Below are 121,982 nucleotides of genomic sequence, written 5' to 3'. Positions count from 1 at the left end.
TCCTCTCAACCAAACCAGTTGATTTATAAGTTTTATTTGAAAAATTAAACGTTAAATTTCTTCAGATAGTAATTCTCTCGAATTCGTAGAATTCGTTCAGCTAAAATGGTGACAACGAATTCCGAACTTTAAGTGAAACTTAAGGAAGTATATTGCCTGAAATTCAAATAAAAAATGAGAAAAAAAAGTCATTTTCATGTAAGGGTTGCATTATGGATACTCTAAGTAGCAACGCCACATTGGACAATACTAATCCGACGCCTGTGGTTCAGCCTGGGGTGTAAATCAATGTAAAACCTGATCACTTTGTTATCGCAGTGTGTGGGGACGTTTTCAAAGTGCTCTTCCGTTACAGTCGATACGAGAAAATATGCGACACCGATTTTCAGCAGATCTGCAGGAAGTTTATCTCAAAAAACATTTGCTCCGATCATGGAAAGAGTTCTGATTTTAATTTAAAAATAATTGTTTCCGCTTCCGGTTTGATGAAGCTAGTGCAAATACATTCATTTTATTATAAATTATTTGATTACTTCAAATTCGTCTAAATATTTCCAGTCACATTTCTGTCATATGTTTTCTCTTTATGATTTTTTTATTACTTGTTCTTTCGCTTTCGCATATAATTTTTTGAACTACTACTTAGCCATAGAATTTCTCCCTTGACAGGGTGAACTACAAAATTTCTCTGCCTACGTTTAAAATCGCAAAGGTTTACAGCATCGGACTCTGATTTACCAGACCTGCTACAGAGTGCAAAGAAAAATTTAAGTCTGTGCTTGCCTCGGGAGGTACAATTTTTATGTTAGGTTTTTGTCACTTCTGTGTCTCACTATAACATTAAAGATACCAGAAGAATCTTGTGAACTCCGGATAGAACATTTGAGTACTATGGAATGCCTCTCTTTCCAATAACGCCCATATTCATCAAATGAGATCTAAGACTTAAAAATGTTGGCATTTACCAACCGATTCTGTATTGCCATATCCCGGATTATAACCATGGGACACTTAAAATTTATATTTAGACCCTTGAAAGCGCTGTGCACAGATTTCTATGCTAAACATAACACACATACATACACATACATATCAAGAATGATATTGTCCGGACTCAGAAGATGTTCTAGCAAAAATGCCATTAATTAACTAGCCAACTAGTCAATTGCTATTGACAACTAGCGTTTTTCTCGCTTACTCAAAAATTTTGTTTTTAATTAAAGAAAATTAATTATATTATTTTGTAAACTTTATTTCGTATACTTGATAATTCTTTAATTCAGTTAGTTTCATACATACATTTGTTACATATTTTATAATTTTGCATTATGACCATAAGTAAGTGACTGAAATAGAAGTAAACTAGCAAAAATAAAATAATACATACTCCATTTAGATCGCGTTATTTTATATAATATATACTGGCCTATGACAATTTTATCATCACGTTTTACCTACATTATTAAAGTCTAATTTCTTGAAATATTAAAATTTCTATTCATTAATTTTTTACTCATTTTGAATTAGTTCACATAATCTTATGAGTTTTTCGTTTTAGTTTTAGAAAATTTATTTTTTGAATTTTTCTAGGTTATTTAAAGTAATAATCCATTGGATTGAGGTTGCTTTTACTTAATGAAAATCCATTTAACACAGTTAAATTATAACAAAAAATTTTAAACTTTCACATTTATTTTTCACTGTTTCGGCAACACCGTGCCTTTATCGTATACTTATTTGATGATCATTAAATAAGTTTGAAAAAACATTTTTTATTCTAATTTAATAACTAATAACTAATTTTCGAAATGCTAAATATAGCAAAAATTACTCCAAAACAGTGCAAGCAAAATCTGCTTTCAAAAAAAGTGGAATTTGCAAAAAATACAGTATGGCATTTACAATGTCGCTTACAATTTAAAGCCGCTGTGCACAATCACTAAGACAGCTCTCTAAGTGTGCCTTTATACATAGTGTTTCGTAAGGAACGGTCAATCTCTAAAGTATTTAAGTATTTGTAAAAAAAATACAAAAAAATACCGACCGACGGCCTAAACAAGAACACATTTTCAATTAAAAGAATGAAGATTCTTTCAAATTTATCTAAATAATACGGTGTAAAGCTGCCATAATTTTAAATATAATACTATAAACATTTTCTCAAATAATGAGAAAATCTTGTATCTTCGAAGCCAAGGCATTTGTATGAGTTATGATGAGCTCAATCAATCAAATTTTATTTTGCTCTATCTCGTATAAATAAATCCCAGTTTTAATTAGTGTCAAAATAAAACCCGCCACTGCAAAAATTACGTTTCAAAAGCGCCACGCGCAACCATAATAGTTGAGCAACGTAAACAAGAGAGAATTTTTCAAAACCCAAAGCACGAACTAATACAAATCGTTGTTTCCATTTGATCTCGAGATCTGCGTTCCAAGATATTTCCTACCCAATGGTACCACACCTTACGACCAAACGAAATCCACCAAAAATCGTTGCAAAAACAAGTCGGACGTAACAATTTCTCGGATAAAAAAAAGAAACACGGTAGACTCCTATCGGGTACCACCCACATTGTACACCGAGCTGAGAGCAAGGTGATCCGTAGGCCGACGAAGGTGAAGTTGTGTACGTTCGGCGATTGGTGTTAACACTGCGTACCTCTCCGACGAGCGATACCGACGTCCATGGTACTAGACTACGATCGATCCGATCGATAATACATCGCAGCACGTGCGTTTTGAGAGACGGTACTGCTTTATTTGGTGATTGAAGTTTTACGCGATTTCGGGTACGCCGCGATTGGACAATTTTTGTGCGGTCAAGGGTTGTGGATATCGATTTAGGTGAAGTGCGAATATTGTAAGTAATTCGTTTTTTTTTTCAAAGAAACTTCCACAGGTTACTATAATACTTTTTACAGCTGTCATGCTAAACTTATCTATTTTGGTTGATTTGGTATGAAATGTCCTTGCGGTTTTATTTAAATAACTATTTCCTTAAGTTTTTCAAAGAAACTTCCACAGGTTACTGTAATACTTTTTACAAAACTTCTGGATTCCTCCTGCGTCGGTTTTTGCTGATTCGAACTTGCTGACGTTTCGCCAATCATCCTGTTGGCTTCGTCAGACCTTCACTGAAAACTGTTTTCAGTCAAGCTCTGGAGAAGCCAAGAGGATGATTGGCGAAAGGTCAGCAAGTATGACTCAGCAAAAACCGACGCAAGAGGAATCCAGACGTTTTGTGAAAAGTAATTCGTTTTCTGATCGAAAGCGACAAATTTCTTCAATTTTTAGTTTGACAATCAATAGAAGCCAGATCAAAGAAGTTTTAAGATATATAAAATACAATCTACCAGCTTTAGTTAAGTACAATAATAATTAAATGCTTCGTTAACATTCCAGTTTTCTACAATCTCCTGCTTTAAAGTTTGTTGTTTCTTCTTCTTTACAGTTTCTTGATGGTCTCATTATTTTCGTTCTTTCTGGAGGAACGCAATTCCAAATTGTTTTTGGTCATCTATTTCGTTCCGGAGATGTCCATCCCAAGTGACTTACTTTCATACTATAATGCCCATTTACTCTTATACTTAATCGTTTCTTACGTGCTCCATCTACGAAATTCTATTACTTCTTCTCAAGAAATTCATTTTTAAAGTCCTTGCTCCGTTTTTTAAACTTCCAGATTTGCGATCCTTGAGTGCATAATGAGTTTTATATAATTTGTTTGGTATTTTTCCTGTCACTTCAAAGCAGCAAGTTAAGTTGTACTATAACTCACCAAGTATTTAAACTGGTTGATTGCTACTGTAACAGTATTTGCAAATCTTCTGCATTCTTTAATTTATAAACGCCGACTCAGGAAGAATGGAGAAGAATTGTAAAAAGTTATTTTAATAATGTGATTTTAGTTAATATATATAATACATTTTTTGTAAAATTGCTAAAAAAAAATTTACTACTAATTAAATTTTTGTTGCCATATTGTTGAACAATAAAGAGTATTGTTCGGAAATACACAAATACAGATAAACATTTGCAGTGTGTTCGCTTGCAAAATCTCTAATTTTTCTCACTTTTAATGCATCTAGTGGTCTCTAAAGGACAGTTTCGTGTCACCCGTTACACCCAAAAGTCTTTAAAAGTTAATGATACCTTAGACATTAATTATAAGTTATAGTGCCTTTTATACTTGAAAACTACATTGAGAACATCATCTATGTACTCTAGTGGTGACTCTAAGGGCATGTGTTTAACATTAGGGGAATGCCAGAGGGAATGTGATGATGAAGTGTTCTGAATCGAACTTAGAGAGACGATCACTTGATACTGGAACCTTTAAACCAAAAAAGGAGAATTCTAGAATAGTGACAACAATTCTTCACACAGAATAACATATTTTACATCTTGTTTCGCTATTCGAAGAATTGCCTCTTGAACAACACAGAAATATGTGCTGTATGCACAAGGTAAGTTAGAGGATGACTCCAAGAACATTTTCCAAACCGTTGGATTAGTTGCCCTCACCTCAATCTCAAAATATGTAAAAATACGTACCCACTTATTCAATTCTTTTTTGTCGTTCATCCTTGTTCGCTGTTATTTTTTTCATTATTCCCAATTCGTTGACACGTTTGAAAATTTCTTAAAATAATTTACTAATTCGGTCAAGATTACTTGCTAACACCTCAAAGAACTCCAAATTATTTTTGCAGAAAAAATTCCAGTTTCTTGGGATGAATAATTCTCACCGATTTTTAATTATCATCGGCGAGTTCTTAACTAACACAATTTCGCAATTTCCACGGTGCCATTCAATCGGAAACGATTTAAAACAGTTTATACGCAATCCGAAAGCACGTGAAATACATACGACCCGTCAAGTACGAACAGGTGTACGAAAATGGCGAAACAACCCGGCTCATACGGAACACAATGGACGGGCATTGTTAAAAATTTTAGAGAAAATATCTAGCATCGATCCTACTTGCATAACGCCGTTTAATTTCGACTTGTCTGGTCGCTCACTAATCCACGAAGCTTTCTATCAACAATGTCCGTTTAAAGACGTTTCAATATGTTACTTTACGCTTTTAAAACAAACCGATCATTATCTCTTCGGTTACATAAACCTACAACAAACTGCGTCTAGACTTATTGCGTGTATTTCCAACGGAAATGAGGCGATTAATTTAACCTGGGACTCAAGTTTCAGAATTTTAGATTAGAATTAGAATCTTAACCCATTAACTACTTCTATAGCCGTTTCTTAGATCCAAGGGAATAACATTTTTTTTTCGGATTACAAAAACCAGCTTTATTAAATCACCTGCTAAAAAAATTACCTAAACCGGTTGTTTGAAATTGTCTCTTAGTTAATAACTACTACGAAGTAAGACAAAACGATAATGTGATCTATAAACAAAACTTTGCATAATTAAATCAATGTATATGTATCACTTTATTTTGTAGACGAGTTCTTTGAATACATGTATGCCTATCTAAAACTTGTCTTCTCTTTTTATGTGTATATTTTTTGTTCAAATTGTTCAAATTGGTTGCGTTTTATTTGTGTAAGCTTTGCAAATAAGAATTAACAAATATTCTATTCTTGGACAATAAAGCATACTGAAATTTGCATACGAAATTGTCCATCCAGTGTTAGTAGAAACTTCTGCTATGAACCAAGTTTCAGAGAGAGAAGGCCTAAAGTATAAATGTAGTAACACCATTTGAGATTAGCAACTAGTCAAGCTTAAAGCAAATTGATGCTGACGATCATTTCACTACACACTTATAATGGGAATTTATTTACATTTTTGTAAGAACATGTGCCCTAAAATGCTTGATTCTAAAGGTACATAATATTAATAATAATACCATTTATTTCAGCAATTAGATAATACATTCAAAAAACATATATCAAATGCACAATGAATTTTGTGAACTTTGTGGGTGCATTTGTCCAGTATAATGCAACTTAGCTTACTAGTTAAGTTCTTATTAATATTTCAATTAAATACTTAAGTATTTTAACGCTTTGGTGGAATTTATGTAAAGATCACAGTCAAAATTATGAATTTTTATTCTTTGCGAGTCTGAAGCACCAGCTTTTGTCATGGAATAACTAATGAATTGGGTTTTCTCTAAATTAAGTGACAGCAGGGTATAATCTAGCCATCATTTACCAAACTTTGCAACCGTTTGTTTCCAAGTGTTTTCAACAATAATCAGTGCCGCATCATCCGCACAGCAGACAATACCTTCCTTCGGTAAACTAAGAAATATTCCATTCATATATAATGTAAACAAGATTAGTCCCAGAATCGTGCCTTGTAGCACACCAGTCCCTACCGGTAGGTATGATTTAATCAGTTTTTTTACTAGCCCTCTCGCCAGCAAGATGGTGCGAGACAGTGTCGAATGCCTTGGAAAAATCGATAAAAACAGTAATACCCATTTTTCTGTCATTAAAAGATCGGAATATTCATCCACCTTGATCAACGCATCTTCCGTGCCTACTTTTTTCCTAAAACCAAAGTGATTAGTGTTGAATAATCCATTTTTTTGTTTTAATGTAATTTCAATACACTTTTCAAGGACTTTACACACACTATGTACCACAATAGACCTGTAATTCGACATTTGGTCTCTCGAACCCGATTTATATAGAGGAATAATAAGGGATCCGTTAAAAGTGTTAGTAGCAGCGTAGTAAAATATTTATAGATTTTTCTAATAAGAGCGTTAGATATACAATCCAACATTTTTCAGCGGTTTTATTTTTTTTAGGAATTTTTTTTTTATTGGTGACAAAAATATACTCAAATTACTATTTTCCTCTTTAAAACTTAAATTTTTTGGCGTTGTGATCTTCCCGCAAGTGTTTCCCCCATACATACTTGAGTGATGTATAGGAAATATTGTCGCAGCCTACAACACTGGAAATTTCCGGATTATCCGTGATTTCATGGGTGCATAGTATTATTAACATTTTAGAAAATAATGATTTAGTTCGTATTATGGAACTCCCTTTTGCAATTTTGATGAACCTTGATGACCTAGTTTAAGTATTGTACTATTGTTTTTAAAGTCGAATGAACATAATTAAGAAATAATTAAGTTCCTTTTATAAACAGTGTTTTTCCTTTAATCCCTATATTATCCTGTTAAATGTTTGTTTTCTGCATTTTCCAGGAAATTCGCCTTGGGTTAATAGTCACATATCGTCTTGAAGCTTCAGAAAATTTTTTTGAACACTTGTTACAGCAACATTTATTTTTTTCTTTTTCAGAACATAAGTTAAAAAATACAGGGAACTGTAAACGCTTGTTTCGCGCTGTTATCGCTTGGCTTCTGGGCAACGAAAAAAATTTAAGACCCGCATTAAAAATTCCGTACACGGGTTCCGAGAAAAAATATGTCTAGATAAATATCGCCTCGCATGTTTATGATTCGCTTAGCATTTGTCAGCTGACTGTTAGATGAATGTTAATTCCGTTCGTAATAACGCCAACCGTACATGATAATGCCTTATTACTATTCATATTATGTGCGGGGTGATAATTCCTCTCGCGGCGCATTGTAAATTCCAATTATCGTTACGGTTACACATTTGAGGAGACGTTTCGATCGTATCGATTGACCGTTTTCAGGAAACATTGTTGTAAAAATAAAAATAACCAAATTCTCCAACTTTCGACTCCGATTTTTATGTAAGAAATCGTCCAAAGTAAGAAAAGCTACTAAGTTAGCTAAAATCCTAATAAAAATTAAAACAAAATTTAGATTTCAAAAATTATACAATACGATTATAGAGATTCATAAAAAACAAATTTTATATTCGCAGTTTAAATGGTCTACAATTAATGAATATCTAATAAACACCAAATATTGACGATGTGACTTTTGTGACAATTAATTGGTGACGTGCTTAATAGCAAACGTTTCTTTTATATGGCTTTGAGAAAAAGGAGTAACGCTGCTTAACAACAATTGCGTAACCAGAATAATTTATCTACATTTTTTCTCTAAAGTTTTCCTTCCTGCTTCCTGCTAATCTGGCATAATCCAGTCTAAAAAGTTCGAAAGAGCATCGATACAATTGCAGTCCATGATAAACTACATTAACTCACTTAAAATCGCACAGAAGGGTTCATTGATCACTATAACCATTAACCATGACAGCACAATAACGATATTTTGTGACGCTTTACATGTTCGAAACTTTCCATTCTGCAAATTCATCCACTTTTCTAAACGATAGTGTCGTCAGTTCCCACTATACAGTGTGTCCCATTTAAAAACTGTAGACCCTTTGTTTATGGATCGATTTTGATAAAAAAAAAATTGTTGGACAGATCTCTGAAAAATGCACTAAAACCTTGTTTTGCTGATTGCTTCAACTTAAAGTTATGGCCTACTGGGAGTATTTAACAAAAGAAAGAGAAGAGAGAAGTACTATTCGTATTTATAATACACGGTGTTTGAAATATAGTTTGCGCCCCGCTGTATATCGTTGTAAAATCTTTGATTAAGGTTTGATTTTGATAACATTTTTTGTTTTTGTTGGATAGATCTCTTAAAATCTCACTAAAGGCTTATATTTCTTTTTATATCAACCTTTTTGATATCAAATATCGAGAAGGACTATTAGGGATTTCTTAAAGAACTAGCTGTCAACGAATTGTTATTTAGGACTACATAAAACCTAACTAAACTAATTTCCATGGCGATCGTTTACCATTACCCCTGTAGAATGTCTGATTATGGCTCAATTTTGATTATTCTTTTTATTCTTTTCTTATTACCGTGTTCTTTAAGAATGAAGTGTTAACGAATTCTTATTCAGGACTACATAAAGTTCGCTTAAGCATTAGTCCTAATGATTTTCTTAATATTAAATTTGATTAGAGAGGAATGAGAAATGAAGATATAAACTAAACAAACTTTACAAGGTTGTAGTTTTTTAACTAAAAAGCTGTTGTTTGAAATCTGTATAATTAAAATTTGTAAGATCTTAAAATTACATACAAAATAATCTTTTTTTTTAAATTCTGTTGTCCTTTTTAATTTGAAAAAATCTCTAAAAGTACTTTTCGATTTTCCGCTTCACAAAACTGTGTCGATGCTATTCGGAAAAACCGTTTCATTTCTCTTTAGTACCTATCTAGCAATTGGCCATGATATTAGGTTAATGTGAAAAGAAACATAAAATTTTAGTGCATTTTTGAGAGATCTATCCAACAAAAAAAAAGTTGTCCAAATGAAACCGTTATTAATTTTACAACTATGTACAGCTTTAGACGATATTTCAAATACCCTGTATTGAAACATTATGGAAATTGGTATAGTTGGCTTCTAAGTACCCCTGAATAAGAATTCGTTGCAAATTTATCTCTCTTTAATTAAATAGCCCCAGTTAGCCATGACTTTAAGTTGAAGCAATAAGCGAAACATGGTTTTAGTAGATCGATCCAACAAAAAAAAAATCAAATAATGCTTTAACACACTGTATATCTAGCCCAGCAACGCATGTAAACAAAATTCGTTTCCTCTGCGATTTTCCATGAAATCTTTTTATTATTTACTTTATTTAGTGATTTCACTGGCTAAACCGTCTGAAAACAAGGCGTGTATCTTTTTTTTAACGAGAAGTAATGAATCAGCGCTTATTAGATTGTTTTTCGTGAAAACCGATCCCTGAATCGCCTTATTCATAATATACCGAGCGATGAATTTTTGCGGCATCGTGTATGAAAAAAAAAACGCGGTAACGGTGAAATGCTAATCAGGATCTCTGTTTTGCGATTTGTACAATATCAATATCTAATAAACGGCAAAGCTGTCGAGAAACGATTATATTTAGACGAATGACCTTGCGTTGCGGTTTATCCTTAAATGGACATTAAAGGATACACAAGGTTAGGACTACGAGTACATTAAAGGTTACGACTTTGTTTTGTAGGTACCTGTTTAACAAATGGGTCAAATTTATGTAACGGTATTGACGCTAACTTAGCCGTGCCAATGCAAAAAAAGTGGATTCGACATAACATTAGCTTGAGGTTCAAAATACAGTTAGGGCTAGTGATAAATGATCATACGCAGATAAATTGATTTTTTTAGACAGTTTTTTTTATAGAAACGACAGCTAGCATTCTTTTTAATTTTTGATGACATCCTTACCAGGCTTGATTAGTGCATAATTTTTTTAGGTCATTTATTTTTCAGTAAACAAATACTTACATATATTTTTTTTTCACTGTGATAAGTCTGTTGGATGCACGATTCTCCTGAATTTGCTTTTTTCTGTGAAACATTTAAGTAGAACAGGAAAGAAAAAACATCACAACTTATAAAATGTGGAGTGCTGTGGACATATTTGTATCAAAAGCAATCAGATGAAGGAAAGGTTGTTGTTGTTTTGTATCTTTACTTAGCTTAGCTTTACTTAGCGTAAGTCTAACTAACCAAAATGTTTTTATATTTTCGCCTATGTGTGGAATTATCTCTCTTTTATTTTTCCCTTAACCAAAAGATTAATGGTATATGGGCTCCGCAACCGAAACATGGCGTACCCTACACATCACCGCGACATAAACCCAAATCCGACCGGTCCGCAACAAAAGCAAAACAAAAATTATCTCGGCGCTTTTTTGCATCGCGCCGTGTCACATCCACGAGACGGCCATTATGTACTTTTTCGAGATTGTTTTCGAGATAGGGCAAACTATATATGCCTTACGTGTTCCGCAAGCTAATATTCTTTGGCATTATTATTTATCCGAGAAATTCTTTGGCAAAGGTCACGCCAAGGTCATTCGCATACTTTAGAAGGTACCTCGGCTTTTATCGTTGACATTTATGTGTTTGTTTTGAATAAGCGGTTGTCAAGATTTTCGTTCCCGCTCATCTCACCGTACAGGTTAAATTGAGCGCCGTGAATAAATAATAAATTCGCAAGAATCTATTCTCAGTCGGTAACAGCAAAATTTATACCTATTTATAATAGTAAATTATATACAATAGAAGAACTAAGAAATGTCCACCATTTTTACGGTAAAGCAGTCAGGAAATTACTTCGAAAACGAAAAATTCTATCATAGACAAAATCTAGCTAAAAAAATTTTAAAACGACTTACAGATATAACCGGAATATTTAGATGAGACACCCGAATTTAAAGGAGGTGGCTGAAGTTAGCTTGGCATTGAGAAATCTGCGTCCAATTACAGCGGACCAAGCAAATACTGGTCAATATTTGAAAAATGATGTATTAACCTTATTTTTAAATCAGAATAAACTTCAGGTTCCGCATATTTTCATCGCGGCACAAATTCGTGAAACATATATTTTTTTGATAAAAATGTGTTTTTCGACGCCTTCGACTTGGAAAAAATTACAAACTGCCTGGTTCTGTTAAAGAGAGCAAAAATAACTTCATATTTGACATATTTTTGACGGGGCACAAAATCGTCTACAGGGTGAAACATAATTTTTTGATGAAAATGTGTTTTTTGACGCCTTATAAGGCGAAAAAATTACAAGCTGTCTAGTTTTATTAAAGAAAGCAGAATTAACATTCCATATATTTTTGGCGCAGCACAAAATCTTCTATAGAATGAAACGTACAATTATTTGGTTAAGGGTAGCTTTTTCAAGCGTGCTGTACCAATCAAGCAAAATTTGGTAATATTGCAGTACTGTTAAATTATATTACCTTCTAACATATATATTCCCTTGCAATAATTTGTGAAATTATGAAAACCTATGAAAAATGTCAATTGGACAGATAACTTTGTAAATATATTATTTTATAATCTACTCTTAATTACCTTTCAATATATGCCCCATAAGTCATGTCTGCGTGAATTTGTGAATTACGACATTTTAAGAAAACCCTACCCTTATGTTCTAAATGGATTTTAATATTATTAAAACTGATCGGATTGCATCCCATACCCAGGCGTATTGAATATCATTGAAATACCAAAGTTTTCGTATTTAGGTAAATGAGCGCAGTATTTTCACGATCTTGCAGAGGGGTCCCCACCCTGCTAGCTAGCTAGCAGGGTGAAACATGTGTACCAAATTTCGTTAATTTTGCTCCAAAAATACGTTAACACAGCATTTTTTAAATATTGACCAGTATTTGTTTGGTTCTCTGTAATTTGACGTAGCTTTCAATGCCAATCGCAAGCTAACTTCAGCCAAGTATTAAAAGAATTAAAATAACCAAAATTTTGCAGCTGACGAAGTATTGCAAGCAACCTGATAAAATTGGGGATTCGATTTCAACGATAGACTGGGAAACGAACCTTGACATTAAAATATTGATTATGTATTATGTATGTATAGCGTTTTATTATTCAGTTCATTTAATTCGTTTATTATTAAGTTCATTTTGTCCTATAAAAAACAGTTACAGCAGGTTTGTAGGCCGAATAATTTTCCAGAGAATTTTTTATTTCCTGCGTAACATTCGTATTTAATTCAAGATTTGTCAATTTATTACCCACCGAATGCGGTTGAAACAATCTAAACTAAATCACAAAAAATATTTTGCTTTTAGCCATTGATTAGTTTTTTTAATCATGATGGCGATTTTAAGTTTAATTTTACGGTTTTTACGTACGATATATATATAGTTTTTATTATAGTCCAAATATCAGCCCAACCATATTCACAATTTCCGTAGCCGGAAACATCAGATTTTCAATGTCATCTGACAACTGTAAAAATGCATTTTCTGCTTCCATTTTGCATTCGGTCTATAATTGTTTTTTTTAATGGGTTGAATGATGGTGCACATATTCGATTGGGATTGAAAACAATAAAAACTGATCTCTTTTGCCCCGTGAAAACTATTTTATATAGGAAAAAATTGTCCTCTGTCTTAAAGACTATTCAAGTTTTTTGTCAAGAATTGTGGTAAACATTAGTTAAAACCATGTAAGAGTTTACATTTAAGAAATACCTACTTGTAGCACAATAAGCATAACGGTTGTTAATTATCAAAAATATAATATTTAATAATGAATTTCAATAATTGAATTACAACAATTGATAACCAAGATTTCTTAATTGCGAAACTAAGTTGCTTGTTATAAGAAATATAATAAAAATAAAGGAGGAGGAATTTAAACTTTTTTAAAAATTTTACCTTATAAGGTAAAACGATAGTTTCTTTCAAATTTCAAAATTAGAATGTTATTAAAACGTCAAACGCAAAATTATACGCACATTAAATATCGACTAATATGTTTTTTGGTATGTTGCGATTTAGCTGTCAGCTGGCCATATGTCGCCCGTCCCTGGCGTACCCATAAAAGCAACGCAGAATACCATTAAAATTACATCGAACCAAAACCGTAAACTCCGAATAAATTCGATTGATTTCTATACACAATCCTGACAAGTTCTGGACGAGTATTTTTAGAAATGACTTCACGTGTTTGTTTGTATATAATACCTAACGAGACGTATACCTACTGTGTGTGTGTGTGTGTGTGTGTGGGTTTATTAACACTTGTAATATTGTTCCACATTGTCTTGTATCATTTCAGAAAAATAGTTTCTAGCTCGCAAGATACCTACGCTCGTACAATTTTGAATCGGCGAGGCGCGATGCGGTGAATAAAATGATTTACACCGATCGACATTTGACGCACTAATGGCGGAATAATTCAGCCATATTTTTTTACGGTATCTCCGCGAATTCTTTGTTAGTTGAGAGTTACTTGGTGACAAAAAATGTGGAAAAGTTATTTCTATAATAAATCATTATTTTAGAAATTAATTTAAGTGTACTGAAAATAGAAACATCAAAGTAAAAAGTTCATTTAACGTCTGGCAAGGCAAAAAATGTAACCTGTGTAGCAAAATATTGTCAAAATACGGTTTAGTGACTACAGGCGCTGGTCTAATTATATTTATTGCATAAAATTATGCCAGTTTTGTTCTAACAGAAAGGAGACATACTTAGTTCATTTTTCCGTCTCATCCTTCGCTTGTATACTTTACTTTATTCTCAGCGGCAATTTTGGTACTAATCATTGTTCAATATTCCATTATATATATATATATATATATATATATATATATATATATATATATATATATATATATATATATATATATATATATATATATATATATATATATATATATATATATATATATATATATATATATATATATTTATATACAGTGTGTTTTTAGAACTGTACACTTTTGTAAAACCTTTGTTTCTTGATAGATTTTGATTTTTTTTTGGAGAGGTATCTGAAAAATGCACTAAAACCTTGTTTTGCTTATTGCTTCATCTTAAAGTCTTGGCCTACTGAGATTATTTAACAAAAGAGAGAGAAGAGAGATGTACTATTAGAGGTTTTTAAGAAAATAAATTGGAAACGAATTCTTGTTCAGGCGTACTTAGAACTCAACTATACAGGGTATTTGAAATATCGTTTATGCCTCGATTAGAGCTTTACATCTTGTAAAATTTTTAATTACGGCTTGATTTTGACAACTTTTTTTTTGTTGGACAGATTTCTCAAAAATGCACTAAAATCTTATGTTTCTTATTACATCTACCTGAAAAAATGGCTAACTAGGACTATTAGACATTTCTTTAAGAATAAAGTGTAACGAATTCTTATTCCTAACCTAACTATACCAATTTCCATGAAGTGCGATTAAGCATTACTCCTTCGAATATTTATTTATGGCTCAATTTTAATAATTTTTTTGTTGGATGGATTTCACTGAGCTACACATACTAATTTCTTAAAATTAAATATGATTAGAGAGGATTAGATATAAACTAAACAGACTTTACAATGCTGTGTTTTTTTAATCAAAAAGGATTTTTACTTCCCATGTAATAATGAAAATCACACAAATATGAAAATTGATTGATGTCGGCATACTGTTTCCTTTGTAAAAAAAAAGTTTGCCATTGAGAAGCAAATATTCCACAGTCAAATTCACTCGCTAATTTATATTTTAATTTTGTTTACATTATATCTTTCGAATACTAGGATTTATTAATGCTATTGTGTTAAGATGATACTAAAAAATAAATGTCTTTTAAAAAGTCTTTTTTTATCATTATTTTTGAAATTTGTATAATTAAAATTTGTAAGATCTTAAAATTCAAATAATTGTTATTTACATACAGCCCCAAGTGGGACGTAAATGATATTTCAAATACCTTATATTGAAACAATATTTAAATTAATATAGTTGGATTTTAAGCACTTCTGAATAAGAATTCGTTGCCAATTTATTTTTTTTAAATCTTTAATACTACCACTTTCTTTTCTTTCTTTTATTAAATAGTCCCAGTTGGCCATGACTTTAAGTTGAAGCAATAATCAAAACAAGATTTTAGTGCATTTTTCAAAAGATCTATCCAACAACAAAAATATTTTCCAAATCGATGTGTCAACAAAGATTTCACAAGGATGTACAGTTTTTAAGTGGCACATATTGTATATATAATATATAGTTCTAGTTCTCATTATATTTATTACTCAAGATAATATGTGCTGTGTGTTATAAGTAGGATTGTGGAATTGACCGGTCAATTTTTTGTGTCAATTGACCGGTCAATTAAGCCAATTCATCAGTTATAAGTAATGGAGTCTAGAAAACTCTCTATCAAAAATCACTCACCAAGGTTAATGGAATTTGAATTACAAGGCAACAAAATTAAGCCTTTTGTTCTAGCAGGGTCGGGGATAAGAAATAATCGTAAAGGAAGAGATTGTATTAATAACAAAAATAATTCATTGTCTGCACCAAATCCCTTTGACCTTGTACCTACGGCTCAACGGCGAAAACAGCACCAAACACCAAGTAGGATATTCTCCGTACATGAAATATTTTTTCGTAGTTTTCGTTACATAACGCGGTCTCCTATCATTGTAGTCCGACCAGACAAATTCCATTGTTTAAAAAATAACATTACTCAAGCATTATGATGCGTACGCAGTCTGAATCACTTCCGTTGCGTTGACTTTAAACGGAAAAATTAACGTCACTTTTCCATAAACTGATCCGAGCAATTTTGTTGACGATTCAGAATAGCGAAAGTCGATTGTTTTTTTGATAGCGTTCTAGATCGCCATCGTTTGGACAAACAAGTCGCAATCTCACCCGTTAAGGTCGGTAAATCGTCATTTCAATTCGATATAAATGCAGAATCATGGGTAATTATATCAATTTGTTGTTTTTCCAAGCAGTGACGTGCGCCGGGGTTTTCGCAAATCGGGAAGCGAATGAATATTATACGTACTCAAAAAGAACACTTCACAAGATTTTTGTGTAACTCTAATGCTTCAGAAATGAATGCTCATCGAATATTTAAATTCTCTTTAGATTTTTCATTATTGCAGTATTTATTATGTAATATTTAGTTTAAAAAATTGTGTAATAAAGTTGATGAAATGATAAAATCTGGGTCGGTTGTTCATGATGATGATTTTTCTACTAGGTATTACAATCACAACTAAACCTGGTTACTCCAATATCAGCATATTCAATAATAATAATTTTCTCATTATATCTTAAAATGTCGATTTAGAAATTTATTACTCTATATATAACAAATTTTGCTTTATTTGATCCGCACCTAACAGGTACCAGTAATATGATCGCACAGCCTCTGAAGATGGCAAATGAAATTCTGGCGAAATGACAAGCACCCGATCAAACAACGAATGGATGACAACAGTACCCAACACCAAATACCTATACACAGACTGTATATGCTTCTATAGTTTTTTATAATATTTTTGACAACACTGTACCCTAATACGTTATTGAAAAAAAATATGTTTTAAGAATATTTCGAAAATGTCATATTTGTCAATCATGGACAAAAAAGAAGACAAGAGCAACTGCAACATTTATCGAGGAATATCAGTTAAAAGTCCACTTAGTAGAATATATGGAAAAATGTTAAAAAATAGCAATACAAACTTAGAAACGATAAAGGAGGTGGAATCGTTTTATCAAGGAACAAGATCGACAGTTAAAACGAGTTAAGGTTTAACAACAGGGTTTACGGTTACCAAGGGCCTTAAACCAACGCAAGTCACCAACGCTATGTAATAGTTATTTGGAAAATGCACTAAAGATTTAGAGGCGAAAGTGCAAAAATATGGGAATACCATTGGATGACAATTAAACGCTTCAGTGGATACAAATATCTGGGAATGAAAATCGACAAGGGCGGGACGAAGCAGTAGTAGAGAGGAATAGCCAAGGAAGAAGAGCAATTGTAAACGATATACTATGGGACAAAAATATAAATGTAAATGACAAAAAAAGAACTTACAATTAGTTAAAAGCATTCGATAGTGAAATTTTGGAAAAAAGTCTGGAAGACGACAAGTTGATAGATAGAAAGCAATGGAGATTAGGAATCGGCAGGCGTGAAACGTTGTAACTCGATATATATGATATGAAAATTCATTTCAAATAACAAAAAAAATTAATTCTGGTACCAGTTGGTTGATAACTCTGCTTACTGGGAAGTGTCTTGGTCCTCCAAGTTATCATTCGTTAGTCTTCGAAACCAAAGCTAACCTGGAGGAACACATAACCTCCCATTAAACGAAACAAGACATTTTTCTTAACAACCAACCATTTATGCCCCAGAAGTGGCGCCCATGGTTCGCTCGACGTTGTTTACTCATACGGTACCATAAATAACTAAGAAGTACGTTTGAGAAAATAAATCGCCCCATTGAGAATTCTCAATTAAAATCCTTTGCCAATTACCGAGATTATTCATATCGTTGGAACGGACGCGCAGCTGTGTATCTACGTGAAATACGACCGGTTTTTAAAAATCCCCAATTATATTAAATAGAAATAGAAACGTTTTTCATATATGGTCAAGTGTCGCGAACGCATTGGGTTTTCTGTTTCTTCCCTTCTTCAGCGTCGCATGTGGCGAAAGCGTAGCCTCTCATTTGCTTTCTGCAGTTCGCTGCGTTTTAAGCCATTCCAATTTTGCTGGCGCAATTTGTGGTTCACATTTAGACAAAGATGATATAAGGGTCCCAAGAAGTCCAAAAAGTTTTCCTAGTTTTTATAATAACATTAGCAAATATGATATTTTAAATTTTATTGTAAAAATTGGAAAACCAATACCCAGTAGTTTTTTAAACTGTCTCAGTGTTGTACAGAATATTCATTCAAAATATTTTGTTACGATAAATCGTTATTAAACATTTTTTATATATTTTTAATAATCAGAAAACAATAAATATTAGTTTTGGATAATAATACTAAATTTGCAACATAGATATGGCTATCAGCATTAGCATTATTTATTTGTGTTTCAAATTAATTTGTTGACCTGAGATTTTTGGAACTACTTAAAATATAGCGAGTTTGTGGATCTGTGTGTTTTATCAACTGAATAGATTCCTCAATCTAGCCTTCAGTAACTTGAGCAAACTCCAACCACCATATGTGCTTAGATTACACAGTTCTATAAAATTAAACTTTTTGAAAGATGTTTTCATTTTGAAAACTGATTTTATATAATTTTGGTTGGCAGATTTCAAAAATTCTATGCATTTATTTGTATCACGTAAGGTTTTTTTGCAAATATTAAAGGAAAACAAAACGAGATTTCTAAAAAAATTGATTTTTTTATTCAGTAATAAAGTGGAATCCTGGTTAAAAAAGTGAAAAAAGAACTTTTTTGAGTGAAATCTTGGTCAGAAAACTTCTTTGTCGGATGTGTGTTTTTAAGGGCATATTCGGTTTTACCATCCAGCTGTAGTCCTCCATTATCACTAGTTCCTTAATATCCTGGTAAAACCTCTCTCCTTTCGCTAACTGCTCCAAGATTTTCAGGAAAATAGTTGAAGTGTGAAAACATTAAATACACTTTCACACTCATATTGCAACCTAGAAGATGAAAGTGTTGTAACATGGAAATTGTGTATAACCCCCTTGGAGCATCAACTGATGTTCTTGGTAGTTTATTTTATTTAAAAGTCCTAAATTTTCATACGTTTCTTTTAAATGTACCGAATGTGTGTTCCCTTTACAGTTCGTTGCCATTGTGCAATAAAAGGCTTTTTGAACTATGCTTACTTGAGTCAATAAACAGCCGCCATTCTTCTTTTATATATGACACGATTCCCAATTTTGAAACTAAGTGAGGAATATTGTTGCAATACGCTAGTGGTCCTTCCTAAAATATCGACATAACTCTTTTTCGCTAGCCCGGTAAAAGCTGGACGCTAACAATTCGGATGTATCCTTTGGAAGATGCTTCTACATTTTTTACAGCATTGGATTCTGCATCTAATTGCTTTTTCAACGATATATAAAACAAATTTGGAGAGAAAGTTATACGCTCCATATGGTAAAAAAACATTCAATATTCCTGTATGTTGGTTTTCCTGTTTTTATTATTTTATTTTTTTTTAATGAATTTAATTTAATGAAGTAATGAATGAATAAATTTCGATTTTCGATTTTCGATTAATTAATAAATTAATTAACTCGAAAGAATAGAAAGGTTAAAGGTTAACTTTTGGAATAGAGTTTAGAATTTGATTTTAAACAACTAAGTTACGTGGAAACATTGCCGAATTTTTTTGTAAAATGATTTGATAGATATCCATTTACTAGTCTTGAATTTCATTCTTTCCACCTCATATCTTTACCGTTTGCGTCACCATATTGGAAAAGTTGAGACTTATATTACTCATTTGCTACTAAATTTACGATATAATAATTTAGTAACAGTATTAAACTAAAGGAAATTTCCTACAATACATGTAATAATCTTTTTTTGAAAAATCGGTAATTTTGCTCAAACAACTGATTTTTTGACCACGTGTATAGAGAATTAGATTAGAATCAGTGAATACAGAATCATCCATCTGCGTGCTTTGCAACTGCAATCTGTTCATAAAACAAACTTTAATTAACCTCGTAGTCCATTAGATACGCTTCGCTTAACTGTAAGCGATTTTTTGAATTGCTTTTTGGAGAACCTGCTTATTGTTTTCTTTTGTCCACCTTGGGTGATTTGTGTGTCAAGTTGAGGGTCACATCTTCGTTTCACATTTTAACTCGCAATTATATAACTGAATGAGAATTTTTTTTTTGCGTTGTTCCCAAAATTTGCTCCTTGCCTTGACCAGAGTTCTTCGCTACTTATACGCGTTTATAGCTTAAACAATTGATTTCTTCATTGAAATTGATACATAAATGTTTTGTTTAAAAACTCAATGACATCTTTAAACCTAATATTAAGTCATAAAATCGTTGCTTACATAAACATAACGTTAGAATTCGGTTAAACCCTATTTGTAATTTTCGGAACTATATATGTTTTGTCTAAGTCTATTTGGTGGCATATTTTTCGTAAAAATCAGAAAAGGTGAAATCATCACCTTTGCGAAATACATTTTCACCGGAAAATATCAACATAACCAAAACAGCCTTAGTAAAGAAGGAATTGTAGGATATAAAGCAAAAAAGTGATAAGTATTAATTAAAATGGATATCGATAAACTCTTAGTAAAAGAACAACTTATGATGACCAACATTTTGTTGATTACGAGTTATACTAAGGCATGTCAATGAGAAATCCACCAAAATAAATGACACAATGTCCTCCATAATTAATGAAAAAAAAATAAATTTATACAGATATGGATAGCTAATAGCAACTTGTTAAAAATAACCCAACCTAGAGATGTTACGAAAATTTCGATAGTGTGTAGTACAGATTTCGTAAAAATATATTTCGACTTATAAACAAAGAACTTAAAGAAAATGAATGCAGGAATGTAACGGTCCGTAAAAGATTTCTTTCTCCATCGAATCCTGAGACAGTATTTATTAATTATCGACCAAAGAAATCGTCCAACAATGGTTGACCCAATTATACCATTTCGGCTCCCAATTGTCCAGCCGAAACAAAAAACCGACCAGCCGAACGAACAGATGAAATTGCAAATGAGGTGGAAGCCAGTCGCGATTTTAAATTCTCGATGTCCATTTATAGAGAATCAAGGAGTCCGTGCGAGAAGGACCAGATTCTGACTCACCGGATTAAATTTATCGCCACTGTCCGTCACGTAACCTCAATTATTTTGTGTTACGACACCGGCCAAGCGCTCACAACAAATATTAAACTCCGGGTACCATTGTTAATGAACGAAAACTTCTCAAAGAACTCAGCTAACAAAAAACAATAAATTGAATAACCATGAAACGCTGAAAAAAATCAACAATTAGCGACAAAGTGTGTTTTTAAAAACAGATGCAAGAGGATAATTGTCAAATCAAACAAACAAGAGATATTTCTAATATATTGATGATCAGATTAGTATTTGTAAAATGCGATAAAAAGGTCCTCATAAACTGCAAATTTTTATTTTTTATTTTAATTTTTATAAAAGTCCACGCATGATCATCATATAATTTTAATTTTATATGTATTATTGTTGTTGAGTTGAACTTGCTAACGTTTCGCCAATCATCCTGTTGGTTTCTGTTTATATGTATCAAAGACCTCCGACAAGCTGGGATATGAATCTCATTACCATGGCGAGTTCGCCTTTCAGGTATGTCTCACTTTATCCAGCAAAGTGATGCAACTGATTTATTTATTTATTTATAAACCCAAAGTCTATCCAACTCTCAGACAAGGCTAACCCAGTTACAAGTTAGCATATATTAAACAAATAAAATTACAATACAAAAAAAATAAATCAGTTTCTCTATAATTTATATGAAACAATAAGTTATCTTCATATGGTTAGTAGTGCCACTTGTCCTCAAAATCATGCCTAAGCTTTTGACATATTTACTATACTTATACATACTTTTCGCAGTTATAGACCTTGCGAACAGTCCATTATTTTTGTTCACCCACGTAATAAGTCAGCGATGTTATTGACAATGTAGGAAAATTCAGTAATGCATATCCAATACATATTAAGAAACTTTATCTTCAAGCGCGCATATTAATACAAGCCGCGTTCGCTAGTGAATATCAAATCCCACCCAAGGTCTTTAAAAAAATAAGTCCACCTTCAAAGAATTAATTAAAACTAAGACGATCTTATTGACAAAATGGTGAAAGCAAATTTGAAAAAAAAAAGGTTAGCTATTGCAAAATTATTTTTATTACTGCCCATCCCAGAAAACCGTGTAACTCATTATCATTTAAAACAAATAATGTCTATTTTATTGATATTGGTGCGACAAAAATCCATAAAATATCTAAAATGTGATATATCGCCTCTTCGGAATTGGTTATGGTGGGCTAATTCGATATTTCTATTGGTTGTTCGACAATAAATGATTATTCATATTTACATTTTAAAAACGGAAACATAAAACCTATATGGAAGTATCGCAATATCCTGCGGACATAAGGACTATGCTAATGTATCTAAAACACATTGACAAATGGTTTTTCATTGGTAACCCCGATTTATTTTATCCCAACATACTTTCTTTCGTAATACGAGACTTTCCAATTCTTTTTTAAGCAATAATATCGTTTAGTTAGTTCAAAATTGCCGTATGTATTGATACGATATAATATGAACTTATTAACTACCTTTGACAAAAAAGAAAATGTGGATTACAAAGTCTAGCGGTGGATATTAATAAATAACAATATCAGTGCCTAGTTCTGTTGTAGATTTTACTTCGTCTTTATGTTATCTAAGAACCTTGTATTATTAGTAAATTCTTGTCAAATTTGCTGCTACTTCAAATCGTAGTCTTTTCGCTTTTTTGGTGGATTGCACTACTGCAAAACTTTTTTTGCAACCTAAATAATTTAGTTAGAAACTAACCAAAATCAACTATTTTTTAATTAAGTGAAGATTATGAACTGATCATTATTATTATTGCATAAACTCAGTTCATTAGGCCTTTTGGGATTCAATTTGATATTACCTCAAAATACTAAAATATAAAAAAATTTCAAGACCAAATTAAAAAAAGTATTAATAAGTCAGGTATTTGATTCCTTTAGTGTATTTAAATTGAGATCTTGAGCTACTCAAAAGGGCCATATGTAGGTTGTTGTATTTAAAAAATATAATTATTTCGTTATTAGATATTGCACATTTCTGTTTTTATAGTTTGTAAACTGTGTAACGTAGGTCGTTATATTCTCTGTTCATTGCTTTTTTTGAGAGAATTTGTTAATTAACTTTAACAATTGAAATTATTTTTTAAAATGTTGTTAAACAAATTTCTGCATTCTATACATATCAACAAAAAGAAAATTATCAAATAGGTATAATACGGACACCGATCACAAGAAACCAAGAACCCGATAAGCGCAAATTTTTTATGACACGATCGATAGAAGTACATTTCAATCTAAGCCCATCTTAAATCCTTTTTAAATTTTCCTTCTTTTAAATTTTCGATTAAGTCTCCTATCTGGAATACTCTAAATGTAATTTAACTGTGGATTTATTTGTTGCAGTGTGTCGTGCTGTGGGATATGCGTTAAATCATAATGACGGAAGTGGCGAGTTTACTGCAAAATGGAATCTCGAGGACGAAGCATTTCGGGTCCCAAAGTCCTAGGCCGCCAGGAACAGAACTGGTAACTTTTGCCATTTTTCGAAAATTTTTGAAATTTTGACTGAACCAGCCGCAAATTTTGAATTACGAAGGGCTAAACAGCGATATGCACACTGAAGCCTTCCTTTTCCTGGCGCATGCACCACCAATAAAGTTTACTTTTTTAGAAACTAATCTACTCTCTTGTCAGAATGGTGAATGCTCCGACATAGTCGAATTACAAGATGGGGTGACGTAAGAACACATCAATTGTAAAAAACATTTTCTTACATTTATTTAATTATCAATTTGATATTTCACACAAAGGAAACTCATTTACCGAACTTGTGACCTAATACACTATTTCAGCCTCATTAATTAAATAATTGTGTTGCGATCGACATCCGCGTTTGCCGGTGTGCGTTTAAATATGGCGGTATAGGGGGGATTGTGAAACAGCGATTTTTCAAGGCCGTAGGTGCATCTAGCTTTGACCTTGTTCTAACAATACGTTGCAATATGGGAAACTCGTCTAGTGGAAATGCTGTATTTTTTATATAAATGGCTACGATTAATTTGCACGTCACACAGCTTTGGATTTGTAATATTTATGGGTATGTGTGCGCGATAGTCGCAGTTTTGATTTATACGTTTTATTTAACGAGAATCGGACGAAAATGTTTCATTGAATCAATTTAAGTGTTTTTTTATTCAACAAATTTGTATTCTCTGTCAAAAGTATCTTCTAACTTTTAAATTTTAATTTCAATTATTCTTGGTATAAAAAACATAAGGCTTATTACATCTCAAATCAAATCAAATATTAAACACATACGTAATATAGTTTATATTCCAAAACAAGATTGCTTTTAAGGCTTCACGACTTTTTGTCCTAGAGTGACGCATTGTTTTTCTATCGTGATCCTGCGGAACTTTCGCAAAATGAATGTTGTTTTATTATAGGCACACCCTGTATGAAATGCCTTTCACGGCTGTCAAAATTGAAAAATCATGATAAACTTTGGTAAATATTAAAATTTGTATCAATAACAGATTTTTATTGAAATATCTCGCGCTCCCTGCATAACTGACATACTGCATACTGCCTAAACCAAATAATCTTTTTACGTTTTTCATTTACAGCAAATAATTTTCAAACAAAAATGAAAATATTTAGGATTTTTTAGTTTTTTTTGCGGTTAAACAAATCACCCAGTATATAATTTTAAAAATATTCGAAGTAAAGGTTGTAGCCCTGAATCTCACACGTCTCCTGGTCCATGAATTTTTCCAATAGAGTAAATTGTTTTCGAGAAAATAATTCTTTTCTGAAACTATGCATTCCCCCTAATAATAAATGACGTCATCGCGTCTAGCTAGAGTGCGAGAAATAGCAATTTTCATATGGATTTTTTCAGCAGCTTGTGTAATAGACGAAAACCGTAAATGCAAAAATTGTAGCTCTCATTGCTTCCTATAATACTGTTTATGCCAATTAGCCAAATTTTTTATGAATTTTGATTTACGGCAAATAATTTACTCTGGAAAAGAACAATTTTTAGAATCTTTTAGATTTTTGACCAAAATTAAAAATACTTCACGATATTCGATGGCGCTGAGTTTCAACAATTTTAATGTGCGTGTGGACTTTACCTCTGTGCTAAATTGGAAGTCGATAGCTGCTAATTTAAGACACATCTTGAATAGGTAAGAACCTTAAATACAAATGTTTTAGCTGTCTATATGGTTAGTTTATCATTATAAGGTTACACCAATTTTACATTACCCTGTACATTTTTGAAAATTATGAAGAATAAGGATTTATAGAATTTATCTCGTGAACCTTCACAAAATGATATTTTTTTTCGATCCTTGCAAACGCGAATTTTAATTTTAAGAAAATATTTCCCGACTCCCCAGCCCTCCCCCCTGCATATATGTGCCAAATTTGAAGCCCATAGCTTCAAATTTCGGACACTTATCGTATTTCATAGCAATGTCCAAAATACAGCGAAAAAGAGAAGTTCGAACCCGGCCAGTTCTATATATCTTGTGCACCCCGTGGACTGTTAAACAGGAGCAAAATTTGAATCGTCTAGCTCAAACCGTTTGGAAGTTATCGTCGAAAATGTTCGGTAACAGAGACACGGAGAACGGAGAACGGACAGACATTTTTTTTTACGCTGATTTGTTCTGTACCAATGGCGGTCCTGTAGGACCTACCGTTACCGATATCTCGAGGTTAGTGAGGAGCGCGTAAGCTTTCGCAAAAATCGATTTCATACATATATTATAATCAAACAGCAGCTGTCAAAATCGAAAACCAGTTGATGGAGGAAATAAAGATAGAGAGAGGGGTTCGACAGGGATGTATACTATCCCCTTTACTTTTTAACGTCTATTCAGAATACGTTATGAATCTGTCCTTGGATGACGTGGATGAGGGACTACTCATAAACCACAGGTACCCAGATTATACTATCATTTTCTCGCATAGCTTGGATGGTCTGCAGGCGCTAATTACACTTATCGCAGACTCCAGCAAAGAGTATGGTCTTGACTTTAACATAAAAAAAAACGAAATATATGGTAATCAGCAAGAATAATACACCACCGGGACAACTAATGGTTAATCAACAACCAATAATTCGCGTCTCAAGCTACGAATGGAACTTGGAACGAATGTTAATGACAGATGGGATCATTCAGTTGAAATCAGACAGAGGATAGAAAAGGCCAAATCAGCATTTACCAAAATGAACAACATTTTTAAAAGTCACTCTCTGCCACTAAAAACTAAAATCCATCTGCTCCGGTGCTACGTGTTTACGTTTCTCCTTTATGGAGTTGAACCGTTGAGGCGTCCATGAAGAAACTAGAGGCTTTTACGATGTGATGCTATAAACGTATCCTGAAAATTTCCTGGGTTGATAGAACCACCAACGATGAGGTTCTTCACAGAACAACGTAAAGAAGCGGAAACTGGAGTATTTAAGCCACCTTATGCGCAACGAACAGCGATACGGTCTATTGCAGCTTATTTTGCAGGGTAAGGTCTTTGGAAAGGAGGCCCAGGACGGAGGAGAATCTCATGATTCCACAACCACAGAACTTTTGAAACCACAGGAGTTTTCAAAGCAGCAATCGACAAGATTAGAATAACCATGCTAATAGCCAGCATTCGAAACGAATAGTCACCTTAAGAAGAAGAATAAACAAACATTCCAAATGCTCCCAGATGATGGTCACTTGTCTCTAGGGTTGCGGAATTGACCGGTCAAATTTTCTGTGACAATTGACCGAAATAATTTTTAAAATACCATAAAATTTATATTTATTTGTCGATATTTTTATTGGAATCGCTAAGAATAGTATTCGGATATGCCTTGAAGAGGGTTACAGGTAAATTGGATATCACAAACGCATAATAATTATTATAAAATACTTATAACAATTGCAATATACAATTGCAAGGTGTTATTTAAAATATTTTGTGATTAGTCAATGTAGAAGTGGTCAATTGACGGTCAATTCACCATACCCAACAGTACCTGTCTCATATAAATTTTAAGTCCAAGTAGTTCATAAATCTCTAATTCATAATTTTTATGTCCTGGATATATTGATGGGGGCTCCTGTCTATATCTGTGGTTCTTTTGCAGAACAAATCAGAACGTCAACGCTACAGCGTTATGAGGTATGACACAAATTGCTTCGAAGTTAGGAAATTGTTAACATTTGAAAAGGATATAAATAACCAAGGAGACAATTTCGAAGGGAATTAAAGTTTAACGACGCATGTTAGTTTTTCTATTATAAGCATATCGGAGGTTCCCACGCCCACGCATTCTATACTAACTGCCACAGTTTAAGGACAAAATACTTAATTGCATATCCACGCAGCGAAACCACAATTCAGCATTAAAGCCCGTATAAATATTTATACGCAATTTGTAATAAAACCCAACAACAAGGCTGTTCTCAACACATATTGACATAACTTACCACTAAAATGTTGATTACAAAACACTTAAACGAGTAAACAAATTCCAATTCACTTTTATTACTAGTGCAGACCATCGTAGATATTCCGCTGGTTCAGTTTCTCACGATCCAACCGTATACTTTCAGTTGTTACTTTTAACCATGCAGCACCGTATTTGGCTCGTTCTACGTTCAAATTCGATAACGCTAAAAATATTTCGAACCGCACTAGAGAGCGTACTATGATACTAAGCCTAAGGCCGTTTTGAAATAGTCTATTTCTATTTTATTTTTTTCCTGAATTTATAGTATATAGCGAATTTGTGAGCTAGGAGCTTCGTCACGGCAATCGATGGTATTAAAAATTTCGTTACAACCCTGTGCCGGCGGCGTCTCTCGGCCGTAGAAACGGAAAGTGTGCATTCCGGCCTCGCCTCGGTCTGAACCTTTTCAGGCCCTTTTAGCCTTCTATGGACGATGCGATCTCTTTTAGCCCACGCGAGAGCATTATTCTGTACGTTGTTTATTCGGATTTTTTTTCGAAAACTAAAAGGTTAGACTGGGAAACGCCTCGCTGTTTACGTTCGGTTGCGTTATTACCTGATCCCATTGTAAAATATTTCAGAGCGTCGCGTCAAAAAAAATCGCATTCCCTATTTCGATTCATGATGTGGAAACTTTCGTATAGTAGCCCCAGAAGTATTAAGGAGGTATATTTTATTAACAGTTTAGTTCTCAGAGCACTTACAATTGATGACGCTAAAAGAATCCGACTTTAGTTTGAAAAGAAGCGTGGAACACACCCTCGCCTATTATCAGTATTATAATACTAAAGCAATTATAGACATTTGTTATCATCAGTGTGAACTACTTGTTAAGATTGTTTTTTTTTAAATTGCAAGGGTCTATGTTTTTAATAACCATAATTATAAATAAATATTCGCTCCTTCTAAAAAGTAAAAGTTAGTATCTGTAATAACCCCATGTTCCTGATGTCCGCCGTAATTATTTAGTTTTGTGGTTAAAATAGTGATGTACCTATCTTCAGTGTTGGGCTGGTCAATTGACCACTTCTTAATTGACTAGACAAATTCGATCAAAATGTTTTTAATAACATCTTGAAATTGTAGAGTAATACTTATCATTATTTAATAATAATATGTATTTCATAATAAATTATTACGCGATTGTGATGTCCAATTTACCTGGGAATGCGATACTCGGCGATTCGGGAAATCTCAATAGAAATATCGTCTCCATTTAGTTCTCAGAACGAGGCAACAACCCCGTATATCACCATATCGATCAAGATGTCATATTCAATGTCAAATCAATCAATTCAGGTTTTGCCTTTTTGCTTTAGATGAGATATCTGTCATCGCTGAGCTGGCTATAGAGCTTTAGACGAAGGACCAAAGCATATAACATAGAATTCAGCCTCCCATGATTGTAAATTACATATATTAATGGTACCACCATGAGACAGTTTCCAAATTTCGGCCCATTCGCGAAATATGGGCTTCTATCGAAAATTTGCATTTTAGTTTTTTTTTTACCCACGTTGCTCTAGCAAAGTTGAAATTTGTATCGATGTCAATGTCGATGTCAATGTACGTCAATTCGGACTATCTGCACCCCTCTGCACCATTCGCTCAGTCGCAATTACCTCTTTTATTATTTTTGACCTTCTCACCACCACACTTTGACCCGCTTGTTCGTCACAAATTTCGAGGTAAAATTTTGCATTGGAGGGTTAGTGTGAGACGGGCACTGAATTTTAAGCAAAAACCCCAAAAGAAACAGTTATTAGAGATCTAGCTAACAAAGCACGCAGCAAGTAACACACTTTATGATCTAAAATGGAAAATTCTCTAAATCTGCGCTCAACGACATCATCAGACTAAAACAAAAACACTCCACAAAATCATCCAATCACAACATCGACAATTTTTAAATCCTAAATCCATCCATCCATCCAGGCTTCCAATTTGCAATCTTGTAACTTTTTCAAATTCCAACCTGAAACGGTATCGATACAACAATCTAAAAAATGATAGCATATACATAAAACTGCAAAGTTTCAAGTCTCTAACTTGGGAATTAATGGCAAAAAAATGAATTGGGGAATTTTTGGAGAAATATCGTGGCATAAGTCATTTGGATATGTTTGTAATTTTTTTTTTTGCGCTTTACCTATTACATCTCAAGTTATATATGTCACCAACCACTTTTGACCCAGTTCCGTATCCCGCATCACAGCACAATGCAATTTTTCGCAATAACAGTCGCAAAAAAATGGCCATTATACAATTTGTCTGTGTTCCGTAATGCTTAATGGTCCATAAATGAATAATATTACAAGCGCCACAGTCGGAAATTGTATTGTTTGGTTTTCTAATTAATATCATAAGCGATAATTAGGTAGAGTTAGCCTATACTTAAGAAATTAAATTTGTAGTAGTGACGCCCTAAATGGTTGACAAATTGAAATTCCTACCGGTGTATCCATATATATACTTCGTGGTGGCGAAGTTTTATTGCAATGAAGAAATCTATGTTTGTCCTAGCACGCTGTAGCTAGCTTTGCACAACCAACATAGCTCTTGACAATGCTCACTAGGCTACGACAATTTTAACAGGACTACACCGAACACCGGTTCCCACATAATTTAAATAATAAGAAAAAGAAAGTATACGCAGATTGCGTAAGGCTTTGATCTCACTATTGTATATTGTCTCGAAACGTCTAGAGAATTTTAACCTTTTAAATGGTCACAGCAGTATTTGAATGAAAAAATTACGGGGCTGCAAAAAATTCAAGCCCGTAATCAAATCCAAAACGACATTTTGTCGCTACTACTTATTTTACGATTACCCAATGTTATTTCTTGATTGCCGAAATTGATACTTATCATTTGGTAAAGTAGATTATTAATTAAGATATGCCGATCTAAATTGTTGCTCGCCTGATCGGTGCCACTAGTGTATCGACACACTTGTCAAGCATATAGCCAGGTAGTTTTAGATCGATGCATTCGATAAAATATCTAAGTGAGGTTCGTTTGAATTAAGTTATCCCGTTTTATATTTTTTTCATAATATTATCGCGTGTTATGTAGCATATGTTTCTAACTAAAGCATTAAATTTGGTTTCGACAGGATATAGCTAAGAGTTTTTACTTTAGCTTCTTTTTTTTTAAGTGGGACAGCATTGTTTTTATTATTTTTCTATTTACATCTATTATTTCATTGTAACAAGCTGTGTTAATAATCCTATTAACCTGATATTTAGTCGTTGGTGTTCTAAATTTAATTTTTAAAGAAATGTGCAAAGAAATGCAATTTTTGTAAAACAACGGTTTCTTACCGTCCATGAATCATGGACCGTAAATGAAGATATGTATAGCAAGTTAGAAGCGTTCGAAATGTGATCGTGTTACTAATGAAGAAGTACTTCGATGAATGAAAAAAGATAGTGAAATAATCAACACCATCAAAATACGCAAGCTACAGTACTTCGGCCACATAATGAGAAACGAACCAAGATACACCTTGCTTTAATCCATCCTGCAGGGAAAAATTTTTGGAAAAAGAGGTACAGGAAGAAGACGAACGTCCTGGTTGAAGAATTTTAGATCCTGGTTTAATAAGACAATACCACAACTTTTCCATATTGCTGCTGACAAGATAAAAATTGCCGTGATGATCGCCAACATCCGTAACGGATGTTGTTTTTTAAGAAGAAGAAGAATGGTTTCTATTCTCTAATTGAAATTTCAAAATTGAAAGATATTGCCAACTTTTAACGCAATCAATTGCTTAAATAATAAAAAGTATTGTAGTCGGGGAACAAAGTATAGCAGGAAGTTCATGCATAGGCGACGTCAGTCAAAAAAAGTTTGCAAGTTTCGTGGCGATGTGAGATAAAGTGTGATTGAAACTGTTATTTCTAAGCTTTTGTGACAAAAAGGCATATGTCAGAAGTCTCGCATGTGTGACTGGCTCTTTTATTTAAATAATAATTTATTAAATAATAGTATGTTAATTATAAAATATTCGTACCATATTTAAGACTAGGCTAGATCCTAAGTGGTTTTATCAAAACAATGCGTAATCTAGTCACTAAGAATTTTTTTAGAATATTTTACTACAAAATCAAAATAAAAATTAGACTAATTTTAGAAATGTAGCTCTTCAATAGCATTAATTAGATCATAATATTAGGTTCGTTTAAAGATCGTTTATTCGTTTTTATTTCAATTAATTAATATTAAATTTTTCGCTTATTGAACGAGCCTCCTTATTCTAGTGCCTTTCCTCTATGGATGTACATACAAGTTTCTTGACAGCCGCCCCGAATAAATGGACGTACAATCATCATTTCCGTCCACTGTCTGATATTTTTCATCCACGATGTTCGTCGTGCAATATTAGTTGGATAAATTGATATCTCTCATTACGCATCACATGCGCAAGGTACCCCATCTTCCTCACTTTCATATTATGTATGACACCTTTTGAATTCGCTGGATCACAGTGTGGTTTGTGACATGATAGGAGTATGATATCTTGAGTATGCGGCGATAGCATCACATTTCAAGGGATTCCAAGCGCATAGATGTAGCATCTGTCAAAGTTCAGACTTCCACTCCGTATAGGTGCATATTACATAGGACTTTTCTGAGGCAGTTAAAAACGGTTCTGGCTTTTTCTATATGGCATTTGATCTCCCGTATATGATCCCATTCCTTGTTCAAGTACGTTATTTTATCTGTTGTTTCCAAGATTTCATTGTTGATCCTAAACTGGTGGTATTGTGCCTCATCGTTTTTACTAACTACAAGAATTTTGGTCTTCCTGCAGTTGAGCCTCATCCATATATATCACATGCCTCCACTACACGGTCTGTCAACCTCTGCAATCCATCAGCACTATCTGCTATAAGAACTCCGTATATCTCAAATCATTGATCATTTCTCCGTTGATCTTAATGCCTTCCTCTGTTTCACTAAGCGCTTGTCTAAACAGTATTTCGAAGTAAGTACTGAACATATTTGGTGATACTTTCTTTGAGCTTTCTGTATATACGAGAGTGGATGACATTAAGAAGGATTTGCAGTACTTGACTCATCAGACTTTTAATTCGACAATCAGAGCACCTAGTAGCATTTGCCTTCTTAGGAAGGGGAATAAATGTGGAAATCAGCTAGTCTCTAGGCAATTCTCACGTTTCATATATTTTAGTTTAGTTTTATGGGTAACTGTTGTAAAATAATTTTAGTTCCACCCAAAATTATTTTAATTAACTATTCTTGCATGGTTGATAGTTTTGGTTAGTTTGGTGGTATAATATTATTAAGTGTTTCGCTATTTAGAAAATCATTAAGATATGAGAATTTAGTGTGGAGCCTTCTTATTTTTCCTGTGAAAAGGCTTATAGTTTATCGTTCCAAACGCATTCCTTGATGGTAATTCTGGGTTTCCATTTGCTAAATTAACGCCCCGAGGGCGTTATAATAATAATAATAATATTTATTTAAAATACAAAATTTAACAACTTATTTTAATGTAAACATTAAATAAATATTAATACAAAAAACACTTATATTCAAGGTATACTAGGTTAAAAAGTTAACAACCATCCTTGAACATAACGCAGATTAATTTAACTATGTTTCCCATCTATTATACCATATGAAAAAAAGGCATTATATTCGACCAAAAAAAAAAGGAAGGGTTTTGTATAGTAACCAAACATTAATGAATCCGTGAATTTTACTTATAATAAATATCCACTTAGAAATTTAGTTTACAATTTAGCATCACTAAGCCACTTCCAATAGATAAATGCATTTTTTGTAAAATTAAATTTTCTCCAAGTTTAATACGTTTTTGAATTAACCAGTAAGTTATTTTTTATTAAGAACAAAAGGGATAATTTATAATATACATTTTTTATGTGAAATATTTGAAATTGAGTAAAAATTAAGTGAAATGGATATCGCTGATTTAACTTAACTTAAGTTGCCGGAATAAATACATAAATTATCTTAACTTTTTCACTAACTGTTCGATATGGAAGTTCCACTTTAGATTTGAGTCAATATGAATTCCTAGGTAGGTAAACTGCTCAGCTCTATGTAAAAACCAGCAACTATTTCTAAGCAATAATCTTATAGCAAGTTTATTGTTTGTAGGTAGTCGATCATTATAATTTGTTTTATTCAAGTTGATTGTTAGTTTTGGTTAGTTTGTCAAGCCACTGTGACTGTGACTCCGTCCCAATTGTTACCTTCAACAAACAAAACTGTATCACCAGCAAAAGAGATGATTTTACCGGAAACATCAATAGCAAGTTATGTATATAAGGAAAAATATGGGTCCTAGGACTGTACCCTGTGGAATTCCATAGGTCACACTTCTCGGCTTACTGAAACAGTTATTAATCTTTACCATTTGTTATCGATTTTTCAGGTAACTTTCAATTAGTAAGTGAGCAGGTCCTCTTATACCAGCTGAATATAGTTTAGTAGGCGCGGGTGGCTTACAGTATCGAATGCTTTTGCTAAGTCAATGAGCGCATGGTCTTAAATTATCTAATCATCTATATATATATATATATATATATATATATATATATATATATATATATATATATATATATATATATATATATATATATATATATATATATATATATATATATATATATATATATATATATATATATATATATATATATATATATATATATATATATATATATATATATATATATATATATATATATATATATATATATATATATATATATATATATATATATATATATATATATATATATATATATTGACAACAGCATAGCAATGGTTGACTTGTTATCAGTAAAACCAAACTGGCAATTGGATATTATATAATTTTTAGTAAAAAAGGAAACTAACCAAACTTTTAAGGCTTTTTCGAAAATTTTTATTTTCTTTTGTTTTTTGACATAGTTTTTCATCATCTCGCATTCTCTTCGACTGACTGGCAAGACGCAGATTCTAAGTGATCGAGGGCGTTTGAAATTCCGCAACTTGCAATCCCCATCGAAAATCGAACGAAAACAATGGCTTCGCGTTTGACCTTATTGCGGAAAATTTACGGCACGAAAAAAATCAACCGGAGTTCCAATTTAATCGACGGTACTACCACCGCCTAACGTAGTAAACGCACGGCGGTACTGAATGGCGACCGATGCAGCGGACACCGCGGCGGTAGGATAGTAATAGTGCGGCGTAGCAAAAAACAAACGAGCGTCGCGAAATAAACAATCGAGCAACAAGTGCAATGGCGCTGGCTGCAACGTATTCCGCGACTTTTTAAATGATTGGTGCGCGCGGTACGACCGTCGTGGTTAATCCGGGTGCTAGTGATTTCGAAAAATTCAGGAATGCAGATTACACAATTCGGAGGCGATTTCGAAAAACGCGCTGCGAAAATTTTTCAAATTTTGCAAAATTTGAAATCGAAAATGGCGCCCGGAAACGTCTGCGGCGGTTGCACGCACAACATGGCGCAGAATTCGAAATCGATCCGATGCGAAATTTGCAAAAATCGGTTTCATATTGCTTGCGCGTCGATCAAGGACTCTTGGCACAAAGCGATCCAACAGTGTCAGAATTTGTTTTGGTTGTGCGACGGGTGCAAACGCGCCTGGGAAAACGGCAAGGAAGATTTGAAAATTTCGAAAAAGGAAATCGAGTGTCTGGAGCGCGAGAAAAGGATGCTCAATCGATTGCTTTCCGAGTTAGAATACGTGAACGGCCTCCAAAAGAGCGTCATTCAGAATTTCGAACAACATCTGGGAGACGTCATTAATGTGAGTGGATGTTTAAACCCAATTTAAACAAAAAAAACACCACTAAAATGAGCTTGCTTCCTACTAAATGCCGCCATCACCAAGCAATGTGGGAAAGTAAGCCGACGAAGGTCTAAAAAATCCTTATTGAACTAGATATGTAGGTGAAGATTTTAATCCTTATGCTTTTCCCGCTTTTTTCGCGGCTGCTGAATTTCTAGTGGTGGTATGTTAAAGTCTCGTTGTCCTTGTTCAAAATATGTCGTGGCAGGCTATGTCACATTCCGGTACGCCAATATCATGATGTTTTTTCCTACCTAAAACTAAATTTATATAGAAATACTGTCATTCGGACTTTAAATTGCACACAATGTAACCTTAAGTTAGGAAAAAAAGCATCTTCTCTCAAGAACCTGTTTTTACATAATTATTCTCTAGTACCTGACAGATACTATAATTTCCATTTCTAAATCCAATTGTACCCCCAAATACTACGTTCCTTTTTTAGTACTTGAACCAATTGTTTCATCAGCGCTACAGTCACTAACGTTCCGAAATTCGGGATCACATGGGTGTGTTATACTCAAAAATATTAAAATGCAACGAATGAATGAACCAGAACATTTTGGTTCCAACCTCAAAAATGATAAACATGTCAACTATTTTCTTCACTTATATATAATTTTCTATTGTATTTATTTAATCTCTACATCACTAGAGTTTAAATATAATAATAATATTACTAAAAACCTCATTCAATTCATATTTATCAAAGAGAATAATTGACTTCCAAAAGGGGGATAAAATAATGGCTATCAACTATCCAACTATCCAATTAAGTTTTCGGAAGCCATTCGGAATTTAAAAAAATACATATATACAAAAAGATAGTAGTGTGATAAAATATTTATTTCAATATTTCTGTATTTTTATTTCTTAATAGGTAGATATGGATATGAAAGAAGGAAAACATTTGTTTTGAGTCTAACTTAGCTATTTTTTAACCATCACTATGTTTCTGGCCGTAAATAGATTAGATTTTTCCAAAAAATTCTGTATATACTGATTTAACTGTTATTAAAAATATTATTATATTAAAAATATTAAAATCTTAAAAAAAAATTGGAAGCAAAATATCATGTTTTATTCTTTAACACACAGTAGTTCCCAATAAACTGTTCCGTTTTATACTTATTTTTAAAACCCCAAAAAATTTTACCAAAATTTTTTAAAAAAGGATTTTTTTTAGAATATCCATAGAACTTACTGCCCGCATATAGCAAAGACCCCCATAGTATCTGGAAACTACTTAAAAAACGCAAAACCGTTACAATACAAATTATTCGTACGTATTGGGTAAATTTGTTTTTGCTTCGGTAACCTTAATTTAATAATAGTACCGCCGTTACGAAAGGTACGAGACATAACGACCTTTTTACATAATAGTTAGGTACTATATGTAACGGTAATAACAGAATAATTAAATTACGCTGCAGTGGTAATAAATACGACCGTAATAAAATCTTGAATTTATTTAAAAAATCGCGGTCTCGAATGCCGGCGAAGCCATTTTGCTGTGAAAACTATGGTTACCTATTTAGCGGCCGATTTGGCAGGCACAAAAAAGTAAAAGCTCGCGTTAACAAAATAATTGATTGAGCAAATTCGGTTTTTCACCACCTCTGTTTTAAATTGCATTCATTTTTGGATTGTGCTAACTATTTTTATTTAATTTTTTATATGTATAATTTTGTTGACTGGCTTCCCACTTTCTGATCATTTTCCCACTCAATAATCGTCATCATCATCAAACTTTAAAATAAGTACTACTTCATGTGCCGCCCATGCTTTAAAAATGTCGTCGGTAATCATGTCGCTAGCGTTTAAAAAAAAATTAATTGAAACGGCCTTGCCTATTCCGTGTAAATAAATTGAGAAAAAGAACCCATATTCACGAACCTCGCGGGAACCCATCGGAGCTTGTCTAAAATGATTCAACATTTTTTAGACGGAAACCGAATACTCCTACCAGATGAAATTTTACACTCGAAACGATACCCAATATTCTAGTTTTTTTAATAAACAAATTTACCTTCTGCTATTGTTTTATAAATCGATGTACTTATACGTAGACATTTCGGTTTTACGGTTTCTGAATATCTATCCTTGCGAAGCTTTGAAGAATCTCGGTTCCCATTGCTTTACCGTACATGAAAAAATTGATAATTTCTTTAAAAACATTTTCAACAGCAATTTTCAAAACATTGGCAGCCTAACAGCTTTCCTCGAAGCTATAGCATTAATAGATTATACAGGGCATTCCATGCTCAATGACCTATTAGGAATATCTAGGGTACTGTTACCGACAAATTTTGGTGGGGTCTCTCTGCCGTACTCTACATTGAAAAATATTTTCACATGTACATTGTTAATTTTATTTTAATATATACGCAGAACGATTGATTAGCTAATAAAAAACTCTATCGAATGGTATAACATGCTCTCCTATACTTAGATAAAGTAGTTTAACAGTAATAATTTCCTTTATTAGTAGGGAATTGTCTAATAATAGATTTGGAATACAACGTTGGTTAGACAGTTTTTCTTCTTGTGGTCAGCCGAAAAGTCAGCTTAAAGTTAGAGCCTTAAAACCTAACACTGATCCAATATACAAGCTATCCGGCTAGTTGCGTTAATAGAAACAGCGCACAAGAACAAAGTAATTCCATCGGTATTTATAAATACGGAATTATACAAAATATTTTTCTCGTAACTTATTATTTATATATTTCGCACGTTTTATGCATTCCTCTGAACTGTTATCGAGATTTCAATCTGTACATCATTTGTCTAAAACATCTAGAAAGCGTACAGGCGTAATCGACCATTACTCTATTGAAAGGTCCTTTCAAGCAATCGCAGATAAACAATCTCGTACGTTATAGCGTTATAAATAATGGCTAAGTTTCCATAATCAAGACAGTTTCACGCGAATAATTCTGAAAGCCTATTGCGAGTGACCCGATCTGAACCAAGGCCTTTACATAACCCCGTCGATAATGATATTCTAATAAATCGACCATTAATTATATGATTACGTTTACCGTTGTGTCGGCATGCGCACACACGAATTTCCAATTAGCCAAGTGTAGATCTACTAATGTTTCCACGCCCGATACCAGTAAAAAAAAAACCTTTAACGCCTATGCCCATACGATATCGCGAGCGTTCAGCACCTGAACGTAATAGGTTGGTTCCAGTTGCGCACGTGTGCGATCACGCGCATGCGCAACCGAAAAGTGACACCACAACCCAACGGTCATTGGATGGCATTTCTAATTCTGCTTCGAAATGTCAAACAACCCAACGTATGATTGCAGAACACGCAAGGCAACTGAGCTACGGCAATATGCGAAAAAATATAAAATGCAATGGGCGAAAAATTATGTGCGTCAACGTAGAATTTGATCTCTGACAGGGTATTACAAAAAAGTAGATCAATCTGTTAACCGCATATTCCTTTGTGATGCCTTGACTTTCTTTATGTCATTTTCAATTTGAACGCTTTGTTTTCAATATGCAAAAAATTACGCTTCGATCACCCCAACGTCTGTAAACTTAAATATTTGATCTATTGATTTAAAGCTTTTTTTACGAGATGTTACTCAAAGTTACTAAAATTGTTATTTAACAACGCAAATACTCAATCCCAACCGATTAATTTTGTAATTTCCAAAATTAGGTAAATCCACATCTTTTTGAATTCTACGTATGAAAGAAATATATGAAAAACTGTGAAAAATATAGACATTTATTTTACATGTTTTTAGATGAATGCTTTTCAAAAATAATGTAATTAGAAATTAGTGCCCAGTGCAGATTCAAGTCAATAAATAATATACAGGGAGTTCCATTATTAAAAAATTGAATTTTTGAAGTACTGCATAAAAAAGTCGATATTGAATTTGACTGATTAAATGAGTTGATATGCATGCCTGGCATAAAAATTCAAATAAACTGTGGGTTCCCTTAAAAAATATCAAGATTGGTGCTATGAAAAATTTATGCTATAGAAACTTGTACAGCCCATTCGTACAAACGAATTTCGTATATAAAATGATTTGTTAAAATAGATAGAAAACACCTTAGTGACGAGAAACCCTGTATACACTGTGTCGCACTTAAGAACTGTACACTCTTGTGAAATCTTTGTATATGGGTCCATTTTGATATTTTTTTTTGTTATATAGATCTCTGAAAAATACAGTAAAACCTTGTTTTGCTTATTGCTTAAAGTCGTGGCCAACTGGGACTATTTAACAAAAGAGAGAAAATAGACAAGTACTATTAGGGATTTTTAAAAAGATAAGTTGGCAACGAATGCTTAATCAGGAGTACTTAGAACACAAGTATACCAATTTTTATAATGTTTCGATACCGGGTGTTATATAGTTTGCGCCCCGATTAAGGCTGTACATCATTGTAAAATCTTTGATTACAGTTTGATTTTGATAACTTTTTTTTGATGAAACGCACTTAAACCTTATGTTTCTTTTTACATCAACCTAAAGCCATGGCCAACTAATTTTTGATGTGAAATATAGAGTAGGGCTGTTAGGGATTTCTTTAAAAACAAAGTGTCAACGAATTCAGGACTACATAAAACCTAACTATACTAATTTCCATGAAGTTCGGTTAAGCATTAATGAAACGGTTTTTTCGACTCAAGTTTTTTGTTGCGGAAAATCAGAAGTACTTTTAGAGATGTTTTTAAATGAAATAGATCAACAATAGATAGATCAATCAATAGATCCGTATTCAGGACTACGTAAAAGTAACTAGTCTTTTATGCTTTAAAAAAATAAATAATGAATACTTTGTATGTAATTTTAAGATCTTACAAATTGTAATTAAACAGCTTTCAAAAATAATAAATAAATAGGGGACATTTATTTTGTAGTTTCATCTTAAAACAACAGGATTAATAAATCTAATAATTCGAAAGATATAATGTAATCAACATTAAAATATAAATTAACTAGAGAATTTCACTTTTGAATATTCGCTTCTCCATGTCAAAACTTGGTTTTACAAAGGAAACAGTATGTCGACGTCAATCAATTTTGATATTTCTGTTATTTTCATTATTTGTTGAAAATTAAAAACCCTTTTTAATTAAAAAAATACAGCGTTGTAAAGTGTATTTAGTTCTTATCATCATTCCTAATTAAACTCTAACCATATTTAACTTTAAGAAAATCCTTAGTGCCTTTCAGTGAAAATTAATCCAATAAAAAAGAATTATCAAAATTGAGCTATAAACAAACATTCTACATGAGTAATGCTTAAGCGACGCACTTCATGGAAATTAGTATAGTTGCGTTTTATGTATTCCTGACATTTGACATAAAAAATTAGTCCCAGTTAACCATGACTCCAGATCGATGTAATAAGAAACATCCGGTTTTAGTGCGTTTTTGAGAGATCTATGAAGTAATAAAGTATAAAGTAAACTATAACTGTGCAAGCGCCAAGTGGCAGTGTGAGCTGCTCTTGTAAAACATGTTTATCTTTCTCGGTTTTGCAATGGAAAATTGTTATAAGCGATGACCATTACTGTCGACAGAATAAAGCACCGGCATTTTGTTTTCAGGACAATGCCTACTCGAACACAATTCACGCGTTTCAAAGGAAATATGGCTCTTTTAACGATATTATACAACAATTAGTGTGCGTGAGTGGTAGAGTCTTACATTTAGGTCAATATCGTTTGGGTTTAGTGGCTTCGGGTGGAGACACACGTTGAATGAATAATTGCACTTTGTGTTTTTCATTCACTCGGTCGAGAACCAGTAATTTTCAGATTTATTGTCAACTCGGACCATTTCCCCGAAGGAAACTTGTTGAAATATTGACGTCAAGCCAAAATTCGGACCGTTATTCGTTACGTAGTCATGTTTTTTCACATCCACGTTCATTAATTCACGTCACATCTACACATTCATCTCGTTTTTTTGAGAATAAGCAGCATATAAAAGTTTAGGATAATCTAATGAATCCATTTATGACGAGAAATAAAAATAAAACAAAAAATTTAAATATATATATAATTACAGTTTACACTAAAGAATAAAGTTCCTGTATTCTTGAGTTTGATGCATGCGACAAATTTTCTAGATCCTAGAAAAATGTTTCCTCTAATTCATGCGGCATCCACACGCCCTGAAACTGATTAAAAAATGAAAAATTCAATTGGTAATATTTGTATAATTTGTAAGAAAAAGTCCCAAATAAAAAAATTGCCCAAAAAATTGTCAAGAAACTTATTATTCATAAACAAATTCAGTTTGGAGCAGCATTCTAAATTCTAAATGCTAGAAAACTTTTGCTAGAATGCTTTTGTTTGATCTATTTTTTTCGAAGTGCTACAACCATATTCTATTCTATTCGATTTTAATATTATGATAGATATATTACAATCTAGCAAGGATACTTTCAAACTTTCACCGTTCCAAAAAAAAAATTTTCTGCATTTCGTATTAGACGTTATTTTTTAAAGCATTTTGAATATGGCAAAAATATAATCTGCCTAATTTAACCCATACAATTTGAAAAAGTGGAAATTTAAAAGTAACAAAAACACATTGTGGATCAGACATTTTATAACAAACGTTTTCCACTACGAGCTCTAAAAATTAAACGCTTAGATAATCGAACGTACTGATCGAACTACGCGGATTCTTTCGTCAAGTTTTATCAGAAAAATTAGATCGTGTGACGTGCCGCATTCAAAAATGCAAATGCGGAATGTTTTCTATGCCGCTATTGGGCAATGATATTTCTTTCGGGTCTATTGTACTTTGCCGTCAACCACCAGGTTTTCTGCATAAATTCTTGCAACACAGATCCGCGCTGACAAGTCTTATTGTTTTTTTTTTCTATCGCGAAATTCGTGTAGTTTCTGATTTTGCAACTTTTTTCTTTACACGAATTGCGTAGACGACGATGCATACAAATGAGCACCCAGGTTACGTGAATACGTCACAGGATACACAAAAATTTTAATAATGGCGCTATATTTGGTGCCCCCCATTTACAGCAGACTTTTCCTGCTCGGTTATAGCACTGTCACAGTACGATACGCATACGAAGTAATTCGTTGAATGTATAGGAAAATATTGTTGCCATAGCTATGCGCGCGGTTGTCCGAGACAGGGCGTGGTTATGGTTAAATTGTGATGTTGAATGGTGGTGATAATAAAAATCAAAGGGCCTGCGGGTCAAAATTTCAGAAAATGTCCAGGAATTAAAGTGACTTATATCACGAGACTTTATATTGAACCGTCTATTTTTTCTGTGCAGGTCGATGCCGATACGTTTGCTACGACCAAAGAAGGTAAGCATCCCTTCCCAATAATAATTACCATTGTCTTCTATTTGAAAGATCAACTTCGACTAGAGGACCTGAATTTGGAAATTTACGCTTTTTATTTATTTATGTGTTCAATAACTCGAAATTCAAATCCAAATCAGAAGTCAAGCTCCAATTGGATTAGCAAATGTCAATGTAAACTAACTATAATTTAACTATTTAAATTGCTAATATAGTAAATCGAACGTTGATAGCTGTGGATAAAAGTAATACCTTTATTTTTTTATTATTAAAATAACTCGTAATACAATTAAACAATTAGAAAATCTTAGATTAGATAGATCACAATAATGCAATTTAATTTTAAATATTTTATTGACCATACGATCATCTTTTCCTAATTGGTCTCCTACGCTTGCAGAAGAATGGATAAGCAAAAAGAAGACTGAGGTAACCAATACGAAACAGATCGAAACAAGGGTCAAGAGACAGGTGGTCCTTGAAGATGGCAAGGTGGTGGAAGACACTGGTCCGATGGTCACGACAAACACCACCGAAGACACAGAAACTCAAGAGCACCATCAAACTGAAGTATGATTTACAAAATAATCAAAGAAAATAAAAAATTATTCTTATATTGTAAAATATTCGATATATTTCAATTGACTTCCATTAGTTTAAGAAATTGATATAAAATTACTTCCATTTTTCAGCATAGAAAGCTCGGGGATGATCTAGACGGGTCCAAGGCTCTAGAAGGTGGCGAAAGAGGAACTCTCATCAACAGGTCGGAATGGGTACCCGTACCTAATCCGGATGGTGTGGTGAGAGAAGTCAAGGAGCGGAGAGTGGTGTCCCGAGAGGAAATTGAAGAGGTTAAGGAAACTGAAGATGTCCAACATCTGGGCGACATCAGCGAAGAAGTGAGTACTATCGTAAAACCTAATTAATCATATAACGAAATGCGCCGATCATTCAGCAAATCTGCTGGTTCTGATTCTATTGAAATGCAAAACATTCGGTAAAATAAAAAATGTTTCAAAGCAAAATGTCGTCACAGGTAATGCGAAAAGAGTTGAAGATACATGACCTATCATGAATTACTTTACGATGTGGCCGGAGATCTGTTTTATAAGCGTCGTTCGCCGAGACAGTGGCGGCACGGCGAGGATTTCTCAATTTGCAAGTGTTTGGATTTTTTTTTATTAATTTTGTTTGTATAATTGAGTATATTTAAAAAAAATCGTTGCAATTCTACAATGACAATCAAACAAAATTGCACAAGTCTATAATAAAGAAAGGACACTGAACCAAACTGATCATATTTAATCAAGCAAAGTTCATAAGTTCTACATAAAAGCACCGTTTACAAAATAATTATTGATTCTATAAAAATATGTTGAAATTATTTTGTATTTTATACCCGTGGTATGATGGTCGATGGTAAAGAAAACAGAAATATTTTTTTTGAAAATTTGGATAATCTGGTTTGCAAATCGTCTATAAGGAATTAAAATACATACCTACCACATATTTTATTAAATTTTTAATATCATTGCTTTTTTTGGTCATTTTTGCTTTAATACTCTTATATATATTAACTGAAAGCCGAAATTTTGGTTTCGTTTTTTTGCGATTAGGATTTATCGAGACAAATAAAATAAGTAAATATAATAAATTAATTAAATAAAAATAGTGTACGTTCTGGTTCAATAATAACGAGGGATAGAAAAACGTCAAGAAACTTTTTGTATCAAATGGAACACATTGCATAATATTCAGCATTGTGTTTGATAATTAAATTTCCTTTAATGCGATGCAGAATACTACTATTCCTAATTAGTAAATTTTTAGAAATAATTGCAAGTGCAGAAATATTTAGTTTGAAATAATAAACCAAGATATATTTTTTTTAAATACCAAAATGAGGTACTTATTTCATTTTCATGATCAGGAAAATAATGACATTGCGCAATTTCCTAGCCGGTCAATGTCGGACGCCTATGTGCATTCGAAGAATTGTTGTGTAACAGAGAGAACCACACGAATAGTCTTTACAAAGGCTTTAGAAGTTATTAAGTTTTTCTGGTATGCTCATTCATGTTAATTTACCAAATATGGCATACCATTTTGCAGTTTCTCCGCTTCGTGGGAGAAGTTGGAAATGAGCTTCTATTATATAATTCAGGCAATGAAAATGAAAATTGGATTTTATCATCAGGTTATTGTTAAACTTTTAAATTAGTTGTTATGTATTTATTGAACTATTTCATTTCAAAAACATTTGAGTAAGTGAATTTTTCGTCATTTAAGGAATTTCTCAGCGCTTAACTAAATAGCTAATTACTGGAAAGGAACATTTTCTCTTTATTGAAGAATAACTACCCTTTTAAACTGACAGGTGAAGTCGTTAGTGCTTAATGGAACGGTAAATAATTGCCCTTAAGCGTCTGCGACCTCTTCACTTACGATATTCTAATTTTTCCAATATCTATGTTTACTTTTGTCTCTTGTATTGATTTGGTGCTAAATCTGAGTAAAATTAAATCTTGAATTTTCAATGAAAATGGATGGTTGCTCTCATTTTTACTGCTCCAGTTCTTACATTACAGTAGTTACATTTACTTATAAAAAAATAATTCATTATGTATTATTCTACTTCATTTTTGCAAAAACGAAATAGAACACACACACAAAACGCCACGAATCCAGTTAATATTAAATGACACAGGTATAGTCACGTAAAGTTCAAACAAAATGGAGATCACTCTATTTCTATAAAACATAAACAATTGTGTACATTCGCATCTTATTATTATTAAATTATTTTACAGTCTACGCTTTTTACATTCATGATAAATTTCTGTGATTGCTTCAAACTTTATATTAAAATGATAGCCGGGGATTACTACCAAAAAAAAAAAAAAATTACCACCGATATAATTTTACACTACTCTGTTAATATATGTTTTCTACTCCCCTCTGTAAAATACCTAATTACGCACCGATCGAGTGTGCGGGAAGCGTCGCTTTACTACGTCAGTTTCGTCTCCCACGAATCCGAGCCACTTCGGACATTTCCGGAATTTTACCGCACGGGTTTGGGAGCAATCGGATGTTTTCGGAGATATTTCCCACGCTCTGAATTTTGACGTTTGTCAATTCTGACAGTCATGTCAGTGAATGTATTCGTGTTTTGCAAAATTTTACCCAAAGACTAACGGTCGTAGAAAAGTATGTATGCAACACGTTCGGTAAACTGTTTAACTCACTCGTTTCTTGAAAACTCGTGTCAAATAAACTCGTGAGTCAAATGCCATTTACCGCACTTGTATAATATACTAATCCCAATCTTCTACACAATGTGTGGTATTAAAAATTAACCGACAATTCTTTAAAAAACAATCAAGCCCGAGATGACAAAAGATATCATACCTAAACGGTAATATTTACCTTGAAAGTTTTCAAAATCAACGTGTTTGTCTTATTTTATTCAGGAGTGTATGTTTGAATTGGGTCTTACATGCGCATGACCAGTAGTTTTTGTTGCTTGAATATCGGTGACTCCCACTTTCATAATTGGATACGCCGTCGGCGGTTGTGATTGCTTAATTTTTTGAAGCAAAATTGATTTTGATTTTTGTGATTTTTCGATATTCCATTCATAAGTGTCTTCTAGGACTCCAGATATCCATTTTTTTTAAAATACAAATTTACAAGACAGATACGTCAAGCCGAAGGAATATTTTTTACCAGTAATATCAGTAACAGTTGCCTTTACCAATTAAATTACTAAAAGTTACGATTATTAACGAGCTGTCTTTTTTATAAGAATCGTTAATATAAAACAATTGTTGATTATTTAGATTTTAACTGTTCTATTTTTATAAATCCAGCTAGAACCAGTTAACGACTAAACACGCTGGGGCCAGTTTATGCACCACCGCATTATTTCAGGAACTATAAGATATTGAATAAAAAGTTGAGTACAAAAGTTGCTTGGGTAAATTTAGACAATTTATTTATTATATCCACTACCAACTTTTTTATTTCAAATCAAACACCCTGTATATTAATGTTGACTTAGAGTTAGACCTTTGAAAGAGGACTTTAACTATCTATAACAGTATGGGGTTTAAACTCAACGTTTTGAAATTTCTGACGTTCATCTTCATTATTGGCCCGATATTTGAACTGATTTATCCAAGTTATTTCAAAATTGTTTCTAGTATTTATAAAAAGCTTACAGTCATCAGTTTCGAAAAGTCCTGTAGAATTGAAGAACATTTACAAAGATGCAGCGTCAATTCTCCAATAGTCATGAATTTTTGCAATAATAAGCGTTGACAACAATAATTGTTCGTATACTAGTACCTAATTTTCCTTCATATAGTATTTACACTATCAATTATTTTTGATAATTATTGATAATGTTTACTATGTAAGAGAAAATTGGTATTGTTGAATATTGAATGAAAAAAAATATTTTACAAAATCTACCTTCAGTTTGGGAAAGAGGGAAGCCAGCAATACAAAAAGAAAGCAGGTCTTCAGATACTCAGTGGAAAAAGGCAGGTAGATATTCTATTGCACTGTGAAGACAATCCTGAAACATCCACCCTGCAAGGAAGTTCCCAAGGAGCCCAGACTTAACTCCACTCGACTTTTTCTGGGTTGTACTCTGAAGGACCTAGTGTATAAACATAAACCAACCACTGCCCAAGAACTCAGAGATCAGATACGTGAATATGAGTTTGTTCGAAATACAATACTTCATTTAGAGACTGCATACACTATATGTATGACTTAAAATGGAACGGAACGGCCATATAGACCATCTTGTGGCTTATAGGCCGCTCACATTATACGAGGTGTGTTCAAAAGATAAGGTGGATTTTAAGTTTTATCAAAATTGTTTATTTATTTATCAAAATTAATGTCGCCTCCTTCAAAGTAATCCTCCCAGATATAATACACTTATGCCAACGATTTTTCTGATCCTAGAAGCACTTCTGGTAAGTACTTTTTGGTATATAACCTTGACTTCTTTATCTCCTTATTCGTTCCAAACCTCCTTCCTTTCATGGATTTCCTGAGTTTTGGGAGCAGGAAAAAGTCGCATTGCCAAAAAGTTAGACACAAGCAACGATGAGTGAGCAAGTGCATTATTGTGATGCAAAATCCATGAATTGTTTTCCCACAATTCCGGACGTTTCCTTCATATTGCCTCTCGCAAACGGCGCATAATTTCAAGGTAATACTCTTTATTACGTAGGAACTCTTGATGTACTACGCCACGATAATGACTTTGGTTTCGACGTCATAACCATATACCCATGATTCGTCACCAGTTATGACCTTTTTGAGCTTATCAGGATCATCACGTCGTTTAAGAGCTTTTGAGCGATGCTCCTTCGACGGTCCTTTTGTTCAAAATTAAGCAGTTTCGGAACAAATTTTGCTGCTACACGTTTCATACCCAAAACTTCGGAAAAAAATTGCATGGCAAGAGCCAATGGAGATGCCGACGCCTTCATCCACTTTTGTAATAGTGATTCGACGATTTTTCAATACGATTTGTTTCACTTATTCAATGCTTTTATTAGTTATAGACGTGCTGGGGCGTCCAGAGCGAGAGTCGGCATCAGCTTGTTCTCAGACGTCTTGGAACAGCTTGTACCACTTAGAAACATTTTGTTTTTGTTGAAAGTAGATTCACCATATGCCGTTGTAAACATTACAAGTGTTTTCCAGCACTGTGTTTCATTTTCTACACAAAATGTTATGCAAATTCTTCGTTTCATTTTTTTTCACAGCAGAAAATCGCCGAGCACAGAAAACCTAGCTAACGCTTCTGTCTCACAAAAAAAAGTAAACGTGGAAACTGACTGAAACTGTGAAGATATATTAGGGACATGTGTACCAACATAACAAAAAAAATATCGAAGATCGAATGAACGGAGCCCGCCCAATTACAAAAGTCACCTTACTTTTTGAACACACCTCGTATATCGTTGAATTCGCCCTTCAAACAACAAGTGAAGTACATGTGAAAAAAATCAGAACACTGATCATGGGAGAAGTTTGACAAGAGTATGTTTTTTATATTCAAAGATTATTTGCAACTTCATTGAAATACCTTAGATAAAACGGTTTAAATATGGGGCCATAAATAAAGATGAACGTCAATAATTCTGAAACGTTGCATTTAAACCCCGCATACTGTTGCACATGAATGAACTCATGTTTTAATAATGGTCTATCGAAATCAGTATTAATATATAGGGCATTCCATTTAACTTTTTGTTCAATCTCTTCTATTTCCTGACATCAACTGGTGTGTCATAAACTGACCACTGTGTGCATATATTTTAAATTAAAAACAATGTATCTCATTTTACGCCAATTGTGCTGCTGTTATATTTACTGATAATTTCAGTTATTGGAAATAAACTAGAATTTGAGCAATTTTGAAAAATGCGTTTATGGCTTATATCATTAGCCTTTTCAAATTTAGTAAGTCTTAGTATTTAATTGCAGCTTATATGTTGTTTGCCACCAAATATTGCTTTGATTAAAAACTTTAATATTTGTAACATCTAAGTCTAACAGGTGGGATCATTAATTGTATAATTAGCCAAAACGATAATTTGTTGATGATCTGCTAAGAATCTTATTGCCTATATCATTCGATAATTAATTAATTTCTAAAACCTACACATTCGAGTGAGATTTTGATGAAACGTTTGCTTTTAAGTAATAATTAAGTAAGGTCTAAAATACCTATTTTGTTTATATCGGGTTTAAAGTTTGATTCACTCCGTATAATAGTTAGGTGGCAGTTAGTGAGAAATTTTAATTTTTGTATTAATACTTAGTAATAATAAGAATCAATTACATGGAAATCTTATTTACGTGAGGCTGCTTACTGGTGGTGTCTGGTGTATTTGGTGGTAAAAAAATTGTCATTTGTTATAATATTGCAGTATATTAATAGATATGGAAAAAAAATGTGTCAGAGTTTTATTGCTCAAGCTTTTTTCAATAGAAAAAAATTAATTTGAAATTTCGGCAGTCGCATTATAAGATCCAAGGGTGTCGAATACTTTGACGCCATTCTACGGTCATCTGCCGGTGTCCGAAAGTGCATTAATTAAACCGTGATTTAATTAATAACTTTCCCGCATAAGAATTCCTAGACGCAGAATTATTCGACATAGAAAAAAACTGACACATGCCCATTCGATTTTCGCTTGTAAACACGTCTAACCTCTTTAATTTGTACGAGCGACACCATATGATCGAAGGGGACAGAAGGGGGGGACTAGTCGAACCACTGATCCGTTCACCGCAACTTACGTTTTGCTTACCATCGAAGAATTCCTTCGGCTACCTTTGTCCGGTACACACTTTGCTATTTTGTCGCTCCAGCATTCCTAATTTGATTTGGACGGTTTTTCTTGATCGGGTCGCAAAGTCTTGAATGAAAACCCGGTTCATATGGACGCGTGAACATGTCGGTTCAGTGACAAGTGATATCGGGCACCTACCGTTGATGAAAATACGAAGTTTTTATCCGGCGACCTTGAAAATGAACCTGTTCTCTTGTGCGTATCTGTACTCGAGAGAAAACGACAAGTAAGGATCTCTTCGGTTAATGGGTTTCTCTAATGGTGCTTTTTCTACCCATCCAATTTGCGTTTAGGAAATTGCATTCCCATACCGGGCTATATATTGATAATATTTATTATTCAAAAACTAGATTTTATGGCTAAATTCACTACGTGCTCTGTAAAATAATTGTTTAGTTATTAGATAATTCGATAGCCACTTTCAATACGCCTATTACATAAATAATACAGACTCTGCAAGCTTAACTATTAATTTAGTTTATTATCAGCCCAGTTGAATATACAAGGAGTTTCAAAAAACGGTTCGAAATATTCTAAGGTAAACAGATAATTAAAAAATTACGTTGGTTTGGTTTATAAACATCTGAAAATGGGGTACCAAAAAATCGTTTTTTTTTTAAATATTTCTAAAACGGCTTAAGATATCTAATAGGGTCATAAAAGTTGTTGCTGACAATATTTAAGTTCAAAATCATTTACAGTCTTTTTACTTCATAATTGTTTCTGAAATAATCGTTATTCCCTGAGATAGTTCGGTTGTCGTTCATAAAAATTACTTAAAATAATATATTCATTCGGTCAGCGTTCCTTACCTCAATAACCTCAAATAACCCCAATATCAGTTTTTTTTTCTTTAGTAGAAAGAAAAATTATAAAAAAAATAGTAAAAAAAAATATTTCTCTAAAAAACTTTTGTCCGTTTTCTTTTTTAAAATATTCAAAAAATCGTAATTTCTATAAAAAAATTAAAAATATCCTAATAAAAAGTTCGGAACACCGCCCGATTGGCGACGTTCCTGTAAAAATTCTAAAATTTTGTCAGCAGTAATTTTTAACGAACGTAATTTTTTAATATTTTGTTTCTCCTAAACATTAACGAAACTTTTTTTGAAACACCCAAGACTCTGAATCATCAAACTCGCTAGTGAACTGGACGTACATTCAGAAAGCTGGTATTTCGTACAGTTTTAAATTTCTCCTAATATTATTTATAACTCTGAGAGAAAACTAATTTTTCCTGTTAGACCAGTGCCAATAAATTATGTTTGAAATATAAAAATTCCCATCAGTATACTCATACATGAATGGGAAAAACTGGTTGGACAGCAACAAATAACCGTGGGGTGTGCTTTTAAGGCAAGCAGATTTACCATCGAAAAATAGCTAGAAGTAAAAGTTGTAAGTAATTGGAATCTCTACAACTGTTATTTGAACCATATTTTAGTCGAGTCTCAAAAATACAGAGAAAAACTTCTTTCTATTTTATTATTATTAGATATTGAATATTGAAAAGTTATGAATTTTTCCGTTGAACCTTGTGTCTCTCTCAAAAATCAAATTGAACCATTTTGGTTACAAAATTCCGCCAGAATTCTTAGGTATTTGTACAAAAACGCAAAATCGGTTTTTAAATCTACAGCGACATTCCTATTTCGTAATATTTCCTTTCTTGGGGAATTGAGATTTTTTTCAAGTCGCATTCCAAAACGGTCCAGATTGGACAAGCGTGACGAATTCTGATCCGCAAACTTTTTCATACGATCCAATTATCAGATAAATCGTAAATCATTTGTGTGATATTTCAACGTGCCATACACATTTTTTATGTAACTTTTGTTGTTGTGCCTAATAAAGCGTGAAGTTTACAAATATTTCTCTTTCTGACACCGAAATCACGACATCTCAAAAATCTGCTACGGAAAACACCAAAACTAACGAGTTAAAATGTAACTCCCTGTATAACGCAAACAAAATGCCAGGGAACTATGAAAGTACTTTAACAGCCATCCTAGCATCAAATGATCTTTAATGTTAGTTTAAATGTCACCGTATTATTCGTCATTACGAAGGCCTTCATGCTTGTCTAGTCTTAATAGCGATCGCAGGCTCGTCTACAGGTGTAACAACTTATAACGTTACAAAAATGGCGTCGACAACTTTTGCGTTTGATTCGGACACTCGAAACGTTCCACTGAAGCTTATACAGTGTGTTTCAGAATTTTATGAAGTAATGTTTTATTAATATCTCAAACCATTCATAACTTTTGTTGTACACATCTTTGCTTTTCCTTGAAACAAAAATCATTTTTTTAAGTTATTCAACATATACTTCATAAAAATTGTGAGGAAAGTTAAAACAAATGGCTTTTTTCTTAGAAAAAGCACTTTCTTAAGAAGGGACGGTCAGGACATTACGTAATGACATTACTATTGTGGGACACCCTATATATTAACTTGGTTTTGGTTGGTTTTGATTTTAATGATATGATTGCTTTCATGCTTGTAATTGTTGTTGCCAGATTGTCAGGTTGTGCCTAATTTAGATTCACCTAAACTCCAAAATGTTAATATTTCTTATTATTTTTGTTTGATCGGCTTTATGCAATATTTTTATGGGTGGTATATATTTGGAATATTTGCAAAAAAATGTAAGATACGGATTTAATTGAAGACACTTGCTATAATGAAGCAAATCTTTATTGGAAATGGCGCCTATGCCTGGTGCCATTCAAATGCCGCTGACTTAAAAAACTTTTAAGTTCACCTTGTACAGTGAACTCGGAATGTTTGCGGTATTTAAAAACACCTCCATCCTTGAACTTTATTACAAATAATTACACCTTTTTATTTAAGCTATCCTACTGGCTGCAATCCTAGTGCCGAGCGCCATTTTTTTCATATACAAATACAAAATTAAAAATGTTTGATTTAGGTTTTGGAACTCGCATGAAAAAAATGTATACGTGTCTGCATTCTGGCAATTGCTCGATCAATGGAAATTAGGTTTTAATTTCACGGTAACAGGTTTTACACATTTGAATAACGAACGTATTAAATTTGATTCGGAAATTGAAACTTTCTTTACGCCCAGAGACTTACGGTTTATCTTGTTAGCCTCGAATACAGTGTGTTCCATATATCGACAGTTAAATTAGAAAAAAGTTGCTTCACCTTTTTTCTTATCGTGTTTTCTTCTTATTGCTGTTATTTCATTTTTGCTCTATTTAAAAAAATATTTATTATTGGTTTTTGATTACTAAAAGTACGCCTCTGTTGAAATCGATCTTTTACACGGCGTGGGCGTAATAGAGAGAAGTTTAGCTACCAAATAAAAATTTTCAAGAACAATCAACAACTAACCATATTGAATTTAAATGGCTACCCTACAAACCTTTCTCTATAATTATCATTGTCACCTTGGTGTAAGATTGTCAAATAAGAACATTTCAAGTATCCAAAAGAAGATCGTGTTTAACACTGCTACCCAAAGGATCTATTATGACTCACGTAATTCGTGCATTATCTAAATGGATTTGGAAAAACACTTTAAAAATTGAAATACCCCCTCTGGCGGCCACCACGGAAGTCTGAATGTATTTATAGCGGTATTTCTTTTTTACCGAAATCCTCTATGACAAATAGTTTCCCAGATACAGCACTCTACATTCATATCTGGTAACCCGGTATAATTTCCAAAGGCTTGCAAATTGAATGAAAACATTAACAATCAGATACATTTTGAATTCACTTATTCCTGCAGGCTTTTCTGGCGGCGGTAAACAGCGGCAAATCCGATTTGAGGTCCGTTTTAAGATCCACGGAGGGAGGAAAAACTCTAGTATCCACAGGTAACCGATAGGAAATAAATTTCGTCGAATGCTCGAGCCGCAAAATCAACGTTTCAGGCCCCCGTTTGGTGAGAGACACGACGAAAAGCAAAAAGGTTACCGACACGGAAGATACCAGAGAACTCAGCTCCGTATTGCCTGACGGTAAAATCGTCACCGAAACTCAAAGGACCACGGAACATGAAGAAGTCAGAGACGACGAGTTACCCGAAGACGCTCCAGAACAAAATTTTCGAAAGGAAAGTTCACAGAGGTATGACGACAGGGCGGTCACTAATTTTATTTTAATTGACGATAATCGGTCGGTCGACATTACTCAATGGTGTGTCGACAACGCAGGGCAGTGGACCAAATTAGCGAAAATTTATTATTTTAGTGTAATTAAAACGCTTTTTAGGACGTTCCAGTGCATAATTACTTAGGTGCGTGTGTGTGTGTGTGTGTGTGTGTGTGTGTGTGTGTGTGTGTGTGTGTGTGTGTGTGTGTGGTGTGTGTGTGTTTCATTAGAACGGTTAGCTTTTCCTATTAAGTTTAAGCTGAATAAACAGACGCCATCTTGCACAATGCTAAACATTATTTGAAGTAAATCATTTAGTAATCAAATGAAATGTAACGTTACCTTTTATCTTAAAATTGTTCACATTTTTAGACTTCTGCTGATTGTCGTCCACAGCATATTTCAGCAAAGTGCCCCTTTATTCATCTTGTAATTCTTAAAGAGGATACGTAACCCAGATGTAGTTAAATATACCGATATTTGCATTTGTTCGAGACGATATTTCGAGCTTCTTGCGTCTCTTTTGATAGATTTCCAACTGGAAAAATTTACTGATCTGGTATATCAGCCATGTAAATTCATATTCATCCATGTTACATTTTTTATTGTTATCTACATAGGACTCGCAAACGTTTCTGTGTCGATCTTAAATCCATTGAGCAATGTTTGACGAATAGTCAAAAAATGTCAATTTTTTGATTATTCCGCAATCCGTTAATCAACAATCTTACGAAAGCCAAACAATTATATGAGTAATAATGCCCAGTTTGGAGTCTTCCTCCTAGGGGTCCAAACTTTCTGATTTAGATGAAAAAGCTACGTCTTTATTCAATTTTTAAATTTTCTCTTCATTTGAAATAGAAAGTTTTCGATTTAAGCTAAATCTAAAAAGTTTATTTTTATTTTTAATCCAACAGTAAAAACTGAAAAGGTGCAAGAAAAATATCAAACTAAACGTCAGCAATTTCCATATATTTAGTCTTTATGAATTATAATTTAGTCAGATGCATTTTACTAGTCTTTCGAGAGTTTTAGTAAGTTTTAAACTTCCAGGAGAGTCTCCCAAATTTTTTGATGACAAATTTTTTTGATGCGGTACTGATCCCACAAGTTGGGAAAACCAAAAGAAGGAAAAATTTGTAAAATTTTCAGATTATTACTTATAAAGATGGTTTCTTCAAAAATTATAAAATGTTGTGAAAATTCAAAGTTGATTTCAGATTTGCACTAAGCAGTATGTTGGACGTAACAATTAGATAATCGAAATCAACAAATGCTTCATAACGCAGATTAGACAAATATTGTCACAACTTGTTATTTACTTTTAGTATTTCTAAAATCCAGGGCCCACTTGAATTTTCGATTTCCCATTAATTGGCTCAAAGTGCCCGTGATTGTTTTTTTTTTACTAAATTGGTTGTTATATGTAGGTACGTGAAAACGCGTGAGCAAGAAGACGTGGACTATCTATCGGGCGGGAAAAATATAGGTCATGAGATGAGGTACAAAACGGAGACGATGGAGGTAGAGAAAAGAGGCGACGGAGTCGACGAGCCAGACCTGTTCGAGTCTTTATCGGCGAGGGCTAGAAGGAGAGGAAACAATCGTCAACCGCACAGATACAGAGGTAAGCCTCGCGATCGTATTTACCGACGAAGGCGCGCTATTATTAGTGGGTATATTAAAATAATTTTTATGTCATTCTAATAGGCGCGACCTGCAAAAAAAAAAAATCTAAATATAACCGTAGCGCAATGCAATTCCGCTTACGTAATTGTTTATTATCAATTTGAATTTATGTGAATCGATTGGTTTCAAATTTCGGGCGTGTTTTTCTCGTAACGATAAATTCGAATTGAGAAACCACGAGGTGATTGCGAAATACACGCCGTCACCACTAAAGGACACCTTTTCGTCGAAACATACAAACATACTCACCTTCGAGCACTAAAAACATGCTTCTATAATCAACACTGGGTTCTATTATAGCAAACTTAGCAAACACCTTAGATTATCACAGATCATTGTTTCAGAACAATGCTATCCTAGCATAAAGTAGGTATGTAATTTTTTACAATTTGAATGAATGTGAATTAGAAGTGCATACATTGGTAAATGGTAGTAAATTTGCCAGCTGATCAATATTTTTGATTTCTTTGTTGCGATAAAAATCTATGAAGCAGATACGTCATATGAAAAAAATATTTTCATTTGTGATTCGCGGAATTTTGATTTCTGATAGGACAGTGTGCAAGACTACCTAAACCTCTACACCTCGATAGAAAACAAATGGCTGTAAGACCAGCATATTCCCAGGAAAACATTGAATTTTCTAATGGAATCGAACTTACTGACTGAAACTGGTTTCAATTAAGCTCTGAAGAAGCCAACAGTATTACAGAATCCTGTGGAAGTTTCTTTGAAAAGTTATTCATTAGTAATTCATTGCAAAGGTATTGAGTAATGCTAAATACAAATCAAGCCGTGAATTGAGTTTTACTATAACATAATTGCCACATTTTAAAAGTTTTTAAAGTTGGTCAGAATTTCAAGATGAACGGTGATAATTCCATTATTTTACTAGCTGTGTCGATAAAATATAATAACATCAAAGGAACTAGAATAGATTGTATCTCGGTGTAATTTCGAATACCGACTAGTTCAGTGACTTATATGCGCGGTATTTAAGAGTCCATTATTGGGTTTAAATTAATGTTGTTTATTTGTGCGACTAATTTCGAATTGTAGGAATATTTTAAAATTTTCTGCACCCCTCAACTTGTAAGAGTTCTTAAATTTGTTACCATACTATGCGAGAGAGAAATAAAATTTCAATTTGCAATGACATGAATCGTTAAAACAGTAACACTTAAAGGTAATATAAGGTTTTTAAAAATTCCGTATTTTATTTTTTTTTAAATTACACACCTCGAATCTTTCGTAAATTAGGTTACACTAATTTGCAAACAATAAAAAAATCAGTTTGTGGATGAACGTGATGTGATGGTGGCGTTGTTACAGGCAGTTTTTTGGAATAATACATATAATAATAATAATTATACATCATTATATTTGTCGAGATGTGCAGATAAATCAAATATTAATTATTCTAAGATCAAGTAAATAAAAACTTATATAGGTAAGAATATTATAATAATATATAAATTGTTAAAAGATATGTATAAAATTACAATACAACAGACGCAATTACTGCATTTTTAAAATCCACACAATCTTACAAGAGTGTTTCAACGTCCCTCATTTTAAAAGTGGTGCCGCAAACCCTTTTACTTGCGCCCATACGGGAATTAATTCGTATTCGATGTGGTATACAACAAATTTCGTACAAGGAGTTCTGACATTTCTTTTTTAAGTTTTATTTTTTTTATTCAAAGTAATCAAATGAAAGATGTTATTTTTTCCAAGAAGACATGGGATTTTCTTCAGACCTAAGAGGAATACGATCCAGATTTGCTGCAAGTAGTCTCCGGTTCGAGTGTATTATTCTTCTGATGGATTTTTTTTTCATCCTGATTTATTTCGGTGTCTTTTCCTCTTCTATTACTATTCTCGCAACTCCGAACGTTGAATTTTGGTGGCAAAGAGCTTTGAGAATAATATTTTGGGCTTCTCAGCTGCTCTAAGACACAGGTAGATCAACTAAATACCACCTGCCACTCTCGCGACTCTCATCAAACGTACAATACTATGCCAATGAAGACCAAAAAGTTTTATACTTCAATAATGATTTATGACACTTTCGCATTCTAAAAATTTTGTTACAAAATATTTCGAAACAAAATGTTTAAGTTAGCAACACTTTAGAGTTAAGAACATTTCTCACCAAAAGAGCGCTTTTAGATAGTAAAACATAACTTATTTTCTCTAATGTAGCTATGCCATAACCGTTATCAAGCTAATGCTTTGTCTATACAACTTAACACACGTCGTTGCCACAACTTATTAACGAGTTTACTTTCTATTTAGTTAGTTAATTACTTGCAAACGCCTATAAATTTAGCGATAACATCATCTCATTCCACGTCGATGTTCAATAGCCTGATGTCGAAATGCCTCTTAGCTAAGATGGGTTTCGTCCGTACAATACACGGTAATAAAAATACATGGAACTATAATTTCCTAGATGCAGATCCGCCCATTTTTCATCGTTGTCCTTCACTGGATCGAACATAAACAGGACCCAGTCTCCCGAATATATAAATAGTACAAGAAAGGTCACTGTCCCGTGCCGGCTCTTTGTTGTGCTTCCATCAAAGCCTTTTCACCGACATTTCAAGGAATAACAGTTTTAGAATTTTTTTAGTTGTCTTATATACGAAATTCAACATCCCCACGTCCTGAGGTGCCATCGTTGCAATTGGCAAAAACATTGTTTAGCAAAATGCCATAACAAGGTTTTAAGTGAACTATATTTTTTGATTTTTTAAAACGTGTTTAAATTTTTAGTTTTGGTTAGTTAATTAGGATTCTAAGCTCGTTAAGAAATGGTTACGTTGTTAAAATGGTCACTGTCTGAATCTTGGCAGAAGGAAATACGAAAAATCATTTATTTTTTGGGTTTTAACATTTTATTACTGAATTTTTTTCTTGGTGCTAATATTGGATCAAAACTAACACCGATGACACATGTATTATCTCGAGCAATATTGACCAATCTTAAGCAATACTGTTTCCAAGGTTCCCCCTTCCCCAATATTAAATTGAATCTATTCATTTTTTAATCCTTTTCTATATTGCATTTAGTTTTTTTATAATAATTAAATGTTAATATTATTATCATTATTGTTATTAGATTATTGATTATATTGAAAAATATATTCACATTGCCATCCAAACTGACCAAATTTTACGATGGATAAGTCCTTGGCTTCCTAAGCATGGATAAAAAAATATCGGGTCTACTGTACTGCAGCTGAACAAGCTTTCAAAATCATAAAATCCTGGTTCCAAATAAGTCAATTCTAAAGAAAACAAAATTCTTACCCTCTTTAATATGTAAGAACCAATTACCAAACAACACAGAAAAAAAATAGGATACAGTATTTACAAATGAAAAATGCATTCAAGAAAATACGTGGATTGCTGCCTAAATTTAGATATCTTAAGGAGTTTCTCGAAAAAAAGTTCAACTAAGATTGCTTTATCTCTCCTTAGTACAGTCCCATCTATGGCATTTTAAGATGGAGTAGAGTAGCTTACTCACATTTAAGTAATATACAGAAATGATTCTTCAAAATAACATATTCCAAAACTACCCCAGCCAGCTTTACAGTTTGAAAATATCAAAAATTTGTTATAAAGCAAAAATTAATCTGAAACATAGAACAAAAAATTATTCAACTATATGAACATTTTTCACCAAGAGTATACAATCTTTTACCTCAGAGTTTACAGAGTAAAGTAAAATTTCACCTTTTTAAAAGACTGAATAGAATATAGGAAAAAGTGTAAGTAATTGTCGAGTTTCTTCAAAGTGGCCTGTATAAATCATGAGGCACTGGTTCTGCAGAATGTAACTTTCATTTGAAAACACAAAGAAAAACCTAATAATACACAATTCTTCGAAGCCGGTCAGTTCCTTTTAATTTTACGTGACAGTTGAAAACGAGAGGACGATAATAACAAAGGGAGCGAGTGAATAAACAAGAGCGATTAACCAAGAGAGTTTTGTTACGCTTTACGACGGAGTGTTCGAGCTTCAAGCGGTAAGCTTCACACTAGCGCCATTTATTTACCTTACCACTAAACACGATTCAAAACAATTGGGATACTCCACAGTAATTAATTCACTGTAACAGTTGTTAGTTGTAATATTTAGTAAGTTCACAAGCAATGACTATGTTTTTATGACTTTATCTACTTTAATTTACCAGATACCTGCGACCATTTGCAAATTCTGCCGGACTATTAGTGCCGCGATTAATAGCAATAATTAATTCGGACGTCCATTAATAAAGAAAATGCCTCGCGCGATACGTATGTACGACAGCCTGGGTATACGGTCCACACCAGCGTGAGCTAAAGAAGAGTACCATTAGAGAAAGAGCGAGATCGACGAATTGTGGAGCGTCCTCTTCCTCTATTTACGATCCGTGGGAGGGACTTACGCTGACCTATTCGTTTCTAAAATTCTCCTTAGTCGACGACCTCGGGTGGAGTCAGACACCAAAATACGTGCGTTTAAATTTCAGGCGTGCAAAATGGCGTTACGAGTCCGCTTGATCGCAAAGACGCCATCACAGGACACCCGTTAAATTTCGACCAGGAGGAGGAGACCAGAAAAGTCGAAACGTCCAAGTGGCTGGAACACCACTTCGGTTCCGATTCGCGTTCGTCGAACTCAACGTTGGACGATATCGACGATCATTTGCCGAAAAGTAGCGTGTTTAATATAACCGTGAATAGAAGTCAACCTTCTAGGCCAGAGGGCGCTCAAAAAAATTTCATCAGCCCGGTCAATAGTAGTTCGCCTAGGGTTTATAGTCCCGTGGAACTCGATAAAGATCGCAACCATCCCTCGGGATATTACAAAGGTAAAGCTTTAGGAGAATTCCCGCGAAAGCATCGAGGTCCGTAAGGTTCGTGGTGGTGTAGGGGTACGAGCTTTTCCTAAGTCTGATATCGCATGATACCCTCCGTACGTCCTATAGGCATCCGAATAAGGCATCCCCTACAATGCAAAAAGTAAATTGTTCGAATATGCATTGGGACCCAATTTGTTTTCGGATTTGAAGATCTTTCTAGAACTTGAATTTCATTTATAAATGGAAACAATAATTATTATGTAGGCGAATTAAATTTCGTTTCAAATAATTTAATTCACTTTCGTTTGTTTTCTAAAGTATCTTCTAAAGCTTATGACCGTTAGGTGATAGTTTTTATAAAACTTCTTGATTCCTCCTGCATCGTTGTTGACTCGAACTAGCTAACGTTGCGCCTATCATCCTGTTGGCTTCTTCAGAGCTTGACTGAAACTGGCATTTTACTCTGTACCTGCTTTTATATTGTTTGACAGGGCGGAGCTAAATGAGGGGCCAAAGCACCGTCTAGGATGACTGATTCCCATGTGTGTGGTAGGTAGAGAGCTGAGTCGCGGTTAAGATTATTTTCGGATTTTCCGTTGGGTAGAAACATTGATTACAAACGGAAAATCCGAGAGTCTATCGAAATCTATAAGCAACCTAGTAATCTTAACCGAGACTCAGGTCTCTACCTGTCACCAATATGAGAATCAGTCATCCGAGACAGTGTTTAGCTCCGCCCCTCTCAAACGATATCAAAGCAGGTACAGGTCAGGTACTTCGAGTCAACAAAAACCGACGCAAGAGGAATCCAGAAGTTTTATAAAAAGTATTACAGTAGCCTGTGGAAGTTTCTTTGAAAAATTTGACCTTTCTGTGTATGAAATTGTTCAATCTAAATTTGTTTAAAAAAAAATCCAAAAATGTTATTTCCATGAAGACAGAAGCTACCGATAATTCTTAATTTTATTTGTATTTTTTCCAATCATTATTTATTATGCATCTTTATTTTTGTTTCAAAATTATTACAATATCATTACGGTATGGCCTTATCCTTTGGATTTTGCAAGTGACCCCGGAAACAAATTGGTTACATTGTAGATATAATAGATATTTGATTTGCTACGATTCGATATCATATCATTGATGTCATCATAATAATTTGTTAGTCAAGTTGTGCTTTATCTATCCATTTTGATTTTCAATGAGATTTTGTAGCATTATACAAATTTACATTCTGTGCAACATTTGATGGTAATGGTTATGTGTATGCTATATGCATGTGTTCCTCGTGCTGCTTGGAGATTATATTCTCGTTTGCTTCTTCACTCAATTGTTTACTGCTTTATGTATTTGCAATCTTCTGGTTCTTACTTTCGCTGAGTTCGTGTTAATTGTTCTAATTTCTAGTGCTTCGCTGTAGGGTATCTCTTTGCTTTTCCTTCTGCAGCAGCTTAGCAGATTGTAGCAGGACCTTTATGAATGATTATGTATTAAATTAATATCGAATAAATGATAATAATTGAAATACTTTATACTCTTTATACTTATAAATACCTATTTTCTTGGAGGAAGAATTGTTTTTTCTGTTTCGTGAATTATGTCATCAATAATTTATTCTTTTCTTTTATTAATCACTATCATGTACATTTGAAATTAAGTTTATAAAAGTACGGGCTAAATTATTTTTGACAAGAAACAAGATACTGAAAAAATAATGTCTGAAATACATACTAAATAGATAAATCCTAACTTATGGCCGACCCATATTATTCATTTCTTGTTATTGATCGTGACCTTTACATTAAGGTTAATGTTGATGGTTTAAAATCGAATCTGCAATGTTGAATAAAAAAACGAAAGCCGCAAAAAATGAGGCTTGCGTTTTAAAAATTAAAATTCATTAAACACTTTTTCTACTCAACAAATCAGAGTGATCCAATTGCTGTTCAATAAAAGCATTAAATTATATAGACTAATTTCCCAAAATACGTCAAAATACCGCTATATCAAACATACGCTTTGTTTTAAAAGGTAGCTAGTTCTTCCCCTAGAGCTAGAAAGCTTAATTTTTACAAAATTTAAGAGCTCTAGCACCGTACCACCAATTTCAGGTATCTCTGAGTGGTCAGAACGTCGCCAAGAACATCGCTACACCACCCGAACAGACTCACCTTATCACCAATCCGCTTCGCCGAGTTCACAGACCCCATATCAGCCGTCGCCGCCGCCGCATTACAACGAATATTCCCGACGATCCCCAGTTCCAGACTACCGTCGTCAACGCTCACCGACCCCTAACGATATCCCCAGGCGTTCACCGATACCCGATTACAGACCGACGCATTCGCCAATCGATCGCAAATTAAGATCACCAATCCCAGACTACAGGCAAAGGTCGCCTGTACCAGATTATAGACAGGGTCACTCTCCCAGTCCTGATTATGGTAGATCAAGAATATCACCAATGAGGTAAGTTGAGTGCCACCGAATGGGCGTTAATCTTTCAACTCCTTCATAGTGGTTTTGTGATGAGATCTATTTTTATACCTTTTTACAAATTTTATCATCAAAAATAATGTAGAGACGAGCATTATCATCAATTACTTCTTCTTTCCAATCAAACACGTTTTCTTCCTTCAGGGACATGAATCCTTCGCCCACTCCACCTCAGCGAAAGAAAACGTCAGAGAAACAAAGACAGCGTGTGGTAGAGGAGAGAACGAGATACGATAGTGGCTACAGGTCGGGCCGTTTGGAAGACTCGAGAGACGACAGGGTGGAAAGAGTTGAAGAACCTCCTCCGGATTATTCTCCGCCTAGTCCTCCCCCGATGCCAACGAACGACAAGAAGCATTTTCAAAAAACAAGATTTGCTACCGAACAAGCTCCGCAAAAACAGAAGAGTGGGAACATCATCGGTGAGTGGCTTTGTGAATACTATTTTATAGTTTAAGAAATTGGGATTTAAGTAGCAAATACAGATGAAAAATTTTTAAAACGTAGAACCAAGGTTTCACATTTTCCTACGTTAACACATCCTGTATCTTCTGAGAAATTGAGAATTAAACACTTTAGCAGTTAAAAAATAGATTTCTTTTACGTCTCAAACCTTTGTTACAGTACTTCATTATTATTTTTACAAATTCTTCTGGTGGCAGTCAAATAAATCGGTTGGGTTATATAAGAAGAAATTATACAGAAAGGTTCTTTGCAAAAATTGTTGGAATAGGGCTGTCTTTTTTTAGTGTTTGAAATTTTGGGCATTTTATAAAATTTTTGAAAAACTATAAGTAATAATTATATAAAAAACACACAAGTTAAATTTTAACACAGATTTTTTTAAATTTTTGCTTTTTTCAACAGTTTAATCGTTTAAACTCAATGTTTTATAGAGTTTTTAGAATTATGGGTTATTGTATTTTTTTCTGTGTGCACTTAAACCAACTTATTCTTTCGCTCTGTAAACTATCAGTACCGAACAGAAAGTTCCAAAGATTTCTTCACCCCGCGGAAAACAAAATTGGCAAAGTGGGTCGCAAATTTTAATAATATAACCAAACGTATATGCGCATTACGAAATCGCCATTTGCAAGCAGAATTTTGCACGGGTCAATCTAATAGTTTATAGGAAGCCGAGATAAATAAATTCTTAGCACACATTCCAAATCTAAAAAACAAGTTCTGCAAACCATACACCTGACTTCGGATATCTTTGTCACACTCATTTGCATTCAGAAATTATTAAACCGCGCTTGGCCGTTTCAATAGGCCGCGGGTACCGTGTAAAGTACGTTCCGTATGACGCGTAATTACGTTATTTTTTTTAACGATTTTGGCAAATCGGTAAATCTTGTGCCAAGCTCGTCGATTTCGACTGGAGATGGCGTAAACGTGTGGATCGATTCATTGGAAAATAATTCGGGAAAGTCCTTGGACGGTTCGTAAGGAACTCGATCTATCCATAAAACAAGGCAATAAAATACTTGAATTAATTGTGAGATATGTTGCTTTTTCTACAGGGCAGTCAATTCGCAAGTTAGTCAACAAGATACGGTCGGCCAGTACGGAACGTAAATCGAAGCAAAGGGTTAAAAGGTCGCCAAGCCCCTCCTATCAACCCGGTCATGTCATAGACGCGAATATCGGTACCGCGATGGAACGACAGCCAGTGCAAAGGTAAGATAATCGTATTTTTACGTGGATTTTCCAAAAGAAAAAAAACGATTTTAGTTTATCATCCCGTTGTGTAGGAAAAACGGCTTTCGAGGGCGTCAAATCTTTAATTTACACATTTAAATAAGATTAGAAATTTAATATGACATTTCTCTTTAAGGAATTTTTCTTTAGTTGTTGCGTCTTAATGAAATTTGTGTAAGATATTTTTCTCTTGCTTTCTTAGTTTTCCCTTTAGAGAAATAAAAATTTGTTAACATACTTAATATGTACTAAAAAACTAAATAAATAAATAAAAGTATAAATTTTTAATGCCAATATTAAGGAATTAAACGATTTTTCGGCTTAAAATAAAGATTCTGCAATTCCTTCCTCTTCTATATAAAAATATTGGTCTAAAAATATAAATCCTGCAACCCGTAATAACGTATTTGTCACCAAAACACCACAAACATTTATATAAGAATTTTTTGCTTTTTGTTTAAAGTTTTTGTTTCTCACCAACATATAATATTAGAGGTGCCTAAAGCGGACAATTATTAATACATTTTTGTGATTAGATTCAAGTTTAAAAAATTACGAGAAACAATAAAACTTAAAAAATGGCATTTCTAATACATTTTTTCGGTCTCGCTGGAGAAATCACAGGAAACAGCAAGCACCTTAGGCTAAAAATAAAGATTCTTCATTCCTATTGTACTTGTAACATTAACGTTAATGATTTCGCAGATATTATTTGGGTGAAGACCCGTTTGCCGGAAGTATCTACGGCAGGGAAAATAAATACGACGGCGTCAAACCGGCCAGAAGCTCCAGAAGACCAAAGGAAGAAGACAGAAGGTAGGAAAATATAGATAATTTAGCGGTGTGCTATTTATTTTTCTGGTTTTTAAAGACGCCACTACGCCGTAATATAATCGGTCGCGCTCCTCCCACATTTTGTTTACGAAGTCCACAGGTTATGGCGGACAAAAATCTACCGGTATTTACATATTAAACATAATTAGGCACCGTCGGTCTTTTTATAAGGGAGGCGAACAAAGAAAAGATTAATTGATAGGCGGAGCCTAGTCATAAAATCTAACCTACAGATAATCGCGGTTATGCATAATGCAATTTTTCCGCATTTTTATGTGGGCGTGATTGTTTTATTAGTTGCGTCGCGATTGCGAACATATTTTTCTTCCTTTTCTACGGCCGGCCATTACAAAGGCTGCGTAGTAGAAAACGGACAATTGGTGTTTCGACAATATTTAGTTTACTCCAAAAACGCGTGTATTAAAAAAGGTACAGAGTGAAAAAGTTGAAAAATTAAATTAGATGGTATAAAACTTTTTGAGAATTATGTTATATAAATCGTAGTCAGATTAAAAAAACCCGTCGTTTTATATAACATTTTATAAAACTACTAGGATTTTTTATAATATAGTCAATACAAATGTTGCTTAAGAATAAATTATTTAGTAAACTAAATTTATATCTACACATTTTTTAAATAATAATAATAATAATAATAATAATAGTCTTTATTGAGAATTGAGTCTGTCTGACTATGTCAGCTACTCAACATTAGGCCAATACAATTAACGTATATATTACATAAATTTTTGACAATACAGTTTATAACAAGAGAACCCGTAGTACAGAAAAATAAAATAAAAACAAAAGAAAAAGAAAGTAAATGATTGCAGAAATAATTCAGCAATTTATTTATGTAATGACACGCCTTTAATGTTCTTTCGAAACAGTTTTAAAGATGATAAGGCAAAGAAATGCCTGTCCCGATTATTATTATTATAGGTACACCCCCGCTCGTAAAGAGCAGATAGATCCTATTGAGGCACAGTTAGCGTATTCCCCCCAATAGTTACATTATGAGTTTCACAGCGAAAAACTAGCTTATATTTTAAATATTTTAAATATTGATTGACTCTCTGGCCGAGTAGTTACCGTGGTTTTATAAAATGACTAGCCATATAGAAAAATAATGAATCGAAAATTTATATTTGACAATTTGACCGCCGTTTATATAACACAAGACCGGGTGTCATAACCTTGGTACGACATATACAAAAATGGATAGGAACTTCTTCTTCCTTACTTCTAATGGCCACAGCTACATAAGGTCATTCGACCAGCTTACAACGATTGTGAACATTATTCAAAATCCTAAAGGATACCTTCATAAGAGACTGGACCACTCCATCGGCCTCCAGGTTTGTTAACACATACTTAATAGGTTCTTTAAAAAAAAAAGGTACTTTGACCGATAGCAAAAAAGCGGACCATCCGGGCCTATCCAGCATTCAACCGGTATGGAGGGGAAGAAACAGAGGGGCCGACAACGATTACACACTTTAAAACATTCACTAAACACCAAGAACACTAAATCCACACAGTGAAAACCAATTTCAAGATTTTTCGAGGCGATTACAAGGGATTCTGCCAGGAGCGGAAGTTAAACTGCCATATGCAATGCTCCAGACAGGAACTTATCTACGAAATGTTTTTTAATAAGTGACCGTTCTTCCGGTTGATTTTTTAAGTACTTTTAAGAAAAAAAATCTTTTTTTTTTTGGTCACAAGGTGTTAAGAATTAATTTTTTATTTATGTTTTTCGCAAATAATTAAACGAAAATTCATAGTTTTAGTTTTTTAGAAGTTTAAATTATAATTTTTTTCTTAAAAATATTTGAGGAATTGCCCTGTCGAATATGAGACACTTATTAAAAACATTCTGTGTACCGCGTGTCCGAGAAAATGTGTCTCTGCGATCTATATCGAACTATTAACCTACAACAATTAAATAATTGATGTGTTCAGTGACCAAAACGACACATCAATTTTTTCTTAAATATTTCCTGGATACTAAATAATTAAATAAACTAAAGAAGCTAAATATGTTCCAAGGGGTCCGCTAGTACCCATCGTATTAAATTTTCATTTACAAACACAAACCAATTTCCAGCTGCGTCCTTTAAGGGCTCAGATCTCACTAGATCTCCATGATTTAGGGATAAAACCTGCGAAAAGGATAAAATTACAAACTACCAGTAATTATGATATGTGAATTTTTGGTTTAAAAATTAAACATTTCAACATTTTGATCAAAAAACTAAAAATTTGAAAAAACAGGCAAACTGTGTCGAACTTTTTCAATTTTCCACCATGTATAATTTTTAATATTAACTTTTATTTTCGGTCGTCGTAGAGTATTTAATTGATTTTAATTCACTGGAGCTTTGATAACGAAATGAATGGGCCGTCCCATGTGCATTTCGCCAATCGAATACGAAGCACTTAAGCTAATGACTCAGTCTAATCGGTTTATGCACCGATAGTTTTCTGGAAATATCCGATTCGAAACAATTAAACTAAATGTACTTACATGTAGAACATGGCCATGAAGCGATATGATGAATTTGTTAGCGTCTGTTATTCTATAGCTTAAACAACACTAAATAAGGTCAACCTAAAAGACAAGGTTTCCTACGTTTCCGACATTCCGAGAGATATTTTTACGGACCGAAGGAAGTCGTATTGTTTTTAAATAAGGCAAATCTTATTCGTCACGTGTGTCATTTGCATACGTGCCGTGTCTCATACATGTACGTCTACAGCCCAGTAAATATTTCTAAATATAGTAAAATTGGCTACTTAACATTAACTTAACGAATAATGGACGCAACGTACGCACACACGCAGGACTGTGGCGCGGTAATTATTTTTTGCTATTCCCGTCTGTAAAATACTTGTTTTCGAAGATGTTTCCCACGCTTTGAGTTTTGACGTTTGTCAATTCTGACGGTCATGTCAGTGAATGTATTCGTGTTGTTTTGCGAAAATGTAACCAAAAACTGACGGTCGTAGAAAAAGTATAGTATGCAACACGTTCGGTAAACTTTTTAACTCACTCGTTTATTAAAAACTCGCTCCGCTGCGCTCCGCTCGTGTCAAATAAACTCGTAAGTCAAATGCCGTTTACCGCACTTGTTGCATAATGTACTATTGCCTGTTGAACATTTTTGTAATTTTTATTTTTTCCGTTAAAAAGTTTGACAATTTGTTGATTTTTTTTTTCGAATGAAGAACGGCGACGGAATGTGTGTATACAGGGTGGTTCGCAATAAAAGCACCAAAAAGCAATCGCCGCTTAAATTCGTGGAAATAGTAACATTACGTCTTTAGGGTGGTAAAACGAAGCTGTTTCAAACACAGAACTATAGCAGCGTGTATTTAATTAACGAACGCTCAATGTCGTTATTTTCGCAAGTTGCATCTGAGATTGCTTCTGGGGACATTTATTACGCACCACCCCGTATAACTGGCTAATCTGATAGTTACATTTTTTTTGTTTGTTAGTTCGAATTCGAAAGGAGATGGCGAGAATTTCATTTGATGGCGTAAGAGGAACACATCAAACCAGAACAATTTTTATACGTGATTATTACTATTGTTATTAAAATAACTATAATTGTACTAAAATTTTCTTTGATATTTTCTAACTTATCCCGATAACGCAATACTTGTCAGATGTATTATAATTTCGAATAAACTGCTGATCCCAAAAAAACTTGGAATTTTCTTCGATCAAATTGGGGATATATATAGAAATACCACGCAGGTAAATATTGTTTTGGCTTGTATTCACGCAGAATTTTGTAAATAACACGTAACGCATCACCTAGTTTAATCCAATTAACGCAAAAAGCTCCCCAGTTTGGTGCACAAAAATTAACCAGCAAAAATAGCCATATCGGCGACGACACCAGCGACGAAGGTGACCTCGGTCTATATTTTTTCACCCACTTAGCGTCGCTGGTTATTTTGCCTTTGCCGCGTTATGTAGACGGAAAATAAATTAATTTAGATATTAAAAAAATCGTAGGACGGCAAAGTAGTCTGACAGACCATATTCGGACAAACGACATTAGCGAATTTTTATGATAATCGCGTTGGAACCACCCACACGGAGTGTGCATGCGAACTTCCTTGTGGTAAGTGGGGGATACCGCTACCATATACGTACCTCACCGATACGACATTTTAATTCCCTCCTCTTCATCTAATTCGCCTTTGATCTGGTTTATCGATTAGCCGATTGAATATTTTAGGTCGCACAGTACGCTGGGACGGCTCAGCAAATCAACTGGTCGGTTGATTAACCATCGGGGTACTGAAGTGGACCGCAGCTCTCAGACTTTGCCCAGGCACCCCAATAAGTACGACGTCAACGGCAGATTGGACAAGAACGTCAAGTCCAGTAGTACTTTGAACGTATCCACTGGGAATAGCATACATTCATCCAGGTTCGCCAACGAAGGTGAGTCTTTTTCAAAAAATAATAGTAGTAGGAAACAAGTAAACCATCATACTGAGAAAAATTGCTGGAAATGTTTTTAAGTTTCTGCATGTCTTTTTTATCGTTTGAAACTAATACTAATTTTAAATTTTCGAAAATTAAAGACCTTTTTCACTACAAACATTTGCATTAAAATATGGAATATACTGTGTAACGAGGAAAACAGTAACCATATATGTGGCATATGGATATTGCTTTAATTCTAATAAACCTTGTTTTCATTCTTGTCAAATTCGTTAAAGACAAGAAAAAATTACGCGAATTTAGGAAACTCGCACAGAGGCTTCTTGCACTTAATTTTTTATTTGCGAATAATATCACTTATATATAGTAACGTACATTAAAGTCCTTAACCTTAAAATAAGCATCCACAACCGGAAGATCTTCATCCTTTTTAATGAAATTATTAGAACTATTTAAAACAATCAAAAAATCACTCCAAACTGTTCCAAACACGTTAGCAATACAACTACCACAACAACGTTGAAAACAATACCATCCACAGAAAAAATAAAATGAGAGTTTAGGTCAGTTTAACAACTGCCATCGGCTGACATGTAATGCATCGTGACGTCATAAGGCATTTTCGTGTTGTACCCTATTGAATTATCCTATTTATTGATACAAGCATACATTTTTTAGCAATTTAGCATCCCAGCAATTATTTCACGGCGACTGTTTTTTCCTTCCATTCTCACCTCTCCTTCTTTTTATAACTGTAGGTCCAGCTAAGCCGGCACGAACTTACAAATCGAACTTGGCGAGGAGCAAAAGTCTTATAGTCCACGGGGAAGAACCGTTCCGGAACAACATGTACACCTCGAATCCTCACATCCACAGATTGGACGAAAACCCGATCGGTCTGAAGAGTCCTGGCCTCATTTCGAGCCTCAGCAGAAGTCAAAAGGTAAAAATTGATCGTCTCGATAGAATTGAATAGGATCTCATGTAAAAGTTGTGTATCGATTTCATCAAAAAAGACTAGGGAGCTAGAGAGACAGAAAACAAAAGAGAGGAGGACGGGAGTTTTTTTAACATTTAAATTACATCACTTTTATACGACATTCAAACATTATTAAAAGGAAAGAAATTGCGCAAATTTCTTTTCGATCTTGCGGTTTATGCTTCGACTTTTATTTTGCGGTCATTTGAAGTCTACAGTTCACAATTACATAATGGTGATGCCTGTGATCGCGCATTGAGCACCCGTTTCATTTTTTTAAGCAATGTTTCGTTTTTCTTCTATTCCTAGCTTCTTAATGCGAAAGAGTAGGCAATAAAATGCAAATTTGCAATGACAATTTCCTATAAATTCCATATTTCAGTTAACACCTACACACACCCTCAATCGTTCTCAAATTAGGGTCATTCTAATTTACATATAACAATAGAAAGACGAGTTTCGCGAATGAAAGCAATCTGACAGCGGCGTTGCTACAGGTAGTTTTTGGGAGTAATAAATGTAATAATAATTATACAGAGATGGGCAAATAATTGAGATATTAATAATTCTAGGATCAAGTAAATAAAATAATGATTTTTAACTCCCTCGCATTCAGAAACAGAGCATAAATATAATTAATAAATTAGTTAAGGCTCAACCGTATTGTTTTTGAGTAATATAAATATATTTTTGTCTTTCAGGACCTGAACGGTGACGTCTACATCCCTCGTTTCCATAGAAACGGGGTGGATACCGTGGATAACGCCAGGAAAACGGGCTTCGAGCGGAACGAAAAGCGGGTCTACATTTCGAACGTTAAAGATCGAGCGCCGGACATGTTCAAAACCGTTGTCGAAAACGGGGACGACTGGAAACCGAAAAACTTCAGCACCCCGGTCGGTAAAAGCGCGCGAAATTTCAATGGATCCGACGTCTACGAACCGCCAACTCGGTAAGTAGCGATTTCGAGATTTATTCGATTATTTATTTGCTTACTTACATACTTACTTAGTTACTTATTTGTTTAAATAATTTCGTCAAAAAATACAAAATATTTATGGTTAGACATGAAAAAAATATAGCAAGAAACAGAGAATATTGTTAAAGTAAATAAAATATTTAGTAGATGATAAAAGAATACTGAATATCGACCTTAATAATGATCTATTAAATACCCCATACATTTTTGATAGACCAATTAAGTATCAATCGTGCTACTAAGGGATCCAATACAATGCAATTGAATTAAAAATCAAAAACTTTAGTGTCTATGCAGAGGAACGTCACTGAAAAATTATTCTGCAGACACATTAACGATTTTATATGTACATTTTTGAACATACCGCATACGTCGCACTCCAGGAGCCACTAGGATGAAGGTATGGTGTAAAATATAGACAAACAAGTACAATAATATTATGTTACATATGGACTACCTATTAATATTACATTATGCAATAAATGCGGTAAACGGCATTGGACTCAACAGTTTATTTGGCACGAACAGCGGGCAGCGGAGCGAGTGCTTAATAAACGAGTGAGATAAAGAGTTTACCAAACGTGTTGCATATTGTACTTTTCCTACGAAAGTCACGAAAAAATCACAATTTGACAAATTAATATATAATAACAGACATCGGATTACTAAATTTCGTACCATTCAAACAAAATATTTACTACTTGCCATTAAACTTATTCGTTTATTTTTCGGATCGGTTCTACTATTCTTGCCTCTTTTTAACTGTGTACGTTAGACAGAGAGATATGTATTATTGGATATGTCATATAAACAACGGAATAAACACAATTTGAAAACGTTGTGTTGTTTATTTAACTTTTACAATTGATCATTAAGTAGTTTATTTAAAGAAAATTGGTAATTGGAAAAAGAATCTTCCAAGGATAGAGCTTTTAAGAGGATTAAATTTTTAAGATCGTATGAGCGGATCCTAATCTTCAATTTTGTTTTGTTTGTACTGATGAGACATGGATATCTGAAAATCGTACAATTGGTCTTAGCAAGATAAAAAAATATAAAAACCATCAAAATTCATGGAACGGTATGTAAAATTTCTGTGGGAAACTTAAATTAGTCTCTTTACTTACCTACTAGTCCACTAGATTTTAATTGTAACTTATAGCACGTAGTATTTAAATCGTCTGATATATTCCATAACATTTTTCTGTGTATTAGTTTTTGTGTACATTTCCGCAAAACAACAAGAATACATTCACTGACATGGCCGTCAGAATTGACAAATGTCAAAATTCAAGGCGTGGGAAATATCTCCGAAAACCTCCGATTGCTCCCAAACTTGTGCGGTAAAATCCCGGAAATATCCGAAATGGCTCGGAACTGTGGGAAATGAAACTGACGTAAAGTGACGCTTCTCGCACGCTAGATCGGTGTGTAATTAGGTATTTTACAGACGGGAGTAGAGACAAGTATTTTGATACATTGTTTAAATGTTGATATTAATATAAAAATTTTAAAAATGTGTACATAAGGTATACTTTAGGTCAGCTCGACTACATTCAGTAAGTGGACATTTTGGGTCACTATATTACGTAGTAATATGTACCATTACTCCATAGTTTCACGCCTCAGTAAATGTAAATCAAAACTATAAATATTCCTGTTATTATAGTTTAGGCTTTTCGCATACCGAGCTCAAAACTTTCGCCATCAGTGCCGTTACCAAGAAGCCTTTTTGACCGGCTTGCTAGCAATTTAGTCGCTCTGTCAGAAGCGTTTCGACGATTTTTTTTTACTTCGTGACGACACTCGAAATGTCACGTTTTCGAACTAACGATTGTGTAGCTTAAATGATATCCCACGCGTTTTGGATCCGAACCAAACGTTTGAGGGGCATCGCACGATCTCCCTCAGTTTGTCTTTATGAAAATGTATTCCCGGCTAACGTGTGGGCATCGGTGATTATTGTTTATATGAAATAAAATTCAAGGTCCGACTAGGCGCAAGTCACGTGAGTGGCGCCTCGTTGCGTAACGCATGCGTTATAGCAAAGTGTTGCGCCAATCAATAATAATTTTACAAGGTGTCCTATTTGCCGACTCCATTATTATTGACGTCGCAAAAATGCCATTTCCAATATTACTCTTTGACAACTAATGAAGCTAAAGCATATAATTAAAAATGTGTGCTTTGTATTTAAAATATCTCTTTTTAAGGCTGTTTTATTAATAGAAGACATATGTTTAGTTTGTACGAGGTGTGTTCAAAAAGTAAGCTGACATTTAAGTTTTATCAAAAAGTACACTACATGTATTACTTAAAATGAAACGGAACGGCCATATAGACCATCTTCTGGCTTATAGATCCCTCACATTATACGAGGTGTGTTCAAAAATTAAGGTGACTTTTAAGTTTTATCAAAAAGTATTTATTTATTTTTCAAAATAAATGTTGTCCCATTCAAAGTAATCCCCCCAGATATAATACACTTGTGCCAACGTTCTTCGAAGCACTTCTGGTATAGCCTCAATCGTTCCAAACCTCCTTCCTTTAATGGGTTTCTTGAGTTTTGTAATGAAAACGTCGCAGCGGTGAATATCCGGTGAATATGGTGGTCGAGGCAAAAGTTAGACACAAGCAATGATGAGTGAGCAGGTGAATTATCGTGATGCAAAATCCATGAGTTGTTTTCCCACAATTCTAAACGTTTTCTTCGTATTGCTTCTCGCAAACAGCGTATAACTTCTAGGTAATAGGTAATAATTTTTATTGACCGCAGGACCTTGTGTTAAGAATTCTTGATGTACTACGCCACAATATTCAAGGAAAACAGCAAGCAAAACCTTGACATTGGTTTCGACGTCATAACGATATAACCATGATTCGTCACTAGTTGTGACATTTTTGAGCATATCAGGATCAGGATCAGGATCACCATTAACGTCGTTTAACAGCTATTGACCAATGCTTCGTCCTTTTGTTGCTACAGGTTTCATGCCTCACTTCTCTAATACTGATTCGTCGATTTTTCAACACCTTTTTTTTTCACTTCTACTGACGTGCTGGGACGTCTAGAGTGAGGTTCGACATCGGCCATCTTGAAACAGCTTGTACCACTTATAAACATTTTTTTCGGTTCACCATATGCCGTTTTCAACATTTCAAGTGTTTTGCAGCACTATATTCCATTTTTTACACAAAATCGCCGAGCACACAAAACACGCTTCTGTCTCACAAAAAAACATGCAAATCGACTGAAACCGTGAACACATATAACAGCCCTAAAACCCATATAGCTACTAGAGATATAGAAGCCTGTTGAGAACGTTCATTTAACATGCGCTTTTAACCAATGACCTTGTAGGATCGTCAATAAGTTTGGATGGTGCATTTTTGCGGCAGTATTTTATCAAAAAATGTCTAAATATCTAAAAGTAAATTTAGAGGTATGCGCGGAACATCATAACCTTCTCTAGGATAATATCAATGCCTCCCGTAAATCTATTAAAAATGCTGTTTTGGTTTATTATTGCAGGGTGCGTTATAAATTTAGAAAATTAATAATAATAATAATAATAATAATTTTATTCACGTATTAATATACAATAAAAAGGACACGGTTCAGATGAACAAATTAAGATATTTTGAGCCTCCGTTTTTAAACCTAGCCTAAGAAGAAGGTAGCAGCGTTAGGCAGGAAAAATACACATAAAAAAATAAATAAATACCTAGTACGATCTCTGCAAATAGAGGGACTTACACTTTAGAAATAGTTTACAGTAAACATTACTTAAATATTTAATGATAATAAAACTTCACGCAGGTGTGTCGAAAAGATATTGTTTAGCAATTTAAGAGACTGATCAAAAATTGCAGAGATGTGACGTGGAGGGGTGAGCACGCCTTTAAATCTTAAATTTAAATTGTGAACGTCCGTGCGAAAACTGTTTTTTTTTTTTTTTTAAGATAGAGTGGAGACTTTAATCTTATAATTTTGTGATAAAGATTACATTTATGGAGATATTGTCGATTTTTCATATTAAGCCATCGGACTTCTTTCAGTTTATGATTAACAGGCCCGCCGCGTTTAATCCCAAAAATAAATCTTAGACAGTATTTCTGGATTTGAATCCGCTCTGAGGCACCCGCTTTCAGACATGGGCCATAGAGGACATCACAGTGGTTAAAAGAAGATAAAACTATCGGATTACACAGGACCTTTTTTAATGGTTGATTTAAAATATTTTTAGAACCATATAAGCATTTTAAGTCAGAAATGGATTTTTTAATACATTGTGTAACGTGACCATTAAATCTTAGCTTACTGTCGAGCATAAGCCCAAAGTTTTTTGCCTTCGTTTTTAGAGGATTGCACACATTCGATATTTTTATTTCAACTAGTTGAGATCAACATCCACAGACCTACCAAAGAACATTGCTATAGATGTTTTTTGATTTAGGTGGAGTAAATGTTCTAGGGACACCTTGTTAATGATTTCTAGATCATTATTTATGATTTGACAGCTTTCCAAAATTTGATCTCCCGAAAATGAGTAATAAACTTGTGTATCATCTGCATACATTTGGGTTTTGCAATGCTGTATAAAACTAAATTATTATTAAATTAATCTTGTTGGAATACATCATTTCTGGTACGAATTTTTATAAATGAAATACACTGCACAGGATCAAGTAATCATCAGAAACTCATTTCATTCCAGATTAAGAGAAAGCAACATTGTGTCGACTGCTCCCAACTCGATACTACGTCGCGGCAGTACTTCCAGTACCGATTTCTCGGAGACGTACCGTACGACGACCCGAAACGACGACCCGGTCAGACCGAGCGTCACCAACACTGTGAAAACGGTCAGCAAGAAAACGATACCGAGCAAAGACGGGAGATCGGTCGAGACGATCGAATCGAGCGAGACCAAATCGATCACGAAAAGTCACTACAGGGGCAACCGAACAGATCCGTCGGTGAAGTATTACGAAACGGAGAGACGATTTAGAGATGGCGGTACTTCTAATTCGAAACCTATCGTTATAGAAGTGAAAAATTACAGGAAATGAGGAGACCGTCGTGCTGATACCGCCAAGTCTGATTAAATTAGTCGCGAGACACACACACCCTCGAGTGGATTAATTGTATCGTATCACGTGCCATCATCGTCGTCGTCCTCGTCGCCATTTTTATATTTTTTTTAAAGGGTCGCCTTTGTTGTTAATGTGAATACTTGCCAGTTTAAGTTAAACATTCATTTAGTTTGAGTTTTTTTTTCGAACATACTGGTACCGTTCGCGATAGTAAGTCAACGGTACTGTATGTTTAGCAGTAGGTTTTAATAAGACTAATACAATGGAAGGATTAGTTAACAGGCCACGCATCGCGTAAATGCTAATTCATGTTGTGCTCAATTCTTCTCGTTGCTGTAAATAGGCCGTTTTCAAAACGATGTAATTATTTAACAAGGATAATTTAATAAAATTTACGTTAAATTACTAAGTTTGGTTTTTTGCTTTTTTAATCCCCGTTTGCTCCCCCAAGTTTCCAAAAAATGACGGGCGTTGTGTACAAGGAGGGTCAAATTAAACACTTTATGAAAATTGAACCCAGAAACTGACATTCAGTTTAAACCTATCACAATAATAATAAATCGTCTTTATTTAGTAAAGTGTTAGCGGGATACCTAACTTTATACAACTTGTGTTTATTCTCAGATTAATAATTAATTAAACTATGTGGTTACTAACCATATTCAAGGGTGGTCATTAACATGCAATGCAACAAGATTATTACCTAAAGTTTCGGAATTCAAATTCAGGTAAAATTGTGGTCCGTAATAGAAAATAATTTTATACCAACCTGTGTTTAATATTCTTTGGTTTGGTTAGTTTAAATTTATTAGTAATCATTTTTATTTCGTGTGTAATACAGCGTGTGTTGAATCGTGTGCGAATTATGCAAAATATGTGCGAGTCTAGTGTATCTCAGGAGATGCTCCCGCCTAAATGTAGAAAACACTATTCTATTGAGACTAAGGAAGTTATAAACTTTGACTCTCATTGGACGTGCTGCCAGCAAACAAGAATCTTTAGAAGAAACGGCCACATTGACGAAAATTCCAAAATCAACTGTATGGAAAATTGTGAATAATCCCATTTCAGCGAGGAAAAAAAGAGATGCTGACATTTTCTCGAGTGTAGATGAAAGTGACCAAGATATAATACGGCGTAAAATTTACCAGTTACACGAGCAACAAAGCGTGCCTACAGATATCTTAAATTAGAAGGTTTGAAAAAGATGAAACCGGTGTTAAATGTGGCAGAACTTCCTTATGGAAGTGTATTCAACACATGGATTTTAGATTTAAAAAATTTCACAAAAGGCAAGTTTTAATGGAATCTTTTACAAAACAAAACAAAACAAACGCGCCATCAAAAAGAGGTACAAGAATAACTAACCAAAACTACTTTGCATGCTGGCTCTAAAAATGGTTGGATTCCAAATGGATATTCTCTGTCTGCGAAAAATAATAAAGATTCTTCTCTGGATTGCCATGAAGAAACCAATGCTGATTTATTTGATATAAAAACAAACTAGTTCCAAACATTCCTCCTAATAGCGTCATTGTAATGAACAATGCAAGTTATCACAGTAGACAGTTGACTAAAACCCCTTCCTCATGTGACACAAAAGCAACAATCCAAAACTACACGTATAATAACGACATTTATTTTCACGAAGATTATACCAAAAAGCAATTAATTGAGGTTCTACAAAGCTTTAACCTACAAAAGGAATACGTCTCTGATAATTATGCAAAAAATCTGGGGCATACAGTTTTACGGGTTCCACCTTACCACTGTATCTTTAATCCCATTGAACATGTTTGGCACCAACTGAAATCTGCCATTCGTTGTAACAATGTTTTTCCCCGTGTTAACTCCAATGTCCTCAAACTTATAGAAACCGAAGTTTTTAACATCTCTCCACCAAGTTGGGCAAATTCTGTTAAACATATAGAAAAAGCAGAACAATCGTATATCCATATTGCAAATAATATAGAACAAATAATAATTAGAACAGGCGATGATAGCGATAGTGATGCTGATATATTATGTGAATAATTTTAAGTAATTTAAGTAGGTAATAAAAATAATTTGTTATTTTATTTTAGTTTTAAACATAAATTCATAAATAAATAAATATTGTCTGGTATCTTTCCCAACAAAACCCCAAATAATTAAATTCTAAGCAAAGTACGGACCTATTTGGCCATATTTCATTCTTACAGCTTGCCCGGGTCTTTCCTTAATTCGTATCAGTTAGTCACTTTCTTATATCTATTAACAGACTTTATCTACAGTCTATTTTAGATATGCAAAAGGACGATAGAACAACCAAATGCTTAAAACCACTTTCATTGTTTAGCATTGATTTAATTACAAATTTTTTTATATCAAGTGCAGATAGTACAGTTCAGCACACGATAAATGGTCACGACCTGCCTGGCCTATCAAAAACGGAAGACTTTTTACCTTCAATAAACCTGACAATAAATCAATGAGCCAATTAACAAGCATTTTTCAGTACAGGAGATATTATTATTTTAGTAGTGTCGACTCTTTGGAAATTTCAAAATCATTTACGCTTTGCTTTAGATATTAGCACAGGTTAAAACTAATCTGAATACTAATTTTATTTAACATGTATCTATTATTTATATAATTGCAATTATACAAAACAACAGAATGTATTCATCTATTTTTTGTTTGAATTTCCTTACTACTACCCTGGACCGGTTTGTTTTATTGGTACAAAAATTTGTACGAACAGATAAAAAGTTAATAAAATTATTACAGTCATGGCCATTTATCGCGTGTCGGACTATACCACGTAGTTTTCAATTTACCAACCAACCCTGTGCGTCAAAGACGCCATGTTCCTTAAAAACCTAAACATCAAATTTGTTATTTAATTTAATCACCAGATATTGAATTATTGAAAATACTGTTCATGACCTGAGAAACTGCTAGCTGAATAATGAATTTCCCATTTTAATTAGCTTTACGTTTAAATTATTTAGGATTCCATATCTTATAGGGCACTGTACAACTTGAGACTGTAAAACAGTGTGATGTTTCATGTTACTGAGCACGTCCTGTGTATGAGCTATGAGTTGACTTATAATCTTGGTCACTATTACTCAGATTTTTTCAGTCCTAATTTGACCCTTTTGAGTCAAGTGCGAGACTCTGTCATATTCGGTCTACATGAATTATTTGGTGTTTTGTAACGGAATCCAATGCAAACCAATAAACAAAGCTACAGCTGCAGCTGCGATATATAATATTAATGCAATATGTTAATTTAAATAATAGTGATTGCATATTAAAGAGTCTATGCCTTTAAAAAATATTTTTTCTGGAGCTACTTGAAAAGCAAACACTCTTTAAAAGATGACGTCGCAATTTCACCCTCTCACTAAATCAATGATCTTCGATTTTAATACCAGTAAATAGAAAGTACACGTGTTTCACTTAACTGTTGGAATATGTACAAAAATTAGTTTTTAAGGGTTCTTTGTTTTATATCTCTGCTGGCTCGTTGACATGTTTATGTTTATATAAATATCTCTAATATCTTGTGTATTATTTTACCCCATACCCTTCAATTACCCCGTCCCTGTCTATATATAGAGTAGTATTAGTTTCCAAAATAAAAAGAGATATTATAGAAAGATAGATATACTAGCTCTATACAACCTTCAAAGAAATAATAACAAAAAGACCCAACAAGACACCCACTATATTGAACTCAATTACTAGTTAAAATTAATTGCCTACCTACAAAACAGAAAATTAATAATATCGATGAACATACTAAACTAGAACCTACACCGTCATGGCAACAGTTCGTTAAGCAAGTAATTAGAATTATGATTACATAAAACAACACTTTTCGGGAATGTTAATCGGGAACAAGGGAGCTAAACCCTTATCAAAACTAAACATGTCGTTCACTGGAACGAAATGAAATACATATAGCAAATCAACAAACAAAACTATCAATTGATTGTATTGATCGGTTAATGCCGGGCTCTCGATCGCCCTGGATATACAATATCCAAGATACGCATAACAAATGGACCGGCCAAAGGTCAGTAAAGTAGTTAAAATTTTGTTGCGAGATAATTAAACTAAAAAAGGAAGTGGGCCACATTTAACTTTATTTTATTTAATGAGATACGCAGAAAGATGTTTTCACATATCTGACTGATCACGCAAATATTGAGAAATAATTATTTTGACTCGTCTACTCGATATCTACCCCAGCTATCAACATAATTAATGATAAAATCATTAATATCTTGTTATTTATTATTTATATGTCTTCAAACAAATATATCTAAAAATCTCCTATAGTACTTACCTTAAATATCACGCAAAGGTGCATTGAAATAGGCTTTATACTTTTGTTTATATTTTGGTTCGATAATAATATTCAAGTCATATTAATCGAATTCTTTCCGTTAGTTCAGTCGATCATTTTTTAATTGTTTTATTATCTCTATTATCCCTATATTTATTTCTTAAACAGTAAGGTTACCATACTTACTTGGTTCTTTAAAAACGCAGCCCTTATACAACATTTTTCAAATAAAAGGGTCGCTACTTTTGACTACCTACCAAGTTCGACGACCCGAATTTTCGGGTAAGGGTAAAGAAGTCGCTTATAGATTAGACAAATAGTGCTGCTTAGTAGTTTAAGCAATAAACACATCATGCATTAACAATTGAAACGAATCTAAAGTTTTAATTTAAACTTGTATATAAAATATCCATTCTCAATAACAAAAAACAATTTTCTAATTGCTTTTGGTGGTGATTTAAACTTAAGCTTATTGTGAGTTTTTAAAATTACTGTCACCTCAGCATTATTGCAAATCTATAATTTTTCTATTCGCGCACCTAATAAACATTTGTGGTTAGTATATTTGTTCTTTCATTGTTCCTTATACCTATGCAACGATAACTTGGTTAAAGCTCTCATATTGCCAAAAACTTCTTTAAAAAGTATAGTTTGTGTCCGACTACACCGTGTTGAAAGTCGATGCCAATAAAACTTTGAACCTGTGGTTATTATAGGATAGAACATTAAGAACCACAACTAACTATGGAGGGTGGCATTATATTGGTTCGACAATATATTTCCGTTTTTATTAGGTCCTCTCTACTATTGTCTATAGGAAGAAATTGAAAATCACCACGTTTTTTCTTTTATTATTATTTCTTGATTGTACCATTGTACCAAATCCAGTAAAATTATATCGATCCTAAGATTTTATTAACAGGACGACACCACGCGCTGTACTGCTAAGTCTACCAAAAATCGATACAATGGAAAGTGTTGACACACCCCTCTGGCAGTCCGGATCATAATTCAATAGAGACACTTTGGCATAATGTCTCAAAAAACACCCTCACAACTACGCGTTAATTGCAAGAAATATGGAATAGTTTCACCCCAGCTGCACCCCGGCATTCTGGAAAGGCCTAGTTAGTACAATACCTTAAAGAGTTCAGACTGTTATCCGAGTCAAGGGCGGCCGTACAGCTATTTAGTTTTTACTTTAATTTGTTAAAAATCTCTTTTATTCCAAAATTAATTTGTCGGCATTAATTAAATAGTAATCAACACAAAATATATAAAAAATGTTGTTCCAACGTACATAACGAAGAGTTGTTAGGGCTCGTATATTACTATCAATACTATCACATTTAAAAAGTAAACAAAGCGTATGAAATTTCGGTTTGAAATTCACCGTCGTAGATAAAGAGTTCGTAGTCAATGATCCGCAAACGAGGAGATCAAATACTAATCTCGTAATAAATTTCAACAAATAACGAATTAACCGCGTCATGTGCGCGCGTTATCGTGGTGTTGGTCGAAACATCCTGTATAAAACGGAGTCCCCTATAATACGAGCGACGCCAGCTGCGTTTCCTTTTAAACCAACCAGTCAGGCAGAAGTTGGTGCCGTATAGAAAAGCCGCTTCGTAGGTAGTCACAGACTTCGATCGATCAGAGCTAACACACGACAGTGAAAACTGTGTCTATATTTAACACGTGCATATTTAATTAATGGACGCGTTTCGATGTGACCTTAAACGGAAATTTGTTTATTGTTATTATTAGCGATACGCGTGTTAACGTTGACGCATTCGATGTGCAGGACAAGGAACACCGATCAATGCCAAATTTGAAGCGATAATATTTATTTTCGTATTATATTTCTGGAATGTAGTGCTAAATTCGGAGCCGATTTTGCGATAGTCCGAGTTTGTGAATTCGCGCGATTATTTGAAAATTGCCGGTTTTCGTTTTGGCATGTGACCCAAAGTGGAGTTTATACTGAATAGAATTCCCCCGAAGAGATTTCAGACCCCGTAGGATAGACGTCTACTAAAGGAAAAATGGGTACGTAAATATCCGACCTTGCATAGTCGCCATGCAATTGCATCGGGTAAAAACAGTCCGATTCAAACGCATATCAACGCCTTGAGGTCGTCAACATACGTCATCACATGTAGGTATTGAATTTCTAATTAAATTTACTTCCTCGCGAGCTGCCTTCAATTATTCTTAATAGTAAAGGTCAATCAACTCAAGGTCAATGCTTGTCAATGTCACCGACGCCCCAGACTCCTCTACCTTTATCCCACGCCCTTAATCCGAAACCAAAAGACAGAGCAAACATTTTTTGTTTATAAATATACATATTTCAAATCAGTAACTCTAAATTTGGTTGGAGAACCTGCGAATGTCAGGAAACTTAAAGTAAAATATCGTTGTTGAATCGTTAGTAGAAAATTTTATTCGAAACTTTTATGGAACAGAGATCGCGGATAGCTTGGAATTTTTAAGGAATGTTTTTCTTTATTTGACTCCTCCAGGATTGATTTTTCTATAAGTGCGATTTAAAGACTTATCTTTGCTTAGGTTTTGCGCAATATTTGCTTATTTGACGACTCGTGCTTACGAACCGTAAGATCAACACTATAATTCTAATCTCCGTGTGTGGTATTTGTACTGGATATGTTGCAATTTGCGTTGATAATCAAGTTAAAGTGGAACGACATCGATACAAAATCTAGTAGATATAATTAATTCCATTTTTCATTTTTATTTTAATTAACCGCAACCACACCCTGTACCATAGCGATGCTACAGGTTACAAGTTAAGGGACAAACAAGTGTCTTTTCTAATTAATGCCTTGGCCATCATATTGTCGACCACTTAATTAACTAAGCGAAACAACCCTATCTTAACTTGATCAAATACTATGCATTTACGAGATTCCAAAAGATAAATAAATAAGTGTCCGAGGTCAATAACAGTAAATATGTCATTGATGGTACGACCAGATGTTCATTTTGCCGTTCACAAGGCGCATTTCTTATTCTTCTAAATTTTATCTTGGCGGATAAAATCCAACCTGCATTAAAAAATATTTATTACATATATATTACTGCCTAATCCCATGACCCACAATTAATTAAAAAATAATATACAATATTTTCCGAATTCCCATCATCATCAAGGATGAAATCATACGAGATCAGATAAGTCGTTCCGTTCGAAAATCCAGCAGATAACGCACCTAAATGAAGTTTATGCTCTTCGCCCGTAGAAATTATGAATGAGCATCCACTTATCTGTCCACTCATTGAGCAAGAAAATAACTTTTACAATAGCTTTTTTCATTAAAAATTCAAATCACAAAATTACCAACAACTATGTAGGTGAACATCGCAAAACACGTACTATGTACTATATGTACTGCATACTTACCTACTTGCCCTTGTGTATTTCTGGTCGATTGATATTACCTTTAATTTTTCAAAGAAACGTCTACAGGCTACTTTAATACTTTTTACAAAACTTTTGGATTCCTCCTGGGTCGGTTTTTGCTCAGTCGAACTTGCTGACGTTTCGACTGTTGGCTTCTTCAGAGCTTGAATGAAACTGGCTCGCATTTTACTCTGTACCTGGTTATATATTTTTCGAGGGGGGTGGAGCTAAACGAGGAGCATAAACAATCCTCCACTTGCCACTGTGGTCCTTCCTTACATTCAAAATATCACTGACCACATATCAAAAGTTCTAAAGAAGTATAACGTCAAAACCAGATTTACCACTTGTCCAAAAATCTCTCAACATCTTCGGTCCGTCAAAGGTAAAATTGTATTTGAGATGCCAGGAGTTTACAGCATTCCATACATATGCGGCAAAAAATGCATTGGAGAAATCGGACGAAAAATATCAACTAGGCTCAAAGAAAACGAAAGAGCCTTATGACTAAGACAAATAAACTCATCAGCTGTTACCGAACACAATCACGATCTTAACCGCGACTCAGGTCTCTATCGTCACCAATATGAGAATCAGTCATCCGAGACGGTGGTTATGCCCCTCATTTAGCTCCGCCCCCATCATACAACACATAAGCAGTACAGAGTAAAATGCGAGCCCGTTTCAGTCAAGCTCTGAAGAAGCCAAGAGGATGATTGGCGAAACGTCAGCAATTTCGACTCAGCCAAAAGCGACTCAGGAGCAATCCAGAAGGTTTATAAAAAGTATGTGATGTTACCTTTAATTGTTCAACTTATGAAGAATACAAGATAAAGGCCATCCGATTACAAAACTGGTATAGATAGATAGAAGTTACAATTAGATATTCCTTCCACCCATTGTTTCAAAGGGTTACCGAAGATTCCAATACGATTCTGGATCGCGGTGATGGTATTCGCATCAGCCTACATCACCTACACCACAAGGAGCAACATGTCCATCAGCATCACATCGATGGTGGCCCGGTCCAAATCGAACCCTATTCCCGAATGCAAGCGCAACGGTACATTGGATGCAGGAAAAAACCAGACCTTTAAGCAACTAGCAAATGTATGTTCATTATACTAATTTATTATTATTAGCTTTAGTTTAATAATGTATTGGATGCATAACAGTATGGACCACGATACGATTGGGACGAACATATCCAGGGATTCATTCTGGGTTCCTATTTTTGGGGATACGTAATCTCCAGCGCACCGGGAGGTTTCATTGCCGAATGGTTGGGTCCCTTCAATACGATCCTATACTCTCAACTCATCACAGCTATATTCAATTCGTTGTGCGTTTGGGCAGCCCAGTGGAACTTTGGTGCGTTGATCTTCTGTAGATTTATGGTGGGATTGATGGCCGTAAGTAACTAAAAACTAACTTGAAGGACCCTGTTCTCCCTAGGAAGTACAACTAGCCCTTTCATCGTTCAGGAATTTAGTTTTATGTGCTTCCACAACTAACTAAACAGCTTTTAGATTTGTTCGTGTTTCTTTAGGGTGCAGTCTACCCCGCGTGTCATTGTTTGATCTCCCGATGGGCCCCTCCAGCCGAACGAGGCAAGTTCGTTAGCGCCTTGATGGGAAACACCTTGGGCACCTGCCTTTCGTGGACTCTGGTGGGAGCAATTACGGCTGCTGCCGGATGGGACTGGGGATTCCATTTTTTGACCGTTCAGATCGGAGTTTTCTGTGCCGTGTTCTGGCTCGTCGCCGCAGACAGTCCGGACGACCACAGATGGATAAGCGAGGAGGAAAAACAGTTCATCAAATCGTCGCAGGCGAAAACAGTCTCGAAAGAAAAAGTAACACGTTTGTATCTTGACGTTTGAGTACTTAAAACAGCTTGCACTACTACAGGCTGTGCCTCCATACCTGAAAATATTCACCTCGCTGCCGTTCTGGGCTCTATGTGTCTGCCATTTTGGTAATCTATGGGGGCTGTATCTGCAAATAACGGGAGTGCCGAAATTCATGGTCGAGGTTGTTGGGTTCAATATCAGGGTGAGTTTTTTAATACCTAGGTTAATTTATAATGACCTCCTTTTTACGTTCCATTCAATATATTTTCAATTTCCAAAACAAATCATTATATTTTACAGCATTTTATATAAAAATTTTATATATTGGAGTGGACTGCTAAGAAATACTTCCTCAATGATCAATAGCAAATTATTTTCTTAGGTTCATGGAAAATGATTAGTTTTGAAGTTTTAAAGGAATAAGATATATATTTATGTAAGTGTGACATTTTATCCAGGCATCTGGTGGACTAGCTTCGCTACCTCACCTTCTCAGACTCTTCATGGGTATAGGTTACGGATACGTTAGTGATCTGATCAAGTCCAAGAAGTTGATGAGCACGACACTAACTCGAAAATCTTTTATACTCTTTTGTAAGTACCGCCCTTCTGTCGCTTCCAGCGAATAAGTGGTTTTTGTTCCAGCTCACATCATTCCTGGGATACTTCTGATGTGTATGACTCTGGTCAAGTGTAATCACGTAGGCGCCGTGTTGATCCTGATACTGAGCATGTCGATAAACGGAGCCGCAGTAGTTACGAATCTGCAAAACGCTCAAGACTTGTCTCCTAATTTCGCTGGTACATTGTTTGGAATCATAAGCTTGATTGGAGGTACCACTGGGTTCATAACTCCCGCCGTTACCGGAGCCCTTATGAAGGATAATGTAAGTTAGTCGCCGTCTCGGGTAAAATCATGTTCAAGAAGAATATCTTTTCAAGAATGGCATACACGAATGGTCTCAAAACTTCATCATCGGCGGAAGTGTGTACGTAGCATGCGGCCTATTCTTTATACTATTCGGAACTTCCGATATTCAACCCTGGAACGAAAAGAAAGGCGACGAGAAAATGGACGAAGAAATGGTAGCGCTGAAAGATATGCACCCCAAAGACCAAAAAGAGACCAGTGACAACGTGCATTTAAATCGCTAAATTTTTGTGATTGACCGCTTAACATAAGTTTAAATGTACAACACAAGACCAAGCTTTGGTCGTAGCATCTGGCTAAGACTGTTTATAAATATAAGACAATAAAAATATTTTCAAAAAATTCTATTTATGTCCCCCATAGTACCGTTTTGGTTTAGTTTGTTTTGTATAGATGACTGCTTTATTTTAAATTTTTAAAAGTTGTTCAATTATTTATTGAGTAATTTTATTATAATTTGAGAAAAGTATTTTTATTACCTCCTCCACGAACAACTTTTAGATTATTTAAGGAATAGGGAACTAATAACAAAACAAAATAGTATTCTTGAAACATAATGGAATAAGTTGCATCACTGTTGTACACCTAAAGGCATGACGCCCTGTATGATAAAGACTTTAAAAAAATATTTTTAGAAAGCTCGAGGGTTTAATGAAAAAATGTATACTTACTTAATATCGATAAAATGAACTATTTTTGATAAAAAAAAAACGATTTAATGTTTCACTTTCAATGAATTATTGAAAAAAAAATCATTAATTTTGAAATTTGATCCAGAGAATATTGTTAGATAAAGTAAATTCAAAACAATTTGCGTCCCTTTCTCAGCAGAAAGAAAAATAGATACTTGCCATATGTTCTTTTTCCGTGTTCTAACTAGATCGCGGATATTCTCCCGAGCACCTTATGATTATGTAATTTGCTGTAAAAATGGGCTATTCACTAATACATGGAATATCACACTAAAATTAATTAAGAACCAGTTTACCAAAATTCACAAATGAATAGAATAAAGTAAATAAATAATAATAATTGGAGCTTTTAAAACACTAAATATTATTCAATGATATATAGATATATAGACCGAGTGTAGGTCAGTATCAAAACTTCTTAATTTTTTATTTATTTTTATAGCAAAGCGCATCTGATAAATTAAAAAATATTTGGTTGGGGAAATTCAAAACTTATATTATTAATCAATATTATTAAAATATATAATCATCTTAATACTAAGTAATATTTTTAACGTTAAAAAATTATTTAGAACTTCAATTTTAGAACTTTCTTGCTAGATCTTAAGCAGTTTAACAACATCCGGAATCACAATAATAGAATTTTAAATTTGGTTCATTTATACAGGAAGACATCCACCATCCTGCACTTGAGATAACTAGCAATTTTAAAGTGTACAAGAAACTTCCTTGCAACAGTTATATTAACAAACAATTTTCTCGGACATTATCCAAGAACACATACCTAGTAAAATAATAACTGAGTTGGCTCACTCAACGCACCAAAAAATTGCTGCATGACCAATAGAACGTTAGGAAAATTAGGAACAAATCTAGAAACGCGAATGACTATAATCTATAATCTATCTATTACGAAAATATTTTATAATTAGTAAAGAAAACGAATTTAAGGATTATTTACTAAAAACTGAAAATAATATAAGAAAAGATACAAAAATGTATTGGTCACATATAAATAACAGAAAGAATACAAAATCATTACTGTCTAAAATAAGCTACAAAGATGTAACTGCGTCAGATTCGCAAGGTATATTACAACTTTTTTCTAATTACTTTAGTAGCGTGTTTGGGTCGAATAATACTTAGTCCTACATTTCATCTAATTACTCACATAGGACCGTCGCCGTAAGATACTGCTTACTTTGGCACTCCCTCTTAATATTATTTTTAATAAATGTTTAGCACAGCGTATATTTCCAAAATGTTGGAAAGTTGCACAAATGGTACCAATTCTGACGTCTGGGAATGCCACAGTAGCTCGCTCGCGAATAGGCTCGCTTCTATGTTATTTTGCGCAAGTTATTTATACCTAATTATTTTTCAACGCGAATCAATATGAATTTTACAAGAAACGTTCCGTACCTGACCATGACGTGATGTGACCATGCATGTGTGCGTAGGTTTTCTGTAAACACAGGTTAGGTCTGAACCGCGACTCAGGTCTCTACCTGTCACCAATTTGGGAATCAATCATCCGAGACGATGTTTATCCCCTCATTAGGGACCCCCTCATACAATATATAAGCAGGTATAGAGTAAAATACGAGCCAGTTTCAGTGAAGCTCTGAAGAAGCCAACAGGATGATTGGCGAAACGTCAGCAATTTCAGCAAAAAGTATATATGTATTATTTTATACAGGATAAGACCAAGGATAAGCGATAACTTTGGTGAAGGATCAATAAAAAATTAATAGCTTACAAAGCATAATAATTATTGTAACGATTGTTCAATGTGTTCTCCACTTTTACCAATACAAGTAGTATAAAGAGTTTCTAAATACATAGTGGCATTTCTAACAGATTCAGTTCCATTTAAATATCCGGCTTTTACGTTCCTCGGCAGGAAACTAAAATCTAAATCTTTAAGAAATACAAAAAATCTAGGGGAGTTAAGTCGGGGCTCCTTGGAGGCCTACCATTCTCCCCTCTGATTTCTGTCACAAGGACGCATTTCGGGTTGAATCTTCAGGGGTCTCTGCAAAATGCAACAAAATATTATGTTGCTCTTCATCATTCACAATATGACGACGTCTATTTTTTTATATAATCCGTTTTTATTGTTCGATATATAACTTTCTAGCATATCAGTTTTTTCCGAATACATTAAATTTATAAACGATATATAAATGAATTAATAATATGCCAAAAAATTTTTGAATTATGACAGTAATCAACAACAAAACATTCTTCATAACCACCTCACACTAATTGAACTTATAGGGCAACAGCATATTATTTGTGATAGACAAATGTTAAGAATATACAACCTTTTATAAAATTGCCTTAATTTTTAGTGCTAATATTATTGAATTTAATTTTTAATCTTATTTTTCGCGTACCCTGTAGTGTCGAAATTTCTTATGGAATCCGTTATTCGAGTCCTTTGTCTACAATAAAACTTACTCAAGTGAAACAATAGCTTCGGAATGAAGGAATTCGTAGATATTTTATGCCTTGCAAACGTCATTTTCCGCATAAAAAATTAAAAATGTCAAAAACGGTTACTTTTTTACTTAATCTACATCTGTTTAAAAGAAACGTATACAAAATTTTGTAACATTCTTTTAATTATTGTCTATTAGCTTAGGAAATATCTAATTAAGTTTCTTTTGTATTCCTGACCATGTGTAATCTTATGTTTAATATGCGCTATCCTGTAATTGGGCAGCCCCGCACAATATACGGCTCGTAAAAACTTTTCGTTCACACCCGGTGTATCGTTGTACCTGTCTATGCTTGACCCGTTACATTTTTCAATCGAAAGTAATTTTATACCGCGACGTTAATTACAAAGAGCGACCCAGTTATCAGCTATTGTTGAAGCCATCGTCCAATTTCGGCGCGAATCAGCACGTCATCGATTGATGACGACGAAGGCACGCGAAACTTGTGCTATTTTATATTCTATTGGGGTCAAACGGAACGCAGCTGCGTCTTCGAAACTAGAACGGGCGTCGGAAGCGTCAGGGACGAAAAAATAAGTCATAGTTTTGCGTCGAGCTACGCTCGAAGAACTACTACGACCGTAACGCAAAAAGCTCCGTTAAAAAAAACGTTTAAGATTCCCACGCAGCTCTATCGTCTCGGTGCCGCGCAAACAATTGCTAATACTTTGCGGTGAAACCCAATTCTGCCAGTTTACAAAAACGTATCGCCGAGATTAGCGACGCTGCTAAAATTACCGCGGTATGTGGATGTTACAAAATACGTGAATAAGTATTGAAATCCACCAACGGGGTTATAACACTGCCGGGATAATGGGTGAGTACATTGAAAAGAAGAACATATTATTATATCCGTGGCATTTTTACAGTAATTTAAGATAAAATTCGTAATAGCTGTTGCGGTCTTATAAATAGAACGTCGGTAAATAACGATAGCTTTTAAAATTGTAAGTATAGAATGTCATTGCGGGTTTCGTACCGGGTTTTCGCGGTAATGCCCACTATCAATCACATCCCGGTGATAAAAACTCGGGCTTGCTTGAGCCTGCGCACGATCAAATCGAAGTCAATTGCGAGCGAACAATTGTGAAATTGTTTTGATGGCAAACAAATTGATGAACGGAATGCCAATTGTCAGAGTCGTACCTAGAATCGACCGAAGGCAAACCTATTAAGCTATCGGCTTTTAAACTAACATGTTTTCCTTATTATTTAAACTTCACAGAGAGAAGAGAAGGAAGGATGTGAAAACAATAATCTAAAACAAAACAAAAAAATGCCTATGATTTTTTATTGGTTTAAATTTGTTGCGAAAATTAATTTTCGGTACTTATAACGTAACGTAACGTAAAAGTTGAACTTATTTTTTTAAGCAAAGGCTTAATTCGCTTTTCTTCGATATATTTTTGTTTAGCTTTAATTTATAAATACAATCAGGAATTAATGATAAAATAAAATTTATCACGAATTTGAAACAAAAATTCTATTATAATTATTCTTCTTCTTAACGAAGCGGTTTCTGATTTTCGAGGTCACATGCTAAAAATGTTTTTCTTTGATCAAACACCCCAAAAAATTCTCTGACAAGAAATTGTGGTTTCCTTTTTAAGGTATAAGAGATGTACCGGTCAGGTTCTGGATAGCTGTAACAATCTTTGCTACTTCATACGTCAGTAACACTATTAGATTTAATATGGCGGTCAGTATTAGGCACATGGCGAACAATTTTGAAGAGGATAACAGTACCTATGACGCGCTGTCTGTTGACGGACTAAACAATACCACGAATTCCACAACAGATGTAAGATACCAAAAGCAAGTGAGGAAAAATTTCCTATATAAAAAGCTTTTTTACTTTCATATCTCAAACTCAGAAAAAAACAATCTCATAAAGAAAAATTACTAATTAATACACGCAATTCAGAACTCTCTGAAAAAAAAGTATTTTTCTATATTATATACATATATATGTATTAAAATTCTATGTAAACATTTTTTTTTATATTTTAATTAAAAATTAGATGAAATCTGGCTTTCCCTTAAACCAACACATTTCTATAAGTTTATATTAATTGATTTTTGTTATTTTTCCAATAAAAAGCTATCAACCGAGTTTAGCGTATTTTAAGATAACTAGGTGAAAAGAATGATCTAGCCTTTTCACTAGTTAAATTAGTTCCTGGTATTATTTCAGGCTAGACTATTTTAGTTTTAGCCTTTACAGGGCTATCCGAATCACATAAGGGTAATTAAACTTTACGACAAAGGCAAAATAAATGTTGGTCTTTTCGATTGGAGACATTTCTGATAAATCTCGTAAACAAAATATGTCATCACATGCCAAATTGCTAACGCCACCTACGAGACGTAGAATAATTTTTAGAAGTCAATGGCGTGCCGTATATCTAACTCTAAATGGACCCCAAAAATTATAGTCAACAAATCGTTTGTCCATTTATTAGGAATTTCCTCGACAAAACTGGACTACGGATATCCAGAATCTTATTCTGGATTCTTACTTTTGGGGGTACGTGGTGTCCAGCGCCCCCAGCGGCTTTATAGCGGAGTGGTTCGGTCCGTACTACACTGTATTGTACGCTCTGATCCTATCGGCTTTCTTCAACTCGCTCTGTATCAGGGCAGCGCCTTGGCACTTCGTGCCTTTGATTTTGTGCCGTTTTATATTGGGACTATTATCTGTAAGTATTCCTCCAACTTTCGGTTCAATCAAAGAATATCAACAGGAGAAGAACGGTCACTTAGAGCCTGCGCTCAGAATATAACCTACTTAGCTCCCCACTCTTTCTAGGCAATTTATGACTCTCCGTTAAGAGGGTTTCTAAATGGTGAGAGATAAAATAACATTTGAAACAGACTTACGTGATTAATTAATTAAATTAATAAAAGTGAAATAGATTTCGAGATTTTGGTGAAATCATAAATATTCAGACCAATGATCCCCTCCTTTTTTTGGCGTCCCTGTTTTTTTAGAAAAAGTACTATATAAAACCAAACCAAAAATATCTCTTCGAGCAACATTTGATAAGCAAGCGAATTGGCAGAGAACGGGACTTAGTAAAAATAAAAGGAATAAAAATTCCTAATTTTCATGCAGTTTTCCAGCTTTTCGAGGCTAGTAGGATGGCTGATTTTCTCAAAACAAATCCGACTAGTATTTACGATCTGCCGTCGCAGTTTGCTCTAACAATGGCAAAGACACGAATGGACATTACATATTATAAAGACCACAGGTCGTATATCCCAATCCCAGTTTCTTTGGTAGTATCTGGTGCCGATAAGTACCACTGAGGAGTTTAAATGAAAAATGATGTTACTGGTGTTTGTGACTGACGTAGAGACCCTTTTTTTCCTGTTAATATCTGGTGGTGCAACAAAAATATTTTATTTTGTATTAATTTTAGGGGAGCATATATCCGTCGCTACAATGTCTGATATCGCGTTGGGCGCCACATTCAGAGAAGGGCAGATTTGTAAGCGCGCTCATGGGAAACGCATTAGGGATATGTGTTTGTTACACTCTAGTAGACGTAGTTAATACTTCGATAGACGTCGAATGGGGCCTTCATTTTCTCTCTATTCAAATAGCCGTGTTTTGCCTGATTTTCGGTCTCGTCGCATCAGACGGTCCTTCGGACCACAAGTGGATCTCCGACGACGAGCGCAAACTGATAAAAGATAATACAGACATCTCCGTCCCATTGGGCAAGGTATTGAAGTAATATAACGGTGCTGATTAATTAACATTATTTTGGTTTCAGTACGTGCCTCCATATTTAAAAATACTCACATCCGTGCCCTTTTGGGCATTGTGCGTTTGTCAGTTCGGCGACCTCTGGGGATTATATTTCCAAGCTACGTGCATGCCGAAAATATTCCACGGAATTTTTGGATTCGGCTTTAAGGTAAGACTTATCAACATTTCGACTGTCATAAAACTAATACCTACTGGAACTATAAAGTCAAATTTCCTCCGAGTTTTGTAAAAGTACTCCTCTCAAAATTTCGGTAAAGTATGTCAAAAATTTCCAAGTGACAGTTAGTTTTTAATTTTTAATATCGATTATTTGGAGAGAAAAAAATTGTTGACTACTATATTATTTGCATCACAAATTCGCTGTTGTTTTTGTCAATATTCTATTTAAAACATTACATAGGCCTTTGTAAAGGGTGACTCAATAAGGGTTTCCACATTAAAATAATAAAAAAAACTCGGAAGAATAGAAACATATACAAACATTTTTATTTGTCATTTTAGATTAGTGTATTACAATTAGGTTTGAAAGATGATGTCATTCAAATGATCCCCCCAACTCATGTGGCATGACGTTTATCACTTTTTGACACAATTCAGGTTCTTTGCCGGCTATTTCGCGTCTAATCTCCTGTTTCAGCTCTGGAATAGTGTTTGGTTTATTTCTATACACTCTGCTTTTTAGATACACTCAAAAAAAAATCTAGGGGAGTAAGATCACATGATCGCGGAGGCCATTACGTGAGATAATCCGACCAGGAAACTTGCCCCGCAGCAATTGCATCGTTTCTCTGGATGTGTGACAAGTGGCTCCATCCTGTTGGAACCACAAATCTTCAATGTCCATACCTTCCAACTGCTCCCAGAAAAAATCAGATATCATGTTTCTATAGCGAACACCATTAACCGTAACATCGTGCTCTGCATTATCCTCGAAAAAAAAAGGGCCAATTATTCCTTCGCACCAAAATGCGCACCAAACAGTCACTTTTTGAGGATGCATTGCTTTTTCAACAATCTCTCTTGGATTTTCTAATCCCCAAATACGAGCATTGTGTTTGTTACAAAGGGACCAACGTGAAAATGAGCCTCATCGCTAAAGATGATTTTCGTTGAAAAATGAACCCCTTGGTCTCGTATCTATTCTGCAAACACGCTGCCCTGTTGATGATCTCGAGGTTTCAACTCCTGAGTTATTTGGACTTTATATGGGTGTAGATGCAAGTCTTGTTCAGTCATATATTGTTCTATGGCTAATTTTGTTTATGCGTTTCAAAAATATTTCAGATTGTAATGTGGAAACTGTTATTGAATCACCCGTTAGTTTCCAAAATGGCAGGAAGCGAAGTCTAGCCAACTCAAGAAAAAAAAACAGTCCATCTACTTTTCACTCTTCCACAAAGAAATCTGCCGAAAAAGGGATTATAGCTAAAGGGTCAAATTGTATCTGTCTGTTAAGCAGTAGTAATGTCAGCATGGTTTCACAACTTTTTGTCAGTAGTCAGAAAAATGTAAAAAAATATTGAATTAAAGTAAGATTATTCAGTATTTAAAGAGTGTATGTCAGTATTGGTTGTACTTCTATTCTCTATTTGAATTATCAGTGTAGATATTTCGTGGAAAACTTCAACTGTAGCTCAAGCCAGAATTGTATGTATTCTATAAGAATCTGATTCACGTAATTTCTTCTTTAAATTCAATTCAATAAATTAAATTCAAAATTCATAAGTTACAGTTGCTGTAAGCCTTTTTTGTCATATTGTTCAAAATTAAAAATTTCTCAAAATTATCGAGATTTTAACGCAGAATTTTTTTCCAGACTTCCACAGCTCTAGCCATGACGCCTTACTTATTTAGAATGATTTTTGGAATCGCTTTTGGTCACGTCTGCGATCGAGTCGAGTTCAAGGGAGCTTGGTCCAAAGACCACGTCAGAAAACTATTCATTTTGTTTTGTATGCGCTTTCCGTAATCTCACGACTACTTAATTTTGGAGTGAATTTCAGCGCACATTGTACCTGGAATAGTGATAATGTTTACGATACTCGCGGCAAGTAGTTACGCTACGACTTTGGCCGTTTTAATTCTGAGTATGGCGTTCAACGGCGCCGCAGTTGCAACTAATCTCAGAAACGTCCATGATCTCTCCCCGAATTTCGCTGGTCCCCTCTTTGGCGCCGTGAACTCTCTTGGCAGCACCGCAGGATTTTTAACACCTCTGGTGCACTCAACGCTTACCCATGACAATGTGAGTATATAGCACTAAAAATAGATGATAAACACAGCCGCTGTTTTCCTTGAAATTCACAGAGGGATCACTGGAAATGGAACGGCGTGATCGCTGGTTGTATCTATATTCTGTGTGGCCTGTTTTTCATTGCCTTTGGAACCTCCCAAGCTCAGCCGTGGAACGAGTTATCAGGGAGAAACTCTGAGGACGCCGCCATTTTTGATAACGGATCAGATGAACCTAGAGTTGGCCCTTCTAGACAAGTAGACGAGAGGAGTCCTTTGAATGCTTAGAAGCTTTTTTTCTGAGTTGTTTATCAATATTTTCTTATTTTTTTAAATCATTTTTTGTAATAGCTGTACTTATTTTCTTTGTGAGTTGTTTTTATTACATTTTGTTTATTTTTAATTAATAAAATAGAGGAAAAAAGAAGACTATAATTTTATTTTTTATCTTATTTCTGCCAAACTATGATTGATTTTATTCGAATGCACCTTTGTGTTTTTTTTTGGTTATGTTAATCTTTAAAGCACCCATTGTGGATTTGTCAGTAAGCCATTTTTTCATAAAAACTCCATGTATTATTATATTTTAAATCTAACTACGCCACTGAACATGAAAATTGTTTCCTGTGAAATTTTGAAAATGTTGGTCTGGCGCTCATTAGCCAGACATTGATATTTTATTATCAATTATTATCATTTGATTAATAACCCTGATTCCGCTGTTTTGCATTTGTCGTGTTCTCAGTTTTAAGATTTACGTATAAAATAGATTTGAATAGCTCGTTTTCCAAAATTATGTGGCAAACCACTACTTAAACCCTTATGCAGGGTCCAGGTCAAGCAAACAAGGCAACGACCAAACAAAGACATTTGTTTCGCAACAAAACGGCAACAAATCTGATAAATTTCTACAACATTTTTGTCTTATTTTTGTTTTGTTTTAAAATTCGGAGACAGAACAGAAAATGATTGCAAATAAATAAATGAATTGTGAAAATAAAGACTACAAAAGTTCTGACAGGAAACCAAGAAACAAATCTTAAATGCATGGGCATTGAAGGAGATTTGTTTACCATTAAATATAAACTCAGTGGATGACGTTGAAAAGTAAATAATATCAACAGCCAGTAATACGAAAGAAAGAAAAAACTATAAGAAAATGAAAAAATTGGGGACGGGCGTATTTGGTTCGGATATGGACTGTGCCAGAAAAAAATAAGACTCGAAATCTGGATTTTCAAGAAAGGATTATTTAATATTTTTATTTTTAAGAATTCAGGTATACAAGGTGTCCCTAGTATATTTTGTCCATTGTCTAACTGTGTATGGTTCAAAATTAACATTTATAGGGTATGCTTTGAAGTACCGTAGTTTCAGGTATACAAGCAAATTATAAAGGAAGGTTACTTACCATCTAATTTGGACATACGCTGCCTCGATTAAAGTATCACAAAATCTCTGAGAAAAGTTGTAATTTACCGTTTTCAAAATATTAGGCTAAATTTATATCAGACGTAGTGAAATGCCGTAAAATGGCACTCGTCCAAACTGTCTAATAATATACGTAGGTCCATCGCATCCAAAAGCAAACAAAAGTATTTCTAAACTTCACGGAAATTAATCCTTTATGAACTTTAATAACCATTAAATGTCCAAAAATGCATTTATCTTATGCATAACTGCATAGCTAAGCTGTAGTTAAGATATGTTTAGCCATTTATTTTGTTGAATAAATAGATATTTTGCCGCTACCTAAGAAATGCTGGAACTTAGACAGCGATAATCGATGATTACAAAATATTGACATTTTTGTCAAAAATTCCCTTTCGATAATTGCTTGTGTTTATTATTACCGGAAATATTGCAGTTCAATAGTTGCGCACCTAATTAACGATGGGTAACCCTACGGTAAGGCGAATAACCGGGTGGATACCGCAAGGCTCTCAAAAATTTCAGCGATACCAGTTCGGATATGGATAATCGTCATGATCTTTTTCACCACCTACATAAACTACACAACGAGAAGTAATATGTCCATGAGCTTGCCCGCCATGGTTAAACTCTTAGACAAAGGAAAAGTTGTCAATGTGCCGCACTGCAGGAAAGGTGACCCGACTTTCAACCCGAACAAAACTCAAGACGACGTAAGACCCGTTACATGACATTCTGGTGTATATGTGAGTTATTCCAACATTGTTCAGACTGGAGTGAGATTTCACTGGAGCCAACATACCCAGGGACTCGTGCTAGGTGCTTATTTCTACGGATACACCCCAGGAAGCCTTCCAGCTGGTATAATATCCGAATGGTGGGGACCGTTTTGGACCATATTCGTCGCAACTGCAGTGTCGGCAGTTTTGAACGAGCTATGCGTGTGGGGCACTCACCTACATGTGGGATTCTTGTTCGCCTGCAGGTTTATAATAGGATTCATGGGCGTGAGTCGAGTAGAGCGCAGACGCCTTTAATTTAAAACCTCGTGATTTTATTATAGGGTCTTGTGTATCCAGCCCTGCAATGTCTAATAGGCCGATGGGCACCGCCACAAGAACGAGGCAAATTTGTAAGCGGTCTAATGGGTAACACTTTGGGCACTTGTCTTACGTGGATCATAGTCGGAGGCGTGACTAAAGCTTGGGGATGGGAGTGGGGTACTTTGAGAGTCCGGTATGTGTCGTCCCATTACTGTAGACTACTTGCCTTCAGGCTTTCATGTTTTGTCCATTCAAATCGTGATCTTCTTGGCTGTGTTTTGGGTATTCGTATCCGACAGTCCTGAACTTCACACTTGGATAACTGACGAGGAACTCAAGTACATTAAAGACTCTCAAGCGGGCGCTGTGACGAAAACAAAAGTAATCCCACGATAGCGGGTTTTACTTATATAACTCCAACTGTTTTGCAGGCGATGCCTCCGTATAAACAAATTTTTACGTCGTTTCCATTCTGGACGCTATGCTTGCTTCACTTTGGAAACTTGTGGGGGCTCTACGTGCAAATCGCCGTAGTCCCGAAGTTTATCGCTGAAGTCATCGGTTTCAATATAAGGGTAACGCACCCATCGTTCAGTTGAGCGTAGGAGGGTCGATCTGGACGCTTGATTTTCAGGATTCTGGATTGGTTAGCTCGTTGCCGCATCTCGTGCGGCTCTTTCTAGGACTCGGCTACGGGGTACTCGGAGACTACCTCAAACGAACGAGGTTCAGCAGAGAAGTAGTGCTCAAATCATTCGTAACGTGCTGTAAACTTCAGCACATCCTCGTATAAAAGATGATGCGATTTGCTTTCCTCCATAGCTCACATCATTCCCGGAATACTGATGGCTTGCATGGGACTCGTCAAGTGCAACTACTACGGCGCCATCGCCTTGTTGGTGCTCAGCATGTCGATCAACGGAGCCGTGGTGTTGACGAATCTGTCGAATCCGACGGATCTTTCGCCAAATTTCGCGGGAACCATCTTCGGCATAATTAGCTTCATAGGAGGAACTACCGGGTTTATAGTACCGCAGATAATGGGTGCGCTGACGGCCGCCTACGGGGTACGACTAAGCTTACATTTTCTTTTCAAATGATTGTTTATCGATTTTAGAATAATTTCACCGCGTGGGGTTGGGTGTTCGCGATCGGCGGCATAGTGTACTGCAGTTGCGGTATATTTTTCATTATTTTCGGCACGTCGAAAATTCAGCCGTGGAACGAGAAGAAAGACGACCCGGAAGGGGCGCAAACGACTTCGGCCGGTTAAATAAAAACACCCAGATACCGACTCCGTATAGTTTATTTCTTAAGAATATATTATCAAAGTTTCGACTCGGTGAGCCACTTAAAATCTTGCGGTTTTCTATCGGCCGTGGTGTTAATTATAACGTTTATTACGGTAGGGCCGTCTTCGACTTTCAAAGCCTCGGTTATGGCGATTTGGAGGTCCGGAATCGTCTGGACAAAGTAACCGGTTCGACCAAACAGATTCATCATGTTGTCATATCTGGTGAAGCTTGTTAAACAACCTGGCGGAGTGCTACAATAAAAAAAGTGCTTCACTTGTTTTCAAATTCGAGCAAATTTGAAAAACTGAGATTTTTTGTTGTTTTTGGCAATCATAAACTTCATATTAAGAACAACTTTAAAATTTCGAGAAAATACTTAACAATGTAAATTGTCAAAAAAGTGCACAATCTTAAAAGGTCTTTGCAAAGGGCAGGGAACAAAAAGTGTTTTGGTGACCATACTGTACACCCAACTACTATTTATTGTTTTATAATGACAATGGTACGGAAAGTACCCATATAAAACTTTTACTAACCAATAAGTAGTGATAAATAAGTTCTATAACGGCAAGGAGTGCATTTTCGATAGTTAGAAGCTATAAAACCTACCTACAGTGTTTATAAACACCAAAAAAAAAACGCCCCCTTTTCACTTCAACTTTTTCTATATCATCTGTTTCCAATATATTTCATTTGGGGTCCTTGTAATTGTGTTACGCTAAAATTGCCAATACATTTTGAAATGACAATTGAAAAATCTGAAAGTTTTTTTTTTGCAATTAAAATACAAAATCATTTTTAATAGTTTTTATGTCAATTGGAAATAAAACAAAGGCACATAAAAGGGTGCCGTGTTAACCAGTTTTACCTTTTAAAAACTGATAGTTTCATATGGGCTTTCAAGTAATATTAAACACCTTGGAAACAATTATTAAACTTATCTAGCTGGCCTATATCGAAATGATCGTAAGATGATATTGGAATACTTATAGTTTTGGTTAAGTATTTATAAAAACTTTCATAACCGCTATAAAACTAAAAATAGCCGGAAAACCAATTTAGGACTATTAGTGCGCAAATGTCAAATGTCGATTATGCAATCATAACCTCACTTTTCAATTGTTATTTATTTATTTGTTCTTGGAAGGAGTGCACTTACTTTTTTATAAATATCTAGATAGAATCAACCTAAATATGCCTTTTAAAATTCTGCGAAGGAAGTTAGGAAAACAGGGTTAAGCTGTATAAGCGTTTATAAAGGGCTTATAAAACTGATGAAAACTGTTACTTATAAACCCCTAATAAATATTCGGTATCTTATTATGAAACCTTAAATAGTATAAGTACTTAAATTCACTTTGAAACACACAATGTAAAACTTAGAACACAATGTCAGCTACTTATCCATTCACCTCACTTTAAAATGTATCGACGCCTCTGCTTTGGTTTGGTTTTATTTAAATTAATACACACGTTTTAGCAATTTCTAGACGGGACTCAGTTAAAATTCTTGTTGACGAAAATGTAAGTTTGACAACCAACTTCTTTTGATATGAACTTAAGAGAATTGCTCTCGTTTGTACAGCATGTTTAGTGGTTTGGTATTTTAACCATATTTGAATAGCTTTTTGTCATATATGGACACATTAAAGTAAGATCACGATGCCACGATGCGTAATAACGAAGCTGATTTTTTAATAGCGGGTATTTTTGTCATTTATCTCTCGACTCCGAGATTCAAACCTAAATTGGATTTCATAACACTCCGTATGCCTGATATACGATCGAGAAAATGACGGCTTTAGTTATAAATGGGCGCATTGAAATTTTCCACTTACACTTTCGTTATCTCCCCACTTTCCTGCATGCTGTTCAACACTTCCGCCTCCATGCCGGTGTAGATTCCCGAATTGTTTACGATAACGATAATCACGGGTAATTTATACCTGACCATCGTTTCAATTTCCATCCCCGAAAACCCGAAAGCGGAATCGCCTTCCACACATATAACTTTCTTGGTGGGCGCGTAATATCTACAATAAAGCGCCGCGGCGATACCAAAACCCAAACCCACCCCCATGGTACCGAAGGTTCCCGCGTCCAAGCGATGCCTGGGTAACTTGTTCAGCAGCATGGACCTGCCGATGTCCATCGTGTTGGCACCTTCGCTGACTATAATGCAGTTTTCAGACAGCTTTTCGTTCAAATGCTTGAACACTGCGTAGTAATTTAATGGGGGTGACGTGTCAGACGCCATCGCCTAAAAAACAATGATCTCAGCGTTGGGTGTATCAACTGTAATCGACACTTTCAAGACATAAATTGCTAGTAGCGACAACATTTGGGCCAAAGGGCCAATAAAATAAAGTCGACATCAATAGAGAAAACTAAAGTTGTTACAAAATAGGAAATGTCACCATTGGCTCCGATAATAGAAAAGAGGCATGGTACCCTTATTCCATGCTCATAGATGGTATAATACGGGGATTTCTTTTAATGTTAAGATACACTCCGTATGGAGAATTTTCGATAGGAGAAGTGGAGCACTTCCTCACTTTAGAGTCTTCTTGACAAGGGCAAGTAAATTTTGCTAAAAAAATATACAGGGTTATTCGCGATCTACGACATTGAATATTGAATATTGAATATATGTGGGAGATCTACTATGGTAGTTTTACAATTTTCGCATTTTTGGATAATACAATCAAAATAAGTATGTCTTTAGTACCCCTATGATACCTATATTTAAATTAACCTAATTTTAATTTCTCAAATACTTCATATATTTCATATACCAAGTATCTATAGATACTTGGAATATGAAATTAATAAATATATTGATTAATTCTTCGCAAAACGTTTGTAACGCCATTTGGCATTTTTTGGAGGCATTGTTTCTTGTCATTGTAAAAATTGTGACCGTTATTGTTTTGATGTACTTTAGTTCAAATGAAAATTTACTTAAGAATGACAATCTTATCAAAATACAAGTCTTTCTTCAATTTTCGACAAATCTTGTATAGAATCCCGGTATAGAAATATAAAAAAATATTGTAGAGGACTGCTACTAAAACAAAAATATTAATCGGCTTAGAAGTGGCCAAGTTGTAATACGAATATTCTTCAAAATAAATTGTTTGTATTGTTAATCACTTCCCATATTTCGATATAAGCGGAACAGAATATTTTAATTGTACTGAAAAACCCATTAAATATTTTCCTAATGTTTTTCTTCATTTAGAATGCACCAGAAAAATTTAGGATTATATGTTGATATCATAATATGAATTGATTTAATTTGCGTTACTTATGAATAACATCTAAATATCCTTCAAAAATATATCCATTATTGATTAATTTCATGTCTACAACTCGTGTGTGATATTAAAAGTCCTTTAAACTGATAGTTTCTTTCTAAATAAAAACCATTCTTCCAAGAACACTATATGGAAACCCATATTCACAGTCATTACAATGAAGGGCCATCGACCAACGTACCTCAACAAGTTTTCTATTTTCGTCGCATTTCTTTCTCACAGAAATCCACCAGGCGCTTCTTCCATTAAATGCGAAATTCCTCCTCTTGGTCTCCTTCAGAATTTCCGCCACAGCGGTTTTTATATCGCTCTGTATAGCGACGGCCGACTTGACGCTGTTGTGCAATTCCTCAGCCGATACGTCTATCTGAATCACCTTGACGTCAGATGCGAATCTCGGAGGACGACCGAAATGCAAAATCCAATTGAGTCTGGCGCCCAGCAATAGGACGACGTCTGCCTTCTGAAGAGCCAACGACCTGGCCGGAGCGATGCTCTTGTCTGAAGTATCAGACACGACACCTTTGCCCATGGGTGTCGCCAAAAACGGCAAATTTGTTGCGGTTATGAACTGGTTCACTTCGTTTTCGGCTCTGGAGTAGGCGGCACCCTTTCCGACGATCACCAAAGGACGTTGCGCTTGCACCAAAACGTCGACTGCCTGACGCACGGCCTCGGGATCGGGAAACGGAATCGGTACTTCGGTTGGTCCGTACTGGTCGGGTATTGAATTGGACGGTACCCTCGAGGATAATATGTTACCGGGGAAATCCAAATAGGTAGCGCCGGGTCGTCCATTTTTCGCAAGCCTCACCGCTTTTTCGACATGTAAGGGGATCAGGGCGACACTTGGTGGTCGGGCGGAATATTTGCAGTACGGTCGAGCTAGTTCAACCTTGAAGCACAGGCGAAAACATTTAACACTACTATAACAAGTGATAACTGGCACTGAATATTTATTTAATTTTAACTCTTCGTTCGTTTTGATATGAATTTGAATAACGAAACTTCATGGCATCATTAAATAACTATGTAAGCATAACCTAAAGGTCTATTTGTGTCACATGACCAATGTCATGGCGATACACTTAAAAAATACTAAAATACTAATCTATAACTCAATATATTGAGATCCCAAAAAATGCCCTAAACGGGAAGAAATACCAGCTTTCAATAGAACAGGTCAGGTACATACATTCCGATCTGAGAATTGACTTAAAGAATGATCTACCCACCTTTCCTTTCAAAGTCAAAAAATAAGATTGATACTAATCAGCATGTTTTTTTTAATCGGTCGGTTAGTCGCATTTGAATAACTAAACTTCATGACGTCATTAAATAACTATGCTCGCAACCTAAAACTCTATTGTGTCACGTAACCAATGTCATGGTGATACACTTAAAAAAATTACTGAAATACTAATCTATGACTCAATATATCGAGATCCCAAAAAAATGCCCTGAACTAAAAGGAATACCAGCTTTCAATAGAACTGGTCATTCATGTCCATTCCGATCTGAGAACTGACCTAAAGAATGATCTACTACCTTTCCTTTCAAATTACTTTAAAGTAAAAAATAAAATTGATACTAATCTATCTAATCTATTAGCATGTTTTTCTTTAATCGGTAGGTTAGTCGAATTTGAATAACAAAACTTCATGACATCATTAAATAACTATGTCCGCACAACTTAAAAGTCTATTTGTGTCACGTGACCAATATAAAAAAAAATGCATCTAACTTACTTCCCGTCGAAGCTTTTGACATGTCCTTCTATTCTATGACTCAATATATTGAGGTGCCAAACAAATACCCTGAACTGGAAGGAATACCAGCTTTCAATAGAACAAGTCATTCATGTACATTCCGATCTGAGAACTGACTTAAAGAATGATCTACCACCTTCCCTTTCAAATTTCTATTAAAAAATAAAATTGATACTAATCAACATGTTTTCTTAATCGGTCGGTTTTAATCAACTTGGAGTATTTTGAAAAGCGCGTTGCGTGTGTTCTGTGTACGTCGATAATAGGCAGCAATATGTGGCCCTTAGTAAATATAAATCTAAAATATCTCTTGTCACAAGCGGACTCACTGAAGGCTCCCTGAGGACTGAGGACCTTTATTTTTTTGAATATTTCTCAATAAGATTAAGAATAAAATGTTTATGCCGACGATTTCAAAATAACAGAGAAAATTAAGTCGCCTGATGATTTCATGGGATACAGGAGGAAATGAATAGGTTTTTCTATTTCTATAAATTAAATCGATTTAACTCAAATAGGTTTTGAGGTGCATATTGGCACACTTACACAGACGGCAATGCTGAATTTGGGAATTTTACTGAGAATTACTGAGGGCTTCACAAATTACTTTTCCTTATAATTCTATTGTAAGAACGTATCTTAAATTTTCTTCTGTTGGTGTGGAATCTCCAACACACTAAAAAGGACACAACATTACTTTTCTAATGATTCTAATTTGGTATTCTATAAACTTAAAAGTCTCAAAAGTCGCATGGATTTTGCTGATATCTGTTTTGTGCATAAGCTAGTTAATGACCTTAAATACTATCCCACGATTCGATATGTAAAAAGTTAATAACAACTGTGATAAGAAAAAAAACAAAATAAATAATAAACGAAAGCTGCGCTAAATAGTTAGACCATGAAATGTGTTCAAATCAGCCTCACCTGATTACATTCTTGAAATCCGCCGATGCCCTCGTGATCTTGCGGGACGGATCCGCCAATCACCAGTACCGGCCAACAATTGACCTGTGCATTAGCCATACCACCGAAGGTATGTAGTACACCTGGACCGGATACACAGAGCACAGCTCCAGGAACTCCTGCATAGTTTAACCTTTTAATATAATTCAATTTTTAGGCACGCTGGGCGGTTACCTGTCAGATACCCGATTGCTTGGGCAGCGTAACAAGCAGCTTGCTCATTCCTCATACCGATGTAGTGGATATCGGCCATTTGCAGAGCCATGCTCAATTCGATCACGGGGAATCCCATAATCCCAAAAACGAATTCGATGCCCTGAAAATTGTTCGTTCTTCAAACATGTATGTTAACTGATGTTTATAATATTGGTATTTTTGTTCCTGACAAAAGCGTCATTAATTATTCTTTTTTTATTATAATATACAATGCTACATCGGCTACGCGTACGACAGCTATAATATTTAAAATTTTTTTAATTTTGAAACTCAAATGAAACGCATATTGACTGTGTGTTCAAATGCTTCTGTGGTCCGGAAAAGATGCCATCTAGCAACCAAAGGCTAAACGAAGCGCTCCTGTCTTAAAGGTTACTGCGAAAATATTAGCAACAGCTGATTTAATAGAACCTATATAATTACAATAAAAAACAAATGTAAAATATGTTGTAGCAGTATTTTTTCGAGTCCAAACTCCGTCGGATAAAACCCAATGCGTATCAATATTTAATTTACCAAACACGAGAGATCAACGATTGCACAAGGTCAAAACGGCTAAAGATTTGGTATACTTTTATAAAATCATATCCTAATAACCTACAGGTCGTCTAAAGTGACACTTACTTGCGATTTTAGGGCCTCAGCAAGCACAGTATTCCCGTCGATTTCGTCCCCCATGTTGTGACAATTTCGCACACTCAAAGATTCATATGCTCTTCAATTTTTACTAAACCAATGTGCTTGTAGCCACTTATAGATCTACAATTTTTTATCGTACTTAAAGGATAACAAGGCGCTGATATCGAATGTCAGTGCAAAGTCAATAAATATATTTTCCAAGTGGGGAATCCAGGTGAATAAAAAGTTATTGCAATTCACGTTAAATCCTACATTTTGGTCAATAAATGGTAATAACCCAATTCCAAAGTACACAATGTGTCCGTGTGCACCTTGAAAATGCGTAGAAAACTTTACACTTCATAAATACAGAATGTTTTTTCGATTTTGGACCTTAAGCTACCGCTCGTTAGATGTCGCATGAATCAATTGAATTCATGTGATAATACGCAAATTTTAATTCAACTCCATTCGTTATTTCTTAGAGAAAAATTGGCATTCATAGTTGAATACTCCGAGTACCTACATGTTTTCAATGGATAGATATAAAAGTTAAACCTAATACGGCTGGCGGTTAAAGAAAGTCGGTCAACAGTTTTGTACCTACATTTATTCTGAAACAACTTCCCAAAACATCACTTGACAAACTTATCACTCGCTTAAATTTAAAATGGCTAATATTACGTCGTAAAAAATAAACAAAATCATGGTTTTCAACTTTAAAAATGACTTATTCTCATAATATAATACATCATAGTTTATAATATAATTATCACGATCGAATCGAATTTGAAAAATATTTTTACAAAATGTACGCGTCGGTACGCGCGCCCAAAACAGCATCGACAATCCTCAACAGTTTTGACTACCTATAACAAATCAAAAAATCATACCCCTACGCTTATTACGAATACCGCGAAAATTAAATGTTGGTCTTTTAATTTTATTTAGAAATGTCGACGCTCATTGGAAGTGTTTAATATAAACCCGAAATCACTACAAGTGTTATCATTACGGTTACAATTCCAACGAGACTCACCACGTATATCAAAAAAACACGGTTTCGGTTTTCTCTTGTTCTTTTTGAAAAAAATGGGGCTTTATGTACTCCTAGATAAACAAAAAAAAAATGAACACCACAGCATAAAATAGCATAAAATTTGCCAAATACGAAGCAGTTTTTTAGTCACTATACTGCTTTGGCTTTTACGAGTAATTGTCTCATAATTGAGTAAATGTAAAAATTAGATTTTTGACTACCAAAATCTGGATTTAGTGCTGGTTTAATATCTCCTGAAGTTTTGGATATTTAAATCCAACATTTTAGGTAAGGAAGCTTAGCAGCAATTGTAATCGGACAAAAGAAATTTTGAGTACGTTAAAGTTAAAAACGAAACAGGCATTGGGGTTCCGTTGGAATTGTCAAGCGTCAGTCAACAAAAGTTTAATTTAATTCGGTACTAACGAAAACTAACCGAGTCACACTGCAGAATTTAAACAAACACGCGTCAACAAATTAACGGTAGGTCTCAACATTAATCCACATTAACATAAAACATTGTTTATTTACTACATCGTCATTCGGGTAGAAATGGTTGCCTAATTTAGGTACGTTACGAAAACCTAACCTCCAACAGGAAGTGCACGGAACACAACTGCCAACGTGGACGTTGGTGCACAACTACAAATATACCGGGCGACATCGTTTAAGGTTAGTATCTACAGTTTTTTGCCGTTTACGGCCTTGTATATTAAAAAAAATCACTTTTATTTTTAGCTACTTATACCCTAAATTTCTCACTGAAAAACGCTGCGAGAAAGAAGGTTTTTCAACATCTGAATTGCACAATTCCCGACCAGAATACGTTTTGTTTTTTTTTTAATTATCTTCTGGATAATTTAGAAATTAGGGTTATAAAGTGGGTAGGTATCAATTTATAGTAGTGCGAGTTGAACAGTCGATATTACGTCTGACAAAATATAGTCAACAATTGCTTGGTGTTTGAGACACGGAGTTTATAATTAAATATTTCCAGGAACCATTTCCAGGAGCCCTAAGGAATATCAAATAACAACCAATCAAAAATAATCACCAATAAGAAATATTTTTTGTCATGATTCGGTTGGAAAAAAGAAAGAAATAAAAGTGGCAACGCCGCTGCTTCTTTCGCAATTTGGCACTGTTGTAAAATGGCAATTTTTAATGCGGAATGCAGTTGTTGAGCTATTCGGCAATTTATCTGTGTACTTAAATAAAAATTGATTTATTTTAAACATAGTAAAACTTTAATTTGATTCGTTTTTTATTTCTGATTGACGAAGGTTGTTAATTTGATGTGTAATACCTTGATATCTTAGTTGTTATAAATCTAAATAGGAACTGTGAATAGAGAAGTAATTGTAAATAATTTAGAATTTAAAAGTGGAACTTACCGAAGAAGAATTGTCAAAAACCTTTTAAAAAAAATTAAAATTGGAATTATCGGAATATGAAAACATTGAAAATTGCCAAAAGTTTTATTTTTATATTGGCAGCTGTCATTTTAGTACCACCTTTTCTTTTAATATGAATTTGCTTAGCCATGGGAATATTTTTGCTTGCTTTTATTTGATATTGACTTGCATCCTCGAAATATAAATAAAAATGTGTAATTTTTCTAACGTATCTCGAAAACTGATCATTTGTTCACTGTTCGACTTCAAAAACACCATCGACTGTTAAAAGTCCTGCCACGATAAGCCGATACGCCCTGTTATAATTCTTGCAAACCTTATCAATTAGTGACTTATGTTATATATCTACAGTTTTCCTTAAGGATCACCAAACGTACGCCATCCCTATGACGTTGAGCGCAGAATATATCGAGCGAACTTGCGTCATCGGGACGTGGTTACATACGCCATTATACAGGGTGTGTTCGAAAATAGGTGAAAAGTTATAATTAGGTAATGATGGTTTCCGCTAAATATCAACAGCTACGGTTTACGCACTAATTTAACGAGAGAAATTTATACAAAACGATAGGTTTTAAAGGGAATTTGTTTATGAAAGCGGGATTTCGAATTCGATATTATTGTATACGCGAGCTTATCACGCGAAACTCTCATTTAGTGTGGTGGGAATACAATCACGCGAAGCCGAAATTTAATTTGTGTTTGAAAATAAACGCGTAAACACGAAAAAAGTGATTTAGAACATTGTTTACTCAAACCGATCCCGGAAAAAGAATCGTTCCCCTCCGACGATTCGTCCGAGAAATAAATGCTTACCGGCTACTTAAGTAATTTCGATCGCTCAGATACCGAAAACCCGAAAGGAAAAAGTTGTCGATGTATCCAAAGCGAAAAATCCAAACTTTTCGATAACGAACGCGTTGCTGGAAGCTGCTGAGCACTTTGGAAACACCTTGCCGCTAACCGGAACTACTGAGAACGATTTAGTTCCAAAGGACTAGAGAGTGTCCTCGATTGCCCTAATTTTCACCGACATGCATACCAATCTTTCACTAATCGTCTTTCTTTAAGTTAAGTTTCTTGTGGGTTCTTAATTCATCATAAAGTGTCTATTTGTCGTGCTTTTTGATATTGGAAAACTGGACTGAGCTGAAATTTTAGTTAGAACAATTGGAAAACCAACATATTTTAATTGATAAAAGATAATTGGTTAAAAATTTCAAATTAATATGAGAATTTAGTTATTCTTCTTCAATTTTTGTTTCAATTAGTAACATTTTTTAAAAATTGTTTCGAGTCAGTAAAACGCAGACGACTCGCTTCTGTTCCGTCTTATTATAAGTCGCCTTTGAATTGGTTCCCATAGTAACGACATAAATATACTCTGATATTAATTAATAATTTGTCTATGGTACCACACTGAGCCGATTACAAAAATACATTGTATGTAACACGTCCCTATTTCTTCGTCATACTCAGATCGATCATCAATCACGCACTTTAAAGTAAAGTTAAATTCGCTAACTTGGCAACGCCGCATTTCGTTTAAATCTATCCCAAAACTTTGCCTTAATAGCAGCAAATAAATTATAAGGAAAGAAAATAATATAAATAAATAGTGAAATATGTATACATAATACACACAAAATATGTTACTTAAAATTAGACTTGAAAAAATCCTGAACGCCATAAAACCAGTGACGAATTAAGTAACTTTTTTAAGAAAAGCAAACAAGAATTCGAAAGAGGAAGAACACCTTTTTTCCGTTTAGTGAGTTTGAACTTTGGGATCCCCAAAGTGGTCAAGTTAATATTATGCAAAAATCTAACTTTAGCAACTCCATACAACCAAATACGCAACAATAGAGGCCCATTAGGTTAAAATACAAAAAAAGTAATCCGTAGGTTCTATATCGACAGAATATAATTTAATTCGTGAATTTAATTCTCAATTAACAAACTAACACGAAAAGTACCCATAAGAATGCCGTTCTCATGTTTTGAAGTGGTGGAAGAATTACTCAAGATCGAATTCAAAGATTAGTTTTCTCATTCATTCAGTAAACAACTACTGTTGAGTTCAATACACATTAAACATTTATCATTACGAATTTCGGATAAAATACCCATACGTGATTTGTTGAGAGATATGGTGATATGTGACGAAAACAAGGGCAAAAGAGTTTACAGAAATACCGATCGAGTCAGAACAGAGGGAAATGAGGGACTCCTTAAGTTTCGAATGCAGTTTCCTCCCCCAACAGCCGAAACTTCCGTTTCTGTGCGATTATCTAACTACCTCATTAAGCTGACGAAGGCAAGACGAACTCTTAGTTCCGAAAGGATGTTTTCCACTACCGCTTTTTCCTTAAACTTCGCACGGCACAGGTGGAATTTCAGCTAAGCTTAACTTAACGACAGTCATTTCCTTTTGTCAAGCGCCGTGAGTACCGGTATTGCACGGAACTACCGGAACCGTTTGACAACCCATCGTCGATAAGTTGGTGGCTACTAGGTTCCTTTCGTTAGTGGTCCCGCAGGCTTTCAGTTCAGTGAAGATTTCGGTGAAATAGCCCGGCTCCGAGTTTATCCGAAGCATGTTGGAAGAAAGGCGATTGACGATGTCCAGGCAACGGTCCCAGAACTTTTCTTTGCTGTCCTCTACCAAGAACGGCTTGAGCGGGTAAGAGATTTCATTTCCTGCGGCGTAAAATTAAAAATACTAAGGGATCATTTGGATGCAGGATAAAATTCATATTATACTCAAGGAAATTTATAAACTTGTTAGAAACTCACAATACAGATAACAAGGTAATAAAGATAAGTAAAATACTTTACTTTTTGGGAAATAAAAAAAATGAAAAAGTGTGACAAGGACTACTAAAATAGTAAAATTACATGAGACAAATAGTTTGATTTGATTAAATGTTCTGGAAATTCTATTACTATTTGCTCACAATACTATAAACTACAGTTAAAGATAAGTATCTTTAAAATATTTGAAGTTTCCTCAAAATTATTAGGAATTTTTTCTTAATTCAAACTTGTTAAGTTGTTTTCCCCAAGGAAAGCTGTTTCAAAACATCCCTTTTAGCTGTTAAGATACGAAGATGACCGCTCAGTATAATCATATAGTTGAATTAAATATATTTGTTCTCATACTAAATATTTTCTAGTGATTAGTATTAGCAAATTTATAAATAAATAAAAACAAAGAAATAGTGAAAAAAGAATTGAATATGTATTGCAAATAAACATATACCTACCCATATACGAGTAAGATAAATACAAACAAGTCAGAACGACAGCTTGTAAATCCTGTTCACATTCAATCTCTTCCTTAACCAACTCCCTCACCAGCATGTAGACGAACACAACGTTCGCAGGATTGATGAAGGCCACGTCCTGCAAAAAGATTGCGGGTTCAAATGTTTTGAATTTTCGTTGAATTTTTTTAAAAAATATTATTTTTTCTACTCCCGTCTGTAAAATACCTAATTACCCACCGATCTAGCGTGCGGGAAGCGTCACTTTACCACGTCAGTTTCGTTTTCCATGAATCCGAGCCACTTCGGACATATCCGGGATCGGATGTTTTCGGAGATATTTCCCACGCTTTGAAATTTGACGTTTGTCAATTCTCACGGTCATCTCAGTGAATATATTTGTGTTGTTTTGCGAAAATGTTCCCAAAAACTAACGGTCGTAGAAAAAGTATAGTATGCAACACGTTCGGTAAACTTTTTAACTCACTCGTTTATTAAAAACTCGCTCCGCTCGCGTCAAATAAACTCGTGAGTCAAATGCCGTTTACCGCACTTGTTGGCAGGCATGGAAAATATTTATGAGATTACTTTTTGGCTCACCACATTAACTTATAGATTTAAGAAGGTGATATAAAGATTGAATGGTGATGTAATTGCTTGCGTAGGTGCACAAACCTCCCCATGGCAAATGCTCGTATTTACTAAGTAGGTTTTAATAGAATTTCTTTGCTCAGCCAGTTCTATCTATGATAAAGTTCAGGCCAAAAAACGTTAAAAACTTTGATTTTCCGTCCGGAATCTATGGGAATGTCTAAATGTTATTTACATTTCTTTATTAACGTGTTGTATGTGTCAGCAAACAGACAAGACGGGACTCCCTCAAAGAGATTGCTTATATAAATCAACCCTACTGATCGCTGAGGACTGCCGTTATTTAATGTGTATTTACATCTATTTCAAAAGTATTTTTTTTAACCAATAAATTATTTTATGACATGCCCTTATTTTTTACAAATATGCGCCAGTGCTTCATGTATTTCGATAGTAAAGTATTGTTATTCCTTTGGGTTTTAATTTTATGTTTTGAAACAAGTAGTGAGCAAGTTAACTCACCCCGATGAACGTCGAAGAAACCAGACGACGGGCGGTATTAAAAGACAATATGCGTTACAAAACCCGTGGAGTAAGTAAAAATACTCGATAAAGGTCTAAAAATACAATCGTCTGCTTCCAGGTCACCTGTAGCCTACACGTGAAAGGATGAATACTTATTCAGGCATCGCTAATGTAATATCGATCCACAATGGGTTTAACCCCAGCTTCTAAGGTTCACGACACCGTTATTGTTTTCAGTTAAGGCGTTTTACCGAGAATTCGTTCAGCACGCCATTCCAATTGCGAAGTTGACAAATTCATTTGAGTTGATTGATGTGCTTGTGTTGCACTCGTTAATCAATAAAAGTAAACTATATTTTATTTTGCTGAGTAAAGGAATTGCCAAAGTTTCATCAGGTTGTGTAACCGGAAGATGTCAACTTCGGTAGATCACTTATTAGATCAATCCTCCATAATTTAATCTTTTATTTTGGTCAAGTTTGTCAACCGTGTTTCAAACTCTAGCGATTCAGTATATATTGTACCGCCAAAAATAGAGTGCGTTTATTGTTTTGACGTTTTAAGCATTTTACAGTAAAGTCTGTTCATAGATATAAGAAAGTGACTAACTGATACAAATTAAGGAAAGACCCGGGCAAGCTGTAAGAATGAAATATGGCCGAACAGGTCCGTACTTTGCTTAGACTTTAATTTTTTGGGGTTTTGTTAGGAAATATACTAAACAACATTTATTTATTTATGTACGTATTTATGTTTAAATCTAAAATAAAATTACAAATTATTTTTATTACCTGCTTAAATTAGTTAAAATAATTCACATAATATATCAGTATCACTATCGCTATCATCGCTTGTTGTAATTATTATTTGTTCTATATTATTTGCAATATCTGCTTTTTCTATATGTTTAACAGAATTTGCCCAACTTTGTGGAGGGATGTTAAAAACTTCGGTTTATATAACTTTGAGGATATTGGAGATAACACGGGGAAAAATATTGTTACGACGAATGGCAGATTTCAGTTGGTGCCAAACATGTTTAATGGGATTAAATATACAGTGGTAAGGTGGAAGCCTTAAAACTGTATGCCCTAGTTTTTTTTGCATAATTATCACAGACGTATTCCTCAATTAATTGCTTTTTGGTATAATCCTCGTGAAAATAAATATTATACATGTAGTTTTGGATTGTTGCTTTTGTGACACATGAGGAAGGGGTTTTAGTCAACTGTCTACTGTGATAACTTGCATTGTCCATTACAATTACGCTATTAGGAGGAATGTTTGGAACTAGTTTGTTTTTAAACAACCTTTCAAATAAATCAGCGGTGGTGTCTTCATGGTAATCCAGAGAAGAATCTTTAAAATTTTTAGTAAGACAGAGAAAGTCCATTTGGAACCCAACCATCTTTAGAACCAGCATTCAAAATAGTTATTCTTTTACCCCTTTTTGTTGGCGCGTTTGTTTTAAACTTATCAGTTGAATCAACCCAACCCTTTTCCAGGGTATCATAAGTGTTGAACCAGGTTTCATCCAAGTTAATAATTGGCCTTTGTTGTTCTCTGTAAATCCTAATTTTTTCTAGATATTCCAGTCTCCATTTCCGAATTCTAAAAGATTCCATTAAAACTTGCCTTTTGTCATTTTTTTAAAATCTAAAACCCATGTGTTAAATACACTTCCATAAGGTAGTTCTGTTACATTTTACACCGGTTTCATCTTTTTCAAGCCTCCTAATTAAGATATATAATGTAGGCACGCTTTGTTCTTCGTATAACTGGTAAATTTTACGCCGTATTATATCTTGATCACTTTCATCTACACTGGAGAAAATGTCAGCATCGCTTCTTTTTTTGCTCGCTGAAATTCACAATTTTCCATACAGTTGATGTTGGAATTTTCGCCAATGTGGCCGTTTCTTCCGAAGATGCCTGCTTGATGGCACCACGTTCAATGAGAATCATATAAACATTGTTTATAACTTCCTTAGTCTCAATAGAATAGTGTTTTCTACATTTGGGCGGGAGCATCTCCTGAGATACCCTAGACTCGCACATATTTTGCATAATTCGCACACGATTCAACACATGCCGTATTACACACGAAATAAGAATGATTACTAATAAACTTAAACTAAGTAGTATAACAAACCAAAGAATATTAAACACAGGTAGATAAAAAATTATTTTCTATTACGGACCACAATTTTACCTGAATTTAAATTCCGAAACTTTAGGTAATAATCTTGTGACATTGTATGTTAATGATCACCCTTGGATAATCCCATTCAAGAGCAATTGGTCACTTCCTTATATCCATGAACAGACATTACCTTAACCAACATGTTCGTATATATCCTTCCAGTAAGTATTTATTTATGTACCTGACATAGTTCTTCGATTTATAAACTATAAAGACTATAAATAATATTTGCAGTTCGATAGCACAACAAAACTGACATGAAATCTTGAGATTACCCGAGTATCATTGTATATTTAAGCCGATTGAGATGATTTGGAAACCACATATAAGAAGAAATAACACTGCACAAAAATTTAGTGATAGTACCATAAAGGTAATTCGGCAAGAGGTAGCTATAATATCAGTACAAAGCTCTAAGCTGTACTGATGGAGTAATAAAAGAAGAAAACGGAGTTGATCATTGAACTAGATGAGAACAGTTGCGATAGTGGCGATTTTTAAAGGGACTTTATTATTAGTATTATATTTAATATTTTGTATATTAATAATGATACTAGCTAGAAATGTAATGAAATAGAACGTGTTAAATTGTTACTTTGTACTGATTTTTTTATGTACATGTTTCAAAAATTGCTTCGCGAAGAAGATTGAAAACATACTTATATCCGGCTTATTAGTGCAAGTAGATAAATTGCTAGGACGGTCCTGGAATGGTTACGGCTAAGGGTGTGCCCGGCAGGGTGTTCTATAAGAGGCTGTGGTTTTGGAGTAATAAACAGTAGGAAAAGGCAAACGGAGTCGGTTGTAAAAACACAATCTTTTTGGTCATGGTATACCTATATATACTGGGACCCAATAAACTTTTGAAAGTAGTACGTCGTACTTTTGCCTCACACTAGTACGAATCAAATATTTGATTTTACGCGTTGGTGCTTATTTTGTTTTATTTGATTATTTGCTCCTTTTTAAATTGGAAAATTTTTATTTTCTGCACTCACAACATTTTTTGGAAAGGCGTTGTAAAGAAACCTAGTTTTAAGGTCTTTTTACTACTACATTTTAACCCGTGATCCTTTCATATGCGAATTTGCAGCATGGGTTCCATATTGTGTGTATATTATGTTATATGTTTTTTAAATATTCCTTTCTGACACTCTATTAAAAAAGTGTAAGAAGAGGCGAATTGTTTACTTAAACTTTCTAGAAAATTTCAATAAGCAAAAAAAAAATCACCACGAAGTAATATTAAATTTCGAATGATTATTTTTACCCCACCACGTTGAGGAAAAATGTCACTTTCTGAAAACGGAAAATTTTATAAAAGACTACTTAAAACCTTTGCCCAATATCTATATCGAATGAAATAGCCATTAAGATAATAATGGCATAAAACTGAATCACGATGTCCATTATTTTAACGCCATATTTATGATCCGAGAATATAAGTGCTGTGCATCATTTTTCCGTATTATGCCGCCTATATAAAGTCCGTAAATCTTATCTAGGATACATTTTTACTACCATCAGGTCTGCATTATAAATAAAAAGATCACACCGGGAAGCTTTTATCTGTAATTTTTACGATGGTGTTAAAAATCGCGTTACCCTATTTTCGAGGCGGCATACCGGGTGTCCCATACATTAAGTTAGTTTTTATAGTGGTATAAAAAGCCTGTGTGCCTTTTATTTATTGATTTTTTGTGTTATTATAAACCTTTTTCGTTAGATAATATGGAGTATAAATTCTCTACCGAAATCGATTTTCCGCGGAATACAAAATATATTCGCTCGGCAAACAAACACAAAAGAAATACAAAACAAAAGGCTTAAAGTCCACGCGCTCCTAATCGATATGAGAAGCAATCCATTTTAGTCCTGAACTTGGCCAAAGGATTTCGTTCTTCCGAAGTTGTCAAGTTTAACCACACGTCATGCGTTCGTTGAACATGATCAATCGCGCATCGAAATATCTGCCATCCGTGACACGTCGCTATGATGAGCCGCTACGCCACTTCCACGCAGATAGTTCTCACTCTCTTTTTGTTGAGTATAACTACCATGATTTAAATGGCCACGTATAGAGACGTGGAGTGAAGGTTTCGTTAGTTTACTTGGAGATGGAAAGACCTGTACGAATAATGCAACTGTTTTATCTGGTTTTTGTTAATTATTTCACTTCTTGTGAAGGGATCATGACGACCCGTAACTTTATTTGAGGGGCTCCACTCTTCCCACAAATATACAAAATATAATAATAATTCAATTTATCTAACTATTATTTAATAGTAGTATAACACCCGATCCGTACCTGGAGATGCGGAACCGATAATCACACCAGAAACATTAGCGGTGATCGTGGTTAATCGAATTACATTTCTAATTAGTTCGATAGATACGAGAAAATTTATATTATTGGAATATGGGAATTTTTTTTTTGGTTATTCTATAGTCGAATAGAGCAGGGGATAAACTCTGAAAGTTTTTTCGACAGAGAATATTAGAAATTAAATTGGTTTGGTTTAAATTGAATTTCCCACCTGTGCAGTGGGCAGTACTGAATAGTTTTAGCTGCTAAAAATGTGAAAAACTTAGATTTATAGATATTAGAATAAAAAAAAATCAGAATTTAGGTTAAATGTGTCTTTGCTTTTTCAAAAACCCTTATCATCGACCTAATTCAAATCTTTCGTAGCTAAGTTAATACTTAATACTTAGAAAAAAATTATTTAAATTTACAGAAGACATCTACTGGTTTGCGATGATGGTTACTAGTGTCACTTAAAAAAAATTTCTATTAAAAATGAATAACTAGCGTAACGGCCTTTTTTGGGGATTGTTTGTAATAATGGTTACAATGAGCAAACCATTTGCTGCCAAAAAGGTCGCTACCACCATTTTCTCGTTTATTTATTTGAATGCAGACAAAAATAAACTATTCGTCTTCTTCGTTTTATTTTCATAAACGCTGCGTAAATTTTGCGCGTTAAATTTGAGCACCCTGTATAGTCCGCGAGCTCCTACAAGAGAAAATTCCCACATAGGACCTATGTAAACCAAAAATTTTCGTCCAGCCCACCAAATCATGCAAAATATTTCTTTTCTTACCTGCCATCCTTGCAGGAGTAAGCTCCTGTCCACGGTCCTCAGCCACATGACGGCGTCTCCCGCTTGAAAATCGTTCAGTTTGTAACATTTAGCGTGCAAAAACATGCCCAGACATTTCAACAGTTCAGAGGTCGACGCCTGGATAACTGTCTTCCTCGGTGCCGCCACAGGCACGACCTGATTCGACTCTCTTTGACTCGGAAGCGCTTGTTTGTTGGTGATTTTTTCGCAGTGCAAATGGTAGTTGGTATTGTTCGCATTGTTAACCCTCACAAGGTCCAACGCTAGGGCTGAACTGGACTTGGAAGTCGAATAATACGTCGCCTGTTTGTTCGACTGTTGCTGCTGCTGTATGTTTTTGTTTTTGTCCACGACGTGGATGTTATCCACCAACGGTTGCCTGTAGACGGTAATGTTCTTGTTCTTGTTGTTTTCCAACTTCTTCTTGTTGTTGTTCGTCGTGGAAAATCGTTTCCACGACAACGCGTTTATAAACAACGAGTGCTTCTTCAGGTTCTTCTCCAAGGCGTTTTTCTCCGATATAATCCTGGCACTGTCATTGTTATTGATATTGTTCAACGTGTGGGTATTCGAGTGAGTGAGGGCAGGTTTCGACGAGCATATTTCCCGGTTGTTTTTCACGTTGTTCAACTGTTCGTACGAGAAATTGTTCAGCGTGAAGTCGGCCGTGCTGCTGGTCGTGTACACCGGTCTCCTCTCTCGAGGCGAAAAACTAAGCACGGTGCCCATTTTCTATTTTTCTCCTCGTCGCACTGAAAACTACCGATCACTCGCGTCGGAACATCGAACACCAAAAAAAAAAACACCCTCCGATGGGACTCGCGGGGTATCGCAAGACCCTGGGAAATTGTCTTCGGTGCGAGGTCGATTCGAAGATGCGAGCGCGCACGCGCCTCCGTTGCCGGGAAACCCTCACGTGACGTCAGGGAAAATCAATAAGAAAATCCACCCTCGAAGCTGCAGGAGACGACGACGAGGGTAGGAATGCGACGATGTAGCCGGGGAGGAAAGGGCTACACCTAGATACTCGATCTTTCGGTGGAGGTGTTTTTAAATTGTTTTTCCGTACGCGTAATTAAGTATACTTCAATTTAAACGGAAATTTTCGAGAAAACTAAAAAATATACAGGATGGCCCAGAAATAGTAGAAGTGTACGTTGAAAACGTTGAAAACGCTATAAAGAGTTGTGCTAATAGTATGAAGTTTCTGTAAGAATCAATGGATTATTTAGAAAGATATTTCGAAATGCGGTTTTCACTAACGTTTTACATCCTTAGTTGGCTATATTTTGTTGCAATAAAACTGACTGCATGGCCTTTAATTTTGTTGAGAAAATAAATATTATTTGTAGCGATGTCACAAACGCCATCTAAGCAATCAAAATCACTCTGTTCAGAACAATGTTTACAAAATGAGTTCAGCCATAATAACAATAATAATGTACGTTTATTTTTTGCACTTCGTATTTACATTTATCTATTAGCAGTAAACCAAAAGCACAACACAAAAAAAGGAACTGAGCAACAATTTTAAAAAAGATCAAAGCTCAGTCCCTAATTTCATATTTACTTAAATCTTAACATATTACGATACATACCGAATATATTCATTAACATCTTCTTCTTCAAGTGTCATGTCCCTATAAACATTGATGACTGCCATATAAAACATGTCTCTATATCTTTCCCGATCTCGTGCTACATGGAGTAACTCATCTGCGTTAAGGCTTGTCCTTTGTCGCAGGTTTCTTAACTATGAAAGCTTCTTACGCCCAATCCACTTTTTTCCTTCTATTTTAAGGATATGTAAGAGTACTATCGAAGTCCTCTAATTATATTCAGAAGTCTGTCGTATCCCATTTTTCGAAGAACTTCTTCATTTCTGGTTCTTGTGCTCCAGGATATTTTAAGCCCACATTTAAAATGCTTCGATCTTATTGACCATTTTTTATTAATATTTCGGATCCAGGCATAAGAATCGACTATAGGTAAAATTT

At 34.4% G+C, this 121,982-nt stretch overlaps 6 protein-coding genes across 9 annotated transcripts; 4 read left to right on the top strand and 2 right to left on the bottom strand.

Annotated features, from left to right (window-relative positions):
- Nucleotides 1-2,628: 2,628 nt before the first annotated feature.
- Nucleotides 2,629-77,821, top strand: LOC132699664 (serine/arginine repetitive matrix protein 1). 3 transcript variants are annotated; one of them, XM_060666507.1, is made up of 17 exons: nucleotides 2,629-2,863; nucleotides 23,505-23,627; nucleotides 42,771-42,804; nucleotides 43,202-43,371; nucleotides 43,494-43,703; nucleotides 53,953-54,040; nucleotides 54,098-54,293; nucleotides 55,748-55,944; nucleotides 60,530-60,871; nucleotides 62,974-63,331; nucleotides 63,503-63,780; nucleotides 64,882-65,038; nucleotides 65,765-65,875; nucleotides 70,150-70,358; nucleotides 71,120-71,304; nucleotides 72,042-72,292; nucleotides 77,038-77,821. In XM_060666507.1, the coding sequence occupies exons 2-17, from the start codon at nucleotides 23,538-23,540 to the stop codon at nucleotides 77,390-77,392; spliced, it is 3,231 nt and encodes a 1,076-aa protein (XP_060522490.1). In that variant the 5' UTR covers nucleotides 2,629-2,863; nucleotides 23,505-23,537; the 3' UTR covers nucleotides 77,393-77,821. The 3 variants fall into 3 exon arrangements, with proteins under 3 accessions (XP_060522490.1, XP_060522488.1, XP_060522491.1); XM_060666505.1 differs by lacking the exons at nucleotides 2,629-2,863; nucleotides 23,505-23,627 and adding an exon at nucleotides 34,844-35,429; XM_060666508.1 differs by lacking the exons at nucleotides 2,629-2,863; nucleotides 23,505-23,627; nucleotides 60,530-60,871 and adding an exon at nucleotides 34,845-35,429.
- Nucleotides 77,822-83,331: 5,510 nt separating this feature from the next.
- Nucleotides 83,332-88,317, top strand: LOC132699764 (sialin-like). The gene is made up of 8 exons (XM_060666646.1): nucleotides 83,332-83,804; nucleotides 86,090-86,289; nucleotides 86,355-86,591; nucleotides 86,729-87,034; nucleotides 87,090-87,233; nucleotides 87,490-87,625; nucleotides 87,677-87,918; nucleotides 87,974-88,317. The coding sequence occupies exons 1-8, from the start codon at nucleotides 83,801-83,803 to the stop codon at nucleotides 88,184-88,186; spliced, it is 1,482 nt and encodes a 493-aa protein (XP_060522629.1). The 5' UTR covers nucleotides 83,332-83,800; the 3' UTR covers nucleotides 88,187-88,317.
- A 3,242-nt stretch (nucleotides 88,318-91,559) lies between these two features.
- On the top strand, nucleotides 91,560-97,590 carry LOC132699276 (vesicular glutamate transporter 1-like). Of its 2 annotated transcripts, none has more exons than XM_060665907.1 (8): nucleotides 91,560-91,975; nucleotides 92,769-92,977; nucleotides 93,621-93,857; nucleotides 94,581-94,886; nucleotides 94,938-95,081; nucleotides 96,750-96,885; nucleotides 96,937-97,178; nucleotides 97,241-97,590. In XM_060665907.1, the coding sequence occupies exons 1-8, from the start codon at nucleotides 91,972-91,974 to the stop codon at nucleotides 97,451-97,453; spliced, it is 1,491 nt and encodes a 496-aa protein (XP_060521890.1). In that variant the 5' UTR covers nucleotides 91,560-91,971; the 3' UTR covers nucleotides 97,454-97,590. The 2 variants fall into 2 exon arrangements, with proteins under 2 accessions (XP_060521890.1, XP_060521891.1); XM_060665908.1 differs by having other exon boundaries at nucleotides 91,563-91,975; nucleotides 92,769-92,959.
- Nucleotides 97,591-98,953: 1,363 nt separating this feature from the next.
- On the top strand, nucleotides 98,954-100,912 carry LOC132699277 (sialin-like). The gene is made up of 9 exons (XM_060665910.1): nucleotides 98,954-99,062; nucleotides 99,122-99,309; nucleotides 99,367-99,603; nucleotides 99,660-99,816; nucleotides 99,872-100,020; nucleotides 100,071-100,214; nucleotides 100,274-100,406; nucleotides 100,462-100,706; nucleotides 100,757-100,912. The coding sequence occupies exons 1-9, from the start codon at nucleotides 99,059-99,061 to the stop codon at nucleotides 100,910-100,912; spliced, it is 1,413 nt and encodes a 470-aa protein (XP_060521893.1). The 5' UTR covers nucleotides 98,954-99,058.
- LOC132699275 (2-hydroxyacyl-CoA lyase 1) lies at nucleotides 100,909-108,124 on the bottom strand. Its single transcript, XM_060665906.1, has 6 exons — nucleotides 107,827-108,124; nucleotides 107,161-107,302; nucleotides 106,948-107,105; nucleotides 104,433-105,146; nucleotides 102,773-103,194; nucleotides 100,909-101,185 (listed from the first exon to the last, which is right to left on the bottom strand). Exons 1-6 carry the CDS (start codon nucleotides 107,878-107,880, stop codon nucleotides 100,966-100,968), a joined length of 1,710 nt encoding a protein of 569 aa, XP_060521889.1. The 5' UTR covers nucleotides 107,881-108,124; the 3' UTR covers nucleotides 100,909-100,965.
- A 300-nt stretch (nucleotides 108,125-108,424) lies between these two features.
- On the bottom strand, nucleotides 108,425-120,821 carry LOC132699763 (cyclin-dependent kinase 5 activator 1). The gene is made up of 3 exons (XM_060666645.1): nucleotides 119,965-120,821; nucleotides 113,541-113,679; nucleotides 108,425-112,974 (listed from the first exon to the last, which is right to left on the bottom strand). The coding sequence occupies exons 1-3, from the start codon at nucleotides 120,712-120,714 to the stop codon at nucleotides 112,709-112,711; spliced, it is 1,155 nt and encodes a 384-aa protein (XP_060522628.1). The 5' UTR covers nucleotides 120,715-120,821; the 3' UTR covers nucleotides 108,425-112,708.
- Between the last annotated feature and the right edge of the window lie 1,161 nt (nucleotides 120,822-121,982).

Source organism: Cylas formicarius, unplaced genomic scaffold (assembly GCF_029955315.1).
Source record: "Cylas formicarius isolate icCylForm1 unplaced genomic scaffold, icCylForm1.1 PGA_scaffold_3__17_contigs__length_32017465, whole genome shotgun sequence".
Classification (NCBI taxonomy): domain Eukaryota; kingdom Metazoa; phylum Arthropoda; class Insecta; order Coleoptera; family Brentidae; genus Cylas; species Cylas formicarius.
Note: the sequence above shows the minus strand (reverse complement) of the source record. Positions and strands in the feature narration are given on the sequence as shown.

What these genes read in the sequence shown, in the direction of transcription:
- LOC132699276 (XM_060665907.1), top strand. An exon ending in TTATATTGGGACTATTATCT is followed by an intron (nt 93,858 to 94,580) that starts GTAAGTATTCCT and finishes TATTAATTTTAG; the next exon opens with GGGAGCATATATCCGTCGCT. An exon ending in CAACGCTTACCCATGACAAT is followed by an intron (nt 97,179 to 97,240) that starts GTGAGTATATAG and finishes TGAAATTCACAG; the next exon opens with AGGGATCACTGGAAATGGAA.
- LOC132699664 (XM_060666505.1), top strand. Translation starts at nt 35,001, where the DNA reads ATGCAGATTACACAATTCGGAGGCGATTTCGAAAAACGCGCTGCGAAA. An exon ending in AAGAGCACCATCAAACTGAA is followed by an intron (nt 43,372 to 43,493) that starts GTATGATTTACA and finishes TCCATTTTTCAG; the next exon opens with CATAGAAAGCTCGGGGATGA. An exon ending in CGAAAGGAAAGTTCACAGAG is followed by an intron (nt 54,294 to 55,747) that starts GTATGACGACAG and finishes TGTTATATGTAG; the next exon opens with GTACGTGAAAACGCGTGAGC.
- LOC132699764 (XM_060666646.1), top strand. An exon ending in AAAATCTTTTATACTCTTTT is followed by an intron (nt 87,626 to 87,676) that starts GTAAGTACCGCC and finishes TTTTTGTTCCAG; the next exon opens with CTCACATCATTCCTGGGATA. An exon ending in GAGCCCTTATGAAGGATAAT is followed by an intron (nt 87,919 to 87,973) that starts GTAAGTTAGTCG and finishes TATCTTTTCAAG; the next exon opens with AATGGCATACACGAATGGTC.
- LOC132699763 (XM_060666645.1), bottom strand. Translation starts at nt 120,714, where the DNA reads ATGGGCACCGTGCTTAGTTTTTCGCCTCGAGAGAGGAGACCGGTGTAC. An exon ending in TACTCCTGCAAGGATGGCAG is followed by an intron (nt 113,680 to 119,964) that starts GTAAGAAAAGAA and finishes ATCTTTTTGCAG; the next exon opens with GACGTGGCCTTCATCAATCC. An exon ending in TTTATCTTACTCGTATATGG is followed by an intron (nt 112,975 to 113,540) that starts GTAGGTATATGT and finishes TTTACGCCGCAG; the next exon opens with GAAATGAAATCTCTTACCCG.
- LOC132699277 (XM_060665910.1), top strand. An exon ending in TTATAATAGGATTCATGGGC is followed by an intron (nt 99,604 to 99,659) that starts GTGAGTCGAGTA and finishes ATTTTATTATAG; the next exon opens with GGTCTTGTGTATCCAGCCCT. An exon ending in CAAATCATTCGTAACGTGCT is followed by an intron (nt 100,407 to 100,461) that starts GTAAACTTCAGC and finishes TTTCCTCCATAG; the next exon opens with CTCACATCATTCCCGGAATA.
- LOC132699275 (XM_060665906.1), bottom strand. Translation starts at nt 107,880, where the DNA reads ATGGGGGACGAAATCGACGGGAATACTGTGCTTGCTGAGGCCCTAAAA. An exon ending in AGCAATCGGGTATCTGACAG is followed by an intron (nt 107,106 to 107,160) that starts GTAACCGCCCAG and finishes TAAACTATGCAG; the next exon opens with GAGTTCCTGGAGCTGTGCTC. An exon ending in AGTGGGGAGATAACGAAAGT is followed by an intron (nt 101,186 to 102,772) that starts GTAAGTGGAAAA and finishes TTTTTATTGTAG; the next exon opens with CACTCCGCCAGGTTGTTTAA.